The 144179-nt window shown below is 48.4% G+C and overlaps 1 long non-coding RNA gene across 2 annotated transcripts; it reads left to right on the top strand.

Annotated features, from left to right (window-relative positions):
- The first annotated feature begins 87902 nt into the window (after positions 1 to 87902).
- Positions 87903 to 143607, top strand: LOC140392458 (uncharacterized). 2 transcript variants are annotated; one of them, XR_011935371.1, is made up of 4 exons: positions 87903 to 87967; positions 88069 to 88125; positions 97185 to 97286; positions 143128 to 143607. It is a non-coding gene; the product is annotated as an uncharacterized lncRNA (long non-coding RNA). The 2 variants fall into 2 exon arrangements; XR_011935370.1 differs by lacking the exon at positions 97185 to 97286.
- Positions 143608 to 144179: the final 572 nt, after the last annotated feature.

Raw genomic sequence — 144179 nt, 5'->3', positions numbered from 1 at the left:
AAGAAGACAGAGGGTGGTGGTTGATGGGAAATGTTCAGAATGGAGTTCTGTCACAAGTGGAGTACCACAAGGATCTGTTCTGGGGCCGTTGCTGTTTGTCATTTTTATCAATGACCTGGAGGAAGGCGCAGAAGGGTGGGTGAGTAAATTTGCAGACGATACTAAAGTCGGTGGTGTTGTCGATAGTGTGGAAGGATGTAGCAGGTTACAGAGGGATATAGATAAGCTGCAGAGCTGGGCTGAGAGGTGGCAAATGGAGTTTAATGTAGAGAAGTGTGAGGTGATTCACTTTGGAAGGAATAACAGGAATGCGGAATATTTGGCGAATGGTAAAGTTCTTGAAAGTGTGGATGAGCAGAGGGATCTAGGTGTCCATGTACATAGATCCCTGAAAGTTGCCACCCAGGTTGATAGGATTGTGAAGAAGGCCTATGGAGTGTTGGCCTTTATTGGTAGAGGGATTGAGTTCCGGAGTCAGGAGGTCATGTTGCAGCTGTACAGAACTCTGGTACGGCCGCATTTGGAGTATTGCGTACAGTTCTGGTCACCGCATTATAGGAAGGACGTGGAGGCTTTGGAGCGGGTGCAGAGGAGATTTACCAGGATGTTGCCTGGTATGGAGGGAAAATCTTATGAGGAGAGGCTGGTGGACTTGGGGTTGTTTTCGTTGGAGAGAAGAAGGTTGAGAGGAGACTTAATAGAGGCATACAAAATGATCAGGGGGTTGGATAGGGTGGACAGTGAGAGCCTTCTCCCGCGGATGGAAATGGCTGGCATGAGGGGACATAACTTTAAACTGAGGGGTAATAGATATAGGACACAGGTCAGAGGTATTTTCTTTACGCAAAGAGTAGTGAGGCCGTGGAATGCCCTACCTGCTACAGTAGTGAACTCGCCAACATTGAGGGCATTTAAAAGTTTATTGGATAAACATATGGATGATAATGGCATAGTGTAGGTTAGATGGCTTTTGTTTCGGTGCAACATCGTGGGCCGAAGGGCCTGTACTGCGCTGTATTGTTCTATGTTCTATGTTCTAACACACCATTTCCTTGTATTTCCTTTCCGGGATCCCAGCGGTTGTAGGCTTACGTTAACAGAGTTTCCATTTAGGATGCCCAATCAGGACAGGCATTTGCATTCTTTTATCCATTCATATGAACTGGGCAATGCTGGCAACATTGGCATGTATTGCCCGTCCCTCGCTGCCCTTGAGAAGTTGGTGGTGAGTCACTTCCTTGAACTGTTACGGTCGGTCAAAACAGTTTTGCTATAACTGAGCGATCTGATCAGCCATTTCAGAGGGCAGTTCCGCCAAACCAGGTAAGCACACTGTTATGTATTTCAAGTAACACTATTTGCTGGTGAAAATGTCACCTAATAAGCAGTGAGGTCAGCGGAGTGTTTCATGGGCTTTCGGGGAGTTCACCACTGTGACAATAGACAAATGTACAGCATGTGAAGAGTTAATGTTATGTGAATCCTAGCCACCAGAGGGAGCTAAGGGACAGTACTATAAATTGCTCTGGCTCTTAAGCTAAGGGGAGGAGTTCAGACTGGAGCTGAAGAAGATAAGTGTATTGCAGAGTTAGTTAAGATATAATAGTTATAATTAATAGTTCGAGATAGTGTTAGTGAGTGTAGTTTAATCCTTATTTGAATGTTTGCAATTCAGAATAAGTGTCAAACTCAAATTTAGTAGTGTTAATAAAATTAGTTTAGTTCTTCAAAAGAGCTATGTGTATCTTTGTGATCATTACGCCTTCCATCCTGGAAACCACTCACAAAGATCACCACAACCACCTTACCCAGTAGAAGCAACATCTCTTAATAAACCCTGTACTATGTTTTTATGAATTTAAGGTGTAGCACCTCAACTTCTTTTTCCCTTTGTGGCAAGAACAAATATGCAACAGGAGAGAAAACTGGCGACGAGGATTTGGGTCAGAGAAAACTGGCGCCGGAGTTTCAGGCCATAAGTAACCATCGATGAAGATTTGGGAGTCTGAAGACATTCATTGTCAACACTCAGGCTGAAAATCTTCAACGGGTTTGTGGCAAGTAGGAAACAAAGAAACTGTTCAGATCGTAGAGAGGCGCGACGAGTCAATCGGTCGATCGTGACAGCCGTTAGTGTGAAATAAGGGTTCAAAAATAAATCAGGATACAACTGTGAGTTACTGGAGTATATCTTTTAAACAATAATCGAAGTTTCAGCGTACTTACTGCTTATAGTGAGTAGAATGTGCGCATGTTGCGAGAGAACACAAACCTGCTGACTCTGCAACCTACTGTTAGGGGACCGATAGTCCAGGCAAGGATAGAACTAGTGTTTGTGGGCTTGGAGATTGCTTGCTTCCGAAATAAATGGAAAGGTGAAAGGCTGAAGGTTGAAATATTACATATCGGGGAACTGGGACGTGAAAAATGGTGGGAAAAAGTAGCACCATGGGTGCATTTGGCGAGGAATATGAGACGGACTTCTTATGAGGAAAGGTTGTAATTGTATCTTGTAGCAAATCAGATACCGGAAAATCTGCATGCTGCGATTTTTCTCAGCTAGGTTGGGCGAAAAACATTCATGTTGCTACAAAATCTAGTCCACCGAGCTAAACCAGGAGAAAAGTCCTACAAAGAGTTGATGATAATCACGGCTGATCTGATAAAATTCTCAACTCCACTTCCCTGCCTTATTATGGTAAACTTGTCCCTAACTTAGCAACGAGGCTGAAGCCATTACACACTTTACACAAACAAGCCTGGCACTGGACCATAAAATGTGAAAATGCTGATCAAAATGCCAAAGATATTTTAAACAAGTCGGAGTTATTGGTCCATTACAATCCGAAACTGAGGCTACAGCTCAGCTCAAGTGTGGGTTGACGCAGTTGCCTTGCACAAAATGCCCTCAAGAGTGGAGGCATTTGCCTCTAAAGCATTAACTAGCGCTGAGTAAAACTATTGCTCAACTAGAAAAAGAAGCTTTCAGCTTCATTTTTGACTTAAGATGGTCCACCTTTATGGATGTCATTTTACATTTTTGCAATCAACACTGAGCCAGGATTGTTTCACTTTCCTGCGTGCAGCCTTTCTCTTTCTCTCCTCTACTTTTTCCACACTTTGGAGAACACTCATAATTCATGTAAGAGGGAACGCAAGCAACTTTCTTTAAATATTCCACATGGCACGGAGATCGTTTAGCTGTTCTTCGAATTTCACAAAACGTCTTTCAATTTTGCACAATTGCCCTGTGTAAAACACTTTCAATTTCATGACCATCTTTGCCTCCTTCCAAACTTGGCATTGGCACCAATCACCTGAGCAGAGACACTTTGGGAGCTGGGTACAGCCATGAGACTGCTGTACAATTCGTATTAATAGATACCTTTATGTCTATGACCCTTAACTACAATCTTTGGCCATTCTTTCTTCAGCAGTTAGTCAATTGCAAAGATGATTTTTAATCTGGTCGGCACACGATTAGGCCATCCAGTATCGTACGTCAGAGCAGCACACTTTATCTAGACTGTAGTTACAAGTCAAGCAAGATCAAGAAGCCAAACAAGAATCTGAGGAAAATGCCATAAATATCTTATATTGCTCTCATGTTGAAAACATACCAGTAATTTCATCTCAAGTACAAAGGTATACCGATCCAGTGATGGGTAAGGTTATGGATGTGATCCAAAAAGGCACTTTATCAAATGTGCACTGAAAGAATCCAGACCTCAAGCCCTACATCACCAGGCATCTTGAGTTGACAGTTCAGAGTGGAGTTCTACTGTAGGGTGTTAGAGTAATCATTCTGCTGTGTCTATGAAACAGAATCCTTGAACTGCCACATGAAGGACATCCTGGTGTAATTCGGATGAAGGAGTTGGCATGCAGCTACTTCTGATGCCGTGGATTTGATGCCCAAATTGAGGAGAAAGTGGAACTATGCCAATCCTGCGCTACATTAAGGAATATTCCACCCCTGCAACCTTTGCATAGGTGGGATTGGCTGACACAGCCATGGCAGAGAATTCATGTTGGCTATGCTGGGACAATCGAAGGACAGAGGTTGTTAGGATGATTGATGCACACTCAAAATGGCCAGAAGTCGCAATCATGATGTCCACAACAATCAAACAAACAGCTGAGAGATTAGATGAGGTATTCGCAAAGTTGGGAAGGCCGGAGCAATGTATGAGTGATAATAGGACAGAATTTACTGAATTTGAAGATTACTTGAAGGGGATTGGTATCTGCCATATTAAATCTACTCTGCATCGCCCAGCAACGAACGAGTTGGCCGAATGCTTTGTGCAATTGCTCGAATATGGATAGGGCATCAAGAGATCAAGGTTCTCTACCCAGACATGGTAACAACTTTCACATGTCAAATAGAATCCGCACATTCAAGAATGGGGGACCTGTTCATTGATGGGACGTTTGCAAGCCTAGGGGCACTAGAGGAGAAGTTTGGGCTACCCCCTGGAAATGCTTTCAGATACATGCAGGTGAGGGCTTTTGTGAGGCGGCAGGTGAGGGAATTCCCGTTGCTCCCGGCACAGGAAATTCAAGACAGGGCGATCTCGGGCGTATGGGTTGGAGAGGGCAAGGTGTCGGGAATATACCAGGAGATGAAAGAAGAGGGGAAGGCGTTGGTAGAGGAGCTGAAGGGTAAATGGGAGGAGGAGCTGGGGGAGGAGATTGAGGAGGGGCTATGGGCTGATGCCCTAGGTAGAGTTAATTCCTCTTCCTCGTGTGCCAGGCTTAGCCTGATACAATTTAAGGTGGTTCACAGAGCGCACATGACGGGGCGAGGCTGAGTAGGTTCTTTGGGGTAGAGGACAGATGTGGGAGGTGCTCAGGAAGTCCGGCGAACCATGTCCATATGTTTTGGTGATGCCCGGCACTGGAGGGGACTGGCGGGAACAATATCTAAGGTGGTGAAAGTCCGGGTCAAGCCAAGCTGGGGGCTAGCAATATTTGGAGCAGTGGACGAGCCGGGAGTGCAGGAGGCGAAAGAGGCCGGCATTCTGGCCTTTGCGTCCCTAGTAGCCCGGCGAAGGATCTTGCTAATGTGAAGGAGGCGAAGCCACCCAGCGTGGAGGCCTGGATAAATGATATGGCAGGGTTTATCAAGCTAGAGAGGATAAAGTTTGCCTTGGGAGGGTCTGCACAGGGGTTCTACAGGCGGTGGCAACCGTTCCTAGACTATCTCGCGGAGCGTTAGATGAGGGTCGGTCAGCAGCAGCAACCCAGGAAGGGGGGGGGGGGGGATGTCTTGTGAAGCGGGAGCGGGGAGGGAGGGAGGGGGAAGGGGGGTCTGCCTGGGGGGTATTTGAGCAAGTTAATACATGAAACATCTGGAAAACTGGCATGTATGGGAGGAATCCAATGTACAAAGTTCTGTAACATATCGTTTTACCATGTTTATATCTTGCTATGTGCGTTTTCTTTCTATTTTGTTACGAGGGGGGGGGTTTGTTTGTAAAGGTGAAAAATTGTGTTAAAAACTTTAATAAATATATTTTATTAAAAAAAAGAAATCCACACATTCAGCAATGCAAAGCTCACCGGCGATGTTACTAGTCAAGAGGAAATTGAGTGCACACTTCTGCCTCTTGACACCACCGACAACTTTAGAAATTATGAGGTGGGCTATTTACTTAGGCTATAAATGCAAGACACAATCTACACCTTAAAAGTACTTCATTGGTTGTTCATTGCTTTGTGATGTGCTCAGGCCTAAGGCTTTAGAAATGCAAGTTGTTTCAATATTTAAGTGAGTGATTTCATTCCATTTCATGGTGATCCGGGTTAATGTCAAGTTTGGAAGGAGGCAAAGATGGTCATGAGGCTCAAAGTGTTTTACACAGGGCAGTTGTGCAAACTTGAAAGAAATGTTTGTGATTTTTGAAGAACAGCTAAACGAGCTCCATGCCCTGTAGAATATTTAAAGAAAGTTGCTTGCATTCCCTCTTAGTGTTCGCCAAAGTGTGGAAAAAGTAGTGGAGAGAAAGGCTGTACACAGGAAAATGAAACAATCCTGGCTCAGTTTCTGAGATCAATGAGCGAGCGAGTATGATTAGATAGCCAGAAAGTCCTGCAGCCTTATTTAATAAAGCACTAAATTAAAGTAAGTGGTGTTGGTATTCGGATGCACTTCAAGTGCATTTGATTACAAGTGAAAATATGTTTTTCCGGTCTTATATATGCCCGGGCACAGATGATTAAATTCTCTTTCTCTCGCCTTACAAACCATAATACGTTGACGACGGTACAACATCACAGTGATATAGTTAGGGCTCTAAGATTGGATTAAATCCCAACCTTGGCCCTAACTAGAAGCTCCTCAGAAGAAAGACTTCTGTCTGGAAGCCCCCGAGGAGAAAGACCCCTGCTGGAAGCTAGAGAGCTGTTCAGACAGAGGCGGTGAAATAAAAACACTGCTTTCGCACTCACCTGTGCTCAGGCAGAGGGAGCAGCTCCTGCAATTTCCTGGACAGAGAAAACCAGTCTGATGTGTTTAAACCCCATCAGATATTTGATCAGCAAGCCATTCCTTAATTTTTCTTTACTATTGATTTTACGGGGCAGCACGGTGATGCAGTAGTTAGCACTGCTGCCTCACGGCGCCGAGGACCCGGGTTCAATCCCGGCCCCAGGTCTCTGTGCGTGTGGAGTTTTCACATTCTCTCCATGTCCCCACAACCCAAAGAGGTGCAGGATCGGTGGATTGGCGATGCTTAATTGAAAAAATTTAAAAAATATTGATTGTACTAGCCTGTGATTGACAGCCTCCACAGACACCCAGATGCCTGTATTGTTCCATTCATCCCCTTTCACGCTTGAGTGACTTTGTAGTAGTCATCTGTGAAACTAACAGAAAACACTTAACTCCCTTTGATGTGGTCCAGGAGCTGTCAATCAGAGCTTGTGGTCAGTTGTTAAGCAAGTGAGATATTAGGAACTTAGGTCCAGAAATGGGATTCAAGATGTAGCAGAGGTTAAACAGACTGAGGAGAAAAAAAACTGCGAACATGGAGTCAGAGGGATATGTCCACACTGGTTAAAATCCACTCAGACTTAAATTCATTAGTGGGAATACATCAGATTCCCCAGATCTATTGTCCTTCGGAACACTCCTGTCTGACCAGCCGTTAGCCCGTTACTGCATCTGATGGCCTCTTTGTCCGTCAATGGTAGGTTAGTGGCATACCAATAGCATTGCTCTATTCTTTTTTTATAAACAGGAGTGCATCACCAAACAGCCAAAATAACAATGATAGGTTCAAGTCTGGAAACCCCAGAGAACCTTTGTTTGAGGGGCTGGGTAAGGCTCAGAAAGAGAGAGAAAAAGAATCCTGTTTTGAACAGGTTGAGGAGAAGGCTTTGGAAATCGACCAAGAGAGGTCATGAAAGTTGCCATCGGGGCAGGCTTTGGAAAAGGTTTCTGAACGAATGTCCCAAACAGAAGAAAAATTGCTTTGTAAATGCAAGTATTGCCTTTGTCTGTCTGTGTAAGTGGCATGAGAGCTGCATGTTCTGTTGAAGTGCTGTTTAATGGCAATTAGTGTGTACAGGTTAAGAAACTACATGTAATCTGTTATAGTTAGGGTTGAAGATTAAAAGTTTAAATATTGTTTTCTTTTCTATTGTTTTAATAAAGTTTGTTTATAAAATAACAAAACCTTAATTATTTTATTATCACTCCTGGAATGAATCAATCTTTCCGCACAGTCTTAAAACTTTAAAAAGTTATGGCTCTGGTCCCGTTTCTTAGCCACTATTGAGAACTGATTAGGCATCCGTAACACATAGTAGTTTACCATCCTCAACAACAATTTGAGTTCAGTTGGGTTTGTGGGGGAAACTCTTCCATTATTGCCTTGACCTTGTCTTCCACAGGAGGTAATCTTTGTGCATCTATGCGGTGCCCCAGGTAGGTCACCTCAGTGGTTTGAAAGGCGCACTTCTCTTTCTTGAGGTGAACTCCTCCTCTAAGTATGCTGGATGTTCCGACCCACAGTAACCCCTGTAGCAGACTTCCACTGTCCTTTGAAATATTGCACATTCTGAATATACAGCAAAAGGCAGGCGCATATACTGAAATAGACCTTTGTGTGTGTTTATCATGACATACCCTGGGGAGTGTCATCTAATTTGAGTTGCTGATATGCGTGACTCATATACAGCTTTGTGTAAGATTGACCACCTGCCAGCTTTGCATACAGGTCTTCCATTCTTGGTGGCCTGATTAACTGTTAGCTTATAATCGCCGCAAGTGCAGATGGTCTTGTCCGGTTTCAATACGGGAACTATAGGTGCTGCCCATTCCGAGAACTGAACTGGCTGGATAATGCCTTATTCTTCCAACCTGTTTAACTCGGTATCCACTTTCATTAGTAAGACATATGGTACTCGTCTTGCCCTAAAGAATTAGGGAGGCGCCTCTGGATCCACATAAACCTTCGCTTGTGGCCCTTTGCTTTTTGCCTAATTCATCACAGATGTTCCTGTATTTTCTTATCCGTTTGGGCAGTCCCCCTTCCCGCACTTGAAAAATCTCAGTCCACGTCAACTTGATTTCTTTAAGCCAATCCCGGCTCAGAAGGCTTGGTCTTTCACCCGTCACTATTATCACTGGGAGCTGGGTAGACTGTTGTCCATAGCTTACAGATACCACTGTGGTGACCTTTATTTTTATTGCTTCTCCGTATAAATCATCAACTCGGCAAAAGTGCTCTTCGAGTTCAATGACATCGTCTCTTAGGTGCTGAAACGTATGCTCTGCCATCACAGTGGCTGATGCCCACTTCCATCTTAAGAGACTTCTCATTTACCCAGAGCAACACAGTAATAGGGTTTATCTTGCGTGTTCTTAGATTAAACAGAGAGTGAATAGCAGAATCACTGGTGCTAAGCTCTTCCACGTTGTATACAGTGAAGCTCAACGCAAACTGGAGGAACAACATCTCTGGTTAGGCACGTTACAGCCTCCCGGTCTCAACGTCGAATTCAACAACTTCAGATGATTAGCTCCACCCCACCTCGACCCATTTGTTTTCATTCCATTTCATTTTAACTGTCTTTTACCTTTTATTTCTTTCTTGTCTTTCTTTATATATATTTCCCCCCACTCTTTCCCCCATCTTGTTCCCCCTTTCCTTACCCTTTCTCCCCTTTGCTTCCCCCCTTTTTTTCTCATTTTACCTTTCTCCCATCCATGTCCCACCTCCCCCCACATCTACATCTGTCACAGCTTACCCTCTGATTTTAGTTTCTCTGCCGTTTGGCCTTTCACACATTTTATTCTCTCTGGGGACTGCCATTAGCACTCTCTTTCCTTGGTTTCTTTGGTTATGACGCATCTTTCATTCCCTCACCCTACAGTATAAATATCTCCCACTTTCTCTGCCTTTTACCTTTGACAAAGGGTCACCTGGACTCGAAACGTTAGCTCTTTTCTCTCCTTACAGATGCTGCCAGACCTGCTGAGATTTTCCGGCATTTTCTCTTTTGGTTTCAGATTCCAGCATCCGCAGTAATTTGCTTTTATACTTGTAACATCCTGATTGATCGTGGTTGATCGATTACTCGTCAATCTTGACTTAGCTCTGTACTGCTTTATCAAATGTCCTCTTTTATGACAATAAAAACACTCAGCCTCCTTAAACCGACATGATTCAGGAGTGTGGCTCCCTCCACATTGGTAAGATTCCCCTTTAAGCATTACTGACTGATTGCCTATTCTGTACCTTTTTGTTTTGTTCATGGTCGAAATAGTTTCTTCCTTCGCGGCTGCTTCAGCGGTTTTGGCGCCATAGCTGGTTGCAGGTTCCTTCCCTAACTGGTGAACAACGCCATTTTGTGCACCGTGCAGCTCTTGTGAACCTTTTTCAGTCGCTATCTCCATTGCTCGCTCAGAATTGATGTCAATCTCTGTGAGTAGTCTGCATTGAGTAGCATTGTCAACCAAACCACAGACTAACCTATCCTATAACATGTCATTTTGGGTGGCTCCAAAATCACAATGCTCCAATAATTGATTCAGTTTAGCAATCAATTAGCCTGGGACTCTCACTCTCAAATTAAATTTGAATCTCTAGTGTATGACCATTGGTTGAGGTTGCAATTGAGCCATCACCAAATCCACACACTCACTAAATGATTTGGAGTCAGGCACACTTGGGGTCGTAAGACTGTGAATAAGGTTCTAGGTCTGAGTTCCACAAACACTGAGGAGAATTGGTTTGCACTTCGCCTCCCCCCCCTATTTCATTTGCTTGGAAATAATATTTGGACACACAGCATATTGTGTCCAGTCATCCGTGGAGGAGTCAATTGGATCTATTTGCCCAAAGAGAGGAATTCATGTGAGTACTTTTTTTTCAGACTTTGACTAAAGCAGGATACTCACAGGTGCCAGAGGCAGTGTCAGAATAAATTATCTTCATTTGCCGGGTATAATGATGCGCATTCACAGACTTCATTAATGAACACAAAATGTATGTATTTATTGACAAGAATTGTACAGCTGCCTCACGGCTGCAGCTAGCTCCCAAAATGTCTCTGACTAGGATCCTGTCTCTCCGTGGGGGTAATTCCACACTATGAGTCCCGATTGGTCACACGGGCCATGTAGACCTTACTCTGCTGTGTTTCCCTTAAATCGTCAATCACCCCAGGTTCCTTCCAGGTGAGGTGTATTAAGACATCGGGTCAGTTTCCTGGTCAGTTATTCAGTGGCTGGAACTCTGGTTGCTGAGTTAAATGTTTATAAACTCTATCAGTTTCTAAACTCTATCAGTGTAAATAAATGCTGAAAAATGTGTAAAGATTGACTCCATCGCTATCCTTCACCATCTGGATTTTTGGATTATAACAGAGCAGTGCCTTTGAGTTAGATAAATTATTTCTTGCCAGGCAAACATAGAAAGCAATCAAATTTGTAACGAAACATGTCGCAGTGTTGAAACAAAATGGGTCCGTTTACATTAAAAAAAGCTTGTATGGGTCTTGTAAATTTTCATATGTCTCGTAAATTCCTGGACACTAGTATTTCAATCAAGAAAGATAATAAGAAAACAAACTAACTATAGGTGGTGGAACAGTGGGGGAAGCACGTGGGGCAAATAAGCAAATTAAAGACAAATATGATGTGTTGCATCCCAGCATTACCTATGGGTTCAGTGTGTTTATGTATTAGTTTTTCCATTGGTTTCTTTAAAGTGGCATTCACTGGAATGTGATTATGCCAGTTTTAAATGGAGCATAGTTTCCAATAGCAATGGGCATTTTGTAGAAAGCAGTTGAAACATTTATACTCTCTAAGACTGAAAGTTATCTGCCAAATCACAAAATGTAATCCAACTATCTAATATGCATATGGAATTCGGCAAATAGCATATATTTTTCAAATTACATATGAGTTTGTTTCAGATACAAAATATTGTTTAAAGAAAAGAAAGCTGGATTCTTCTGACCGGGAGACCTAAATATGCAAATCTCTAAACACCCTCAGAAATTTACATACAACTCCAATTGCCTGGATTTGCCTGTTTGAACCAATTCCCCAGATAGAATACTTAGCAATTACCTCAGCATGGTATTTACAACTCCACCTCAAGTAACTGTATTCCATGTGTAATACCGCATGAGATCCGCTAGCTTGTGAAAAAAATACTTATCTCCCACAAACAACAGTGCATTCAGTATCCACTTTGCACGTGTATCTGAGCCAGGAATTTCACTGTCACTTGATTTCTCCAGCTAATCAAAGATAATTATAGTATCCCTACAGTGCAGAAGGAGGCCATTCAGCCCATCGAGTTTGCACCAACCCTTTGAAAGGGCACCCTCCCTAGGCCCACTCCCCCGTAACTCCACCTAACCTTTGGACACAAAGGGACAACTTAGCATGGCCAATTCACCTAACCTGCACATCTTTACTGTGGGAGGAAAGCGGAGCACCCAGAGGAAACTCACACAGACACGGGATGTACAAACTCCACACAGACAGTGACCCAAGGTCGGAATCGAGCCCAAGTCCCTGACGCTGTGAGGCAGCAGTGCTAACCACTGTGCCACCCGATTAGTCTCTGTTTGACAGCAGTCACCAGACCGGAACTAAGTAATAGAGAATTGATTTTCCAAACATCCTTTAATACCGCACCTACAATAAGATACAAATGGAAATGCTGCAAAAACCATGTGCTTCCTTTAGGTAAGCCATGTGGACACTTGTCAACGTGTGATGCAGACTAAGTGACAGAGATTGGTTGCTATGTGGTTAATCAGTAACTCCATTATCATTGTACCATGCAGCTACCAAGAAGACAAGAGGCAATTGAAATGAGCATTGGTCTTTTCCATCGAGCAATTATCATTGTTTCTTGCTGTAATGTTCTCTGTATGCACGGATGACAAGGTCTTTGTAGTTGAAGTGTTCAGAGAACATACGGCTTTGTAAATGAACAAAACTGTTTATTATTTAACTAAGACACTAAAGGGTTTCTATAATGTAAGATTGCAGTTGGATATTACAGCTAAATGCAAGCAACTATGGTTAACTCTTATTAATCACTGTTGCTGCTCAATATGCGACTATGCTCTGTGCTTGTTGTCCAGATCCCGTCTCTCTGTGCTGGCCAGGAGATTACCTCATATCTCCATGAGGCCTGTCTTCCAGTGACCTACTCCTGTCACCATGCCACCTGTGGTCGGATGCTAGAATCTCAGTCTATGCAGACAGCACCGATCCGACCTTACAGTTCGGTTACTAAATCATACACAAATGATATTCTACATATTATTACACTTACCTGTCAATGTCACAACTATCCCTTTTGAATGCAGTAGGAATTTTACCATATGGAAGACTATGAACGTCGTCAGTGGCATAGAGTTTACTACCTCTGCATTAAAATGCTCCCACCGGCTGTCAATGGTCCTCTGCAATGTTAATGTCCAAAGAACCAGCCAACAGGTTTCAAAATATGCATCGGGATTTACTTTGAAGCTGGAGAAAGTTATAACAGTGATGTTTGAAAAAGCTGAAATATGAATAGCGAAGGTCTAAAATGGAAGAGAATAGGAAAGGGGAAAATCAGCAAGAAAGCTGGAGTGACAGTTCTGACTGAAGTTAGTAAAATCATTGTTTAAATCAGCAGGCTACAAAATGCCCAGGAGGTAGATGAATTACTGAAGTTTGCATTGAGCTTGGTTGGAGCAGTGTAAGTAGAAAGGTAGAGGTGGGGGATGAGTTGAGGTAGTGAGCAAAAAGAGGTTAGGGTCATACTTGGAGATAGAATAGAAATGTTTGGAAAACTAATAACAACACTTCTGTTTGATCTTCAAATAGAGCAGGCCACAGAGGAAGTATGAATAAAATCAGTATGGAATAAATTTATCCTGGGAAATACCAAATCGACAAGCTCATTTTGCATCTAGCACCTAGAAAGTGCTGCACATCATTTTGACTTGGGAAAAGTATCTTCATTTCTGGATCAAACCCCTGGAGCTCCCTACCTGACCGCACCATGCGTGTACCTTCACCCCAGAGACTGTAGCGGTTCCAGAAGGCAGTTAGCAACCGCCGTCTCAAGGGTATCCAGGGACAGGCAATAAGCCTTGGCCTGATCAGCGATGCCCACATGCTGTGACAGAATGAGTAAAGACAATTGTGTTTGAAGTTTGACAACAGGCAAGCTGAAAAATCATCGTCAATGAAGACAGAGATTGAGACATTCCTCCATCCCAGGGCATGCCGCCAGTCAAAGATTCCCAGAAGATCCCAGGTATGGGGGGGGAGAGGGAAGGAGGGGGGAGGGCATCTGTGCCACTTCTGCACTCTTCTAACACAGCCCATACAAAAAGCCACGTTGTTGAGAACGTTAACCTAGATGTTGAGCATCTGGTGGATGAATTCAGCTGGGCCGGAATTCTCCGGCTGTTGGGATTGTCTGTTCCTGCCGGTTTCCCGGTGGTGTTGGGTGGGTTCAATGGGAAATCCCTTTAACAGGCAGCGGGAGTAGAGGATCCCGCCACCAGCGAATGGCACGCTGCCAAGAAACACACGGCTGGGACCAGAGAGCCCAACCCGTGAGCTGCCATTTTGGATCATGTTGCCCGATTTAGTTGTCCTCTCTTGAACATGCTCAGCTCAACACGTGGTCAGCAGCATAAAGGATCCCTCCATCTGCGCTATTTAAAGGGATTATCTAAAACTTGAAAGTTAGTTGCTTTATATTTTTTACGAACTCTCGCAGAGTTTGTGGAAGCATGGAGTTCATAACAGTGAGTGAGATCTGCAGTAAGGGCATGAGAAGGTGAGAAGCTAGGCCTCCCTGAGTTTGTGAAGCCTAGTCTCTGCTGAAGCCCGAATGCACCCGCCTTTAATCGGTTTTCTGTTTTCCATGACTTAATGATACCGAGATTGGAACTTGTGATTATAGGAACCATTGCCAGACAATGAGGTGCACTGTGGCTTTGAGTAATTCAGGTTGGTTTCAAGTGGGGTGCTAGCCTCCCAGAAACTTGGGAGCCATGCTGAGGTGTGCAGGATAATCGTGCTTTGTGATCACCAAGGTCACTTCCAGTGGTTAAAAAACTTAGTCCCCATGGTACTACAGAAACAGGTCATCCACACCAACAGGTCATCCACACCAACAGATCTCTGTGGGTATTCATACTCCACACAAGCTCCATCCTCCCTTTCTTCCACTTACCCGATCAATATATCCTTCTGTCACTTTCTCCCACCTCATTAAAGGTTAGATTACTAGTGAATGTGTAGCTGTCGTCAATAGTGGCAGGTTTGGGCCCTCTGTTGTAAAATTACTGGTGAAGCTTTGAAGCAATCATGTGTAAATTGAGTTAACAGATTTAGTGGCGGGTGTTGGAAATACAATCAATAAGGAGGAGGAACCCAAATTATAGGTTTGGCCCATTGCTCACTAAAACAGATACACAGCGACATTTGACAAAATGAAGCCTGGAGATTAGCTCCAAAGGTGAACTGTCTGTTCCTGCCCTTCATCATACATCAGGCTGACACGCCTGGCCACAGCTAACAATGACTGAACAGCATTGCCTCTGGGACAGTGAGGCAGTTCCAAAGCAGTGCCTTCTGCTTCGCGAAGAACTCCAGCCAACTTTATACTTTGAAATGAAATGAAATGAAATGAAAATCACTTATTGTCACAAGTAGGCCGCAAATTAAGTTACTGTGAAAAGCCCCTAGTCACCACATTCCGGCACCTGTTCGGGGAGGCTGGTACGGGAATTGAACCGTGCTGCTGGCCTTGTTCTGCTTTATAAACCAGCTATTTAGCCCAGTGTGCTAAACCAGCCCCTCAGCATTGCCAGTGGCTATCAGGATGCCCACAGGCCCAAATTCCAGTGCCTCCAACCTCCTTCCAGACTATAAATGGACAATCTGTTGTATCAGCGGATCTCGCTGTGTGTAGGTGGAACAAAGAGCTGAGTGATCCTTTAATGGAGTCCAACATCATAATGTCCTTTAGTGCTGACCAACAATGGTGTTACGCCCCCCTGGCCAAGTCCGCTGTCAATTCTAGCCCCATGTGCCCCGCAGTCACAACACAAGTTAACTAATAATGAAATCAACTAATAATTCTTATAAGAATTCCCTCAGACTTTGGCCCTTGGTTGCCCAGTAATTACAGTCACCAGGTTTGCAAATTGAAACCCAATTACTGTTTATATATAACAGGAATAAAGATGAAACATAAGAACATAAGAACTAGGAGCAGGAGTAGGCCATCTGGCCCCTCGAGCCTGCTCCGCCATTCAATGAGATCATGGCTGATCTTTTGTGGACTCAACTCCACTTTCCTGCCCGAACACCATAACCCTTTATCGCTTTATGCTTCAAAAACTATGTATCTTTATCTTGAAAACATTTAATGAAGGAGCCTCAACTGCTTCACTGGGCAGGGAATTCCATAGATTCACAACCCTTTGGGTGAAGAGGTCCCTCCAAAGCTCAGTCCTAAATCTACTTCCCCTTATTTTGAGGCTATGCCCCCTAGTTCTGCTTTCACCCACCAGTGGAAACAACCTCCCCGCATCTATCCTATCTAGTCCCTTCATAATTGTATATGTTTCTGTAAGATCCCCCCCTGCATCCTTCTAAATTCCAACGAGTACAGTCCCAGTCTACTCAACCTCTCCTCGTAATCCAACCCCCTCAATTCTGGGATTAACCGAATGAATGTCCTCTGCACACCTTCCAGCACCAGAACATCCTTTCTCAGGTAAGGAGACCAAAACTGAACACAATACTCCAGGTGTGGCCTCACTAACACCTTATACAGTTGCAGCATAACATCGCTAGTCTTAAACTCCATCCCTCTAGCGATGAAGGACAAAACTCCATTCGCCTTCTTAATCACCTGTTGCACTTGTAAACCAACTTTTTGCGACTCATGCTCTAGGACACCCAGGTCCCTCTGCACAGCAACATGTTTTAATGTGCCAGTTACAGCCGGATAACAAGCAAATGAACCTTCTACTACCCCCCCCCCTTTAACCATCCCATCCCCTACCCACACACACAAGACAGATAAACATGGGGGTGTACAAATAATAAGGATTAAGGTGAAAATATTTAAGTCCTTGCTTCAGATGATGAGAGTTTAAGTGCACTCTCTTCACAGTATGAGTGTGGTTTAAAGTCTCTGACCTACAGCCCGTAATAATCTTCTTTGCAGTTCAGTGATATGTCTTACTTTTCTAGGAGATGCGTCTTGCTTCACATCAGCCTGTTCTTAGAGAGGGTTATCAGATTCTGGTCTCCGCTTCACGTTAACCTTTTTTGCAGAGAGACTTATCAGATTCTGGATTCTGCTTATGCAGCCTTTTTTGTAGAGAGATGTGGTTTTCATAGTCGCCTTTTAGTGAGAGTTACTCTGATACCCCTGGAGTGTGTTGGTTAGATTCCTCCATCAAGCCTGCAAAATTGAAAGTGAAACAAAAAAACAAGCCTTGTGACACTGAAAAGCATAGCAGCATGATCAGGTCCAATCATTGCCTGTTACCAAGCAGAGCACCACCCCTTTTGGACAATTCATTGACTATCAGCCAAATCGAGTCACCACTGATCTCTCCTGCTGCTGCAATTTTCTGCCTGCATTTAAAGGCACATGGCACTTATAAGCTGCTTTACCTTAAAGTCATAAGTCCATTAATCATCCATGCATCAAAAATGTAACAGCAAAATAAAAGAAATGGGAAATAAGGGAATTAACAGGGAGAAAAGTCCAAAGATGTGCAGGTTAGGTGGATTGGCCATGATGAATTGCCCTTAGTGTCCAAAATTGCCCTTAGTGTTGGGGGGAGATGTTGACCTTGGGTAGGGTGCTCTTTCCAAGAGCCAGTGCAGACTCAATGGGCTGAATGGCCTCCTTCTGCACTGTAAATTCTATGATAATCTATGATTAATCTAGGACAAAGGTTCGGCACAACATCGTGGGCCGAAGGGCCTGTTCTGTGCTGTATTTTTCTATGTTTTATGTTCTAAAACAGGAAGGAATCTTTTAACGGTAACATGAAATGAAATATCTACTCTGGGTGGCACAGTGCTTAGCACTGCTGCTGCCGCACAGCACCAGGGGCTTGGATTCAATTCCAGCTTTGGGCAAGTGTTTGTGTGGAATGTGCATGTTCTCCCCATGTTGGCATGGGTTTCTCTGGCTGCACCGGTTTCCTCCCACAGTCCAAAGATGTGCAGGTTTGGTGGATTTGCCGTGCTAAATTACCCCTTAGTGTCCAAAGATGTGCTGGTTATGTGGGGTTACGGGGATAGAGTGGGGAAGTGGGCCTAGGTTTGGTGTTCTTTCAGAGGGTTGGTGCAGACTTGATGGACCAAATGACCTCCTTCTGCATTGTGGGAATTCTATGATTCTACTCAATTCCAGCAGTGCAAACTACTGTGCGGCCGTGCCGGTGGTATATTTCACTTCCCCTCAGGTTTGGTGTGTTCCAATTTCCTATGAATACCCCTGCAGAAAACCCGAGATAGGATGAACTCAAAGGATTAGTTTTCTGATGAAAGTGAGAAATTGTCTTTTTTTTTGGACTATCCTTTATATTCCAAAGACAGCTGGGGTGTAGCTAGATTATGAGGATCCTGGCTAAACAGGTCATGGGACATCTTGTGGGAGTAGACAGAAGAACGCCTTATGCTTTGGGTACAGCTAGCATAATTAAGGGGAGGAGCCAGGTCTGTCTGAAAATGTTAATTCTTCCTCGGATTTTAATCTGAACAGAAGTGTTTCCGTTTTGATCCTGAAAGGTTCTCTCTCCAAAGATCCTGCACAGAGAAAATCAAATAAAAATCTGGTTGTCAACTTTATTCATGAGTAGCGTTGATCTTTATTGGTTTGCTTAATTGGAATATAGTGGCAGGAAGTAAGTTAAAGTGTTTTCCTTTACTTAATAACTATTGTAACTGTTAACTGTAAAACTATTTATCTGTTGTTGATGAGATTAATTCTGTGTTTACATTAAAATTTGTTTTGCCATAAAAGATACCTACCTATTGGTCAGTGTTATCACTCCTGTGGTGCAGGAACATTTCCTCACAGTTTCACAACTTGCAAATGGTTGGATTGTCATCCAGGATTGTAACAGTTTACTTGAACACACTTAAAAACAGGGGATGTCACAGCATCATTTCCACACTCAGACAGTATAAAGAGGGATAGAGAAAAGAAGGATTTACAGTGCAGAGACCACAGAGAAAAAAAAAATATTGGTTCACATGATTTTCAGAACCCAGAATCAATGTGCAATGAGTTATTCCTTCACTGAGGTCGGAGGGTTGAAAACCAACGCTGGATAATTCACTTTTCCAGTGGTGTTCATTTCCCCCACTGTGATAGGCATGCAAAGATGAATCAATCTTGTAGGTGATGGTACAGACGTTCCAGCAGAAGCAGTATAGATGGGGCCAGGTGTCCAACCTAAGCAGAGCTCTTTTACTGTGAGGCTGCCAGTTAGATGGTAAACAGCAGACTGAGCTTTGCAGTTCAGCAAGGTAATATTACCGGTTCCACAAGCCAGAGGCCCATGTCACATGACTCCCACCTCTCCACATTATCTGACAAAGGATGTGCATCCCTTGCCTGGATCCCCGAGGTTGTTAGACATCTCATTCATTAAGTATTGAAAGGAAGGCTGAGGGGCCCTTCGACTTGGCAGATGAGAAGTCTCCTGCTGGCCAGCCTCCTGACAGCCTTTGCATAGCTCACTTTGAATTTGGCCTGTGTGGCCCACAGGGGGTCATCAGTGGCTCCTCAGAGTTAACGATGTGTGAATTTCCCCGATAGTGCGAGGCTCAGCCTTTTATTCGGGGATCACAGATAGACATAGATTTAGCCATAAACTTGATATTTTATTCAAACAATACACAGTATGAGGTCTTACTCCCTCATAGGCCAGGATTTGCTGCATATGGCATATGGCTTGTGGAACCAGTAATATTACCTTGCACAGTAGCACAGTGGCTAGCACTGTTGCTTCACAGCGCCAGGGACCCGGGTTCGTTCCCGGCTTGGGTCATTGTCTGTGCGGAGTCTGCACGTTCTCCCCGTGTCCCCGTGAGTTTCTTCCGGGTGCTCCGGTTTCCTCCCACAAGTCCCAAAAGACATCTTGTTAGGTGAATTGGACATTCGGAATTCTCCCTCAGTGTACCTGAAACAGGCGCCGGAGTGTGGTGACTAGGGGATTTTCACAGAAACTTCATTGCAGTGTTAATGTAAGCCTACTTGTGAGAATAATAAAGATTATTGTTCAGATTATAAAGCCAATTTCCCCTTGAAACAAATTCAGGAATAATGGGTGGGATTCTCTCAGCCCGGGGCCGGGCTGGAGAATCCCCGCGATCGACGCGATTCACACCATGCCGCCCCGACGCCGGCACGTGATTCTCCTCGGAGAATCGCGCCATTGGCGCCGGCGTGGTTTGCACGGCGCCGGTCAGGGGCCGCTCTACTCGACTGGCCCGCCGATTCTCGGCCCGGGATGAGCCGAGCGGCCGTCGTAAAAACGCCAAGTCCCGCCGGGGCCGTCCACACCTGCTCTCAGCTGGCGTGGGAACTCGGCGTGGATGGGGGGGCAGCCTGTGGGGGTGAGGGGGGGTCCGACCCTGGGGGGGGGGGCCTCCGATGTGGCCTGGCCCGCGATCGGGGTCCACCGATCGGCGGGCCGGCCTCTCTGGCTGGCGGCCTCCTTACTTCCGCGCCGGCCCCTGTAGTCCTGCGCCATGTTGCGTCGGGGCCGGCGCGTTGAAGGAAGCCACTGCGCATGCGCGGCGTGAACCGCTCCAATGCCGTGCTAGCCCCCCGTAGGGGCCAGAATTGCTGATCTTGAGGCCATGTCGACGCCGTCAAGAAAGGGACGGCATTTCCGACGGCGTCAACACTTAGCCTCAGGATCACAGAATCCCGCCCAATGTGTTACACACGGACATTGCTCTCGTAGTTCCTCAATCCTTTACCTATTGATGCCTAAGTCCAGACACACTGTAGCTCATTACCTTGGCTACATTTTCTCTCCAAGGTACAGTGTGGTACAAGTTCCAGTGATTACACTGGTTCAATATGAATACAAAATGACCCCCCAGGATTTCAAATACAGGAAGCATTCAAAGTTTTATTTCTGCTGTTCTGTAGCCATAAGCTTTTCCCTTTGCCTTGTTTCTCCTCACTGAGACGTGCACTGTATTTTCTATGGCCATAGCTTCCTGGATTCTCAGCAGTCAGATTTGGGAGGGGTACCCCAATGATGAGCTGGGGATCCCTCTTGGAGGTTCCCAGGTAAGGGTTTATGCAGCAATTCTCCACAATCACAAACTTCCCCTGGACAATTGCGCTGGATGGTTCTGCCACTACTACTCTCAGAGTTACGCTGAAAATGTTAAGAAATAGAACCACGTCTAACGTCAGCATAACTATTTTAAATATCCAGATTGATCATTGCACAGGATACCTCCTCCCGCGGGACTCCCCAATCACCCAATACCCATCCCCACTGTCATAATATACACCAGTACATTATGGTGCAGACACACACTGAAGGACATGCAGTGGGACCAATCAGCATACACAACACCGCAGCCAATCACCAGTGAGAGCACACGCACTATAAAGACAGGGGACAGGAGAGTTCCCGCTCATTCTAGTAGCAGCCAGCTCGGAGCACAGAGCTCACAGCCTGCAACACAGACATTCACCATGTGCTGAGTGCATCACCTGGTTAGGACTAGGCAAGGGTCAACAGTTAAAGCTGATATTGCATTTACCCACAGTTCAAGTATGTTAATATAGTTAACCTTATAATAAAATAGAGTTGCACCACTTCCAGTGTTGGTGACCTGTTTGTGATCCAGAACACATCACCCACTAAACATCCCACCTCCATGCTATTCGCACCCCTGACCCCACCCTACCATCAAGGAAATCCCAACAGCCCCGCCTCCACTGACCTAGTTAGATCCCCCCCATCCCCCCCAACGCCCCCCCCCCCCCCCCCACCCCTGTCCTGGCGCGACCTGAAACCCCTCCTGCACCCCACCAACCTGATCCTTGTCTCGAACCAGCTGGACCCACCGCACACCTGACCCAACCTGTCTCCCAGAGCCGACCCAGTTAGTACCATAAAAAGGCAGCGTGTCCTCCTTCACTCCAATGCTTTTGGGCTCCGATTCTGGACCCAGGGAGCCACTCGGTGGCTTGAATCTCATCTGGTCTGAGTCAGGAAGGTCGGGTGATAAAAACGCAGCTAACATTTGGCACAGGTCAGTGGGTACGGAGTGGAAATCTAGTGCTGATTGCCACTTTGAAGAAGTTATGCCCTACCTTTACTTCTTTCAATGCATTCTTATGGCATCAGATGCATTAAAAATCAGAGAGCTTCCACGATTGCTTTAATGTTGGACTGGGGTGGGCACAGTAAGAAGCCTTACAACACCTGAATTCACCTGATAAAGGAGCTGCGCTCTGAAAGCTAGTGATTCGAAACAAACCTGCTGGACTTTAACCTGGTGTTGTAAGCCTTCTTACGATTGCTTTATGTTGAGATGCCGTGCTAAATGCACCATAGACACAGTACGTGCATGAAATTGGCAGGAAATGCCCACATAAGCTTCCATCAGCAAATTGAGCGTAAGAACGTGTGTAAATTTCACTGCAATTTGCTGTTTATGGATCCACAGGAAATTCCAAGTCGGAGTCTGTACCTGGATAATTGTTGCACTGGATGCGTGTAGCTCTCTGTGTTCGAGGGTGGGAATCTGGCCAAGGATTGTCACATTAACACCCTGGCAACCTCCTCTCAGTTTAAGAGGATCTTGTGCAGTCTTTTGAATGCAGGACTATAATGGGTCTGGTGATATTTAATGTTGAGGAATATGGAGACCCTCAAACCGAAACTTCAACATGTTGATTCTTGAGTGTAGCATGCAGAATTTTGATTCATATTAATGCACAATATTCACCTTCGAAAGTTCATTGTGGGGGAGGTGAGGTGCAAGTTCAAACATTCAGCGTGGGTGCCTATTACTCTTATACCAGCCCTGCCAGTAAGGGTGGTGGAGAAAACAAGTTCGCATTGATCAGTAAAATGGAATAGAGAACAGCAAAGCTCTTTTTGCCACACCTCTTTTTTTTAAATCTAGGAGCATTGAATTGATACCAAGGAATCAGTACATCAGAGAAGTGAAGCATAAGTTTGTGGGGGAGGGTTAATGCAGATTAGGAGCTTATTAAAGCACTCCAGGAAAGTAATATGAATGTTTATGAATAAAATCATGAATTACCTGAGGCTGCGGTGCACAAGAATAACAAAGCATCAAAACCGAAGGATCAAATCCACATGTTCATTTTTTTTAAATTAATTTACGGGTGTGGTCGTTTATTGGCCATCCCTGACAGCATTTAAAAGCCAGCCACATTGCTGTAGGTCTGGAGTCACAAGTAGGCCAGATCAGGTAAGGGTGACAGAGACCTGGGGCGAGAGTCTCCGACCACCCGCCGGGTCGGAGAATCGCCGGGAGCTGGCGTGAATCCCGCCCCCGCCGGTTGCCGAATTCTCCACCACCGGATATTCGGCGGGGGCGGGAATCGCGCCACGCCGGTTGGCGGCCCCCCCCCCCGCGCGATTCTCCGGCCCGGATGGGCCGAAGTCCCGCCGCTAAAATGCCTGTCCCGCCGGCGTAGATTAAACCACATACCTTACCGGCGGGACAAGGCGGCGAGGGCGGGCTCCGGGGTCCTGGGGGGGGCGCGGGCCGATCTGGCCCCGGGGGGTGCCCCCACGGTGGCCTGGCCCGCGATCGGGGCCCACCGATCCGCGGGCGGGCCTGTGCTGTGGGGACACTCTTTCCCTTCCGCCTTCGCCACGGTCTCCACCATGGCGGAGGCGGAAGAGACTCCCTCCACTGCGCATGCGCGGGAATGCCGTCAGCGGCCGCTGACGCTCCCGCGCATGCGCCGCCCGGAGATGTCATTTCTGCGCCAGCTGGCGGGGCACCAAAGACCTTTTCCGCCAGCTGGCGGGGCGGAAATTCGTCCGGCGCCGACCTAGCCCAAGGTTGGGGCGCGGCCCCCAAAGATGCGGAGCATTCTGCACCTTTGGGGCGGCGCGATGCCCGACTGATTTGCGCCATTTTGGACGCCAGTCGGCGGACATCGCGCCGATACCGGAGAATTTCGCCCCTGCATTCTCACAGCTGCAATAACACTGGGCAAGGGGCCTCTTTGATAACCCACTGGAGGGCTGTAACCACATATCACCATTGACATGTGTCCGAATGGAAGCAATAAGTCACTACTAAAGGGCCAAACGCTCAAGGACTATCGATATGTGTTTATTGATAGTATAGCTATGTGTATATGCCTTGTTAACAACGATATTGTAATTAGGCAAGGGTCATTTTTTCTGTAATTGATCGGATACCACTGTGGGAAACCAATTAAGTAATTAAAACTATTTGTTGTGATTGGGTATCGAATATTTTTGAATAAGTGTAAAATTTTGATTGGTGAATGCAAATGACTGGTAATTGAAACTGAAATGTATAATTCCTTTGTTCGAGGGACTGGCAGACCACATGGTGGATATCTAGCTCCCATGCAATAGCTTGAAATAAAAGACACTTTAAAACTCCGTCTGGTCACTCGCGTGAGTGAGGTACACCATAGCCGAATGGCTATATTCCCTCCCACAACAAGCAGACACATGGGAATACTGCCACCTGGTCACTCGCCAGCCTAACCTGAAAATATATCATCATTCCTTCACTGTCACTGGGTCAAAATTCCCTCCCTAACAGCACTGTGGGTATACCTACACCTCTGGGACTACAATGTTCCTCTTGAAAATAGCGCCACAGGTCTCTCACTCCTGGGTCCTCGGCTTAATATTTCACCCAAAAGGCATCATCTCATAGAGTCATGGAGTTTTATGGCACAGAACGAGGCCCTTCAGCCCTTTATGTCTGTGCCGGCCCTCAAGTAGCTATCTATTCCACTCCCATTTTCCGGCATTCAGTCCAGAACCTTGAATGCTAAGGAACTCCAAATGCTTATCCAAACCAAAAGCTCTGACAATACAGCTCTCCCTTGCTGCCCCGGTGAAGATTTTATGCCCAATTCTCCGGAGTGGGACCTACCTACAACCTCCTGGCTCAATAGTGTGAGTGCAACCAACTGGGCCAAGATTAGAATTCGATATCCGCGCAGGGGGATGAAGAAATCTGGAAGAACAATTGCCACATTCGCAGTTTATGAGGAGCAGGGGAGAAATGCCAGACAAATTATGGCCACGGTTGTATCAACAGAAAGGTTGTCATAGGGAACAATTCGAGGAATGCAACAAAAAAACCGGAACATCTAAGATGCATTTTTAGCAACTATATTCATGTGCCTTTTACAAGTTTAAGAGCTGTGCGTTATAAGTTTATCTCCATAAGCACAGGCGGTGTGGGACCAATTTGTTTGTGCGATATCACTTTCAGCAATCAATTAATAAAAGGGAAAAACTGAATTCTCAATTTATAAGCAAGTTGTATCTTGCCCATTGAATTGACTCACAAATCTGACAATAGGACATGGACTAACACACAGGAGGGGAAGCAAAAGGAAACTGGTCTATTCTTAGCACATTAATATTCCCCGAGATTCTCTAACCCTCACCAAGGAGTCAACGGCAAGTAATTCACTTTCACGCTACCAAACTATAGACCCGCGGCTGATTTACTTTTTTATTATTGTCACACCTTGAGTGCATTTATGCTAACTGGGGCGAATACAGATACAAGCTCGAGCACTGCAGCTCCCCCACTGCCTGGCATGTCGTGACCCACAGAACTTGTGATAGAGCATCGGGGAGGAGACCTTTTCTCCAATAACCTACAAGGCCACACAGTTAGAGTGAATTGAATACTTGAGGAGCTGATCTCTCTCCTATCCACCCCTCCCCTTGCAAGACCTTGAAACAAACATTATGCCAAAGTTTAAAGAAAAGAAATGGGGCTTCTGCAAAGCTTAAAAAGACTGTTCGTGAAAAAAAAAATGAACAGTAACCTTCATAATGACATTTATATTCTGCTGGCCACAGAAGGGAACATATTTACGAGCTTTCTGAGAACGGCGAGAGAAGGGAAATGCAATGACGGTCTGGTTTACACTTGTTGCTGATTAACTCTGCCTGCTGCAGACTAAGGGCAATGGGTCTATTGGGATGAATATGGATCCAAATAATTTAACTTTCATTATATTCATGCCACACCAAAATTTGAGGGGATCTAATTAAACCCTTGCCTCTTAACAGAGAGAGTGATTGAGAATGTGAAACATTAAAGCCACCAGGGTCGAAGCAGATAATATTGATGCATGCATGAGGGAGGTGTGACCAGAGGGATATTGGGAGGGGACAAAGTAGGAAGATGTACTTCAGATGGGGGAGGCTGATGTGCAGTACAACTGCCCGTGCATTGTCCTATTGCCAGTTCCTGTGCTGTAGATCCTGTGTCATTTGATATAATAAAATATCTTTCGTCTACTTGTAAAGTAAATGGCAGAAACCTATTTGATGCTGAGGTGTTGAGATTGGGTTGGTGAAGAAGGACTCGGTCATAAAGCTTGCATGTTTATTTGACTTTAGTGTATGGCTGGCATCCATCATGGTCCTCAGAATTCCCCAGCAAACCTGCAAAAGGGCTGGTGGTAAGTGGAAGGAGTCAAAGGAGGTGACTTGGCTATGGGTCCTGAAGACTGATTGATGGTAAGTCAGGGAAAGCTGGCTCCCCGTGATGGTTGGGTGGGAGTGGGGTAAATGAGTAGACGTGTGCGAATTGTTCGAGCGCAAGAGGATTTTGTTCATTCCGCAGACTAGACTTACGAGTTGAAGCAAGTGGACGGGAAGGATAGAAAGGTCACTTCCTTTGAGAAAAGACAGCAAGTTTTTCTTATATATCAGATCAAAGGTAGGTTCGGCCCACTTTGTTAAAATCTAAAATACCAGGTGAAGAGCACCAGGGTGGGAGCGTTATGTGGATGATAATGGCCTTGAAACTTCTGTGCATGTGTTGGGAACTTGCCGCGCGTGCACAGCTCATTGATTTCACGCATGCACTGGCCAGGAAAGGCCATATATGTGCAGTTTGTCGATTTCTATGTTCTTCAGCTGGGATCTGGCCCTATGAACATGCGCAGAAGTAAAAGAAGAAAAGTGAAAGAGTGCAAAATTGCATGTCAGGTGACCTAAAGAGGGGCGCTGAGGTGTTGGGTGCTCTGAGGTACAGACGAACCAACACGGTTGCGATTGGTACAACGCAGTTTTATTCCATCTAACTATTTATACATCAGACTTGGTACTCAGCACGTTGTGACTGTGTGAGTGTCTTGCTATGAGGTCCTGGCCCTGTGCTGTCTCCAGATGGACTGCCCAGGAAGAGTTGTGTTTCTTGTCTTACACTGTGTCAGCTCTTGTCTGTGATTGGCTGTCGTGTTATGTGTGCTAATTGGTCCGTTGGTCTGTCTATCATTATGTATGTGTTATGATGTATGTTTGAATATCATAACAGGCGCCAGTGGAGAAAAGGTGTCCAGGTGAGCAGGACACGGGGAGGGGCAAAGGGAAAAGGGCCCAAGCCAAGAAGAAGGTCCCAAACCGGGGAATGGGACTGGGATAGATTCCAGAAGGAAGTCCAAAGTTAAGGGACAAGGACAGGAAAATTAAACAGGTCCTGTTAAGTAAAGTTCAAAGTAAAGAGCAGCGATAAAGGGACACAGCTCCAGGGAACACATTTGAAGCAAGATTGGCTCAAAAGAATTCCAGAAATTCTAAGAGGGCAGTGACGGTTGTTGACTTTGTGCGGCAGGCCATTAGGACAAAGGTACCATTTGGAGCATTGGTGTTCTGCTTGGCACGGCCAAAGAGCTGAAACTGTGCCTGGGAGGTGAGGCTCGAGTGTAAGCGGAGATCCAAGAGAAAAGAATCTCAGAGGTGGGATTGAAACCCCGGAGATCCTGGTTGAAGCTGTCTAAGTGAGACCGAGGCGTGGGAGAGAACTCCCAGGCAAGTTTCAAACGTGGAGATCGGAAACCCAGTTTCAGTGAGACTGTTTGGCTCACAATGTCTGGGTGGGTTGTTGAGAAGTCCATAGGATCTGTTTTGGTCGCCTCTGTCACTGACTTTAGAGTGTGGTGTGCCCGACCACAGTACGGTAACAATAGTCCCAGATGACCATAGACTGCTTTATCCTTTGAGGGGGAGAGCTGACTGGTGGTGATTTAATCTGAGGATCACCCCAGGCAAGGGGCAAGGTTGAGAAGGGGGGCCTTCATAAATAACCTCAGCCGGTACGAGAATGTAACCCATGCTGTTGACCTTGCTCTGAATCACAAACCAGCTGTTCACCAACTGAGCTAAACTGGCCCCCATCTGACCACAGCTCGTTAGTTGATTCACACATACCAAATACTTACTCTGAATGTTAGAGTAAGGCTGATATGGTAAATTGTTTTATCTTTCCAAATTTGTTTTGATCTGTAAAGTTGTAGCTGGGGAGAAGAAAGAAATATTTGAATCATTTTCTTGAGCTTGTATTGAGATCTTTCCAACCTTTTTGCTTGGTGGAATGTAGTCCATTTTTATTGTTTAATAAATGTTTTTTTTTAATTTTGGTTACAATTTCATCAGCAGACTCCTGAGAATTTGTTCAGTAACTTCCTTCCAGGGTTTCTAAAATAAATGAAAGTTAGGCCTGGTTACACTCTGGGATTCGACCGTTTCCTGTGAGCACATTTGTCACCTCTCCCTCATTCTGCTTCTGTTAAAACCAGAACTGGGTGGGTTCAAGTCACATCTGTCCGTTTCCGGTGTTTTTCACTTTAATCGCCGACACAGACCCCACCCCATCCGTTTTCGGGAGTTGAGGCACTTGTGATTCGGCCATCGGTCAGAAAGTGAAACTTGGTACCACACGGAGACAAATAGCAAAGCTGCCTTTAAAGGGAAGCTCATGAGGGAGAGAGGAATGGAAAGTCATGCAGATAGGGTGAGATAGGGTTGGGTTGGAGGAGGATCGTGTGCAGCCATTGGGCCAAATGGTTCACTCCTGTTCTGTGTAAAAACGAATCCTGGGCCTGTACCTACTTCAGAATACAAACACCAGACAAACAAATGACTTATAGTGCCAGGAATGTGGGTGGGGGAGGGGTGAGGAGGGGGGGGTGGGGAGTGGAGTGGAAAACAGACAACCACTTAGAGCAATCATCAATGGCATGATTGCCAAGTGATGTAACAGATCATCCCAGACAAGTAATGGGAAGGAATGTTCGAGAAATTTGAAACATTTAAGAACCAGAGGGAATTTGAATCACTGAAGCAGTGGGAGGCCACTGAGCAATGGGAAAAACAGAAATTACAGGGACTGGGTGTAGTAACAACTACCTCAGCATGTGGGGAATGAAAATATCCAGACATTTGACTATAATGAAGCTACAAGTAATTCAAGGACCTGAATGTCATGAGACATGACTGGAAAATATGCTTGGCTCAAAATAAAGATCATCGACCCGGATTCTCCGTTCCTGAGACTAAGTGTTGAGGCCAGAGCAGGACTGTGGAGTTCTACGACAGCAAAACTGGCGCTGCACCTGGACCGATCCAGTGACCATTGAGCGCCTAGCACCGGCGCCATGTGGATCACGGTCGATTCCAATGGACAACAGTGTGGGATTCACCGGAATCAGGATTAACACTCGGGAGGCTGAAAAGCTGCAACCGCATATTAGCACTCCACTCCCCACACCCACTCATCCCAGCCAACAAGATGGCACTGGGTGCGCAGGAGCGCGCCCATCCCATTGATGGGGCCAGAGAAGGCACTTAGGAGGGGTGGGTGGAGGGGCACCCATACGACCCATGTCGCTAGGTTCACAGTGAGCAGTCAGCGGTGTGCGCAGCCGCGTGGCTGCCTGGTGTTTTGTGACTGTCCACCCCAACCCCACGGTCCACCTCCTGTCCGCCCCCTGCTACTCGCCCCTGGCCCGGGAAAAAGCCCCCGACCAGCCGCACAACTGTCAGCACGCTATGGTGATGTTTGACACGTTCCATACCCCCCTCTCCCCCCCATCAGCCACAATGCCTGTTTCACGATTTTTGTAAGCACAAATGAACCTCAACATCAAGAATTCCCCCCCTCCCCGGTGCAGGCGGAGAATCGCGGAGGCATCGGAGAATACCGTGTTAGGCCCGCTAATGATATGCCAACGGCGTTTACTGAACGTGAGGAGTGGAACGCATTGACACCACTATTAAGACACCGGAGAATTGCAATTTGGCGTGAACCCAGCTGAATTATTCTACTACTGCCTGCCGTGCATTTTGCAAAATTAATTAAAAACACTCGAGCATTTTTTTCGCTCTGATTATTGAATATTGGAACTAAGAGCTGGCTTTTAAAGCAGACCAAGGCAGGCCAGCAGCACGGTTCAATTCCCGTACCAGCCTCCCCGAACAGGCGCCGCAATGTGGCGACGAGGGGCTTTTCACAGTAACTTCATTTGAAGCCTACTTGTGACAATAAGTGATTTTCATTTCATTTTTCATTTCAAATGTGACCATCGCAACAGGACATTCAGCCCACCCAATTTGTGTTTGTGCGTTTCCTCGATACAAACAATACTTTAACCCTTATATGCTTGACCTTTGTCCATAACTCATTTACCTCCTTTACTATACTGACTATACTGACTATTTACCCCCTTTACGATACTGACTATACTGACTATTTACCCCCTTTACTATAATGACTATACTGACTATATACCCCCTTTACTATACTGACTATTGTAAAGTAAGCATCATAAAACATCCATTTTGTACCAGCAGAACCCCCAAACGTCAACGGCCTTTTTTTGATGGTGGACACAGATACTAAAGATGGTGTTGGCAGACTTTTATTTACAAGGGAACCTAATTCGCCAAGAGGCAATTAGAAGGATTGGCTGACAGAGAATGCAGTTTCACACAGGTTATGGGGGGGGGGGAATGATGGGCAGACTTCAATGCCCTTTGGATTTGCCATGAGATATTTTAAATTCACCAGAATCACCAGAAAAGGGAGATGGGAATGCAACAAGCTGAATGCGGTTTCCGAATCACAGCCAGTACTTTTGTAATGTGCAAAGGTCTGCTTTGTTACAGGAGACTTCCTTTTGGAATAACATCTGCACCTGCTCTTTTTCAAAAGTCCATGGATCACATTCTAAGTAGATTAATTTGAGTAGCACTCAAATGGTGTCCAAGGCTGGCACTGCCAGGGGGCTTGGGGACAGTGCCAGGGCACATTTCATCATGTCCCTGACCACCCAAGTCTTCAATGGCCTCAGCGTGGTCATCATATCTGGTCTCTTTTTTTGGAGACCAGTAGTGACTCCCGCAAGTGCAACGTGAAGCTGGCAGGTGGGGGAATTGAAGGGGTCCACCCAGCATCCTGGCAATATGGCTGTGCCAACCTGGCACACTGACAATCTGGCAGTGCCAGCCTATCACACTGACTCCATGGATGTGCCAACCTGGCTCACTGGCACTCTAACAGTTACAACCTGGCACCCTTCAGTATCAATCTGGAATCCTATGACCTTGCAGTGCTAACCTGGCCCACCGCCACCCTTGCACATTGGCATCCTGGGTAAAGCAAACCTGACACACTGTTACCCTGCCAGGAGGCAGTGCCAGGGTGTCAAGGAGCATTGCCAAGGGACAGGGCCTGAGAGGGGTCATTGCCATGAAAGAGAGGGGGGAGTTGAGGGCAATGTATGAGGGAGGAGCAGAAGACAAGGGTTGAAAGGGGATCTTAAAGGTGGGCACTTGGCGACCCCATAGCGGTGTATCGATCACTCAGGGGAAGTTGCCCCAATGTTGGTGAGGATGGATGAATGTAGCTAACCCCAGTGTTTACAAACATCTGGTAGTTTACAAAGAACAAAGAACAAAGAAATGTACAGCACAGGAACAGGCCCTTCGGCCCTCCAAGCCCGTGCCGACCATACTGCCCGACTATACTACAATCTTCTACACTGCCTGGGTCCGTATCCTTCTATTCCCATCCTATTCATATATTGTCAAGATGCCCCTTAAATGTCCCTATCGTCCCTGCTTCCACTACCTCCTCCGGTAGCGAGTTCCAGGCACCCACTACCCTCTGCGTAAAAAACTTGCCTCGTACATCTACTCTAAACCTTGCCCCTCTCACCTTAAACCTATGCCCCCTAGTAATTGACCCCTCTACCCTGGGGAAAAGCCTCTGACTATCCACTCTGTCTATGCCCCTCATAATTTTGTATACCTCTATCAGGTCTCCCCTCAACCTCCTTCGTTCCAGTGAGAACAAACCGAGTTTATTCAACCGCTCCTCATAGCTAATGCCCTCCATACCAGGCAACATTCTGGTAAATCTCTTCTGCACCCTCTCTAAAGCCTCCACATCCTTCTGGTAGTGTGGCGACCAGAATTGAACACTATACTCCAAGTGTGGCCTAACTATGGTTCTATACAGCTGCAACATGACTTGCCAATTCTTATACTCAATGCCCCGGCCAATGAAGGCAAGCATGCCGTATGCCTTCTTGACTACCTTCTCCACCTGTGTTGCCCCCTTCAATGACCTGTGGACCTGTACTCCTAGATCTCTTTGACTTTCAATACTCTTGAGGGTTCTACCATTCACTGTATATTCCCTACCTGCATTAGACCTTCCAAAATGCATTACCTCACATTTGTCCGGATTAAACTCCATCTGCCATCTCTCTGCCCAAGTCTCCAGACAATCTAAATCCTGCTGTATCCTCAGACAGTCCTCATCGCTATCCGCAATTCCACCAACCTTTGTGTCGTCTGCAAACTTACTAATCAGACCAGTTACATTTTCCTCCAAATCATTTATATATACTACAAAGAGCAAAGGTCCCAGCACGGATCCCTGTGGAACACCACTGGTCACAGCCCTCCAATTAGAAAAGCATCCCTCCATTGCTACCCTCTGCCTTCTATGGCCTAGCCAGTTCTGTATCCACCTTGCCAGTTCACCCCTGATCCCGTGTGACTTCACCTTTTGTACTAGTCTACCATGAGGGACCTTGTCAAAGGCCTTACTGAAGTCCATATAGACAACATCTACTGCCCTACCTGCATCAATCATCTTAGTGACCTTCACTTCCTCTTTTTCTCAGCAGAAAGTACTTAACTGCTTGTGATGTGGCCAGGAGCTATTTACCAGGGGCTGGTTTAGCACAGGGCTAAATCGCTGGTTTTGAAAACAGACCAAGGCAGGCCAGCAGCACGGTTCAATTCCCGTACCAGCCTCCCCGAACAGGCGCTGGAATGCGGCGACTAGAGGCTTTTCACAGTAACTTCATTTGAAGCTTACTTGTGACAATAAGCGATTTTCATTTCATTTCATAGCTAGATATTTATCAACATTGCTGTTAGTTTCACAGCAGGCTACTTGAGGTGCAGTCAGTGAGAATTGAAATGAAAATAAGCAATCCAGCCACCTGGCAGTCTGGAAGCTGGCAATTACAGCTGACTAAAAGTTTCTCTTTGACGTGAATAGAAGCCTTACAAATCAAAGCCCTGAGGCGGTTTAAAGCCCTGTGATGTGGTTTTGGCTTTCTTTGAAGTAACAGCTGCTGCTTCCTAGACATCTGTTTGAGGCAGTAGGTATAATGGACAGGTGAGTGAAGAAGCATTGAATTTCTTTCACTGCTTCTGCCTGGACTGCTCTTTAGCTTCAAGGCAGGGTGACTAATGGGAGGGAGTTTTCTGTTATTAGGGGAGGTTCTGTTACGAGCAGGGTTTCCGCTATGGGGGGTTCTCTGTTCTAAGGGCTCTCTCATATAAGGGTCTCTGATATGGGGGAGTCACTGTTGTTAGGGGGGGGGTCACTGATATGGAGGGGTTCTCTATTAAGTGGTTCTTTTTTATGGGAGGTCACTGATATGAGGGGTCTCTGTTATGGTGGGGGTTTCTGTTATGGCATTCTCTGAAAGAGGGGATCTCTGATAAGGGAGGTTCTCTCTTATAGAGGGGATCTGATGGGGGCACCTCTGGTTATGGAGGGGCTCTTGTAAGGCTTCCCTGATATGGGCGGGTTTCTGTTGGGAGATCTCTGATATGGTTGGTTGTCTAACATGGGGGGCTTCTCTGGTGGAGGTCTCTGATATAGGGAGACCTACGGTGGTGGGGGCTCTGATGTGGTGGGTTCCCTGATAATGGGGGCGTTCTCTGGTGAAGGGGTCCCGGATATGGTGGGTTCTCTGATATGGGGAGTTCTCTGCTGGGGGGGTCACTGATTGGGGTCTGTGGTGGGGTAGTCTAATGGGGGGTCTGGTGGGAGAGTCTCTGATGGAGTGTTCATGGAGGGGGAGTGAGGGTCACCTTCATGCGTGCGTGCTGTGGTGGGGTGGGAGGGGGTCACCCAGCAATTCCCATGATGGAGGGCATGACCATCCTACTTGTGAATGGGGGCAGGGCAGATTTGTTTTTCGCGGGGGGGAGCCAGTTTCTAGACCTCGCTATTGGACCGCCCGCTTACAACGATGGCCCGATAGCAGGACTCCTGGTGAAATCCCTTACAATCCCTGCCATGCATAGATTTGCGAGGGAATAGCTTCTGGGTGCTACTCCTAGCGCCACCCTGAACCAAGAGATATTCGGCTCCGGCATGAGAACAGAGTCTCCCAAACGGAGAATCCAGACCGTGATCCTGAGAGGACGTACAGTGTAGATACCGGGAGACTGTTTCCCCTTACAGGTCTATAACTAAGAGGCAGAGTTTAAAATAATGGGTCTCCAATTTCAGGTGGAGAGGAGAATTTATTTCTCTGATAGAGTTGTTGGTCGATGGAGCTCTCCTGCCTGGAGAGGGGGTGGGAGTCACTGAATATATTTTTGATCCAGAAGAGTGTCAGGATTGTGGGAGGCGGAAGGGAAATGGAATTAAAGCCATTATCAGATCATCCACATTCTTATTGAACGGTGGATCAGGCTCGAGGGGCCAAATGGCCTATTCCTGCTCCCAGTTCTGGTGTTCATCAGCTCGTGTTAAGGGATGTGTTAAGTCCACCTGAAATGGCAAACGGGGCCTTGGTTTAAAACTTCATCCCAAGGATAGATTGCAACATTTATCTTCTATTTCTCGAAATCCAAACCTTGATTTTACTATTGCATGCAAATCCAACTGGACATTGGGTCAGCTGCTAGTTGCAATCTTCCTGCGTCACACGGCTGGAAAACTTTGGAAGTCCATTTAATTACAGCAGTGGAGGTAATTTCCAAGCATGGAACATGCCTTTCATTGGAACCCACCCGTGATGTTTGGAGGTGGTAGGAAGTGAAGGGAGTGGAAAATAATCCATTGGTTTCAAGCGTCAGGCATTTCTTTTGTTAAATGGTTGGAAATGACAGCCATAAGGTGCGAATGTGTCAGCCGTGTCAGCAGGCTGCAGAGAAGTCCTTTTTGCTGATGGTATCATTGAGGTTCTTTTGCAGGAAGTTACCCGCAGAAGGAGCACCCACATCAGCAACGCTTATTGCAAACTCCCCAGAGGAGTAACCCATGGGGAGCAGAAAGACATGGTCATGTGTTGATGCCACTTAACCACATTATGCAATTGGAAGCAATGCACAAAACGTTCAATGACCACAGCAGGTTACTCAAGGTATGAAAACCTACTATCACCTTATATTAATGCATTATAGCATGGGGTCAATTCTCCCTCCCAGCATTCTCGAAGTTTGTTTCCCGATTGGACGAAGTATTGGGCAGGCTCGAGTTTCACGCCCGTGCGCCAGCAGCAGCATGTAAATGAATGAAAATGGGTCTTAATTACCTATTTGCATCAGTTTAGTGGGCCCGGCACCCTAATCTCTGGCCCTCTATGATCCTCCACTCTACTGTGCCCGGAATCACATGAGCGGGGATTACTACAGGTCTCACCAAACGTGAGCCTGAGATCGTGGACCTGGAAGTGGGTCAAAGGGGTAACTCCTGAAGGGAGTTGTCCCCAAAGTCCATCCAAGGGCCACCCTCCCCTTGCACAATGCACTACCTGCCCTCCCCTCCTCTACCTAACCCCCCCCCAAAGACCACAAAATTGGAGAACCCCCATGAGCCTCCCTTAATAGGGAGAATCCCCCTCTCCCCCAGAGATGCCCTTACGATAGAGAACCCCAGGGAACCCCTTAATAGGGTGACCCGCCTGGGACACCTAACTGAAGAACCCCCACAAAGACCCCCAAATTAGCGGGACCCCTACAGAGACCCCCTGACTGACGGAACCCCCATGGAGGCCCCCTAATTAAAGGGATCCACACAGGGATCCCCTGACTAAAGGGACCCCCACCCACACAACCCCCACCCCTCCCCACAGAAAAGAGTCATCCCCTGTCTGAAAACTAGAGAGCAGTCCAGACAGAGGCAGTGAAAATAAATTAGAGCTGTAACACTCACCTGGAAGCTCCCCATGTCCATTCCTGGAAGGAGAACAGTTGTGACCTGAGTTTCAATCCTTCAAATCCATTAGCTGCAAGCCATTCATTCCTTGCTCGTAGTGGGCTGTGATTGACAGTTTCCACAAAACAGCTGCAGCCTTGATTCATTCATCTCTCTTCATGGATGAGTGTCTCTAAGTGCTGAAACCCCAATGTTAACAAACATCAACCACATCAAAGGTCAAAGAGAGGTAAATGCATCGCAATCACTCGCTTCAGTGATTGGAATGCACTTAGTGATTGGAATGCACTTACCTCTCTTACTGGCTGAATGGTCTCCTTCTATGCCGTAACCATTCTTTGATTTCAAGATATACAGTACCGTGTCCATCACTTAGACCATCCACATTTATCATGACCATAGGCTTCAAGGCTCCGTTTTTCATGTATGAAGCATGCTGTCTATTTTGGATCATTCAGGAAGTTCTTACCTTGGACTCCTCTGTTTAAAAAGCACTGCTGATTTCAGACAGCCAGGTCTCCCAGCAATTTCAATCAGCTGTGAACACCTCATTAAAGTGCAATTACCTCCACGAGCAAATAGGAGAGGCAGTTACAAATTGGAGATTTCCTGTCAAAGTAAAAAAAAAAAATTGGTTTCTTCAACTTGTTGATTTTATCATCCACTGTGTGTAACGCGCAAATTGTGTTAGCACTAAGGTGCCTGCTACAAGCAGTGGGGACTGTGCCGTGTGGGGTAGGTCAACAACACCGCTGACTACCATTGTTTGTGCAGGTGGTATTCAGTGACACCTGCTCCATTGCTCCCTAAGCCAGATGGGCTGCCAGAGCGTCTCCAATGGATGCTTAAGATAAAGAAAGAAAGGCTTGCATTCATATAGCACCTTTCAAGACCTCGGCAAGCCCAAAAGTGCTTTGCAACTAATAAAGTACTTCTGAACTCTGGTTACTTCATAGAATTTACATAGAATTTACAGTGCAGAAGGAAGCCATTCGGCCCATCGAGTCTGCACCGGCTCCTAAGGTCAACACCTCCACCCTCTCCCCATAACCCAGTAACCCCACCCAACACTAAGGGCAATTTTTGGACACTAAGGGCAATTTATCATGGCCAATCCACCTAACCTGCACATCTTTGGACTGTGGGAGGAAACCGGAGCACCCGGAGGAAACCCACGCACACACGGGGAGGACGTGCAGACTCCACACAGACAGTGACCCAAGCCGGAATCGAACATGGGACCTTGGAGCTGTGAAGCAATTGTGCTATCCACAATGCTACCGTGCTGCCCTTCTGTTGTGATGGAGGAAATACAGCAGCCAAGTTGTGCACAGAAAGCTTCCACAGTCAGCAATTGATAATGACCAGATCATCTGTTTTATAGTGAAATTGTTTGAGGGATAAATATAACATGGATGCAACCCCCACTGCCCTTCTTCAAAGAGCCCACCTGTGAGGGCAGATGTAATATGGCCACCAGAGAGGCACGTGGCTTCAGAGTGGTAAGGGTTGTCTCTTTTGGCTCTGATAGAATTGAGGATTGATTCGGGAGAAAACATGAAAGTTGGTGTTGTGACAATCAATGAACATAATAAGGCAGCAGAGACGTATCTGGGATGGGTACCTTGACCGAGCCTCGCAAAACACCAACACATCCTCGCCCTTCTGTAAACCCCCTCCAGACAGTGCGCAGGCTCAGACGGAAATGCTCGCAGAAGGTTGACCTCAGGACCTGGCTGCAATGGGGCGAGGCTCCTTCAACCCCAAGACCCTTTTTTTTTTAAAGGACACACATCAGCCATAAACCTCTCCTGCTCCCGCTAGGTAGCACCACGACCAAATGGAAAAATTAAAGAGGATTAAATTTCACATCCTAAGACGAAAATGCACCATTACAATAAACAGAAGCCACACGCATTATCGGCAATTAAAATGCGCCTGCTATGTATGATGTTGCTTCAGAGAGTCCTATGGCAACACTCGGAGGAAGGTTTCCTCAGATGACATGAATGGTGATTTGTTCTGATAAGGGATGATTTAACCTGTCGTAGCCACGGTGCTCTTTTGTCCTCCCAAAAGTATTGGTGAAATCAATTCCCTCATCGTTCCCTCTCAGTCTGATACTGGCCGAATCTGTTGGGAATTTTTAGCTTTTCCATTTGCAACAAGTGCAGTTGTGTTTTTATTTTCAGATATCGTAGCTAATCCCTTCACTCCACTGTGGCTGCATTTAGTTTTCAATCATTATATCTTTAAGGCTGAAGCCTTGTAGCTTTCTTTCTAGACAGCGGTCCTTTATGGATTGGGGCGAGATGAAGGTGATGTGGCTGATGATTTCGTCCATGGAGCCTGGACCCATGTGCACTGTACAAGATTAAGGATCCTGCCTTTATTTAATTTCCACCGGCTGAAACATGCACGGAAGACAAAGTGGGAGAAGATCTTGCGTGGGGAAGCTGTAGCTGAATCTAATTCACTCAGCTTACGTTAACATCATTTGCATGCAGATCCTGCACAAGTAACACTTGTCACAGATCACTGAATGATCTCTCATGTAACCTAGTCATCGCCATATGCTTCAGCTTTTTTCACTGAGCTGGAATGAGGTCAATGCCAAGTGCGTTTTTGAAATATGAAATGTAGCTTTAAATGAATGTGTAATGGGATACTGCATAATGCAATGCAGCCTGCAAACACCGCTTGTTAAAACAAATGCAGTAACATGCTAAGGTTACTTGCCTCACAGCACCACCTAGCACAACTTTCACATAGTCAGTGTACTGCAGTGTCTTAGCCAATATTGATCCCTTAACCAATGTCAAGATTATCTGATCATTACTTCATGACTGTTTTTGGGACCTTTCTGTGCTCAATTTAATTGTGCTACTTTACAGCAGTGACCACAAATCAAAAAGAAAACCTTGTAATCAAAAGGTTAGTTTGAGGACAGCCCAGAGCAGGCCACATTGTCATGAAGATGGGTAGAGTTTAGGGGGTTCTCTGGTTTCAGTTTATCTGGGTGCTTTTGCTGAGAAACCTTGTTATAGCTTGGACCTCGTATGGTTTGCTGCTCACAGAGAAGATAGCCAAAGTAAATGACAGTTAGATCGACCTGTACTATATGCAGAGTAAACAACCTAACTGTGTGGAATGCAGGCGGCGCTTAATCACAGTTTGAATTTAGCGAGGGAACATAAGGTGGAAGATTACCTAGTTTCAAACCAATGAAAGAATATACAGTGCTCCAACAGGGTCTTGCGGCAAAGAAAGCAAAAAGCAGATTAGCTTGGAACTCTTCGAAAAGTCATCAGAACGAGGGACTGAGATCTCCACAGCCAAGAGATGGTAAATGAATATGTTTACTTCTGAGAAAGGCTGCTTTATTTGAGTTGGCAAAAGAGACAATGCCCAGATCTTCAACAGAGTGGCAATCATCGTCAGATTGCCGCTCCGTTTGAACTCCATGCCTCAATGCTGTTCTCCATTTCGTAATGGGTCTCCTGAGCCTGGCTCCTCCAGAAATGCAGAGAGCAGCATCCCTCGAAGAACTGTGCCACAGCACTGAAGCATTGGGGGTGGGGGGAGAACAAGGCATGCCCCCTTCTTTGTGGCACTACCATATGGCCAGGTCAACCGCCCAGTAAAAATATTAGCGAGTGGGTGAATGGATGAATGAGTGTTCAGTTTAGGGTCGGAAACTTTCATGGAGGGTTTCATTGGGTTGGTGGGGGGGGGGGGGGGGGGGGGAATTGACTATTTAATGTTCAAACTTCCCAGGCTATTCCCGTGGAGAACAGTGCATCTTGGGGCATAAATCCAGTCTCCAAAAGATCAGTAGATCAGAAGACGAGGACCATTCTGAATAAAGAAGAAATAATGGAAAATCATGTGTATAATATCATTATGCTTTCATTCCTACAGGTGAGGGATACCATATCAGCAACTCCTCATCCACCAATTAAACAGTTCAAGAGTCCTCAATGTGAAGCAAAATTATAACTCTTATCCCATTTGGAGGCAACCCCAGATCAAGAGCACTCCATAACAGTCACCCTCATTTGAGTTCAAAATGGCTCGACCAACTTACTGTAAGGGACCTACATTTACCTTCACCTGTCTTTTTCTCTTCACATATCTATAGAAGCTTTTGTAGTCAGTTTTTATGTTTTCTGTAAGCTAACTCTGCTGAATTTTCCCCCTCCAAATTAAACCCTTTGTCCACCTCTGCAGAATTTTTGATTTCTCCCAATCTTCAAGCTTGCTGCTTTTTCTGGCCAATTTAAATGCTTCCTCTTTGGCTTTAACGCTACCCCTGATTTCCCTTGTTAGCCACGGTTGAGCCACCTTCCCCATCTTATTCTTGTGCCAGAGTGGACAATTGTTGAAGTTCATCCGTGTGCTCTTTAAATGTCTGTCATTGCCTATCCACCGTCAACTCCTTAAGTATCCTTTGCCAGCTTATCCTAGCCAAGGCATGTCTCTTACCATCAAAGTTAGCTTTCTTTAAGTTCAGGACCTTAGTCTCAGACTTAACTGTGCCACTCTCCATCTTAATGAAAAATTCTACCATATTATGGTCACTCTTCACTAAAGGCTCTCGCACCACAATGTTGCTAATTAATCCTCTCTCATTGCACAATACCCAGTCTAGGATGGTCTGCTCTTTAGTTGGTTCCGTGACATATTGGTCAAGAAAACCATCCCTTATACATTCCAGGAAATCCTCTTCCATCGCATTGCTACCAGTTTGATTAGCCCAATCAATATGCAGATTGAAGTCATCCATAATAATAACTGCTGTACTCTTACTGCACACATCTCTAATTTCCTGTGTGATGCCCCCCCAACCTCACAACTATTGTTTGGTGGTCTGTACATCACACCCACTAACATTTTTTGCCCTTTGGTGTTCCGCAGCTTCACCATACAAATTCCACATCGTCCAGGCAAATGTCCTTCCTTACTATTGTGTTAATCCCCTCTTTAACCAGCAACGCTACCGCGTCTCCCTTTCCTTTCCTTCAATCCTCCCTGAATACTGAATACCCCTGGATGTTGAGTTTCCATCCTTGGTCACCCTGGAGCCAGGTCTCCGTGATTCCAATTCCATCATATCCGTTAATGATTGTCAGCGCAATTAATTCATCAACCTTATTACAAATGCTCCTCGCATTGAGACACAGAGCCTTCAGGCGTGTTTTTTTGACATTTATTGCCCTTTTACAATTATGATGAACTGTGTCCCTTTTTGATGTTTATCTTTGGTTTCTCTACCCTATCAGACCCCGCCCCACCCCATTCAGATCCTCCATCAGACCACCCATTAAACTCCCCAATATCAGAGACCTCCATCAGAGACCCCCATATCAGAGACTCTCACCAGGGACGCCTCCATAACAGAGACCCTCACCAGAGACTCCTCCATAACAGAGACCCTCACCAGTGACTCCTCCATAACAGAGACCCTCATCAGTGACCCCCATATCAGAGACCCTCATCTGAGACCCCCATATCAGAGACCCTCATCAGAGACTCCTCCATAACCAAGACCCTCATCATAGACTCCTCCATAACCAAGACCCTCACCAGAAACTCCTCCATAACAGAGACCCTCACCAGAGAGTCCTCCATAACAGAGACCCTCACCAGTGACCCCCAAATCAGAGACCCTCATCAGTGACCCCCATACCAGAGACCCTCAACATAGACTCCTCCATAACCGAGACCCTCACCAGAGACTCCTCCATAACAGAGACCCTCATCAGTGACCCCCATATCAGAGACCCTCATCAGTGACCCCCATATCAGAGACCCTCATCAGAGACTCCTCCATAACCGAGACCCTCATCATAGACTCCTCCATAACCAAGACCCTCACCAGAGACTCCTCCATAACAGAGACCCTCATCAGTGACCCCCATATAAGAGACCCTCATCAGTGACCCCCATATCAGAGACCCTCATCAGAGACTCCTCCATAACCGAGACCCTCATCATAGACTCCTCCATAACCAAGACCCTCACCAGAGACTCCTCTATAACAGAGACCCTCATCAGTGACCCCCATATCAGAGACCCTCATCAGTGACCCCCATATCAGAGACCCTCATCAGAGACTCCTCCATAACCGAGACCCTCATCATAGACTCCTCCATAACCAAGACCCTCACCAGAGACTCCTCTATAACAGAGACCCTCATCAGTGACCCCCATATCAGAGACCCTCATCAGTGACCCCCATACCAGAGTCCCTCATCATAGACTCCTCCATAACCGAGACCCTCACCAGAGACTCCTCCATAACAGAGACCCTCATCAGTGACCCCCATATCAGAGACCCTCATCAGTGACCCCATACCAGAGACCCTCATCAGAGACTCCTCCATAACCAAGACTCTCACCAGAGACGCCTCCATAACAGAGACCTTCATCAGTGACCCCCATATCAGAGACCCTCATCTGTGACCCCCATATCAGAGACTCTCATCAGAGACCCCCATACCAGAGGCCCTCACCAGAGACTCCTCCATAACAGAGACCCTCATCAGTGACCCCCATATCAGAGACTCCTGCATAATAGAGACCCTCATCAGTGACCCCCATATCAGAGACCCTCATCACTGACCCCCATACCAGAGACCCTCATCATAGACTCCTCCATAACCGAGACCCTCACCAGAGACTTCTCCATAACAGAGACCCTCATCAGTGACCCCCATATCAGAGACCCTCATCAGTCACCCCCATATCAGAGACCCTCACCAGAGACTCCTCCATAACAGAGACCCTCACCAGAGACTTCTCCATAACAGAGACCCTCATCAGTCACCCCCATATCAGAGACCCTCATCAGTGACCCCCATATCAGAGACCCTCATCAGTGACCCCCATATCAGAGACCCTCATCAGAGACTCCTCCATAATAGAGACCCTGATCAGTGACCCCCCATATCAGAGACCCGGGTCAGTGACTCCAATATCAGAGACCCTCATCAGTCACCCCCATATCAGAGACCCTCATCAGTGACCCCCATATCAGAGACCCTCATCAGAGACTCCTCCATAACCGAGACCCTCATCATAGACTCCTCCATAACCAAGACCCTCACCAGAGACTCCTCCATAACAGAGACCCTCATCAGTGACCCCCATATCAGAGACCCTCATCAGTGACCCCCATATCAGAGACCCTCATCAGAGACTCCTCCATAACCGAGACCCTCATCATAGACTCCTCGATAACCAAGACCCTCACCAGAGACTCCTCCATAACAGAGACCCTCATCAGTGACCCCCATATCAGAGACCCTCATCAGTGACCCCCATACCAGAGTCCCTCATCATAGACTCCTCCATAACCGAGACCCTCACCAGAGACTCCTCCATAACAGAGACCCTCATCAGTGACCCCCATATCAGAGACCCTCATCAGTGACCCCATACCAGAGACCCTCATCAGAGACTCCTCCATAACCAAGACTCTCACCAGAGACGCCTCCATAACAGAGACCTTCATCAGTGACCCCCATATCAGAGACCCTAATCTGTGACCCCCATATCAGAGACCCTCATCAGAAACCCCCATACCAGAGGCCCTCACCAGAGACTCCTCCATAACAGAGACCCTCATCAGTGACCCCCATATCAGAGACTCCTGCATAATAGAGACCCTCATCAGTGACCCCCATATCAGAGACCCTCATCACTGACCCCCATACCAGAGACCCTCATCATAGACTCCTCCATAACCGAGACCCTCACCAGAGACTTCTCCATAACAGAGACCCTCATCAGTGACCCCCATATCAGAGACCCTCATCAGTCACCCCCATATCAGAGACCCTCACCAGAGACTCCTCCATAACAGAGACCCTCACCAGAGACTTCTCCATAACAGAGACCCTCATCAGTCACCCCCATATCAGAGACCCTCATCAGTGACCCCCATATCAGAGACCCTCGTCAAAGACTTCTCCATAACAGAGACCCTGATCAGTGACCCCCATATCAGAGACCCGGGTCAGTGACCCCAATATCAGAGACCCTCATCAGTCACCCCCATATCAGAGACCCTCATCAGAGACTCCTCCATAATAGAGACCCTGGTCAGAGACCCCCATATCTGAGGCCCCTACATCAGAGACCGGTCTCCCCTCCGTCAGCCCTGACTGGAAGCAGGAGAGCTGTGCCGACAGGCACAATGAGAACTCACTATTTTTCACGATCTACTCCCTCCCACCAGCTGATCAGACAGAAGTGTTGAAAGCAGCACCTGTTACTTCACAGAAAGGGGTAAAATATGTAATGTAGATGCCCCCAGAGTCCATCTGAGGGCCCCTTTCCCCCTCACACCGCAAATCCTACCAAACACCTCCCCCCCCCCCATTAGACCCCCCTCAGTGACGGGCGGCAGAGAATCCAGCCCCACCTCTCATTCTTCTGAACTCCAAGGAATATAGCTATTAGCCCTTTTGAATAAGAGTGGAGGAATTATCCTTGGAGTCCTGGCCAATAATTATCACCCAATTAACATCACTAAAACAGGTTAAAACAGGTTAAAACAGGTAAAATAGGGGCTGTTTAGCACTGGACTAAATCGCTGGCTTTGAAAGCAGCCCAAGGCAGGCCAGCAGCACAGTTCAATTCCCGTGCCAGCCTCCCCGAACAGGTGCCGGAATGTGGTGACTAGGGGCTTTTCACAGTAACTTCATTTGAAGCTGACTTGTGACAATAAGCGATTTTCATTTCATTTCATTTTCATTTAGTCATTCTCACGTTGCTGTTTATGGGAGATTGTGGAGTACAAATAAACAGCTGTGTTTCCTGCATTGCAACACTTCAAAAGTGCATGTGAAGCATTTTGGGACATCTGAAGTCATGAAAGACATCATATAAATGCAAGTTCTTCTATCTAATGGGTCCCACCTTAACTGGCATCAGGTTCACAAAAATATAGAACCATCTTACACAGGTGATATTGGCACTGTGAATACTCAGAATGATAATGCGTCTGAAACCTCGTCCTTGTTTGGACTCAGGGAGTTTATAAAAAGGACGTAGAGCCTGCTGACAAATTATAACCGCTTCTATCAGGGGGGGAAATCTGAGTAGACACTTTATATGGGCTGAATGTGAATGAAGCATCTCAGAGTACACCGCGCTGCAGTTCATCGCACAGCACATCTCAAAGCTTTCACTTTTCATTACGCGAACTGCCCTCTGCAGCGCATTTGGACACATTCCAGACATCGGCCGAGAGGGAATCCAGCAACATTACTTGAAAATTTCATGTTTTCTGCCTGCTGGATAGTTAGATAACGTTTCTTGAAAATTAATGGAGTGATTTACAAGCATCTGCGATAGTGTAGATTCGCCACTCTCAGATAGAGCTGTGATAACACCATCCTGTCATCAGCAATGTTAATCCCAAAATAAAACGCCCAGGGGGAGCCTTGAGGGGAAACGTGATGGCAGAGCGGTGGGTTCCTGTTGGCCGCAAATTGATTCTTTAACTTTTTAACGTGACCCCACCCAACCACCCCCCCCCCCCACCCCCACCCCCCGACCACCTCCGATAACATACCTTCACAGCACTGTCAGTGAATTACTCCTAATCGTGCCAATATTCTCTTCCATTTCTCCACACTAGACCCCGTTAAGCAAACTTGCCCATTTAGTATCATATTTCCATTGTCACTCTGCATCCAATTGAAACTGGCCTGTTTTTAAACACTAAAACCCTTGACCGCAAAATTCACAGTAAAAAGTCTTACAACGCCAGGTTAAAGTCCAACAGGTTTGTTTCAAACACTAGCTTTCGGAGCACTGCTCCTTCCTCAGGTGAAGGAGCAGTGCTCCGAAAGCTAGTGTTTGAAACAAACCTGTTGGACTTTAACCTGGTGTTGTAAGACTTCTTACTGTGCTCACCCCAGTCCAACGCCGGCATCTCCACATCACAAAATTCAATTGTGAGAGGAGATTACTGAGTTGGATTAAAATCCAGACCACAGGGGTGAAAGAGGTTTGCAATGCCCCGTGGCACTCCCAGTCGATTAAATCTTTAAACCTCGGAGAGTAACATTCTGTGTTTGCTGTAGCCATTCGAGCTTCGAGCAGAGAATGTGGGCTGGATTCTCCAAATTGCAGACCAAGTACTGATGCCGGCGTGGGAACAGTGGCGTTTCAAGCCAGCAAAAATAGCGCAACAGCTGCGGCGATCCTCCGTCTGGCGGAGGTCCAGTAGCCACGCAGCGTAAAACCCCCGGCTTTACCTGCGGAGACGGCCGGAGAATTGCCAGGTCCGTTGCCGCGCATGTGCAACATGGCGCCAGCCACGCCCGGATCCAGCCTGTGAAAAACCGCCCCCCTGCAACCCCCCCTCGCCACCCCACATCACCCCCCCTCCAACCACCAGACCCCTCAGCCACACATGGGCGTGAATTGGTGCAAGTGTTTACAAGCGGGGCCAGGTGCCATGGCCATTGAGGGGGAGCGAGAAGGTAGGAAAACTCTCCAAACATTTCAGGCTTGCTGGGGGCTGTCTGCCTGGATTGCAGGGAATAGCGGGGATTGACTTGGTGCCAAGTGCATGGACTCGGAGTGTCGCCCTCGGTGTCAGGGTGCCCTGGGTAATCCCTCATTACTGCATTAATTCACGTAAACCAACCCCTAGCTGCAAGATACAGGATCCAGGCTGTTGAGACTGCTGACTGCCCGCATCAGGCACATATATACTGTCAGCGCCGGTCCTTCGAGGAGTTGCCGGATCACGTGTGCTGACACCGACTCGACTAACCAGGGAGACTGTGCACCACCCGTGCCAACTGGTGGCGGGGGTATGAAGGAGGAGTCCCGCTCCTTTTGGCCATCAGGGTTTTACAATCATCCGCATACAACTGCATCCATGCTACATCACCTTCAACCTGAACCGTGCACAACAAGATGCCCGGGCAGCAGGATTTTCTGCCATCACTGGAATGCCCCAGGTCCAGGGGTGATAGATGGCACACATATCGCCCTCGGAGCACCAGTTCAACAAGGGATGATCTTCATCAATAGGAAGGGATTCCATGCCATGAATGCGCAGTTAGTGTGCGACCACCAGTTGCACATCATGCACGCCTGAGCCCGATATCCAGGCAGCGTGCATGACTCATACATCCTAACACACCCGCCGACTCCCAGCACCTTTGAGGTGCTTCCTCGGGTGAGGGGTTGGTTATTGGCTGACAAGTCTTACCTGCTGAGGTCATGACCTTTACGGAGGCCCAGACCGAGATGAAGAATCATTATATTGACAGTCACATAACAACCACGAGCGCCATTGAGCAGAGCATCAGCTTACTGGAGATACGTTCCCAATGCCTGGACCGCTCTGGTGGGGCACTCCAATATAGCCCCCCAGAGAGTCTCGAGCATCGTGGCAGCCTGCTGCATCCTGCAGAACATCATGCTGAAGCAGGGCAACATGCTGGAAGAATTGGAAGAACGGCAGTACTCATCAGACAAGGACGATGAGGATTTGTCCAGGAGGATCCAGGTGTGGAACCTAAGCTGGTAGGGAAGGTCACCCAATGCGTGATCCAGGGCCACCGCACACGGGACAATTCATCACCTCCCGGGAAATTGCCATGCAATCCTTACGTGGGAACCTTTGGGCGTAGGGTAGTTCTCCAGCTCATCTTTAGGGTACTCTCCAGATACAATGCCCTGCCGCTCAGACATCACAGGCCAGCTTGAGCTTGTATAAGAAGGCATGAATATTTGAGAAGCCTACCTGGATAGATTCACCATCTCTAAGAGGAGATGTGACATTTTAAATAACACAAGTACAACCAAAATGGCAATTGAATCCCAACGGTTCCGCCCTTGAGAGACCTGAGCAGTAATAAGATGTGGGGATGCAGGGATTGGTTGCAGGATATCGAATGCCACAACACATTATTGTCACCAAATTGTTTTTCTTCCTGAAGATTTGTGATGTCACATTTCTCTCATACAACACTGAGGATGAAATTTTCGTGAGACTTCGTTTACAGCTAGCCGTTCATTTCTAGCCAATAGGGTGAGAAAGTAGAGTTGAGTTATCACTCATTCTCATTCCCCTCCTCAGCTTCCCCGCCATGTTCCCATCTGCCACCTATCCTGTAGCAAGCTCAAAAAGCCCATCCAGCTCACTTTTGAACGGGTCCCTGCCCCAACCAGTGCTCCCTGAGCAGGCTAACAGCACATCCTATGAATAAGCAAATTAACGCGATGCAGAATTCCTTTAAACACTTTCTCCATTGTCTTCTTAGTTGTAGGATCATGTTGCCCTGCCCTATATTCTCTGTTCCATTCAAAACAATTTGCGGCCAAATTAATTGATTTTGCACATGGCCTTTCTTTGAAGTGATTTTTCAATTCCCATTTATTTATCTGAACAAAACAGAGGTGTTCTGACCACTAAAAGATTCTTCAAGTGCAACTTCCACTGCTTGTGTTTGATTAACAGTTTTAGCAGAATGTAAGAGGGGAAATTTCTTTTATGTTGAAAGCCTAATTTTTAAAAATATATTTCAATGACTTTCCAGTGTTATTATTGGGCCCACTGGTTCTATACCTAATGGATACTGAAGGAGTCTTTCAAAGGCTCAGCAAATATCAGGAGATTAAATCAACGTGAAAATCAAACCATGGGGCCCCCTGCATACATTCACATCTGGGGCGAGATTCTCCGACCCCCCGCCGGGTCGGAGAATCGCCGGGGGCAGGCGTGAATCCCGCCCCCGTCGGTTGCCGAAGTCTCCGGCACCAGAGATTCGGCGGGGGCGGGAATCGCGCCGCGCCGGTTGGCGGGCCCCCCCGCGCGATTCTCCGGCCCGGATGGGCCGAGGTCCCGCCACTAAAATGCCTGTCCCGCCGGCGTAAATTAAACCACCTACCTTACCGGCGGGACAAGGCGGCGCGGGCGGGCTCCGGGGTCCTGGGGGGGTCGCGGGGTGATCTGGCCCCGGGGGGTGCCCCCACGGTGGCCTGGCCCACGATCGGGGCCCACCGATCCGCGGGCGGGCCTGTGCCGTGGGGGCACTCTTTCCCTTCCGCCTCCGCCACGGTCTACACCATGGCGGAGGCGGAAGAGACTCCCTCCACTGCGCATGCGCATGCGCGGGAATGCCGTCAGCGGCCGCTGACGTCCCGCGTATGCGCCGCCCGGAGATGTCATTTCCGCGCCAGCTGGCGGGGCACCAAAGGCCTTTTCCGCCAGCTGGCGGGGTGAAAATTCATCCGGCGCCGACCTAACCCCTTATGGTTGGGGCTCGGCCCCCAAAGATGCAGAGCATTCCGCACCTTTGGGGCGGCGCAATACCCGTCTGATTTGCGCCATTTTGGGCGCCAGTCGGCGGACATCGCGCCGTTTCCGGAGAATTGATCTTCACACTATAGAATGCAACACAGTATTTTATTCACTGGAGAAAGGACTCAAATACATTTGAACCCTCACAAGTGCTCATCAATTTAGTGGTCCCATACCTTTTAAGACCAGAGCCCTATGGTCAATCATTGCATTGATAACATATTGAAATCATCAAACAGCGTTACATTATGACAGTTGAAGTTAGCAAGAGATTTTAAAACTGACCTTATAAAATGTTCCTGACAGAGTGAGTGATTTATTCCTTGCAGGGTGGTTTGCCAACCTGGAAGAATTGAAAGGGAATTTCGGCCTCTCGGACTCATTTAGGTACCTCTGGGTACTAAATTTTGTTAGCCGATGTATCCGACATTCCCGGCCGGTGGTGCTGTCATCATCCGTACTGGAGAGAATCCTTTCCTGTTCAGGGCCGGAAAAGGATAGTACGTCCGGCATATATGGTCGGATTTTGGGGGAGGATCTGGTCTCCGCGGAGGGGGTGGAGGCCTAACGGGAGGAGGAGCTGGGGCCTATATTGTAGGAGGACCTGTGATGCGAGGCCCTTTGCAGGGTGAACGCCATGTCAGCGTGTGTGAGACTGAGCCTGATCCAGCTCAAGGTAGTATTTAGGTCGCACCCTACTAAAGCCAGAATGAGTCATTTCTTTGCGGGGGTTGAGGATAGGTAGGAGCACTGTTCGGGAGGCCCTGCTAGTCACACGCACATGTTGTGGTCCAGTCCCAATCTTGTGGGATTTTGGGTGACTTTTTTCAGCAGCGTGTCGGCGATCCTGAGCATTGAGGCTGGAGCCCTGTCCTTTAGCGGCTTTATTTGGGGTTCCTGACTTGCTGGAGCTTCAGACGGGTACGGGGCTGATGTCCCGGTTGGTTGCTCGGAGGTGAGTCGTGTTGAGGTGGAGGCTGGCAATGCCACCTCGTGCCTCAGTGTGGCTATGGGACTGAATGGAGTTTTTGCATCCTGAGAAGGTCAAATACACCGTGAGGCGGTCAATTGAAGGGTTCTGCCGGAGATGGCAAATGTTTACATTGTATTTCAAGGAATTGGTCACTGTTAGCTGCTAGAGGAGGGAGGGAGCAAATGCGGGCGTGGAGGGTGGGGGGGCTTGTTTCGAGAAGGGGGTCGTGCAGATTAGATTATTATTTTATAGAATCACAGATGTTTACTGCATGGAAACAGGCCCTTTGGCCCAGCTTGCCCATGCTGCCCAGTTTCTATCACAAAGCTAGTCCCACTTGCCCGCATTTGGCACATATCTCTCTACACCCACCCTGCCCAAGGAAAAAATTGTACCCGCCTCTACCACTGCCTCTGGCAGCCCGTTCCAGATGCTCACCACCCTCTGTGTGAAGAAATTTCCTCTCTGGCCTCTTTTGTATCTCTCCCCTCTCACCTTAAACCTGTGCCCTCTATTTGAAGACTCCTCTACCTTTGGGACAAGAAGTTGACTTTACCTGTGCTCCTCATTATTTTATAGACCTCGATAAGATCACCCCTCAGCCTCCTACGCTCCTTGGCTTTGTGTAGCCAAGCTGTTCCAGTGCAGCTACAACACTGGCATCTACCCAGCAATGTGGAAAATTGCCCAGGTGTGTCCTGTACACAAGAAACAGGACAAATCCAACCCAGCCAATTACCATCCTATCCATCTACTCTCCATTATCCGCAAAATGATGGAAGGAATCATCAACAGCGCTATCAAGCGGTACTTACTCAACAATAACCTGCTCACTGCCGCTCAGTTTGGTTTCCGCCCAGGGTCACTCACCTCCTGACCTCATTACAGCCTTAGTTCAAATTTGGACAAATTTGATTTGATTTGATTTGATTTATTGTCACTTGTACCGAAATACAGTGAAAAGTATTTTTCTGCGGCCAAAGCAATGTACACAGCATGTGCATAGTGGACAAAAAAAGGATAATCGACAGAGTACATTGACAAATGGTACATCGACAAACAGTGATTGGTTACAGTGCGGAACAAGGGGTCAAACAAAGCAAATACATGAGCAAGAGCAGCATAGGGCGTCGTGAATAGTGTTCTTACAGGGAACAGATCAGTCTGAGGGGGAGTCGTTGAGGAGTCCAGTAGCTGTGGGGAAGCAGCTGTTTCTATGTCTGGATGTGCGGGTCTTCAGACTTCTGTACCTTCTGCCTGATGGAAGGGTCTGGAAGAAGGCAATGCCTGGGTGGGAGGGGTCTCTGATAATGCTGTCTGTCTTCCTGAGGCAGCGGGAGATGTAGACAGAATCAATGTGAGGGTGGCAAGCTTATATGAAGCGTTGGGATGAGTTCAACACATTTTTAAAAAGGTTTAGTGTTGGTGCTTGTATTTTTTTATAAAATAAAAATATTTTTTTTAAAAACAAAAGGTTCCTGACTCCACAGCAGGATTCCCCTAAGGTTCACAAACTGACTTACCTGGTGTGGTTCCCACAGCCTTCAGGAACCCACCTGCCTTCACGAAAATAGCAATGGCAAGAAAACTTTAATTTGCAGCAGGCATTTGAATAACAAATGCAAAGTCACTTGAAGTGAGGGTCAGGTTGCAATCCACCTCAGTAAAAATTGTGGGCACGGGGAATCTGGGGGGAAATTTAAAAATACAGCCCCACATGTTTCCTCTTTTAAACTCCTGCCGTGTCTTTTCTTGGCCTCAAGAGATGAAAATCTAGCCCTATGGGTTCAATTTCTACTGCGAAGACTTAAGCATATATCCAGGCTGGCAATCCTGTGCAGTATTGAGGGAGTGCTGCAGTGCCGAAGGTGCTAACTTATGAGACAGAGACTTAAGGCCTCATCTGGCCCCTCAGGTGGACATAAAAGATGCCATGCCATTTTTCTTTTTCAGTATTGTCAACTGAGATAGACTTCAAGAGGGCATATGATGGAGCGAGTGGACATGTGGTAAATGATACTTATCATCAATCCAGATAAATATGAAGGGATTATTTTGGTAGAAAGAACAAGGTGAGGCACCGGCTCATGACTCGCATTGAATCTTCTGGCGTAAAGAGAGCAGGCACCGCACATGCGTGTCGAGACTATGTAGAAGTCCCGACACACTGACTTGCACAGTGAAATCACCCCAAGTTCAAACCTCCAACCTGGTTCTTTGAAAGTCTTTCCCTGCAAGCAGAGCGCTGAAGCAGCCGAACGTTGAATCATGGGACAATGCTAACTTGGCTTGCTTGCCCCGGCATTAGGTAAGTATTCACACTTGCCTGTTTGCACATTTGTTTCTTGACGAGAATCAACGAGCAAAAGCAGGAGACACAGAGAGGTGGGTTAATCTTTTATAATAATGTTGAGAAACATGTTTAAAATACACAGAAAGCGAAAGAAAGATATATATTTATTTCTTTTTTTTTTAATTTGCTTCGTCACGAGGCTGTTATTTCCATTAAAGGAACTATAATGGATGGTGTGGGGTTGGAGTGTCTGTAATAGGCTTCAGCTGAAAGACATTTGGATTTTGCAATATATTTTAAGCTGTGTTGTTTAATAGTCTCCCTGATGTAATGTTGATCCTTGCAAGCCTCAGTGATTATTGTAAATGCCTCCAGTAAACAAATGTGAACTATCTCTCTGACAGCTATTGCAGAAACCAGTGCAGGTTCAAAATCTGGAGTCAGGCTCCACACCGCTGGTGCATCACACTCTTAGTTTGGCTTCTTAAAATCACTGAAGTTCTTTTGAGGCTTCGACACAGGCACGAGGATCATGAGGGACGAGCCAGGCTACATGTGCGCCTTGTGAGGAAGATAATCAATTACCCACCCTTGAAAGTGCAGAGGCAAAGGACCTCATATGAAATGACATCAGAGGAGATGACAGTGCTTCAGCAAGGAAGCAATGGGACGCCTTTGTGAAAGGTTGAAGGAAGACCTGAAGTTGAACTTTAACTGCTGCACTGCATTAACAATGGAAATGAAACTCACAACAACGCTGAATTATTTTGCGTCTGGGTCCTTTCACCATGGCATTAGGGACAGATGTAACAGAACTGCATTCACCAGGTAACGAATGTAATTGATCGTAGGGCTTCGGAACTTATTATTTTTGACACGTCCCCTGTTAAGATGAAGGAGAGGACCATCGCATTCTACAGGATTGTCGGTGTCCCAAAAGCAATCGGAGCTATCAATGGAACACATATTTCATTGAAGGTGAAAGAAATGACACTGCTTCATTCATCAACAGGAAGGGGTTCCATTCTTTAAATGCAATGATAGTATGTAATGCACAATTGAAGATCCTCAGCACAAATGCAAACAACTGGGGAAGTGCCCATGACTCATTCGTCCTTGCAAACTCAATCGGCCAACATTGTCTACCTCATACGCTGCAGGAAAGGATGTCCCGAAGCGTGGTACATTGGCGAGACCATGCAGATGCTGCAACAACGGATGAACGGACATCGCGCGACAATTGCCAGGCAGGAATGTTCCCTTCCAGTCGGGGAACACTTCAGCAGTCAAGGGCATTCAGCTTCTGATCTCCGGGTAAGCGTTCTCCAAGGTGGCCTTCAGGACACACAACAATGCAAAATCGCCGAGCAGAAACTTATAGCCAAGTTCCGCACTGATGCACTATCAATTACGACGAGACGAGAGTAGAGAGTAATCGAGGCTTTATTACACAGAGATGTGTGGCCTCCTACAGCTGCTGCCAAAATGGCTGTGGTTTGGAGAGCACACACATTTATACTCCGCCTACTGGGTGGAGCCAGCAGGCAGGGATCTACCCCCGTACCTGACGTACAGGGGTCTTACCGTAATACCCTCGTATGTAGTGCAGTAAATACAATATAATACAACAGTGGTGACTACCACATTCACCCCCTGTTAAAAATGAGTCGAGCGGGGGTGGTGGAAAACTATTTACACACAGGTTGTCATTAAAATTTCAGAGAAGGTTACAAATTTAGACAGTCGGGCGCCTTGATTCGTCGTTGAGAGCGCCGCAGTGCTGGTGGCGAGTCAGGCGTCGACTCGGTCGTCAGTGACTCTGGGAGCGAGTCGACATCCTCTTCATCCCCGGGAGGACAGATTGTCCTGGAGCGGGGGCTGTGGTGGGGTGCGCTGTGGGAAGGGAGGGTGGCGCCAGGGCAGAGGGGGGGGGACCCAGCTGGTGCCAGGTCCCTGAGGGAGACTGTGTCTTGGCAGCCGTTAGAGTACGCTACGTAGGCGTACTGCAGGTTTGCATGGAGTAGCTGTACCCTCTCAACCAACGGGTCCCCCTTGTGGAGCCGCACGTGCTTGCAGAGGAGAACGCGACCTGGAGCTGCCAGCCACGTTGGGAGCGAAACCCCGGAGGTGGACTTCCTGGGGAAGGCAAAGGGACGTTCATGGGGGGCTTTGTTAGTCGCCGTGCACAGGAGCGACTGAATGGAGTGAAGTGCGTCGGGGAGGACCTCCTGCCAGCGGGAGGCCGGGAGACTTCTGGACCGTAGGGCCAGCTGGACGGCCCTCCAGACCGTCCCATTCTCCCGCTCCACCTGCCCGTTTCCCCGGGGGGTGTAGCTGGTCGTTCTGCTCGTGGCAATGCCCCTGTTGAGCAGGTACTGGCGCAGCTAATCGCTCATGAATGAGGATCCCCGGTCGCTGTGCACGTAGGCGGGGAAGCCGAACAGAGCGATGATGGTGTTGAGGGCTTTGATGACGGTGGCAGACGTCATATCGAGGCATGGGATGGTGAAGGGGAATCTGGAATATTCTTCGACCACGTTGAGAAAATACATGTTGCGGTCGGTGGAGGGGAGGGGCCCTTTGAGGTCCACACTGAGGCGTTCAAAGGGGCAGGAGGCCTTCACCAGGCGCGCACGGTCTGGCCGGTAGAAGTGCGGTTTACACTCCGCGCAGACCTGGCAGTCTCTGGTGACAGCCCTGACTTCCTCGATGGAGTAGGGCAGATTGCAGGCCTTAATGAAGTGATAAAAGCGGGTGACCCCTGGGTGACAAAGATCGTCGTGCAGGGTCCGGAGTTGGTCCACTTGTGCGCTGGCACATGTACCTCGGGAAGGGCATTGGGGGGCTCGTTGAGCTTACTAGGGCGATACAAAATCTCAAAATTAAAGGTGGAGAGCTTGATCCTCCACCGCAAGATCTTATCATTTTTGATCTTACACCGCTGTGTGTTGTTAAACGTGAAGGCAACCGATCGTTGGTCTGTGAGGAGAATGAATCCCCTGCCGGCCAGGTAATGCCTCCAGTGCCGCACAGCTTCAACGCGTTGCGCTGGTCAAGGAGACACAGCCTGAGTGAGTGAGACACAGACAGAGTGAGAATTTGAAACTTGGTAATTTGGTGCAGTGAGGTAATTCGGTGAAGAGTGGGAGAAGGTGCTTTTTCCCTACTGTTTTGTTCTCTCTCTTTCTTCGGGCCTGTAACTTTTAATCTGCAGGGAGAGAACCTGAGAACATCTGAGACCCTCAGAAGGTAAGTAAGTGATTTTTACTCATTTTTACTTTTATTATCTTTTCAAATTGTGTGTGTGGGGGGGGGACGACAGACGTGACATCACAGAAAAGCTGTGACCTGAGTGGCTGGTTGGGAATCTACACTAAATTAAAAAAATTAAGCATTGGTAACTAATTAAACATAATTACTTAATTATAATTTAGAGGGGTATCTAAGCCAGAGATTGGAGAGTACTATATTTAGCTTTCACATTTATAGTAGAAATCTAGTGCTAGGAAACAGATAGTTAACAGTTACTTTTTTTTAAATTTTAACTTTAACTTTAATTTACTAATTAATTGACACAATGTCAGTTAGAGGGGGGCAGTGCTCTGACTGTGAGATGTGGCAGGTCTGGGAGGCTTCCAACATCCCGGATGGCTTCATCTGCAGAAAGTGCACCCAACTGGAGCTCCTCACAGCCCGCATGGTTCGGTTGGAGCAGCAATTGGATGCACTTAGGAGCATGCAGGTGGCAGAAAGCGTCATAGATCGCAGTTATATAAATGTGGTCACACCCAAGGTGCAGGCAGAGAAATGGGTGACCACCAGAAAGGGCAGGCAGTCAGTGCAGGAATCCCCTGTGGTTGTCCCCCTCTCGAACAGGTATACCCCTTTGGATACTGTCGGGGGGATAGCCTATCAGGGGAAAACAGCAGCAGCCAGAGCAGTGGCACCACGGCTGGCTCTGATGTTCAAAAGGGAGGATCAAAGCGCAGAAGAGCAATAGTAATAGGGGACTCTATAGTCAGGGGCACAGATAGGTGCTTCTGTGGACGTGAAAGAGACTCCAGGATGGTATGTTGCCTCCCTGGTGCCAGGGTCCAGGATGTCTCCGAACGGGTAGAGGGCATCCTGAAGGGGGAGGGCAAACAGGCAAAGGTCGTTGTACATATTGGTACTAACGACATAGGCAGGAAGGGGCATGAGGTCCTGCAGCAGGAGTTCAGGGAGCTAGGCAGAAAGTTAAAAGACAGGACCTATAGGGTTGTAATCTCGGGATTACTCCCTGTGCCACGTTCCAGTGAGGCTAGAAATAGGAAGATAGAGCAGCTAAACACGTGGCTAAACAGCTGGTATAGGAGGGAGGGTTTCCGTTATCTGGACCACTGGGAGCTCTTCCGGGGCAGGTGTGACCTATATAAGGACGGGTTGCATCTAAACTGGAGAGGCATAAATATCCTGGCCGCGAGGTTTGCTAGTGTCACACGGGAGGGTTTAAACTAGTATGGCAGGGGGGTGGGCACGGGAGCAATAGGTCAGAAGGTGAGAGAATTGAGGGAGAACTAGGGAATAGGGACAGTGTGGCTCTGAGGCAGAGCAGACAGGGAGAGGTTGCTGAACACAGCGGGTCTGGTGGCCTGAAGTGCATACGTTTTAATGCAAGAAGTATTACGGGTAAGGCAGATGAACTTAGAGCTTGGATTAGTACTTGGAACTATGATGTTGTTGCCATTACAGAGACCTGGTTGAGGGAACGGCAGGATTGGCAGCTAAATGTTCCAGGATTTAGATGTTTCAGGCTGGATAGAGGGGGATGTAAAAGGGGTGGCGGAGTTGCGCTACTGGTTAGGGAGGATATCGCAGCTGTACTACGGGAGGATACCTCAGAGGGCAGTGAGGCTATATGGGTAGAGATCAGGAATAAGAAGGCTGCAGTCACAATGTTGGGGGTTTACTACAGGCCTCCCAACAGCCAACGGGAGATGGAGGAGCAGATAGGTAGACAGATTTTGGAAAAGAGTAGAAACAACAGGGTTGTGGTGATGGGAGACTTCAACTTCCCCAATATTGACTGGGACTCATTTAGTGCCAGGGGCTTAGACAGGGCAGAGTTTGTAAGGAGCATCCAGGAGGGCTTCTTAAAACAATATGTAGACAGTCCAACTAGGGAAGGGGCGGTACTGGACCTGGTATTGGGGAATGAGCCCGGCCAGTGGTAGAAGTTTCAGTAGGGGAGCATTTCGGGAACAGTGACCACAATTCAGTAAGTTTTAAAGTGCTGGTGGACAAGGATAAGAGTGGTCCTAGGGTGAATGTGCCAAATTGGGGGAAGGCTAATTATAACAATATTAGGCGGGAACTGAAGAACCTAGATTGGGGGCGGATGTTTGAGGGCAAATCAACATCTGACATGTGGGAGGCTTTCAAGTGTCAGTTGAAAGGAATTCAGGACCGGCATGTTCCTGCGAGGAAGAAGGATAAATACGGCAATTTTCGGGAACCTTGGATAACGAGAGATATTGTAGGCCTCGTCAAAAAGAAAAAGGAAGCATTTGCCAGGGCTAGAAGGCTGGGAACGGACGAAGCCTGTGTGGAATATAAGGAAAGTAGGAAGGAACTTAAGCAAGGAGTCAGGAGGGCTAGAAGGGGTCACGAAAAGTCATTGGCAAATAGGGTTAAGGAAAATCCCAAGGCTTTTTACACGTACATAAATAGCAAGAGGGTAGCCAGGGAAAGAGTTGGCCCACAGAAGGATAGGCAAGGGAATCTATGTGTGGAGCCAGAGGAAATGGGTGAGGTACTAAATGAATACTTTGCATCAGTATTCACCAAAGAGAAGGAATTGGTAGATGTTGAGTCTGGAGAAGGGAGTGTAGATAGCCTGGGTCACATTGAGATCCAAAAAGAGGTGTTTGGCGTCTTAAAAAATATTAAGGTAGATAAGTCCCCAGGGCCTGATGGGTTCTACCACAGAATACTGAAGGAGGCTGGAGAGGAAATTGCTGAGGCCTTGACAGAAATCTTTGGATCCTCACTGTCTTCTGGTGATGCCCCGGAGGACTGGAGAATAGCCAATATTGTTGCTCTGTTTAAGAAGGGTAGCAAGGATAATCCAGGGAACTACAGGCCGGTGAGCCTTACTTCAGTGGTTGGGAAATTACTGGAGAGAATTCTTCGAGACAGGATCTACTCCCATTTGGAAGCAAATGGATGTATTAGTGAGAGGCAGCATGGTTTTGTGAAGGGGAGGTCGTGTCTCACTAACTTGATAGAGTTTTTCGAGGAGGTCACAAAGATGATTGATGCAGGTAGGGCAGTGGATGTTGTCTATATGGACTTCAGTAAGGCGTTTGACAAGGTCCCTCATGGTACACTGGTACAAAAGGTGAAGTCACACAGGATCAGGGGTGAGCTGGATAGGTGGATACAGAACTGGCTAGGTCATAGAAGGCAGAGAGTAGCAATGGAAGGATGCTTTACTAATTGGAGGGCTGTGACCAGTGGTGTTCCGCAGGGATCAGTGCTGGGACCTTTGCTGTTTGTAGTATATATAAATGATTTGGAGGAAAATGTAACTGGTCTGATTAGTAAGTTTGCAGACGTCACAAAGGTTAGTGGAATTGCGAATAGTGATGAGGACTGTCAGAGAATACAGCAGGATTTATATTGTTTGGAGACTTAGGCGGAGAGATGGCAGATGGAGTTTAATCCGGACAAATGTGAGGTAATGCATTTTGGAAGGTCTAATGCAGGTAGGGAATACACAGTGAATGGTAGAACCCTCAAGAGTATTGAAAGTCAGAGAGATCTAGGTGTACAGGTCCACTGGTCACTGAAAGGGGCAACACAGGTGGAGAAGGTAGTCAAGTAGGCATACGGCATGCTTGCCTTCATTGGCCGGGGCATTGAGTATAAGAATTGGCAAGTCATGTTGCAGCTGTATAGAACCTTAGTTAGGCCACACTTGGAGTATAGTGTCAATTCTGGTCGCCGCACTACCAGAAGGATGTGGAGGCTTTAGAGAGGGTGCAGAAGAGATTGACCAGAATGTTGCCTGGTATGGAGGGCATTAGCTATGAGGAGCGGTTGAATAAACTCGGTTTGTTCTCACTGGAACGACGGAGGTTGAGGGGAGACCTGATAGAGGTCTGCAAAATTATGAGGAGCATAGAGAGAGTGGATAGTCAGAGGCTTTTCCCCCGGGTAGAGGGGTCAATTACTAGGGGGCATAGGTTTAAGGTGAGAGGGGCAAGGTTTAGAGTAGATGTACGAGGCAAGTTTTTTACACAGAGGGTAGTGGGTGCCTGGAACTCACTACCGGAGGAGGTGGTGGAAGCAGGGATGATAGTGACATTTAAGGGGCATCTTGGCAAATACATGAATAGGATGGGAATAGAGGGATACGGACCCAGGAAGTGTAGAAGATTGTAGTTTAGTCGGGCAGCATGGTCGGCACGGGCTTGGAGGGCCGAAGGGCCTGTTCCTGTGCTGTACATTTCTTTGTTCTTTGTTCTTTGTTCTTTGATAGCTTGGGCCTCCTTTTCGACGGAGGAGTGCCGAATTTCGGAGGCATGGAGGGTGCGGGAAAAGAATGCCACGGGCCTGCCTGCCTGGTTGAGGGTGCCGGCCGGAGCGACGTCTGATTGCATCGCTCTCGACTTGGAAGGGGAGCGTCTCGTCGACCCCGTGCATCGCGGCCTTGGCGATGTCGGCCTTGATACGGTTGAAGGCCTGGTGAGCCTCGGCCGTCAGTGGGAAACCGGTGGAGTGGATGAGTGGGTGGGCCTTGTCCGCTTAGTTAGGGACCCACTGGGAGTAGTACGAAAAGAACCCTAGGCATCATTTGAGGGCCTTGGGGCAGTGGGGAAGGGGGAGATTTAAGGGGGTGCATGCGATCGGGGTCAGGCCCCAGAACTCCGTTCTGAACCACACGGCCGAGCATGGCTAATTGGTTCGTGCTGAACACGCACTTCTCCTTGTTGTAAGTTAGGTTGAGGAGTTTGGCGGTGTGGAGAAATTTGGAAAGGTCAGCGTCGTGGCCGCAGATGGTGATGTTATCCAGGTACGGGAAGGTGGCCCGCAGTCCGTACGGGTCAACCATTCAGTCCATCTCCCGTTGGAAGACTGTTAGTGACGCCGAAGGGAACCCTAAGTAAATGGTAAATGTGACCATCCGCTTTAAACGCGGTGTACGGGCGGTCCGCCTTGCGAATGGGGAGCTGGTGGTAGGCAGATTTCAGGTCCACTGTCGAGAAGACCCGGTACTATGCAATCTGATTGACCATATCAGATATGCGTGGGAGGGGGTACGCGTCGAGCTGCGTGTACCAATTGATGGGCTGACTGTAGTCAACGACCATCCTGTTTTTCTCCCCCATTTTCACCACTACCACTTGGGCTCTCCAGGGGCTGTTGCTGGCCTCGATGATACCTTCCTGCAGCAGCCGCTGGACCTCAGACCTGATGAAGGTTCTGTCCTGGGCGCTGTACCGTCTGCTCCTGGTGGCGACGGGTTTGCAATCCGGGGTGAGGTTTGCAAACAGAGAAGGCGGGTCGACCTTAAGGGTCATGAGTCTGCATACAGTAAGGGGTGGTAGGGGTCCGCCAAATTTCAGTGTTAGGCTCTGGAGGTTGCACTGGAAGTCCAGGCCGAGTAGCAAGGCAGCGCAGAGGTTGGGGAAGACGTAGAGCCGGAAACCGCTGAAGTCTACGCCATGGATGGTGAGGGTGGTGATGCAGTACCCCCGGATCACCACGGAGTGGGATCCGGAGGCCAGGGAGATTCTTTGGTTAATGGGGTGTACCGCGATGGAGCAGCGCCTTACTGTATCGGGGTGGATGAAGCTCTCAGTGCTCCCGGAGTCCAGAAGGCAGGGTATCTCATGCCTGTCGACCTTCACCTTTATCAACGTGGTCGCGAGGTTGTGCGGTCGGGACTGGTCAATCGTGACGGAGGCGAGACACGGCTGGTCGTCGGCGGTTGCAGGCGCAGAGCGGCCCGATGAGATGCCCGACGGACAGGGGTCCTGAGGCGGGGAAGATGGAGGCGCCCACGGGCTGCACGTGTCCTGAGGCAGGCAAGATGGCTCCGCCCATTGGTTGTGAGGCAAGCAAGATGGCGGCGTCCACGGGCCGCACGTGGGGGGTGCAGGGACAATAGCGGCGATTGAGCGGGTCTGGCACACTGCAGCGAAATGTCCTTTCTTGCCGCAGGCGTTGCAGAGCGCGCTCCGCGCCGGGCAGCGCTGCCGGGGGGGTTTGTCTGTCCGCAAAAGTAGCACTTGGGTCCCCCGGGGTTAGTTGGCTGCCGCACGGTGCAGGTGTGGGCGCTGATGGGTCCACGATGGGGTGGCCGCTGGCAGGGTCCATGATGCCCAGGAGGGATGGGCCGTGCGGTCGTGGGCATATGCCTGTACGTTGCATGAAGCGACTTTGAGCGAGAGCGCTAGTTTCTTGGTAGCTGCAAGGTCAAGCGTAGCCCCTTCTAAGAGGTGCTGGCGGATGTAGGCCGACCCTATGCCCGTAATGAACATGTCTCTCATTAGCAGGTTAGAATGTTCAGCGGCCAAAACGGCCTGACAATCACAGTCTCTCACCAGGGCGAGCAGGGCACGCCAGAAATCTCCCACAGGCTCACCGGGAAGTTGGTGCCGCGTGGACAGGAGATGCCTGGCGTAGATCTTGTTGGTCTGCTGAGCGTAGTTCTCCTTCAGTAGCCCCATGGCCTCTGCGTAGGTAGGCGGGTCCTGGACGAGGGGAAAACGTTGGAGGTCAGCCGCATGTACAGAATCTGGAGCTTCTGTGCTTCTGGGATTGGGTCTGTCGCAGATCCGATGTATGCTTCAAAGCAAGCTAGCCAATGCGCAAAGTCCTTTTTGGCATTGTCTGCTTGAGGATGCAGCTGCAGGCGGTCCGGCTTGATGCGGAGGTCCATCTTTGTAAAATCTCTGTGTAATAAATTGATGCACTATCAATTACGACGAGACGAGAGTAGAGAGTAATCGAGGCTTTATTACACAGAGATGTGCGGCCTCCTACAGCTGCTGCCGAAATGGCTGTAGTTCGGAGAGCCCACACATTTATACTCTGCCTACAGGGTGGAGCCGGCAGGCAGGGATCTATCCCCGTACCTGTAGTACAGGGGCCTGACCGTAATACCCATGTATGCAGTGCAGTATATACAATATAATACAACAGTGGTGACTACCACACGCACACATGAGTGCGGCCTCAACCAGAACCTTGGATTCATGTTGCATTACATTCATCCCCCACCATCTGGCCTGGGCTGGCAAAATCCTACCAACTATCCTGGCTTGAGACAATTCACACCTCTTTAACCTGGGGTTACCCCTATCTGTGGATCTGTAAAGGTTTAATTACCTGCAAATGCTCGCATTCAAAGCATTGTCTTGCATCTTTGACTTTGTCTATACATATGTGTCTGGAACATACCGCTTCATTCACCTGAGGAAGGAGCAGTGCTCCGAAAGCTAGTGATTTGAAACAAATCTGTTGGTCTTTAACCTGGTGTTGTAAGACTTCTTACTGTGCTCACCCCAGTCCAACGCCGGCATCTCCACGTCATTAAAATAAATGTCACACTACAGCTGCTAATGTTAAAAGTTAAGTTAAACATGATCTCAAAGTTTTGTATTGACTTTTGAGTAATGATTTCGACCAGGCCTTTGAGATTAGCCAATTAGAATACAAGTTCCCTGATTAGTGGCCCAATCAGGGAACCTCTTCCCTGTATATAACAGGGAGTGTCAGATCCTCTGCATTCCCAGTGTAGACAGCAAGCTGAATGCACCTGGTCGTACTGCTGTGTTGGGTTTGTTCCTCAAGGGATTCTGGTGAAGGGACTTCTGCCTCTGTGGAATTAACATCAAAGGAAACTTACAAAATCAAACCAAAGTGTCATCCCTGGGGGTGATGATGCAGCCCCGCCTTCCCACTGCACCCACCAGTCACAGAAGGCCTGGAGCGTGCCAGCAGGCATTGTGTTCTCAATCTCCAAGGCCACCCAGCCACGAACATAGGGAGACGTTGTTGCTATTGGCAAGAGAGGTGAAAACCAGAGGACACTGATATAAAGGAGATGGACCAACGATGGCACGAGAGGGGGAAGAAAAACATATACACGTTGTGTGGTTAAGATCTCGAACGTACTGCCTGAGAGTTTGGTGTGGCTTTCCGAAGGGTATTGGATGAGCATCTGCAGGGGAAATAATTGAAGGGCTACAGGGAAATGGAAAGGGAGCTGGGTGGCTTTTGCAGAGGGCCAGCACCGAGATGAAGGGCCAAACGGCCTTCTGTGCTGTATTCACTCTATGATTTCCATGATTCTTACTCCTGTCCATTTCGCTAAACTTCCGAATCCCTCCTTAGTGTCCAACTATATTGGCATTCACAGAGTCCTGGTAGCTGCTAGTCACAGACGTTTAAACCAGGCAGACCCTCATGTGACGAAATAAAAGAGAACGATCTTCGGCTCATTTGCAAAAAGAAACAAATTCAATAGAAACACTGTGAACCAAGAGATTCACCTGATATAACCTTTCCCAGGCAGCAAAGGCCCATTAAAAACTATGTATAATGGTTGTTTTTTTCAAAACATGTCTAATTCAGATGACTGATCGTGAGGTTATTAAATATTTTAACCGGGTTCTGACATAACCGTGTGGTGAAAGTTTCTGTCATGACACTTTCAACATGTCAATGATCTGCACAGTACAAAATGCCTTTCACATTTTTACAACACAAGCCTGCAACTCCCACCAGGCTTTCAAGACTTTCCCAGGAGGCACTAGCGCTAGGGCACATGCTGTTACGGGTAATGTTCACTCAATTCTTCCAAGAAACCAGTGCCAGTGAATTCACTTTCCTGTAGCTTTTTGCATAAATATTTTATTTGAAGTACCAGCTCTCAAAAGTGTCCCTGTCCAAATTTAGAAAGGATGCACAAAGCTATAGTCCTTTCTGTGCCTCGCTCTCCTGCCCTGCTTTCACAGATCTTGCACTGTGGGGCATGGGTTGCGGGGGTGGAAGGTTGGGGGGGGGGGGGTGATGGTATTATTTTGCGTCTACAAAGTGCACTGCAGTAACTCACCAAAGTTCCTCAGGCAGCACCTTCCAAGCCCACGGCCACTACCATCTAGAAGGACAAGAGCAGCAGATACCTGGGAACACCACCACCTGGAGGTTCCCCTCCAAGTCACTCACCACCCTGACCTGATATATCGCCGTTCCTTCACTGTCGTTCGGGAAAAATCCTGGAACTCCCCCTCCCTAACAGCACAGTGGGTGTACCTACGCCTCAAGGACTGCAGCAGTTCAAGAAGACAATACACTACCACCTTCTGAAGGGCAACTAGGGATGGCCAATAAAAGCCGGCCAAACCAGCGACGCTCACATCCCGTAAAATTAATTTTTTAAAAAGGTAACATATTCACCGCAAGATCACAAGTTAATTAACTCTCACTGAAAACTAAAAGGATATTTGAAGCTCATAGTAGGAGCTATTGCCTACCATGGCTGAGATACCTGTAGAGAGCACATCTCAAGAATTCGGGCATGCAGGCTCTGATTGACCTCTGATTGAAATTAACGTCCTATCATTAATCTCCATCCAATGTGTTTCCTCCTCACAGAATCACTCCATCATCGAGAGAATTGTTACATTTTTGGGGTATGCGCCAACGAAGACTTAAATTTTACTGTCACTTTAAGAACTTATTCTTCCCTTATTTCAGTAAAAGAACAGTTTATGCAGGGATACCATTCCTGGGGCACTGGACTCGTTCAGATACCTCACTCAAAGGGGGCCAGTTAGCTCCATTGATTAGATGCCGAGCATGTCCTTCAAAATAACATCAACGGTGTGGATTAGATTCCCATTCCGGTCACACCTCAGCGTTGTAATCACATTGCATTCCCTGGGCTGAGTGATTCTCCAGTTGAGCTTTTGCACAGAGAGTTCTGAGATGTGGAATTCACTTCCAGGGCTTTTGGCGGGTCTCGAGATTGCTTGACATTTTCCTGGCGGAGTAAAGAACTTTAATAGTTGAAGATATTAATTTCAGTGCGTCGGTGCCTCTTGTTGCTCAGAACATTAAATAATTTTGCTAACTGTAGCAGAGTCTCCTGCTCAAGAGAAGAATCAGAACAAAATTTATTTCATTTGAAATGGATATAATACTCACCGAGATCCATCTGAAGGCTGTCTGTTGATGAATGGGTGCTTTCCCCTCGATAAATCCAAATTCAATATGAATAGGTGAACTGGTCATCAATCGTTCTCTTACCTTCTGGTCTCTTTACACCTTCAGGGTCAGATTCAGTGACAGCCATGACAGCCAGCCTCGGAAAGAAAGAAATGATGCCGTGAGCTTTACAATCTCAGGACATCCCAAAGCAGTAAACGTTTTGAATTGTAGTCGCCGTTGTAATGCAGCAAACATAGCAACCAATTTGTGCACAGCAGGATTCCATGAGCAGCAATGCGATAATGGCCGGAAGACCTGTTTCAATGGTGGCAGCAGAAAGATAAATTGTCGGTCAGGACACTGGGGAGCACTCCTTGCCCTGAACAGGCGTCTTCTGGATTACAATTGCAATGCCGGAAGAGGTGGATGATGCTCTTGTTGCAATGCCCTCCATCAGGGTCGAAGAGTGCTCCGACGCAGCCGCAGGCTGCTGCGTGTCCATGGAGTTACCATTCGATAATAGTGCCATGGATAAAGAAAGGACAGGTTCTCATCAACTTACCTGATGCGAGCTTGAGAGAAACCGTCAACCCCCTTTTACAACAGCTCTGTACATTTTGCCAGGACCTGCCTCTTCTTTTAAGAATCTTTATTAGCGTCACAAGTAGGCTTACATTAACACTGCAATGAAGTTACTGTGTGTGGTAAACCACTGTTACGCCTGTATTAGGTGATGTAAGGTAGGACCTGTACTACAGGTTCGCACGGCAGCCCCTGCCTGCTGGCTCCGCCCAGTAGGAGGTGTCATAATATGCACACAGTGGGACCAATCAACATACACAACACCGCAGCCAATCACCAGTGAGAGCACACGCACTATAAAGACAGGGGGCATCAGAGTTCCCGCTCATTCGAGTAGCAGCTAGCTAGGAGCACAGAGCTCACAGCCTGTAACACAGACATTCACCATGTGCTGAGTGCATCAACTGGTTAGGACAAGGCAAAGGTCTTTAGTTAAAACTAGTATCGTATTTACCCGCAGTTCAAGTATGTTTAAATAGTTAACCTTTTATTAAATAGTGTTGCACTACTTCAAGTGTTGGTGACCTGTATATGATCCAGAACACCCAACACATCAGGAGGAGTATAAATATGCGTGTCCTCTATTCAGCAGCCATTTTGCCAGCTGCTGTGGGAGGCCACACATCTTACTGCAATAAAGCCACAGTTGTATCCAACCTGAGTCTTTGTTACAATTGATCGTGCATCACTGTGAAAAGCCCCTTAGTCGCCACACTCCATAGCCTGTTCGGGTACACGGAGGGAGAAGTCAGAATGTCCAATTCACCTAACAGCACGTCTTTCGCGACTTGTGGGAGGAAACCGGAGCACCCGGAGGAAACCCACCCAGGCACGGGGAGAACGTGCAGATTCTGCACAGACAGTGACCCAAGCGGGAATCGAACATGGGATTCTGGTGCTGTGAAGCAACAGTGCTAACCCCTGTGCTACCGTGCTGCCAGAATCATCGCATAGCTTCAACCCAGGCTTTATAAAAGGGCATAGATGCATGGAAAATGTGCCAGAATTGTGCATTCTTGACCAAAGAGCACTATGTTTCCATGACAACTCTGCTCAATTGGACTTCAAGCTCTGGCAGACCTGAGAGCTCACTTTTAAAATATGTTTTTTGAGGAGGTCATGGAAACATCAAAACAGAAGGAGATTAATCAGCACCTGAAGTCTGCTCTGACAGTCAATGGCAGCCCAAGCTTGATCTGTGCCTTAGCACCATCCACCCACTTTCTCTCCAAATCATTGGAACCGTTCACCTTCGGCTTGTTCACGAGAGAGAATTCCAGATTTCTAGAGCCGTTTGTGTGGGAAAATGCTCCCTGATTTTCCTCCCAAATAATCCAGCTCCAATGTTAAATTCAAAGAAATTAACTCAAAAATGTTATGTTGCTGTTAGTTTTGCAGAAATGGGGTGAGTGGCCTAAATGTTCACAATGGGGTTTGGACGGTATCGCTTTAAAGACCTTTATCTGACGGCAGGAATAAAACCTTGAGAATGTCTGTGATATTGTGAGTGCTGTGAAATATTACAATGCTGTGTGTGTCCTATGCAACGTCCTTTGCGCCAATCCAGTATATCCCACGTAATACAGCCACATGCCCCTCCTCATAATCTTTGGGATGCACGTCAATTTTCTGGTCCAAGGCATAAAGATGTCTTGGTTTGTTTCCTGCTCTTGGAGACAGTGGGTCGATATTACTGACAATGCTTTTCTGGACATTGTTTATTTAAGCATCAATACTCTCTCAAATGACTGCCTGCAGCAGCTGAGTACCAGAGGGAGAGAGAGAGAGAATCGGCTCTTATATTCTTCGCAACATTGATGGATGTCTCTATTTTCCTCCATACATAGATCGTCATGGGCTGGTATTAAAAGCTGATAGGCAATTGTTCCTCTAACCTTGCAGGGTTATTAGAAAATATTGCTCCAGCAGTTTGTCCTCTTAGTCTTATTCAGTGGAGATTCCACAAAGGGGACACAAAGATCTGGAGGCAATACTGAAGAATGGCCCGTAATTGAGCTCTGATGTGGAAGAATTGAAGCTAAGTAGGCCTCTGATCAGGATGCCAAAAAAGCACCAGAAGCCCACACCCTGCATTAGGATGATGCCCCGATCTTCAGAAACCAGTCAAAAACACGTTGTAATTATTCTTATCAAGAACATGATAGTGGTTATGAAATGGTTTACTCTCAGACCTATGACAACAGCAAAGAGCTTGTCCAATGTGTATAAATGGCCCCTCGGGCATGCTTGTGCACTGAGCCACTTAACTCCACGACACAATCCACTTCATAAGATCAAGAAGAAACTCAGAGTCAAAGGACCGGCAGGAAGTGATGTTGAGCGATGGTTCTCACAGCTCACCCTCTCTCTGCAATATCTGCCCTGCCCTTTGATCCTGTAGCCAAGAGGAACTGAATCCCTCCTTCATTCAGGACTTCTAATTTGAGAAATGTATTGCCAGGACAATCAATGGATTCCTACCAAGGTAACTATTTCGAGGAATACCTCTGAGGAATGTAGGAATGAAAATTTCCCAGCAGAAATGTGAAGTAATCCCACCCCCCATCCCACCCTTATTTTGCACTTATAAACTGTTCATTCGCCATTAACTCGAACTTTGGTTTCCAAGGAGACCAGGGTTAATCACACAAAGGGACCTTAGTCCTCTGAAGGAATATACCTTCAGGGTGCTGCTGCAGTGGATCACAAAGCATTCTCAACAAGAAGCAGTTATGGTGGCGCAGTGGTTAGCACTGCTGCCTCACAGCGCCAGGGACCCAGGTTCAATCCAGACCTCGGGTGACTGTCTGAGTGGAGTTTGCACATTCTTCCTGTGTCTGCGTGGGTTTCCCCCGGGTGCTCAGGTTTCCTCCCACAGTCCAAAGAAGTGCAGATTCGGTGGATTGGCCGTGCTAAATAGCCTCTTAGCGTCCAACAGTTAGGTGGTGTTACGTGGCTAGGGCGAGGGCGTGGGCCTACGTAGGGCGCTCTTTCAGAGGGCCAGTGCAGACCCAGTGGGCCAAATGGCCTCCTTCTGCACTGTGAGGATTCCATGATTCTATTCTATGGTTCTAAGCTTTGAAAATAAAAATGCAGGCTGCAGCAACCCTGCCTTGGTAATGGCTCTCTGAGCAGCGAGGGGCAATAGGGCCCCAAGAAGGTCAGGTGAACAGGGTCCACCTCAATGAGCACTTGCCAAACTGGGTGTATCGCAGGCGGTGCTCTTACCTAGGAATGAGCAATGCTGAAGATGCCCACTTATGTCTCGGGATGTGGTTGCTCAGTTTCCCCAGTACGAGTTGTGGCCGCAACGCCTCGGGAGAGGTCAAGCGGAGTTCCCGGCCTGCCTTGAGTGAATGGCTGCCCAGGTGCCACTTAAATATGGCGCCAAGACCTTCATCCATGAGGTAACGGCAGGGCGGGTAACCTCCGCCCCCGGGTAACCTCCACCCCCCCCCCCCCCCCCACCCCCATGAGGTTCGCCATGCTCCTCACGCATGCATCATTAACTAATGGAAAAGCGGACGATCGCGCCTGTTCAGCCATCCCGCTGCCCAGCGGGAATCACACCGACTTTCCCTCCCACCTTAGACTCCAGAATGGAAGATTCTGCTCGATATGTTGAAGAAGAGCAGGTGAGTTTTCACTGGTGTCCTGGTCAATATTTATCCCTCAGTCAACATCACACAAGCAGACGATTTGGTCATTATCACGTTGCTGTTTGAATGTCCTTGATTGTCCTGTTTCCTACATTGCAATTGTTCCTCTCTTCCTCACATCAAAGAAGAAGCAGACCATTTGCTGCTAAATGCATTGGGATGTGCTGAGGTTAGGAAATGCGTTATACAGCGGAGGTTATTTTCACCTTTGTGAATGCTTTGGAAGTTTTTCAAGAGGAATGCAGAAACTGCTGGAGGCCATTCAGCCCCTCAAGACTATCCTGTCAGCTCCAAAGTAGCTCCAAAGCTTTTCTTTTTGGATGAAGGGCCTCTTACCAAATAGACACACCCAACTAAATTATGCTACAATATACTGTTCATAATACGAAAGTGCTGCTTATAGAGTGTGTTCATAATGCTTCTGGCATGAACCTGGAGGTATCAGAAATAGAGTGGTGCCCGCTTCTCACTGCAGAACTTGTCCATCCTTGGCAGGAGCACAGAGCAAACAAGAGCATTGAGATGGCAGGAGAATGGGGAAACAGGAGCATGGAGAGAGCAGCAGCCAGGGGAGTGCAGGAACACTAGGAGAGCAGGAGCATTGGGAGTGCGAGAACACCGAGAGGGCAGGAGCACTGGGGGAGCAGGAGAATGGAGGTAGTAACAGCATAGAGAGAGCAGGAGCACACAGAGATCAGGAGCACAGAGAGAGCAGGAGCACAGAGAGAGCAGAAGCATGGAGAGAGCAGGAGCACAGAGAGAGCGGAGTACAGAGAGATCAGGAGCACAGAGAGAGCAGAAGCATGGAGAGAGCAGGAGCACAGAGAGAGCAGGAGCACACAGGGATCAGGAGCACAGAGAGAGCAGGTGTACAGAGAGAGCAGGAGCACAGAGAGAGCAGGAGCACGGAGAGAGCAGGTGTACAGAGAGAGCAGGAGTACAGAGAGAGCAGGAGCACGGAGAGAGCAGGAGCACAGAGAGAGCAGGAGCACAGAGAGAGCAGGAGCACAGAGAGAGCAGGAGCACAGAGAGAGCAGAAGCATGGAGAGAGCAGGAGCACAGAGAGAGCAGGAGTACAGAGAGATCAGGAGCACAGAGAGAGCAGAAGCATGGAGAGAGCAGGAGCACAGAGAGAGCAGGAGCACACAGGGATCAGGAGCACAGAGAGAGCAGGTGTACAGAGAGAGCAGGAGCACAGAGAGAGCAGGAGCACGGAGAGAGCAGGTGTACAGAGAGAGCAGGAGTACAGAGAGAGCAGGAGCACGGAGAGAGCAGGAGCACAGAGAGAGCAGGAGCACAGAGAGCAGGAGCACAGAGAGAGCAGAAGCACGGAGAGAGCAGGAGCACAGAGAGAGCAGGAGCACAGAGAGCAGGAGCACACAGAGAGCAGAAGCACAGAGAGCAGGAGCACACAGAGAGCAGGAGCACAGAGAGAGCAGGAGTACAGAGAGATCAGGAGCACAGAGAGAAGAAGCACAGAGAGCAGGAGCACAGAGAGAGCAGGAGCACAGAGAGAGCAGGAGCACAGAGAGAGCAGGAGCACAGAGAGAGCAGAAGCACAGAGAGAGCAGGAGCACAGAGAGAGCGGAAGCACAGAGAGAGCAGGAGCACAGAGAGAGCAGGAGGACAGAGAGAGCAGGAGCACACAGAGAGCAGGAGCACAGGGAGAGCAGGAGCACAGAGAGAGCAGGAGCACAGAGAGAGCAGAAGCATGGAGAGAGCAGGAGCACAGAGAGAGCAGGAGCACAGAGAGAGCAGGAGCACACAGAGAGCAGGAGCACAGAGAGAGCAGGAGTACAGAGAGAGCAGAAGCACACAGAGAGCAGGAGTACAGAGAGAGCAGGAGCACAGAGAGAGCAGAAGCATGGAGAGAGCAGGAGCACGGAGAGATCAGGAGCACAGAGAGCAGAAGCACAGAGAGCAGGAGCACAGAGAGAGCAGGAGCACAGAGAGCAGGAGCACAGAGAGAGCAGAAGCATGGAGAGAGCAGGAGCACAGAGAGAGCAGGAGCACACAGAGAGCAGGAGCACAGAGAGAGCAGGAGCACAGAGAGAGCAGGAGAACACAGAGAGCAGAAGCACGGAGAGAGCAGGAGCACGGAGAGATCAGGAGCACAGAGAGAGCAGGAGCACACAGAGAGCAGTAGCACAGAGAGAGCAGGAGCACAGAGAGAGCAGGAGCACAGAGAGAGCAGGAGCACGAAGAGATCAGGAGCACAGAGAGAGCAGGAGCACACAGAGAGCAGGAGCACAGAGAGAGCAGGAGCACACAGAGAGCAGGAGCACAGAGAGAGCAGGAGCACAGAGAGAGCAGAAGCACAGAGAGCAGGAGCACATAGAGAGCAGGAGCACAGGGAGAGCAGGAGCACAGAGAGAGCAGAAGCACAGAGAGAGCAGAAGCACAGAGAGCAGGAGCACATAGAGAGCAGGAGCACAGGGAGAGCAGGAGCACAGAGAGAGCAGAAGCACACAGAGAGCAGGAGCACAGAGAGAGTAGGAGCACACAGAGATCAGGAGCACAGAGAGAGCAGAAGCATTGAGAGAGCAGGAGCACAGAGAAAGCAGGAGCACAGAGAGAGCAGGGGCACAGAGAGAGCAGGAGCACAGAGAGAGCAGAAGCACAGAGAGAGCAGGAGCACAGAGAGAGCAGGAGCACAGAGAGAGCAGGTGTACAGAGAGAGCAGGAGAACAGAGAAAGCAGGAGCACAGAGAGAGCAGGAGCACAGGGAGAGCAGAAGCATGGAGAGAGCAGGAGCACACAGAGAGCAGGAGCACAGAGAGCAGGAGCACAGAGAGCAGGAGCACACAGAGAGCAGGAGCACAGGGAGAGCAGAAGCACAGGGAGAGCAGGAGTATTGGGAGTGCAAGAGCACCAAGAGGGCAGGAGGACTGGGGGAGCAGACGAATGGAGGTAGTAGCAGCATGGAGAGAGCAGAAGCAGACAGAGAGCAGGAGCACACAGAGAGCAGGAGCACACAGACAGCTGGATCACACAGAGATCAGGAGCACAGGGTGAGCAGGAGCATGGAGAGAGTAGGCACACTGGGAGAACAGGAGCATGGAGAAAGCAGGCACACTGGGAGAGCAGGAGCACAGAGAGAACAGGAGCACACGGAGAACAGGCACACTGGAAAAGCAATTGCACTGGGAGAGCAGAATCACGGAGAGAATAGGAGCATTGGTGAGCAGGCACACAGGGAGAACAAGAGTACTGAGAGAGCAGGCATGCTGGGAGAGCACAAGAACAGAGAGAGCAGGAGTTCAGGGAGAGAAGGAGCATGAAGTGAGCATTAACACTGGGATAGCAGGAGCACAGAGGGAACAGGAGCATGAGAAGAGCTGGGGCATGGAGAGAGCAGGAGCACTGTGGGCACAAGATAATTGGGAGAGCTGGAATACAGAAGGAGCAAGGGCACTGGGAGAGCAGACACAGTAGGAGAGATGGCACACTAGGAGAGCAGGAGTACAGAGAGAACAGGAGCACTGGGAGGTCTGGAGCACGGAGAGTGCAAGAACACTGGGAGAGCAGGAGCACAGAGAGAGGAGGAGCAGTGAGGGCAGTCACACTGGAAGAGCAGGGACATTGAGAGAGCAGAAGCACTGGGAGAGTAGGAGCACAGGGAGAGCAAGAGCACTGGGAGAGCAGGCACACTGGAAGAGCAGGAGCACTGGGAGAGCAGGAGCACTGGGAGAGCAGGAGCACAGGGGGAGCAGGAGCACTGGGAGAGCAGGCACATTGGGAGAGCAGGAGCACTGGGAGAGCAGGAGCACAGGGGGAGCAGGAGCACTGGGAGAGCAGGAGCACAGGGGGAGCAGGAGCACTGGGAGAGCAAGAGCGCAGGGGAGCAGGAGCACTGGGAGAGCAGGCACATTGGGAGAGCAGGAATGAGGAAAGATCGCAATGATAGTTAAGGCAGGATGATTTGGCTGGGCTAAAGCCTATATGGCTTCCTTTCACTCGCTTATTCTTAAAGACAACACACTTGCCCAGTTACAAGTCTGGAATTCCAGACCCCATGCAGGAACTTTGTAGACCCCCATGTGTATCACAGCAGAAGAATCATTGTCCTAGACTCACCCCTCGGAAATGATTTCTAGTTACTGGTTACTGGTGAATGGTTTGGAATAGACAATAGATGAAGATCCATCTCGCAGAGTTCTATATTAGCTGGTGTTTTGAGGTGGGGAGCGCAGCAAAGACTATTTGAGCAATTGATCCTCAAAGGGGTGGGGGTTTAATTATTATCAGAAAAAGAGTGAGCTATGCGACGAATTAATCAGCAAACTCAGTAAATCGGAGTAATTGTCATTTGCATTAGATAAAAAGACAATTATTTTGAACACTGTGAAATGCCTAGTGGATACTATACTGTACTGACCTTCTTTATAATTCTTCAATTATATTTTAATGCACTCAGAACTCACAAAACTAGGATATTCTTGCAACAGCCTCCATTATCATCCTCGGCACTTTATAAATTGACAGTTCTCTAAATTCAATTACCATAACTGCTCAAAGAGCTGCTCATTAGTTACATGGTTCCTCCTCACAGTACACAATGATGTTTGTATCTATGAATTACTATTTGATCTCCTGCGGCATCGGCCACAATCATTTTAGAAAGCGGACCAAGCTGAATTTACTTTCATTGTGCAGAATAACAACGCAGAATAATGAAGGAGAAGTAAAAGGGATAGTGCGTCGAGAGGCATGGCACAGTACAGCATTTAGATTTGGATTGTGGTTATTGTCACGTGTACCGAGGTACAGTGAAAAGTATTTTTCTCGAGCAGCTCAAACAAATCATTTAGTACATGAGAAGAAAAGAAAAAGAAAATACATAATAGGGCAATTCAAGTTACACAATGTAAATACATAGACACCGGCATCGGGTGAAGCATACAGGAGTGGAGTATTAATCAGGTCAGTCCATAAGAGGGTGGTTTAAGGCTCTGTTAACAGCGGGGAAGAAGCTGTTTTTGAGTCTGTTCGTGCGTGTTCTCAGACTTTTGCGTCTCCTGCCCGATGGAAGAAGTTGGAAGAGTGAGTAAGCCGGGTGGGAGGGGTCTTTGATTATGCTGCCCGCTTTCCCCAGGCAGCGGGAGGTGTAGATGGTGTCAATTGATGGGAGGCAGGTTCGTGTGATGGACTGGGCGGTGTTCACGACTCTCTGAAGTTTCTTGCGGTCCTGGGCCGAGCAGTTGCCATACCAGGCTGGGATGCAGACAGACAGGTAGCTTTCTATGGTGCATCTGTAAAAGTTGGTAAGAGTCAGGGTGGACATGCCGAATTCCGAGAGGAATGGCGCACATTAAATGATGGAGGGTACATCGAGAGGAATGCCGCACTGTAAGGAAGGGGTGTGTAGCCAAGTCCCGATTTAAAATGGAGAACAGCAAAGGCTGAAGGGAAATTCAGCCAACACAGGCAGAAACTAGCAGGTGCAAGTTACTGTGTATTAAACTCTGCAAAAGCCCAGACAGCATCGATACAAGCAGCCATCTGCATAATAATGTGGCAGCCATCTACATACTAATGAGCGATCCCTGGGAATAATCGAAACATTTGGGATAAACAAAGCCAAGCAAGACTCCCCGGCGCCAGCAGGAGCCAACACAAAAGAGGTTAACGGACACCTCAAGACTTCCCATCGATCAGGGAACCGCTCCAGTATTGGAGAAATTGAACCAAGCGATTGGAACAAAGTCCAATCACTTGGAACCAGGTACAGGGTCCGCCCCGAAAGGCGGGAAGCCCCTGGGGACTATAAAAGTTAAGCCCCCATAGTTCAAATCGTTCTTGTTGACCGGGTCACTCAGCAACGCGAACCAACCCTTGACAGTGACCGGTTCAGCTGCCGCCAAGAATCAGTAAGTCTTAAGTCAACGCTCGCTACGAGATAGGCGCTCCTAGCTACCAGTCCGTACCAACCTTTGAATCCCGCAGACTCAGAACCCGAACGAAAGGCCATTTGTTCCCCTGACCTGGTGGGCCAGTCCGAAGCTAAGTATAGGCCTGTTAGTTGTAGAAGTAGCTTAGACGTAGAATTTATGCATGAGTAGTGATTACTGTGTATAATAAATGTGCTTTGATTTGAATCTTATTAATTGGTGTATTGAGTTATTGATCATTACTTGAACTTGAACCTCATGGCGGTATCATAAAGATACCTGTCGACTCGAGAGCAAAGGTTATAAAGCAGAGCCAATTGAACCAACCAAAAGTTAGCAACAGGTGCAGCATCGAAGGGAGTGAGCAAAGTGCAAGGGGTGTCAAAGAAAGGAAGGTGGCAGTGTAAAGGGTGGTGACAGTGCAAGAGCTGATGCACTGAGGAGTGTGAATAGTGTAATAGTGTTGGACCCAGAGAGGCACAACAGTGGAACTCATGGTGCAATGTGTGTGATAGTGTATTGCGAAAGAGAACCACCGCTGTACATTAGGAAAAATCAGCCATGCCCACATTGAATGACAGTGAAGGCTCAGAGGGCAGAATAGGCTATTCCTGCTCCAGCTTCCCTTGGGGTTCTTGCAGCCGAACATAAAACTATTTATTTGGTAATTATATCCAGGTTAAATGCTGTCTCTCGTAGCCAGGGAAGATGCAGAATCCCCTGAGATTTATCAAACACTGGACACAATCCTTTGATGCCAAGATAACCTTTCCCATTTTCCAATTAACCCCTTTCATCTCTGCATCGTTCAAGTAGATGTTCTGTGTTTGTTGGGGATGGAGGTGGGGAGGGTTTGGGGGGGGCGGGGGGGGTGAATTGATTTCCTGGTTTTCAAAGCTTGAACGGTTTCAAAACATCGCCCGGCAAAAATGCGCTGGCTCTGAGTTTTGTGAACTGTGTCTAGTCAAGCTTCTATTAACGCCAATATGTGTCTCGCACTCAATAAATGATTGAAATGAAGCTGTCGCTTCAATAGTGGCTTGTTGAACAATATTAATTTTATCGAGCTGAAAGAATACTGAAGCAGTTTTTACTTCCCTCATTGTGTCCTGGCCGGGACTGCTGCAGTTAGGTGCATTGATACCAATTACTGATATGTGACCCATGTCAAGTACCTACAGACCCCAGGAAGGCACTTGGAGCAGCAAGAATCTGGAGTCTCCGTAACTTCCCTATAGTTATGGGATGATAGATAAATGAAATATCCTGGGTAAGAATGAATTGATACAAAATTACTACCTGCTCTTCTAACCTTAGTCTGTTCAATTTACATTAGTCAATTGTTTTTCAATATAGGCTTTGCTATAAAGTGCATAATCTGTCACATGCCATTAATTTAGGTCCATAAAACTCACTCGACAGGTACTATAATAATGAAATAGCAAAATAATTTTCTGCGGTTATTAATTGACACGGTGCAAGTTAATGCGACCAAGGCAGGCAGGCCATCGTATAAGGAGCAACGTGGCCCCCTAGTGACAGACAATGAGTTTGTGGGTGATGCTGCAAACATTTATTTTCGTTCTCTGTTGGCCTCTTTACTTCTGTTCGACTGTGGGAGGAAACCCGAGCAACCGGAGGAAACCCACGTAGGCACGGGGAGAACGTGCAGACTCCGCACAGACAGTGACGCAAGCCGGGACTCAAACCCGGGACTCTGGAGCTGTGAAGCAGCTGTGCTAACCACTGTGCTACCGTGCCCCCCAGTTGACACCATACACACACAAAATGGGTGACAGTCAATAACATAGCACAAGGGACAAGAAGCAGGGTTTCCAGGAGTCCTGAGACTGTCATCTACTAAAAAAACGCATAAGCCTAGGTTTTAACTACCAACCCAACATGTTAAGGGCCTTGGCACAGGCCATTTTGCTGTTTATAGAATGGCAGGATGCCAAATTGCTGGAGTCAAACATTGACATGTTTGTACTTTCCAGTGGGTAGTTTGAGTGTAATGCCAAAGACTAGTCCTACAAGTAATCCCACACCCCGACAAGTCAGAGGGTGCCTTTACCTGCTCAATATTCTGGACTGTCCATGTGTTGAACAAAGTCTTGTTCGTGCATTTGCCTGACCGAAGATATCACACGACCTCACTGGCCTCACAAAGCGATGAGTCAAGCGTTCTAATCATCGCACAGTTTTGACTGTAAACAACTGAACAGATTTATGAACAGGAAACGGGGAAGTAAAGAATATCAAGGACAAACTGCAGCTTTACAGCAATGTGCAGTGCCAAACGTAATTCTACTCTCTTGGAGTATTAGGAAACAGCAAACAGTTGTCTCCTGCGATAGAGTTCAGTGGAAAACTGGATGGGTTCCAAACCATCACCTCATGTGCAGACCTCACTCCCCACCGTCCACATGGTCCTTTAGCCTGGCCGCCTCTGGTGTCTTCAGAGGAACAGTTTCACGAACGTAGCACAAGCTACAAAATATAAAACCTAATCGGACGGACCTCACAAATGAGCCACAGACAATCACAAGCCCCTCTTTCAGGGATCTGATTTAAACTTTCCCTGGATTCCGAGGACAAAGGGGAATGAAATGCCCGAGTGAGGAACAATCACAGAAAAGCAACTTTGGAGGAAAGAAAAGTTGCTGGAATGTGATTGTGTGCAGTCTTGTCTTTGGCAGAATCCGATTGGGGACGAACATTCGGTGAATTAAAATTAGTGAAATGTAGAAAAGCAATCAGAATAGAAAACAAAACAGAGGCGGCTGAATTCTCCACTCTGGAAACAAAGTGTTGACGCCATCGTGAAAACGGTGGAGTTTCATGACGGCGTGATCGGGTCCACAGCTGCGGCGATTCAAGCGCTCCCAAGGGGCTAGCGCGGGTGTATCGTGAAACTCAACACACTGTTAGCGGACTGGCGGCGGATTCGCCGGCTCCGTGATTGACGCGACGCCGCGGCTGCACACAATGCATTCTCCCCCTCCCACACACAAGCGTCGCAGCCAACATGGCGCTTCCGAGATGCGGAACCCGAGACCCTCCTGGACTCCGCGGAAGAGAGGAAGCTGGCGCTGTACCCCAGGACGGAGGTCATCAGGCGCCATCGTTCGCCGTGCCTGGGCAGAGGCAGGAGCCGCTGTTAGCGCTGCCGGGGGTGGTGGCACGGACTGGAGACCAGTGCAGGAAGAAACTGCACAACCTCCTCAGGGCGACCAGGGTGAGAACCCTGCTCTGTGCCCCTGGCACTATCCCCCCTACCCCCCACACACATGTGACCCGGACCCCCTCCCAAAAGGGGGACGGCCGGACCCGCACCCTGACCCGCATGCTGCACCCATGCCAGCCGCAATGGTCGTGTACCCTGGGCACTGATGCCATCAGATACCCAAACCCTGGCTGCATGTGCTTGGCCGTCTAACACCGTTGCTTTTTGTGTTTGCCCCCCCCCAGGACAAGACTGCGCATACCCGCCGGGAGCGGGAGAAGACCGGAGGGGGACGACCAGACCTGCGTCCCCTCACCGTGCCCGAGCTGAGGGCATTGGACATTGTCGCCAGGCCGGAGGAGAGGGGGGTCGCCGGCGTGGAGGTCGGCAGCACGCCACAAAGTGAGACCCCCCTGCCTGGTTGCGGGTCCCCACACAACAAATGTGTGCCCATCCCAGCCCCCCTCACCCCACCCCCCAACCCCTCTTAGCCCACACCCCAACCTCCCTCACCCCACATCCCAACACCCCTCACCCCAGCCCTCACCACCTCACGCCTCACCCCCCACGTCCAGCTGCCTAATCATACATGCCATTTTGTGTCTTACAGGACCAGCCAGGGATGAGCCCAGCCCATCCGGGGCCCCCTGCCCCCAGCAACTGCCAGGGCCAGTGCCCCCCAGACAGCCGAGCACCGATGGGGAGAGCAGCTGGAATACCAGCACTCTGCCTGAGATGCCCCAGGACACCACGACGCAGGAGACCCCGGTGTTCGGGTCGGAGGAGGGTACTGACTTTCCGCAACAGCTGTCTCCTACACTGTCCACCATCTCAGAGACTATCGCCTCGATGGGCAAATTAGTGATGAGGCTTCTGGCATGCTCACTGGTGAGCACCACACAGCCGCTCTGGTACAGCAGGTGAAGCAGCCGAGGGGCCGAACGGTCGGAGGGCAATTCGGCCCCAGCAACCAGCTGCCGCCCAGACGGGTTCCGGGTTCCTGCAACATCCAGTCCCACCTATAGTGCAGGTGCAGTCAGGGACCCAGGGACTAGAGGAGGACATGACGGCTGGCTTCCAGTACCTGCAGGGGCAGGTGAAGGAGTCCATCCATTGCAGGAGCAGGGAGTGGTGCCGGTCATGCGTGCCACCCAGGCCGAAACTGCACGGGTGGCGTCCGCGGTGGATGCAATGAGGGCGAAGGTGTCGGACATGGGTCAGCGTGTGCAAGGCCTGGGGCATTCTGTGTAGGCGGGAGCCAAGGCCCAGGCAGGGCTGCCCTCTCACAGGCAGCCATGTGCCCAGAGCCAGCTGGAAATTGCAGCGGCACTCCTCAGCGTGGCCCAGTCACAGCAGGCCATTGCTGAGTGCATCGGCGGCATTGACTAGGTGCAGGCCGGCGTCACACAGAGGGATGTGGCCAGTCCCAGAAGGAGATGGCCCACTCCCTGTGCTCCATGGCCGCAAATGTTCAGACCCTTGTCGATACCACAGCGGGCATCCAGGACTCGCAGCGCCAGGTGTTGGGGGGGCCTTGGGGGATGGCTCGTCTCGCGCCCCCGCTGTCACTGCCAACCCAGTGCCCCCGGCTCGTAATGCTGCAGGTATATATTACAGAGGAGGGGGTGCATGCGGGTGGTTTGGTGGTGTGGGAGTTGGTGGTGGTCGGTGGTGTGGGAGGTGAGGGTGCTCGGTGGTGAAGGAGAGTGGTATTGGGGTGTCCGTGCCCCTGCCCAGCAAACCCCCCCTCCCCCCTAGTTGGTGAATCGTGCCCCGATGAATTGTGCGCTGGCCCTGGCGGTACCGTTGTGTGGCCTCCCGTGCCTGTGCAGCCTCCATGTCCCACTCATTGTCCCCCTCCCCCTCATAATCCTCATCTGACGAGTCCTGCCCTTGCTCCTCATCCTCCTCCAGCACATCGCCCCTCTGCTGGGTTATATTGTGGAGGACGCAGCAGACCTCCACGATGTGGCCGACCCTCCTGGCCTCGTACTGGAGGGACTGCCCAGAGCGGTCCAGGCACCTGAAGCGCATTTTCAGGACCCCGTAGCACCTCTCGGCATCCCTTGGATGGGGTTTCAGGGTTCCAGGTGCTCTTTCAGAGTGTCGATGCAGACTCGATGGGCCAAATGGCCTCCTTCTGCACTCTAGGGATGCCATGGATTCTAAGTATCTCCTTGGTTACTTCATCTCCTTGCTTTGATGAGTAAATTGGTTATTTGTTTGTACTTATCTTCGCTCTCAGAGCTATTTCTGTACCACACATGTGAAACCAAGATTTGGGTACCTTTAATTACACACCAGTTTCCAGTCTTGGATAGCTAAAAAGCCTACTCCTGTTTCTAAGTTACTTTGAGTAGGGGTTGGGAGAGCAGTGATGGGGGTGGGAGAGCAGTGGTGGTGGTGTGAGGGCAGGTGGTGGGGGCGTTCCCTCTATCATGGGAGATATTGAAAGTTCATGGTAGACATTGAAAACTATACCGTCTATGCACACTATGAATTCCTACTCCTGCTTCTGTTGTCGGACAGCCGTTCTATTTTAATTCATCTTGCAATAGAATACACACACACTTTTAGTTGCAACAATGTAAATCAGGTCTTTCTTCAGACATCGTACTTAACCTTTGCAGTATGAGTTCTGCTATCAACTGATTCATTCAGATTTCTTATAACAATTTTACCTTTGATCTCAAAATTCGAGGCATATGACTTATAACTTAGAACATAGAACATAGAACATAGAACAATACAGCGCAGTACAGGCCCTTCGGCCCACGATGTTGCACCGAAACAAAAGCCATCTAACCTACACTATGCCATTATCATCCATATGTTTATCCAATAAACTTTTAAATGCCCTCAATGTTGGCGAGTTCACTACTGTAGCAGGTAGGGCATTCCACGGCCTCACTACTCTTTGCGTAAAGAACCTACCTCTGACCTCTGTCCTATATCTATTACCCCTCAGTTTAAAGTTATGTCCCCTCGTGCCAGCCATATCCATCCGCGGGAGAAGGCTCTCACTGTCCACCCTATCCAACCCCCTGATCATTTTGTATGCCTCTATTAAGTCTCCTCTTAACCTTCTTCTCTCCAACGAAAACAACCTCAAGTCCATCAGCCTTTCCTCATAAGATTTTCCCTCCATACCAGGCAACATCCTGGTAAATCTCCTCTGCACCCGCTCCAAAGCCTCCACGTCCTTCCTATAATGCGGTGACCAGAACTGTACGCAATACTCCAAATGCGGCCGTACCAGAGTTCTGTACAGCTGCAACATGACCTCCCGACTCCGGAACTCAATCCCTCTACCAATAAAGGCCAACACTCCATAGGCCTTCTTCACAACCCTATCAACCTGGGTGGCAACTTTCAGGGATCTATGTACATGGACACCTAGATCCCTCTGCTCATCCACACTTTCAAGAACTTTACCATTAGCCAAATATTCCGCATTCCTGCTATTCCTTCCAAAGTGAATCACCTCACACTTCTCTACATTAAACTCCATTTGCCACCTCTCATCCCAGCTCTGCAGCTTATCTATATCCCTCTGTAACCTGCTACATCCTTCCACACTATCGACAACACCACCGACGTTAGTATCGTCTGCAAATTTACTCACCCACCCTTCTGCGCCTTCCTCTAGGTCATTGATAAAAATGACAAACAGCAACGGCCCCAGAACAGATCCTTGTGGTACTCCACTTGTGACTGTACTCCATTCTGAACATTTCCCATCAACCACCACCCTCTGTCTTCTTTCAGCTAGCCAATTTCTGATCCACATCTCTAAATCACCCTCAATCCCCAGCCTCCGTATTTTTTGCAATAGCCTACCGTGGGGAACCTTATCAAACGCTTTGCTGAAATCCATATACACCACATCAACTGCTCTACCCTCGTCTACCTGTTCAGTCACCTTCTCAAAGAACTCAATAAGGTTTGTGAGGCATGACCTACCCTTCACAAAGCCATGCTGACTATCCCTGATCATATTATTCCTATCTAGATGATTATAAATCTTGTCTCTTATAATCCCCTCCAAGACTTTACCCACTACAGACGTGAGGCTCACCGGTCTATAGTTGCCGGGGTTGTCTCTGCTCCCCTTTTTGAACAAAGGGACCACATTTGCTGTCCTCCAGTCCTCTGACACTATTCCTGTAGCCAATGATGACATAAAAATCAAAGCCAAAGGTCCAGCAATCTCTTCCCTGGCCTCCCAGAGAATCCTAGGATAAATCCCATCAGGTCCCGGGGACTTATCTATTTTCAGCCTGTCCAGAATTGCCAACACCTCTTCCCTACGTACCTCAATGCCATCTATTCTATTAGCCTGGGGCTCAGTATTCTCCTCCACAACATTATCTTTTTCCTGAGTGAATACTGACGAAAAATATTCATTTAGTATCTCGCCTATCTCTTCAGACTCCACACACAATTTCCCATCCCTGTCCTTGACTGGTCCTACTCTTTCCCTAGTCATTCGCTTATTCCTGACATACCTATAGAAAGCTTTTGGGTTTTCCTTGATCCTTCCTGCCAAATACTTCTCATGTCCCCTCCTTGCTCGTCTTAGCTCTCTCTTTAGATCCTTCCTCGCTACCTTGTAACTATCCATCGCCCCAACCGAAACTTCACACTTCATCTTCACTTATAGTACATCGAGTCTTACGATCTCTGTAGAGACCAATAACATTTAAAAATTAATTTTAACTTCAAGTTAATAGCTGAAAGAATGACGCCACAGAGGTTTCACATTTTAAAACATTTACTGTAACAAATGACGAAAAATACTTCTGACTAAAAACTATTTACACTTTAAACTACGGAGAGCGACATTTGCCTTGTATATTTATCACCCATTGCACTCTCCATGGAACTATAATCAGATGTTTGTGCATGCGCACCGATGAACGGGCACTCTTGCGCAGTGCGGCCGTATTTTTTTAATATGGTTGCGGCCTTTTCGAAGACCGCTCGCAGCCGGCATTGTTGAAAGCCGTCTGCTGCGGCTGTTGCGCGCAAATTTGCGCAATCGGGAGCGCCGCGGCGGATGGCTCTGCGACCCTCCCGACAGCCGCCCGCGACCCACCCACAGGTCGCAACCCCGACTTTGAAAATGCCTGCTTTAGACCGTAATCCTTTATTCTGATACTCCAATTTTGTATTTAAAAAAGCTGCGAGCCACGACACATTTTGGCAAGTGAGACGGTACGTGTGCAGTTTGAAATGTGCTTTTTGGGGAAGGAACAATCTCAGAAAGGGCGGAGCGGCACAGCAAAGGTAAGAAGGAAAACTGAGTGCTGGAAAGTTTGGATCTAGCAGAAAATGTTGAGAATACACCGGGTGCTCCGGTTTCCTCCCATAGACCAGGGATGTGCAGGTTAGGTGGATTGGCCGTGATAAATTGCCCTTGGTGACCAAAATTGCCCTTAGTGTTGGGTGGGGTTACTGGGTTATGGGGATAGGGTGGAGGTGTTGACCTTGGGTGGGGTGCTCTTTCCAAGAGCCGGTGCAGACTTGATGGGCCGAATGGCCTCCTTCTGCACTGTAAATTCTATGATCTATGATCAGCAGCTAAAAAATAGGATAACATTTTCTCTGCCAATTCTGTGCCAAACTGAGAAACTAAACTGTAAACGTCAGCCCAAAACAGTAACCACACACCTAATGAGGATGGATTTGAACAAGTGAGTACCAATGGCAAAAAATATATACGCGTGTTTTAAAAACTGAGGTGAGGAGATGCAGCTGAAAGAATGGTCAAAGAACATTCAATAGTAACTTCCTAAAGGGTAAATACTTGAAGAGGAGGAAATTACAGGGCGATAAGAATAGAGCAGGGCAGGGCTAATTGGATAGATCTTTCAGAGAGCTATCACAGGTACGATGGGTTGAATGGTCTCATTTTGTTCCATTTAATTTTATGCATTTAAGGTAGAAATACATCAATTTACCTGCTCAACAGGAAAACAACAAAAGATGCCTCAAGTTCCTACAATACAACAAAACTATACAATTTAATTGGCTGTAAAGTTTTTGGGGACATCCTGAAGTCATAAAACACACTAAATAAATGCAAGGGTGTCTTTATAAGTTGGAAAACATTCACGTACATTGTGGTTCTTCATGTACTTCTTTCCATTGCTGGACCTGACAATGGCTTAGGCAATTATCCTGATAACTGCATTCAGATTCCAAAATCCGAACAGCTACCAATTCTGAAATATCTTTGAAAACACTTCTTGGATTTTAATAAATATTGACCAATTTTGAAAATTTACTACAAATATGATGCATGGCATAAATCATAAATAACATTTATGAAATATTATCCATCACAAATATGATATGCGATGGAACTAATCTTACAATCTACCCTTTGAACAGAGTTGAGATTCTTCCTCGAGCTTTCAGGGAAGTGAATGAAACTTGCAACATTGGTTTTGAATTCAGATTGTCAGCAAAAATCCTAATGACTAATCTTAATTTATTGATCCAGACATGTAAGTTCAAGTCCTACCGCAGAGGATTTAAATTCAATGAATTAAATAAATCTGGAAGGAGAAGTAATTGCTACGTTCTGGTGCTTAGCCGGACAGAATTAGTGCACTAGAGAACGTCTAGTTTGTGACTAGCTAAATGTTTATTGTTAAACAATAACGTGGGTCAGATAACACGATGAAAACTATTAAAATCTACTACCTATTAAATTACTATTTTAAATTATCACAGAGCGATTACAAATACGACTATCCACTATAACGTCTATCTCCAGACTCCCCGAGGTAACAGTATCACGTGGTTGTTCTTTACTGACACCTGCTGGTTGGAGGTTGTATCTGTTAACATTTACATGACTGCTTATGCAGATCATCACAGTAATGGTGACCATGAAACTACTGGGTTGCTGTCAAACCCCATCGGGTTCACTCAGGAAATCTGTCATCCTTGCCTAGACCGGCCTATCTGTAACTCCAGACCCACAGCAATGTGGTTGACTCTTAATTGGCCTCTGACATTTGGACAGAAGCTTTCCGGTCATTCCCACCGGCGGGATCTTCCGGCCCTGCCGAATGTGAGTTCCCCGCCCTCTGCTGTGGGTTCCCCAAAGGCGGAGGGTGGGAACAATGGGAAACCCATTGACAGGGGCGGCACAAGTAGATCCCACTTCTGGCCAATGGCGGAACATCTCCTCCGCTGAAAACACGCTACGGGGTGGGGATTGTGGGGGGGGGGGGGGGCGGGGGTTGGGGGGGGGAGTCCCGTCCATGGTCTAGTAAGATGTACCACCAAAAAGTCGAATAAGAGTAAAACCAGTTGGGCCATCTGGCATGAAGCCGTCTACCATCACCACATGGAATTCAATGGTTCAAGAAAGCTGATCACCACCATGTTCTCAAAATAAATTTGCCCTGAGCAATAAATGCTGGCCTTTCCTGTCAAATGCACATCCCATGAACAAATAAAAGAAACTTGGGGTGAGGTACTGGAGCCAGGTCTATCAAACGAAAGCACAACATGACTTAAGAGAGAGTCCCCTTCAGCATGCCAATGGGCACAACTGAGTTCAACATCTTGATCCCTAAAGGATAGAGAGGTTGAGGAATTTATTCATGGAAGGTAGGTTTGCAGAGTTGGGAGAATTAGAGGGGAAGGTTCAGTTGCCAAGGGCGAATGGGTTTCATTCTTACAGATTAGGGATTTTGTTCGGAAGGAGCTGGCTATGTTTCCACGGTTGTCGCCCCTATGTTGCTCAAAACTATTGTGTCTCAGGATGTGATAGAGGGGGGTTGTTGGAGTGAGGTCCCTCCTGTGCGCGATGAAGTTTAATTTAATTTAAAGTGGTGCAGAGAGGGCACATGACAAAGTCATGTATGAGTCAGTTTTTTTCAGGAGGTGAAGGACCGATTTGGACTGTCAGGGAGGCCGGCGAACTAGACTCGTGTGTTGGTCATGCCCGAAATTGGTGGAGTTATGGGAGTCCTTCTCGGGAACCATGTCAGAGGTTTTGGGGATGAAGGTGGCTCCGAGCCCGTGGGTGGCGACATTCGGGATTTCGGAGGTGGGGAGAGAGGTTGATGAGTCGGCCTTTGCCTCCCTGATAGCCCGGAGGCGGGTCTTGCTAGAATGGCGGGCTCACATTATTGTTTGTGAGAGCTTGCTGTGTAAATTGGTAGCCACCTTCCCTTCATTACGACAATAGTTACACTTCAAAAGTCCTTCATTAGCTGTGAAGGACATCCTATGATTGTGAAAGGTAAGTCTTTCATTTAACCATTTCACTTCACGAGATGCAAAGTGGTTAAAACATTTCAAAATACAAAATACAATAACTAACATGAGGCCTGCTGAAGAAAAAATATTCTGCAATTCCACTTCAATGTTTATTCAAACAACCGCCGATGCTGAATATTCCGAGAGTGCGGAATGTAATGAAACACTTGCAGGTTATTTATAATGCCAGGGATTTAGTGATAAGGCTTAGCTGCGAGATAAGGTAACACTGAGGACAGTCCTAGGAATAATTAAACAACACCACAGTTTGCATTGCATCATCTAACGTCAATGTAATTCCATGCAAAGAATTAAGGCCCTGCAGCATTAATCATATTCATGGCTTGAATAAAACGTAACGCCCTTTTCTAATACCATCTTCGCAAAGCAAGTGTTTGGTCATTGATGGATGTTCTTCAAGCCACTGCTCACATGTACACCAGCACTGCCACAAGAGCTTGTATGGTTGCTTTGATAAGTAAGTAAATAACACAGGGTTTTGTTTACCTAAGCAGAGTGTAGTTGATAATAAGATTTTTATGTGTTTATTTTGTCATTTTCGTTTTGTTTTTAATGTAGTGTTTGAGAGTGCTGAACAGTTTCCACTTCACACTCAATGATATTGAGTACTCTGAGGTAAGATCTGCCATTAATCGGATATAATTTTTTCTCACATTGTCCTGCTATTGTGATTCTTCCCGAACCATCGAAGGTCATGGGCGTGATTTAATGGCCACGCTGTGCCCAAAGAACAGCTTGCCACAACGCAGCCGGGAGACCCCGGGAAATCTAGCGCGATCTCGCGAGGCGTTGTGACGTGAATCCCGGCCATTGTGGGCGGGATCACTTTGTATCAAATCTGTACCAGATTCCTGAGTCACCCAAGGCGTGGGATCAATTTCCCTCGCCTCAGAGACCTCAGGTGAGCGCTGTTCAGTATGGTCTTGTCAAATGGGGACCAGATAGAATGCCACTCAGGAGGGTCTCCCAGGGGATCGGAGGACGCCAGGTGCATGCCCTTTTGGCAGGATGGCACTCTGGCACTGCTGGTGCCACCTGGACACACCTGGACACCCTGGCAGTGCCACATGGGTGCCAGCCTGGCATGACCAAGGTAACCAGCTGGCACTGCTAGCTGTCAGGGGCACTGCCAGGATGGCACTGCCAAGGTGCCAAGCTGGCATTATTTCCTTGGGTGTGATTGGACTGCGAGTGTCCTGCAATGGTGTTGGGGGGGATGCGGGTGGGAGCTGGGGACCCTCCCATACTACGTTGGGACTTAGGGGGGGGGGGTCACTTTAGGGGCTACGGATATCGGGCCAATGGCCTCCCAATCTCTCGCTACACTGAGGAATTCCGGGGAGCAGTGCTCCTCAGTGCACAAAACGGGGCTATGTGCGGCCACAGCCGCCCGTTCCTCGTTGAGGCCACTCAGCGCGTTTTATAGTCTTGTGTTTCTCACCGTGGAAACTCGCGGCTAAACATGCTCGCTATGGGACCTTTGTTCCCATTTAGTTAAATCACTCCCCACATTTTACAGCAGCTCTGTTGTAAGGTTTCTTTTTTGTTTCCTGAACAAGCAATCTGTGCATTTTAGCTCCACAAGCAGATAGTTTGGAAGATATAAAATTGCAGTCGTCAGTGTAATCTGTAAATGGATGCTTGATGACAGAGTCGGAAAAATTATATTGTAAAATGCTCAAGAGGCACCAAACACGAATGGTCGCAAATCACTAACTAAAGATAGCCTTGAGCACACCAAGCCCTTTTATAGCTTAAAACACAGGACGTGGCGCGTTATCAAACTTTGAAATGTTCAAAGTGCCTACTGAATATCAATGATAATAAATTGTTACTGGATTGCCTTGTTGTCCACGCTGGTGTTGGGATTGCAATGACCTCCTGCAGCCACCATCTCTGCTCCCAAAGACAAACTGTGGGTAGCGTATGACAGAGCCAGCAAAATGTGAATGCACCCATAACCCCGTCTCATCTATTATCCGAGAGTCATTGGAACGGAGTCCACTATTCTAGGTACTGTCCATACATCAAACCTCCTGCTATATCTGTCTCCAAACATATGTTCTCAGCAGTTGCTTCGGGGCTGGTCACAACCTCAACTGGTTCTTTAAGACAATGACAATTCTGGAAATAAGGATACCTGAAAAACAAAACTGATGATAGTCCCTAACGTGTCTTTGATATGTAGGTTTCCCTCTACTTCAGCACTGTATTTCTTAAAAACTCGGTTTATTCAGGATTCTTCTTCCCTACATCAACCCCATCAAACCCTTTCATAATCTTGAAGACCTCGATCAGGTCACCCTTCGATCTTTTATTTTTGTTTAAAGAAAAAACCAGCAGCCTGTTCAATCCTTCCTGGTAGATGCTCTGATATCATGTTGATAAGTCCTTTTGTCACCTTCTCCAGTACCTTAATGCCTTCTCGTAGAGGTTGGTGAATTTGTGGGACTCGCTGCCCCATAGTGCAATGGAGTCTGAATCATTAAGTGATTTCAAGAAAGAGAAAGGTATATTTCTGATGAAAAACGGGTTAAAGGGATATGGGGAACAGGTAATGAGGTGGATTTAAGACCAGGACGAGATCAGCAATGATCTGATTGAACGGCGGAGCAGGCTCGAAGGGCTGAATTGCCTAGTTCAGCTCCTAATTCCTATGTTCCTATATAATAAGGCAGCTGCTATTGATGACCTGGATCCTGGATCCTATAACAGAGGGAGATGAGGAGTTATACAGATTGAAATACTGGGAAAGGATGAGTTAAATCACTGAACTTGTATAAGGCACTAGTCAATCCTCATCCTGTGAAGGCTTTGGAGAGAATACAGAGGAGATTCACAAAAATGATTTCAGGGATAAAGAACTGTAGCTGTGAGGATAGATTGGAGAGGTTAGAATTATTTTCCTTGGAGAAGGAAAGGCTGAGACTTGATAGAGGTGTTCAAGATCCTGAGGGGTATGGACATGGGTATGAGTAACTGTTACCTCACAAGACCGCATCAAGAACTTGAGGGCATAGATTCAAATGAATTGGCAAAAGGAGTAAAAGTGGTCTGAGGAAAACTTTCTCATGCCCAGAGGGTGGTTAGGGTTAGGGTCTGGCACGAAGCTCCTGAGAAGATGGTGGAGGCAGGTTCTGGGTGGTGGAGGCCAAGTCACTGAGTGTCTTTAACACGGAGATAGATAGGTTCTTGATGAATAAGGATATGAGGGGTTATAGCACACTGGGCTAAATCTCTGGCTTTTAAAGCAGACCAAGGCAGGCCAGCAGCACGGTTCAATTCCCGTACCAGCCTCCCCGAACAGGCGTCGGAATGTGGCGACTAGGGGCTTTTTACAGTAACTTCATTGAAGCCTACTTGTGACAATAAGCAATTTTCATTTCATTTCATTTTCATGAGGAGAATGGGGATGAGAAACATATCAGCCATGGGCGAATGGCGGAGGAGACTTAATAGCTTAATGGGCCGAATGGCCTAATTTTGCTCTTATGTCTTATCATTCAATCAAGGTATTCAAAAGGGAATTAGATTGCTACCAGGAAAGAGAGAATTTGCAAGGTTACAGGGATAAGGCAGGGGAGTGGGATGAGATAGAATGCTCATTCAGAGAGCCAGTGCTAACTCAAATGGTCGAATGGCCTTCTTCTGCACTGTGAGATTAGGAGGCAGGACAACACAGTTAGGAAAACAGGAGTAGAAAGTGTATGTATGATGACTAGAGTTCAGGAGGAATTAAAAACTGCGGTGAAACAATGTCCTTAAATGGTTAACTCTCTCGAGCCAATATTCCCACAGACCCCCAATGTAAATGATATACCTACTCTTAATGGACAACACAGATTCTGAGGAAGGCTGTTCCTGAGCTTAGTTTCGAAACAAAGGCAAGGTCATTAGTTTCGATTTGACTTTGGGAAATATGCAATTAAAGTTACAAGTAGATCCGACGCAATATGATATTTCGCTGATTGTGGGGGACTTCTAAAATCAGATTAGATTAACAGAAGACACGTATTTAATCAAAACTCATCTGTCGAGACAGATAAGGCAGGATAAGAATCTTTTGTTCAATAAGGCTTTCAGTTGTAGGCTCTGCAGAGCCCTTAAGTTCCTCATTACTTAATGCAGCACGGGTTCGGAACTAGTGAGGAAAGTCTCTAGTTCAGTTAGCTGAAGAGGAAAACATTTAATCTTCGAAAGGATCTTTTCAAACAAATATTTCAACACTGTCGCAGTCATATTGAGACATGCAGCTATGTTTTAGTAAACAGCACAACCTAAGAGTAACTTTGCAAAGTTGTAAACAATCTCTATATTGCAGATTGCACATTCATCGCAGACATTTCTACTTTAATATTGCATTCGATTTTGAAGTCATTCTCCCTTTTGCGGTGTGAATTTGAACTGCAATGTGTAACAGTCAATGTAAAATGTACCACTGCAGCACAATTCATTTGGACAAAACCCCAACTGGTCTCCCCCACCCAGAGTACACAACAATCACAGAATCGCAGAATTTTCACAGGGCAGAGGAAGGTCATTTGGACCATCGTGTCTTCACCAGCCCTCCAAATGAACATTATGACTTAGTTTCATCCCCTTGCCTTTTCCCCAGACCTCTGCACGTATGTTTCTATTCCGGGAATCACCTAATGTCCTCTTGAATGCCTCCATTGAACCTGCCTCCACCACACTTCTGGGCAGTGCACTCCAGACCCAAAACACTCGCTGTGTGAACAATAATTTTCGCATTTTCTTCTTTTACAAATCACTGTAAATCTGTGCCCTCTCGTTCCTGATACTTTTACGAGTGGGAAAGGTTTTCCCTCTCTACTCTGTCCAGCCCCCTCGTGATTTTGAACATTTCTATCAAATCGCCTCTTAATTTTTAAAAACCTTTATTGTCACAAGTAGGCTTGTTTCTCTCTGAGGGGAACAGTGTTGTATCTGTAAAATCTCAACCAGTTTACTTACTCAAAGGTTCACCTAGGTGTCTTTATGAACGAGGAAAACAAAGCACAAACACAAGTTCAAAATTCAACAATATTTATATAGCAGGATTAACCCCTTAAATTACCCACAAAATACACGAGGGGTAGAACATAGAACATAGAGCATACCGTGCAGAAGGAGGCCATTCGGCCCATCGAGTCTGCACCGCCCCTCACTTCCACCCTATCCGCCTAACACTAAGGGCAATTTATCATGGCCAATCCACCTAACCTGCGCGTCTTTGGACTGTGGGAGGAAACCGGAGCACCCGGAGGAAACCCACGCAGACACGGGGAGAACATGCAGACTCCTCACAGACATTGACCCAGCAGGGAATCGAACCTTGGACCCTGGCGCTGTGAAGCCTAAGTGCTAACCATTATGCTACTGTGCTGCTCTGGGTATCCAAGATCAGTGTATGCTACCTGCAAAGATGGCTTGGTAGGGGTATGGATCTGATCACTGCGTTTCCCCGGACTGTCTTCACGAAGGTGGTTCTCGCTGGCGGTTTCTTCCTTCCTTCTTTGGTCTGGTCTGGTGTCCTCTGGTCAGGTCAAGGTCACCTCCCACGCCGAGTCTTCGCTGCCGAGGGGTTCGGAGTGCCTACTTTTATCCCCCTCTGGCTTCTTGCCCTTTTCCCATTTCCTGTGGCCTTTTGCCAACGGGGTATCAAGGGGGAGTTTTAGTATCCAATGATCCAATTGATGCCCCATTGACAGGTTGTTTTAAAGTGTCTAATTCTTTTATTTAGAATGGCTAATTTTAATCGGGTTAAGCGCTAGGCCCTGGCAGGCCACCACAACAGTCCCAACCACTTCAGTCTATCTTCATAATTAAAGTTTCTCATCCCCTGGAACTATTTCTGTAAACCTCTTCTGCGCTCCCTCCAATGCATTCACATCCTTCATATAGTGTGCCGCCCTGAAATGTACACAATGGGCGGGATTCTCTGACCCCGGGCCAGGTCGGAGAATTGCCGGGGGGGGGGGTCCGCCAATTCTCCGGTGACCGGCATTAGCGCCGGCGTGGTCGGCACAGCGCGGGTCGGGGACCACTCTACGCGGCCCTTCCAGCGATTCTCCGCGCGGGATGGGCCGAGTGGCTGCCGAGATAGACCGAGTCCCGCCGGCACCGTTCACATGTGGTCCTACCCGACGGGACCTCGGCATCCATCCTGCGGGGGGGGGGGGGGGGGGGGGCGGCCGGGTGGGGGGAGGGGGGTCCGACCTCGGGGGGGGGCCTCCGCCGTGGCCTGGCCCGCGATCCCGGGCCTACCGATCGGCGAGCCGGCTTCTCCTGGTGGGGGCTTCTTTTACTCTGCGCCGGGCCCCTGTAGCTCTACGCCATGTTGAGTCGGGGCTGGCGCGGAGAAGACAACGAGCACACATGCGTGAGTTTGCACCGGTCGCAGCGCGCATGCGCAGACCCACAGTGCCCGTTTGATGCTGGTATCGGCAGCTGGAGCTGCGTGAGTCGCTCCAGTGCCGCGCTGGCCCCCTGTAGGGCTCAGGATCACTGCTCCTGGAGGCCTGTTGACGCCGTCATAAAACGTGACGACGTTTACGACGGCGTCAACACTTAGCCTCAGGATCAGAGAATCCCACCCAATATTCCTGCTCCCACATCTTTAAATCCTCTAGGGTCGCCTGACAGGCCCCTGTGAGTCATTCAAGAAACATGGACACATAATCCAACATTGAGGATTTGTTTTTTGTTTTAGAAACTTTAATGGTCCCTTATTTCGTAGCCTAAAAATTAATTAAAATGGGCTAAACCCCGTTGATTTGTTCGGAGAATTCATGGCGGCAAAGAATAAAAAATCCAATCCCTTGTCCCAATCTCCTGGACGTTCATGGCAATAGACCCTAATCATGGTTTTGGGAGTCTTATCTTTCCAAAGCTCCCTGAGTTTGTGGATGATAGATGGTTGATTTTAATAGTTTGACACCTAGCCTATGAATTAGCCCTGGAAAATTTTAGACATAAAGTTAGAACCCTGGTCGGATTGTATTTCTAAGAGTAGGCCATAGTGTGTGAGGAACTGCGACAACCCTTCCACTACTACCTTAGCTGTAATTGTTCTTAAAGGTAAATATAGTTTTCTCTGGCAAGGTTGTCTACTTTCTCTGCAGACTCAGCATCGTCTCAGGTTCACAGCAAAGGATGTACTAGGCACTCACTGCTTTCAGAACAATAGAGTTGTTCTTTCACATCAGCAAACATGAGAGAGGGAGACAGAGAGATCCTTTCACTTCCAAGGTCTAAACACTTCTGCCATGTTCGCTCAGAAAGCACCACACAGGAACCAATCACTAACTGTTGTCAGGCAGAACACTGTTCCCAGCCAATCCACCAGTTGTCGGTTAACCAATCCAACTGACTCCCTTCAAAACCATTTGCGAAGATCCACCCAAAGATCTGGCTTCTCTTCTCTCAAACGCGAAGCCTGGGAACACAGTGTCCCGGCAAGCAGGCTGCTTCAACTTTGAGTCTTCTGCTTAAAAACACATCCCAATTATGGGTCCACGGACCAAAACAGTAAAATAAACTGAAAGAAATGCGAGCAAAGGAAATGAACAGGAAAGACTCTTACACTTATGTTGTCAACTAACAGGGCCATGATGCTCAGTAAGAGTCCAAACATTCCCTGATGGATTGACCTTATGAGCTTCGCCCGTTAGCTCCCTCACTGTTAATTCTGCTTAACGGTACATTGTTGTATATGAGTTATTTTGTCAAATTGTAAGGGAACTTAAGGGGGAAGGAATTCTGGCAGTGTGGCCTCTTTAAGGGCAATCATTTGCGGGCCACGCAACCCTCCCAGAGCTTATGGGGATGGAACGCATGAACCTGAGCCTACCGGGTGCCAGGGCGAGGACCCGAGTTGTGAGGGAGCATCAGAGTAAGCTTGGGAGTCGTGGAAATTATTCCTGTGACAGAGTTGTGTTGATCTGTAATATAAAGTTCTCCCTTTGTTAAATAAATCACCATTGTGATTGAACACTGTCCCACTGTATTACCTCACGCTACAACAATCGTGTACAAGGTTTGGTGTTTAATGGTGCAAGGTTAATCTTAAAATAGTAACCAAAATGTTTTGGATGCTTCAGTAACTTTAGCTGATGTAATGGGGATGGAGCTGATTTTAACGTTGGGATATGTTGCCCTCCTGTTACACATTCCACCAGATGTTTAAATCCATGGCATCGAATAGAATGGCCAGTCTGATGATCAGGTTGGATGGTGGGAGGAGGACGACAGGGTGGGGGGAGGGGAGAGGGGGAGATGGGTGGTGGTGAGGTGGTTGGGGGTGTTGTGGGAAAAATCAACCACTTCAAGAGTCAGACTTGCTGTGTTCAAAACAGTGGCTTTATTGTTCCACGAAGCTTCGGGAGAAAGCGTACGTACCCCGCTCTACGGTAGCCAGCCTTTCTCGTGGTTTGAATGGCAGTCATTCATTTTATACTTTGGGTCCACAATGGGCCCAGATACAAAACAATTATCACCTTGTAATCTTTAAACATTTTATAGATCGTACATCGCTATTTGTAAGCGTTTTGCCATTTACACATGGTTATAGTTAAAGAGGTTTTACAGGTTACAGGTAGCAGCAGGAAAGCAGTATCGATTGTCCCTTTGTTTTAGGAAATGGCCCAAGACATTCGTATTAGCGTATCATTGTGTACACCTTGGCTGAAGTCAGCTTTATTCAAGTGGTGTCCCGCATTTATGTATTTCTTAATCTTCCTGTCTGGCTCCCTTTGTCCTGGATCTATTCCTATCTGTCCCACTGGCACCCCGCTGGACTCCAGGCATCAGTTACGTCTGCTTTATTCTCTGTGTCTCCATCTTGTGTGTCAGGCAGCCATCCTCTGTGCCAAGTGCCCTTCTGAACCATTTCCTACTTCGGTGGGGGGGTGCGGGGGAGGGTAGGGGGTGGTTGTAGCTCTATAGCTGATCAATGGCCTGACCAAAAAGAGAAGATTATCGCCTTGGTCTAAACACCACCATATGCAATCTGAAAACAAAGCAATACTATCTGGCTTTTGGAGACAGGTGGTTCTCTTAACCTGTAGCACTCCAGACACTAAATTAAATATCAAAGAAACTCTATTAAAATAATCCCAAAATAGGTATAGTTTCCACTATCACATGCAAAGCGTGATATACAGATTACAAAAGGAATGACAGAATAAAGGTGATGAAATGGAATGTCGAGCATAGCATATTGATGGAGCCTTGTTACAAAACTTCTGGACAGTTACAGGATTAATCATTGAATATCCTCTTTAATATTCTCGTCACATCATAACATACATGCCTATTGTTTGCAATGCGAATAACCCCTACTGACTGTGAAAATAATTTGGATGTTAAATTATATCCAAGTTAAATTATAATCCCCTAGTTATATGTTTGGAATTTTATTTTGCCGAGGAATATATATTTATTCTATTAAAGACTGTTATGAAACCAACTGTCAAGTGTGACTGTGTCACAATAGAACAATATCTTGACTCGAGTGAAGGCATTAATAATTCTCCCACATTGGCTCCAGATTTCTTTGAGTTATCATTATGAATGTCACCGACATATAATTCTGCGAGAGTTTACCTTCAGTGTCGGAGATGTGGCATTTCATTACAACGGAATTAATAAGATGCTTGTGTGCTGCTTTACAGATGAAAGCTGAGCCAAAAGAGGCAAATGTGATTCACTGCCTGATTAAACTGATGAGGCAGGAGGCTGGGTACAGCGGAACCTAACCGCTCACTACTTATCAAGTAAATAATGTTTTAATAACTCTAGCTTTGTCTTGTAATGTTACACCATCGTCAAGTAGTGTGAGTTCCAGCTTATTTGCTTTCTGGCACTTTGGAGTTGAAGTTTCAGCCGCAGTATTGGGTTGCCAGAAAGCATTCCCCAAATAATGAAAGCAAATTTGTTCTGCGTGCATTTGTTTGAAGGTGTGGGCCCACACTATTTACCCACCGGCTGTGTCTCAATGGTGGCACCCTCGCCTCTGGGTTCGGAGGTCATGGGTCCAACTACCACTCCAGAAATCCGGACACATAAATCTAGGCTGACATTCCTGGGCACTGTTGGAGGCGTCAACACTTGGATGAGATGTTAAGTAGTCCACCTTCTCGTGTGGCTATAAAAGTCCCATCAAGCTATTTTGAAGAACAGCAGGGAGTTCTCTCTGGTGTCTTGGTCCATGTTTACCCTTAACTGCTAACACCAAAAATGGCCGTTGTCACGCGTCTGTCTGCGGAACCTTGCTGTGTTTAAATTGACTGCTGTGTCTTTAACACATTAGTCACTACACTCAAAAACATATTTAATTGGGTATAAAGCATTTTGAGCTATCCTGACTTCCTGAAGAATTCTACATCTATAGATGTCCAACACACTGGATGTCCATGCATCCAGATTTCCCAGAATGGATCGTCATATAAAAATCATGACCAGGGACAACAACAGTCTTTCCTTCTCGATCTCCAAGGGTTTTGAGGCCAATTGTAGTGGCCGGGATAGCTCCATAGCCAAGAAGTTTGAGTTTCTTTAGAGGTTGTCCAATGTAAAGATGCCACCAGGTTTGCACTTCAAATGCCCCCAAAACTGAAAAGTGCATTTTGTTGCCCAGACTCGGGGCCTATAAATAGAAGACACCATCAAATAACTTCAGTCGGGAATTCAGGAGAAACCTCTTTACTCAGAGGGTGAGTAGAAGGTAAAATTCACTCTCAGAACAAGTAATTGAGGTGACTAGTACTGTTCATTTCAGGGAAAGCCAGACCGACACATGAGGGAAAAAGGAATAGGGTCTGTAAATAGGGTTAGATGAAGTAGGCGGTGCAAGTGGATCATTAAACACAGTGAGTGTGAGGTTGGGGCATGTGCTGTCTGAGAGTGTGGCGGAAAGAGATCCATTCGCGGACGTGTGGCGGGGGGGGGGGGGATTGGATCATTATTTGCGGAGAGGTTTGCAGAGTGAAAAGGCTGACTTGCTCCCACAATGAACCAGTACAAGCAAGTTGGGCCAAACGGCCTCTTCCTGTGCTGTAGCCAGTCTACAATTCTAAGTAAGAAGTCTTACAACACCAGGTTAAAGTCCAACAGGTTTGTATCGAATCACTAGCTTTCGAAACAAACCTGTTGGACTTTAACCTGGTATTGTAAGACTTCTTACTGTGCTCACCCCAGTCCAACGCCGGCATCTCCACATCATATCCACCCAAGTGGATTGCCCATAATTTTGTGTTTTTGTTTCAGATTCCAGCATCCGCAGTAATTTGCTTTTACCCTTTGTAAGTAGCATGTATTAGAAATAAACCTCTTCTTCGTGTTACTCCCTTCGCCTTTATTAATGATGCCGCCAAATGCAAAACACCCTATTCATCGTGTACAAGAATCACTTTGTTTGCCATATTAGAATCAACAATCTCTCTCAGACACAATACCAACTTTAGCTGAACTGCAAGTCAATCAGCATCCTCAAAGCTGACAGTGCCTGACTGGAGAGGACTGTTGTACATTTATGACATCTTCCCATTTTTCTTTCAATATTCACAATTTCCGTTCTAACCTCTATTGCTTTTTTCCCCTGTTTTTATGAAGTGTAGCACTTTTAGCATCGTCAGACATTGTGAGGTTAGTCTACTGTAGAAACTAAGAGGTACTGACAGTTTTCATGAGAGGGGCATGTCTTACAGTAGGTTTATTGTGTGCCCCTGCACCTTTTGGTGCTTGACCCACCCTGGATTGATGGGATAAAGTTCTCTCCTCCCGCTTGCCATACATTTGTGTGTGAAACGGATTTGAACAGCCAAAGCGCAGGCCCACTGCCAAACTCCCAAAACATTGCCGCTAAATTGGAGATATTAGTCAGATGGACGATTAAAATGGCTGGCATTGGCTATAAAAGATTTCTCTCTGGTGCAGCGATACTCTGCAAGAGTAAGAACACGTCTGAGGAAGCTCTTTTTTGTTGCATTAGACTGTGCTCTACCCAGCAGGCAAGGTACGGGCAACAAATTATTAAATACCTCATCAATTTCATAAACATAAAAATCACTTTAGAAATTAAAAGTTAAAGCAAGACACTACTTTCGTTCAGCTGACAAATCATTTTACACATTCCAGCTGTAAATCAAGAAGCAATTAAAGCACCTCCTAACAAAGTAACATGGGGATGTTATTGTGCGTATTGAGGCTAAAATCAATGGCAATCTCACCCATTAACCATACAGTTTAGTAGCTGTCGCACAAACGTTGTGCTTTGTGTCTTATCATAAGGATGCAGAGTTAGCAAACTCATCTGCATCGTACTTTTAAAGGAATAGTAAATTCTATCTCAAATAAATGGGTAACATTATTATATAAATGTCAGGTTTTTTTTCATGTTGGTGTGGTAGTCTGTGTAGAGGTATTATGGTACCTGGTAATGCTGGAACACCATTGGTAGATATTGAATGCTTCCTATTGGTCAAGCTGTATGGTAGCTCCACCCTGCTAGGCATGGAAACCCTCCGCAGCCGACCCCAAGACATCCCCCATCCCCCCACAAGCTTGTGCTGCAAGGCGGCCTGGCAACCCCGGGGGGCCCGGTTGCTACTTTTGCGGGCAGGCCAAGCACCCCCGCCAGCGCTGCCCGGCCCACGCACCCACCTGCAAGGGATGCGGTAAAAAGGGCCATTTCGTGGTGATATGCCAGGCCCGTGCGGTTGCCGCGGTCTCCGGCGGCGAATGCGGACCGCCACCACAAACCTCTCCACGGTCCCCGTGCGGCCAGTGGGCGCCGCCATCTTCCTACTCCAGGGCCACGTGCGGCCCCCAGGCGCCGCCATCTTGTCCTGCGGATGCTACGTTAGATGGATGGCCGCCGCCATTTTGTGCACCCCAGCCATGTGCGACCAATGGGAGCCATCTTGGATGGACCCCCAGGAGCCCAGCTCGGCTGACCACACACCGCCCGAAGAGAACACTCAACTGCTGCGATTAGCCTCGGTGACTCTGGATCAGTCCCAGCCTCGAATACTCTCAACTGCTACAACGACTGTACTTATCAACGGGCACGAGACGTCCTGCCTAATCGACTCTGGGAGCACGGAGAGCTTCATACACCTCGACACGGTAAGGCTCTGTTCTCTCCTCGTCCACCCCGTCAATCAAAAAATCTCCCTGGCCTCCGATTCCCACTCAGTAGAGATAAAGGGGTTTTGTGTAGCAAACCTCACAGTCCAAGGAAGGGAGTTTAAAAATTACCGGCTCTACACCCTTCCCCGCCTCTGCGTGGCCAAACTTCTGGGTTTAGAATGCCAGTGTAATCTCCAAAGTCTAACTTTCAAATTCGGCGGCCCTGTACCCCCCATCACTGTCTGCGACCTCGCGACCCTCAAGGTCGATCCGCCTTCCCTGTTTGCGAACCTCACCCCGGATTGCAAACCCGTCGCCACCAGGAGCAGACGCTACAGTGCCCAGGACCGGATCTTTATCAGGTCAGAGGGCCAAAGGCTACTGAGGGAAGGGGTCATTGAAGCCAGTAACAGTCCCTGGAGAGCTCAAATACTGGTGGTAAACACCAGGGAGAAGCATAGGATGGTCATTGACTACAGTCAGACCATCAACAGGTTTACGCAGCTGGACGCGTACCCTCTCCCCCGCATACCCGACCTGGTAAACAGGATCGCACATTACAAGGTCTTCTCCACGGTGGATCTTAAGTCCGCCTACCACCAGCTCCCCATCCGCACGAGTGACCGCAAATACACTGCTTTCGAGGCAGATGGGCGACTCTATCACTTCTTAAGGGTTATCTTCGGTGTCACCAACAGGGTCTCGGTCTTCCAGCGCGAGATGGACCGAATGGTTGACCGGCACGGTTTACGGGCAACATTCCCATAACTCGATAATGTCACCATCTGCGGCCACGACCAGCAGGACCACGACACCAACCTCCAAAAATTCCTCCAAACCGCAAAGATCCTTAACCTTACATACAACAAGGATAAATGCGTGTTTAGCACCGACCGCCTAGCCATCTTCGGCTACTTGGTGCAAAATGGAGTTATAGGCCCCGACCCTGAGCGCATGCGCCCCCTTATGGAGTTCCCCCTCCCTTTATGGCCTTCTTCTCACGTACCCTCCATGCCTCCAAAATCCACCACTCCTCAGTCGAAAAGGAGGCCCAGGCCATAGTAGAAGCTGTGCGACATTGGAGGCATTACTTGGCCGGCAGGAGATTCACTCTCCTCACTGACCAACGGTCGGTTGCTTTCATGTTCGATAATGCACAGCGGGGCAAGATAAAAAACGATAAGATCTTGCGGTGGAGGATCGAGCTCTCCATCTACAACTACGAGATCTTGTATCGTCCCGGGAAGCTAAACGAGCCTCCTGATGCCCTGTCCCGCGGCACATGTGCCACCGCACAAGTGGACCGCCTCCGAGGCCTCCACGAGGACCTCTGCCATCTAGGGGTCACTCGCATTTTCCACTTTATCAAGACCCGCAACCTGCCCTACTCCATCGAGGAGGTCAGGACAGCCACCAGGGACTGCCAAATCTGCGCGGAGTGCAAACCGCACTTCTACCGGCCAGAGAAGGCGCACCTGATAAAGGCTTCCCGTCCCTTTGAACGCCTCAGCATGGACTTCAAAGGCCCCCTCCCTCCACCGACCGCAACACGTACTTCCTGAACATGATTGATGAGTACTCCCGGTTCCTATTCGCCATCTCCTGCCCCGACATGACCGCAACCACCATCATCAAGGCCCTCCATAGCATCTTTGCACTGTTCGGGTTCCCCGCTTACATACATAGTGATAGGGGGTCCTCCTTTATGAGCGACGGACTGCGTCAATTCCTGCTCAGCAAGGGCATCGCCTCGAGCAGGACGACCAGTTACAACCCCCGGGGTAACGGACAGGTAGAGAGGGAGAACGGAACGGTCTGGAAGACCGTCCTACTGGCCCTACGGTCCAGGAATCTCCCGGTCTCCCACTGGCAGGAAGTCCTCCCGGATGCCCTCCATTCCATCCGGTCACTGCTTTGTACCACAACCAAGCAGACACCTCACGAACGTCTCCTTGTCTTCCCCAGGAAGTCCTCCTCTGGGACCTCCCTCCCGATCTGGCTGGCAGCACCCGGACCCATCCTGCTCTGAAAACACGTGCGGGCGCACAAGTCGGACCCGTTGGTCGAGAGGGTCCATCTTCTCCACGCTAACCCCCAGTACGCCTACGTGGCATACCCCGACGGCCGACAAGATACGGTCTCCCTACGAGACCTGGCGCCTGCCGGAGCCCCACGCACACCCCAGCCACCAGTCCCACCCTCCCCTCCACCAGGGCACCTTACAGGAGGATCGGTCCTTCCGCCGGTCCCGTCTAGGCCCCCCCACCCACCGACGCACCCCGCAGGCGCTCCCTTCCCAGGTCAACCGTTTTGCCCACCAGCGCCGTCTAGGTGTGTCAAAGCTGCCACAGAGATCGAGGCCACGTTCCCGGAGTCACAGACGCCCGAGCCTCCAGCGGAGTCACCACCGAAGCTCCGGCGATCACAGAGGACGACCAGGGTCCCTGAACGACTGATTGATTCATTTTAAATTGTAAATTTAAATCATAAATTGTAAATAGTTAATAGAATTGTAAATAGTTACAAAACGCTGTACGGAGGTATTACGGTACCTCCATAACTAATTCTACCACGTTGCCATGTTTGTAGTATCAGGCCACCACCCCCGCCGGACTCTTTTTAACAGGGGGTGAATGTGGTAGTCTGTGTAGAGGTATTACGGTACCTGGTAATGCTGGAACACCATTGGTAGATATTGTATGCTTCCTATTGGTCAAGCTGTATGGTAGCTCCGCCCTGCTAGGCGGGGTATAAGAGCCCGTGCCGCCCCAGCAGCCTTCATTCTGTACCTGAGCTGCTGGGGGAAACATCTAGCTTATTAAAGCCTTCAGTTGGACTGCAACCTTGCTTTAGTGGTCATTGATCGTGCATCATACAGTTTGTTTTTTGCAAAGTTAGTGAACGGACCCAACAACATGATATCATTTTAACATGCGTAGAAATGAAGGGAATAAGTGTTCCTTTCGAGGAAATTAAAACCATTTCTAAAGGGTTAAAGATCACTCTCCTGAAACCACCCTAAAGCAGTTAAAAATGCAAGTGATATTTTAATGGCCAAACCATTAGACAACCGAAGGTAATTACAGGAATGAACTTTGGTACCTGAGGACATAACTCAAGCAGAGCTATTGCTGCTTAATTTTGTCATCTGCACAAATACCTTATCAGAAAATTCGTAGAAATGTAACAAGGAGATTCGTTCATCCATAAATGTGTTTGTCTTTGTTGCAAGTCATAAATTAGTCGTGTTTCTATGAAAACAACGTCTTTACATTCATCCGCCTGCAAAAATATGCCACTTTGGGATAGACATTAATATGCAATCAGATAAAACTTAGTGTTAAAAAGCAAGCCACAACCAAGTTAATATGGTAAAAACATAATGGAGCCTGTCACTATCAAGAGTTACAGCATTATAACTTACGTCGCTCAAAAGACTCAGTCTTAGGCAAGTGTAGACTTACTGAAGACAGGAGTTACTTCGATTGCATCAAGGTGCATTTTTAGCAATAATAACTTGGAAACATGCTGTGAGATTTTGCTGAAGCCACTATTTTTCATAGTCTAGGAATAAAATCACTTGCCTTATTAATTCAAACATTTTGCATGTCATGAGCATTTTTTAATGGGAGATGTTTCCCCACGTTATTCTCCAGTTAAGCTAAATTGGTTTGTTGAATGAGTTCCAACAATCCCCACATCATCCAGCAGATGAGAAAGGCCTGTAAGGCCAAGAATGGAGCCTGATGTGCCTCATTGTTTAATCCAGTACATGGTGAACTCAATAATTAATTAAAGCAACCTATTCATCTCCTCCACCTCCACTGCCGTCTGAAACTATTAAAACGTGTAAAACATGAGCCTCTTTCATTCTTCATCAACTTAACATTTTTATACTCAGCTCACTCCATTAAAAATATAACACATTAATTGAAACTTGTTTGTCGTGATGGTGACGCACACGCACTGTCCTAAGTGAACATTAAACTGAGAATGCTTTTGTCTTTGTTGGAGCGCATTGTATACTGAGTACAACATGTCGTATATTCAACCATCACTCATAAAATAATGAAAGAGGTGGCACAGTGGTTAGCACTGCTGACTCACAGCTCCAGGGTCCCAGGTTCGATTCCCGGCTTGGGTCACTGTCTGTGTGGAGTTTGCACGTTCTCCCCGTGTGTGCGTGCGTTTCCTCCGGGTGCTCCCGGGACCTAGGTAGGGTGCTCTTTCAGAGGGTCAGTGTGGATTTGATGGGCCGAATGGCATTCTTCCGCACTGTAGGGATTCTATGGATATCTACCAAAGGACAATGTTTGCCTCATCATTTTGTATTAAACTGCGACACATGAAAATCAGGGTAAGTACAATTCTCTACATTTTTCTCTTGGTAATACCTTATGACTTCCCTGGACAAAGCCAAGGGCCGGGATTCTCCCCTACCCGGTGGGGCGGGGAGTCCCGGCGGGATGGAGTGGTGGGAACCACTCCGGCGTCGGGCCGCCCCAAAGGTGCGGATTTCTCCGCACCTTTAGGGGCCAAGCCCTCACCGTGAGGGTTTCCGCTGCACCGGCTGGCGTGGAAGGCCTTTGGCGCCATGACAGCCGGGGCCGAAAGGACTGCGCCGGCCGGCGGAAGTCCGCGTATGCGCGGAAGCATCAGCGGCTTCTGACGTCATCCCCGCGCGTGCGCGGGAGGGGGGTCTATTACGCGTCGGCCATGGTGAAGGTTGTGGCCGAGGCGGAGGGAACAGAGTGCCCCCACTGCACATGCCCGCCAGCGGATCGGTGGGCCCCGATCGCGGGCCAGGCCACTGTGGGGGCACCCCCCAGGCCAGATCACCCTACGCACCCCCCTCCACCCAGAACCCCGGAGCCCGCCCGTGCCGCCTTGTCCCTCTGGTAAGAGAGGTGGTTTGATTCTCGCCGGCGGGACAGGCATTCCAGCAGCGGGACTTTGGCCCATCGCGGGCCGGAGAATCGCCGGGGGGGGGGCCCGCCGACCGGTGCGGCACGATTCCCGGCCCTGCCGAATATCCGGTGCCTGAGAATTCGGCAATGAGGTTGTACCATAAACAAAGAACGGGGAAATGTTGAACGATAAAACGAATTCCTGTAACGATAAGAACATAAACATATTAACAAAGTGGTTGCATGAGTTCAATGTACAAACAGTCTCATAAGTCCAGTCTAGTAGGTGGGCGACGAATTCGGGTTGACCGCCTCAAGGGTAAGTCTGGAACCACCGGCTGAGGAACGGGCCTGGCCACGGGCGACGCGGAAGGGGCATGGTAGCAGGTAGCTCCACGAAGTCGAAATCAGGAACAACAGGAGCGCACGGTGTCAGTGTAAGGTCTCGTAGCGAGCGTGGAAGCAGGCGAAGAGCCCGGCGATTGCGCCTACGAACGGTTCCATCAGGCATGCGAACCAGGAACGAGCGGGGAACCACGCGTCGGAGAACTTCGGCAGGTGCTGACCAGCCACCTTCTGGTAGGTGGATGCGGACTTCGTCTCCAGGGGCCAGGGCGGGAAGATCAGTTGCCCGTGTGTCATATGACCTCTTCTGGGGACCGCGCTGCAGTTGCATCCTGTGCAGTACCAGAGCATGGTCGATTGTGGGCGCCAGAATGGAAGGCACAGTAGTCCTGAGGGTGTGACCCATCAACAGTTGGGCTGGTGAGAGACCAGTGGCTAGTGGGGCCGAGCGATAGGCCAGCAGGGCGAGGCAGAAATCCGATCCGGCAGCAGCAGCCTTACAGAGGAGCCGCTTGACAATGTGAACGCCCTTCTCCGCCTTTCCATTGGACTGGGGGTGCAGAGGGCTGGACGTCACGTGTGTGAAGCCATACGAGGCAGCAAACGATGACCATTCCTGGCTGGCGAAACAGGGCTCATTGTCCGACATGCCGTGGCGAGCGAAGGTGTCTTTGCAGGCCCTTATGACAGCGGACGACGTCAAATCGTGCAGGCGTATGACCTCTGGGTAGTTGGAGAAGAAGTCAACGACGATGACATAGTCCCTGCTGAGCGCGTGAAAGAGGTCCACACCCACCTTCGCCCAGGGGGGCGTCACCAGCTCATGGGGCAGAAGCATTTCAGGAGGTTGCGCCGGCTGAAACCTTTGGCAGATTGGGCAGTTGAGCACCATATTGGCAATATCATCACTGATGCCCGGCCAGTATACCGCCTCTCGGGCCCTCCTTCTGCACTTCTCGATCCCCAGGTGGCCTCCGTGTAGTGGGTCGAGAACCAGCTTGTGCATGCTGTGCAGAATCACAATCCGGTCCAGCTTCAGAAGGACACCATCAATGACGGCCAAGTCGTCTCGGACATTGTAGAACTGCGGGCACTGCCCTTTGAGCCATCCTACCGTCATGTGGCGCATCACACGTTTTAGAAGGGGGTCGGCCGCAGTCTCTCGGTGAATACGGGCCAGACTGGAGTCGTCAGCTGGCATATTTGCTGATGTGAAGGCCACCTGCGCCTCGACCTGACAGATGAACCCCTCCGAATCGGGCGGTGTGCTCACTGCTCTAGACTGGGCATCTGCAATGATAAGGTCCTTACCCGGGGTGTAGACCAGTTGGAAGTCATACCTCCTGAGTTTAAGTAGGATGCGCTGGAGGCGAGGGGTCATCTCGTTTAGGTCCTTTTGCATGATGCTGACCAGGGGGCGGTGGTCAGTTTCAACAGTGAACCGGGGAAGACTATACACATAGTCATGGAACTTGTCTAAACCGGTTAGCAAGCCCAGGCACTCCTTTTCGATCTGCACGTTGCGCTGCTCTGTGGGGGTCATGGCCCGCGAGGCATAGGCGACCGGGGCCCATGACGCAGTGTCATCCCGCTGCAGGAGCACTGCCCCAATGCCGGACTGGCTGGCATCAGTCGAGGATTTAGTGGCACGAAACGTGTTGAAAAACGCCAGGTGCAGTGGTGAGCTTGAGTTTGAGCTCCTCCCATTCCTGCTTGTGTGTGTGCTGCCACTGGAAATCCGTGGACTTTTTGACGAGGTGGCGCAGAGCTGTCGTGTGGGAGGCAAGGTTGGGAATGAACTTCCCCAGGAAGTTGACCATGCCTAGGAAGCGAAGTACTGCTTTCTTGTCTGCCGGCTGCGGCATGGCTGTGATGGCACTCACCTTGTCTGCATCCGGACGGACCGCTGACCGGGAAATGTGGTCCCCAGGAACTTCAGCTCGGTTTGGCCGAAAGAACACTTGGCTCGGTTGAGGCGCAGGCCGTTTTCACGTATGCGTGCAAAGACGCGTTGGAGACGATAGATGTGCTCCTGTGGTGTGGTGGACCAGATGATGACGTCGTCCACGTAGACGCGCACCCCTTCGATGCCTTCCATCATCTGCTCCATGATCCTATGAAAGACCTCGGATGCCGAGATGTTGCCAAATGGCATTCGGTTGTAGCAGAACCTGCCGAAAGGGGTGTTGAAAGTGCACAGCTTTCGGCTGGACGGATCCAGTTGGATCTGCCAAAAGCCTTTAGAGGTATCCAGTTTGGTAAATATTTTCACCTGGGCCATTTCACTCGTGATCTCTTCCCGTTTGGGTATGGGGCAATGTTCCTTCATAATATTGTTATTGAGGTCTTTAGGATCAATACAGATCCGGAGCGGAGGGCTTCTTGACACACACCATGGAGCTGACCCACGGCGTGGGCTCTGTGACCCTAGATAGGACCCCTTGGTCCTGGAGATCCTACAGCTGCTGCTTGAGGCAGTCTTTGAGTGGCGCAGGGACCCTGCGAGGTGTGTGAATGACCAGGGTAGCGTCTGGTTTGAGCCGAATTCTATAGGTGTATGGCAGTGTTCCCATGCCCTCGAATGCCTCCTGGTTGTGGGCGAGGAGCGATTGGAGCTGTGCGTTAAACTCTGCATCCGGGAAGTCAAATGTTCCGTCTGGAGAGAGAGAGTGGACTCGTTGCACGAGGTGGAGAGCCTTGCATGACTGTGCGCCTAGCAGGGAGTCCTTCGATGAGCCGACTATCTCGAATGAGAGTGTGGCAGTGTGTGTGTTGTGTGTCACCTGGAGCTGGCAGGATCCCATGGCCAGGATAACGTTCCCGTTGTAGTCGACCATCCTGCACTGGGATGGCCGAATTGGTGGTCTGACCTTCATGGCGTAGAAGGCTGACCATGCTATGAGGTTGGCAGAGGCGCCAGTGTCCAGGCGGCAAGTTATCGGCGATCGGTTGACCGTCAGGGTGGCACACCATTCATCACCCGGATTGATCGTGTTAACTCGGTTCCCATCAATGACCGCAACACGGAAGGCGTCTCGGTCATTGTGTCACCGGTCTGGATGTCGTCTGGGCAAGATTCGTAATGGGGAGGCTGAATGGTCCGCACGTCCCTGCGAGGTTGTCGGAGTTGTAGAAGATTGACAGGTTGAGCTGCTCGACAGTAAGCAGCGTAGTGGCCCACCTTGCCACAGCGTAGGCATTGTCGGGTTCTTGCGGGACATTGCCGCTTTAAATGTGCAGCTCCACAGTTGCCGCACGTCGTGACGTCATGACGTTCGTTGCGCCACTGCGCATGCGCAGTTCGGTCTTGGGTCGGGCGCGCCTGCGCATCACGTCCCTCAGTGTTGTCGTAGGTTTTGGCGCAGCGCGGGAGGCCATAAAAAGCGTGCGCAATGGCCGACGTCGTCCGGGCCGCGAGCCGGGATGAACTCGATCGCCTGGACCCGTTCGGCCTCGTGGGGCGCCTGGCTCACCGATCCGGTCACGTAGGACCCCCTCCGCGCCGATTCGGTCGCCTGAAATTGGGCATAGCGGCTAGTCGCGTTTTCGTGCAGGACACAGGCTTCGATTGCGGAGGCTAAGGTGAGGCCTTTTATTTTTAAAAGCTGCTGGCGTAGGGTGCCCGAGGCGACCCCTAAAACGATCTGGTCCCGAATCATGGAGTCTGAGGTGGTGTCGTAACCGCAGGACTGCGCGAGGATGCGGAGATGCGTCAGGAATGACTGAAAGAGTTCCTCCTTACCCTGCAGGCGCTGCTGGAAGACATATCTCTCAAAGCTCTCGTTGACCTCGACGTTGAAGTGTTGGTCGAGCTTGAGAAGGACCGTCTTGTATTTGGATTTGTCCTCGCCTTCCGCGAACACCAGGGAGTTGTAGACATGGATGGCGTGCTGCCCTGCGGTGGTGAGGAGGATGCCGATCTTTCTGGTGTCCGAGGCGCTCTCTCTTTCGTTGGCTTCCAGAAAGAGCTGGAAGCGCTGCTTAAACAGCTTCCAATTTACGCCGAGGTTCCCAGCGACTTGCAGCGGCTGCGGTGTGTTGACGGTTGTCCATGACGCAGGATGGCAGATTGGTGGGTAGGTGTCAAATCACTCCTGGTATCATGAAGTGTTGGGTACTCTGACACACAGACGAACCAACACGGTTGCGAATGGTACAACGCAGTTTTATTTCAATGAACTATTAACATATTAAACTCTGGTATTCAGCACATGGTGAACGTCTGAGTGGCTGGCAATGAGGTCTGTGCCCTGAGCCCTCTCCTGCTCTAGTGCCCAGGAAGTGTCATGTTCCCTGCTTTGTACTGTGTATGCTCTTGTCCGTGATTGGCTGTCGTTGATTGGTCCGTTGATCTGTCCATCATTATGTGTGTATGTATGTGCTGTGATGTTCACCTGAATATCATGACAAGGGCGTAGGCCCTGACGGCTGTGATGTGCTGCTCCTGGGTCAGGATGAGCCGTAGGGTCACAGGGCGCTCACTTACCCCGATGGGGGGTTCATTGAAATGTCCGACCAATTTGCTTTTTACAGTGAAACCAACCCCGTAGAGACAACATTCCTCCTCTGGTTTGCCTTTCCAGAAGACGGTGTATCTGCCACCTTGTTCTTTAATCAAAGCAAATTACTGCGGATGCTGGAATCTGAAATGAAAGAGAAAATGCTGGAAAATCTCAGCAGGTCTGGCAGCATCTGTAGGGAGAGAAAAGAGCTAACGTTTCGAGTCCGATGACTCTTTGTCACGTTGTTCTTTAAGTTGGCCATCTCCTGCCAGTCATAGCTCACTCAGGACGGCGATGTCAATGGTGGAGTGCTAGAGTTCCCGGACTGTGATGTTCAGGCCTGTTGCTGTTGGTGTTGTCCATAAGTGTCCTGACGTTCCAGATCCCAAAATCCATTTGGGTGGGAGGCGTGGGGTTGGGGTGGAAGGTTCTTTTAACGTGGGGTGGTTTTTGCACACGAAACATCATACGGTCCCAGCAGCCTAATGGCAGGGAAATCCGCAATGACTGGAGGACAGGGGGTAACAAACACTCGTCATCCACCAGTCATCTGTCTGCCTGGCAGTGATATAATGTTGAAGTGTGATGTCACACTCTGGGCACTGCCGCCATTGGTTGTCTCCTTTACTTGTGCCGCTCTCTCAGCATTCACTGGCATTGCTCAAGCCTGGTCCCCGATGCTGTGCCTCTCCCTCGGCAATCCCGGTCCTCTCACTGCTCTTTCTGGGCCTTCTGTAGGCCCTGCGATGCCTGGCATTGCCCAAGCCTGGTTTCCGATGCTGTTGTCGCTCCATCGGCAATCCAGCTCCTATCCTTACTCCTTCTGGGCCTTTTGTGGGCCGTGCGCTGCCTGGCCTTGCCTAGATCAGATCCCTGGTGCTCTTGCTGCTCCTCTGGCACTCCCGCTCCTCTCGCTGCTCCATCTGGGCCTTTTGTCGATCCCGCACTGTCTGGCTTTTCCCAGGCAGATCCTCATTGCTCTCACTGCTCCCTTGGTGCTCCCCACACGTGGAGCAGCTAAGTGACCTCTTGAACCAATGGGTACAGCAATCGTCATGCTCCTGCTGCTCTCCTGCACCCAGACAACCTCCCTCTCTCTCTCTCTTTCTCTCTCTCTCAAGCTTTTTGAATTCCCACTGCTCCCTCTCACGCCTCTTGAAGTCCCGCTCGGTGCTCTCACCACTCCCACTCCAGAAAGACCTAGACAATTAAAGTCAACTAAAGGTCACCAGTATTGGAATAAAGAGAATGGGGTGTAGCAGATGCTACAGTCAGAAGAACAGGGAATAGGGTGGGGAGCCACAGATCTGGAACAAGATACAGAAACAAAGCAGGGAGCTATACCAAGGATGGATTAAAGGCAATGACAAGAATTATTTTAATCTATATTGCCAGTGGCAATAGAGATTACTGAGAACAGCAGAGATGGGCAAACAGGACTTGGCAGAGGAAGTTCCTTGGCAAGGAAAATGGAGCAAGACGTCCAAAGATTCAACATTGTCAGGACTGGAAGTCCTGCCAGTGTAAGCAGACATAAAATCCCACCCATGATTGGTACATCTCTGAATTTCCAATAAACTTTCGATTGCCAAGACTAAATGAAATACGATGATAAAAGAACATAACGATAGGGAGGTTTTGCTGCACTTATATAGGATATTGGTGAGACTATATTTGGAGTAGTGCACAGTTTTGGTCTCCTTATTTGAGAATGGATATAATTACATTAGAAACAGTTCAGAGAAGGTTCACTCACTGATTTTTGGGATGGGGGGCGTTATCCTTCGAGGAAAGGTTCAACAGGTTGGACCTGTACCAATTGGAGTTTAGATTTAGAAGATTGAGAGGTGATCTTACCGAAACATGTGTAGTCCTGAGGGGCATTATGTGGTGATTATTCCTTTAAGGGAAACACAGCAGAGTAAGGGTCACCTGGCCTGGATGACTATTGCAATCAATGAGGAGTCCCTGAAAGGTAGGTTAAAGTAACCTATTTCCTACTCACCCAGGTCCCAGCCGAGACCATCCAAAGATGCCAGCTCCTTTCTGGGCTCAGGGATTTAATATGCCTTGCTGTTGGGCCACCGCTCCACAGCAGGGGAGCTTGTATTCCACGAGTCCCACGGGGAGATTGATCGGATCATCATCATGGGTCTCGTGGGGGTTACAACATTCTCCCCCCCCCCCCCCCCCGCCCCTCCCCCCCTCCTCAAAGTTATGCCATAGAGGGTGGACGAGGCTGTCTTCTCCGTTTTGTCCGTGGTTTTGTGGGGCTGGGTCGGGGGGGGGGGGGGCATGTAACCATGTTGGGGAAAGTCGTTTGTGCGCCGATCTTCTGGGGGGCGCTGCCGGTGGCCATTCCCTGTCGTTCGAAACCATTGATACCTGAGCCACCATGTCAAAGAACAAAGAAAATTACAGCACAGGAACAGGCCCTTCGGCCCTCGCAGCCTGCGCCGATCCAGATCCTTTATCTAAACCTGTCGCCTATTTTCCAAGGATCTACTTCCCTCTGTTCCCCGCCCGTTCATATATCTGTCTAGATGCATCTTGATTGATACTATCGTGTCCGCCTCTACCACCTCTGCTGGCAAAGCATTCCAGGCACCCACCACCTTCTGCGTAAAAAACTTTCCACGCACATCTCCCTTAAACTTTCCCCGTCTCACCTTGAAATCGTGACCCCTTGTAATTGACACCCCCACTCTTGGAAAAAGCTTGTTGCTATCCACCCTGTCCATGCCTCTCATAATTTTGTAGACCTCAATCAGGTCCCCCCCTCAACCTCCGTCTTTCCAACGAAAGCAATCCTATCTCCTCAACCTTTCTTCATCGCTAGCACCCTCCATACCAGGCAAATATCCTGGTGAGCCTGCTCTGCGCCCTCTCTAAAGCATTCACATCCTTCTGGTCATGTGGCGACCAGAACTGCACGCAGTATTCCAAATGTGGCCTAACCAAAGTCCTATACAACTGTAACATGACCTGCCAACTCTTGTACTCAATACCCCGTCCGATGAAGGCAAGCATGCTGTATGCCTTCTTGACCACTCTGTCGACCTGCGTTGCCACCTTCAGGGTACAATGGACCTGAACTCCCAGATCTCTCTGTACATCAATTTTCCCCAGGACTCTTCCATTGACCGTCTAGTCTGCTCTTAAATTAGATCTTCCAAAATGCATCACCTCGCATTTGCCTGGATTGAACTCCATCTGCCATTTCTCTGCCCAACTCTCCAATCTATTTATATTTTGCTGTATTCTCTGACAGTCCTCCTCGCTATCTGCAACTCCACCAATCTTAGTATCATCTGCAAACTTGCTAATCAGGCCACTTATACCTGCGTCCAGATCCAGGGGCTGGTTTAGCACAGGGCTAAATCGCTGGCTTTGAAAGCAGACCAAGGCAGGGCAGCAGCACGGTTCAATTCCCGTACCAGCCTCCCCGAACAGGCGCCGGAATGTGGCGACTAGGGGATTTTCACAGTAACTTCATTTGAAGCCTACTTGTGACAATAAGCGATTTTCATTCATTTCATTTTTTCATTCATTCATTCATCATTTATGTATATCACAAACAACAGTGGTCCAAGCACGGATCCCTGTGGAACACCACTAGTTACTTTTCTCCATTTTGAGACACTCCCTTCCACCACTACTCTCTGTCTCCTGTTGCCCAGCCAGTTCTTTATCCATCTAGCTAGTACACCCTGAACCCCATACGACTTCACTTTTTCCATCAACCTGCCATGGGAAACTTTATCAAATGCCTTACTGAAGTCCATGTATATGACATCTACAGCCCTTCCCTCATCAATTAACTTTGTCACTTCCTCAAAGAATTCTATTAGCTTTGTAAGACATGACCTTCCCTGCACATAACCATGCTGCCTTTCACTGCTAAGTCTATTTTCTTCCAAATGTGAATAGATCCTATCCCTCAGTATCTTCTCCAACAGTTTGCCTACCACTGACGTCAAGCTCACAGGTCTATAATTCCCTGGATTATCCCTGCTACCCTTCTTAAACAAAGGGACAACATTAACAATACTCCAGTCCTCCGGGACCTCACCCGTGCTCAAGGATGCTGCAAAGATATCTGTTAAGGCCCCAGCTATTTCGTCCCTCGCTTCCCTCAGTAACCTGTGATAGATCCCATCCGGACCTGGGGACTTGTCCACCTTAATGCCTTTTAGAATACCCAAAACTTCCCCCTTCCTTATGCCGACTTGACTTAGAGTATTTAAACATCCATCCCTAGCCTCAAGGACCCTGAGTCCTCCACTTCCCACATCTCAGTGTCAGGGCTTCTAAGGGGTGTTGCTCTCAGATCTCCTTGTGCCAGGAAGGCAGGACCAAAATGCAGCTCATCCGGTGGAGTGGGTCCTGACATTGGTTCCCTGCTCCGAAGGTGGTCCACATGTTTTTGTACCATCCTCTCCCATGTTTTTACTGTGTAAGAGACTGCTCCCGGTCATTCCATCCCGGTCCCTGGTATCCATTGGAAACTGTCTCCAAAGTTCCAGACGTATATCATCTCAAAGGTCGAAAATCTCTGTCCTGGTACTGCCTCTGGAGGTCTTGTCACTGCTCCACTTTCCTGCTAATGCTGGGGGGGTGTCAGGCTAAGGTGGGTTCTGAGCCTTCGGCCCATCAGCAGTGCCACCTCAGTCATAACATGTGGTGTGTTACGGTAACTGAACATAAAATGCATCAAGCTTGTCTCCGTGGATCCCGTGGCCTGTTTCCTCAGGCCCTTCTTGAACGTCTGCACCGCTCATTCAGTCAGACCATTAGAGGAAGCGTGATGTGGGGTGGTCCGGATGTGCTTCACCCCATTTGACTTTGTGAAGTGCTCAAACTCCTCGCTAGTAAACGGGGTACCATTGTCCCTGACCAGCACCTCCGGGATGCCATGGATACTGAAGAGAGGCAGAGCTTCTCGATGGTAGCCTTCAAAGTGATGGATGGCATTCAATGAACATCTGACCATTTGTAATGGCCGTCCCTAGTCCCGGAGGGGCTATTTGAAGATGCCGGCTCCCTTCTGCACCGGCTTTTATTTTGGGGATTTAACGAGTCCCGCTGATGGCCATCCGCCACTCAGCGGGGGAGTTCATATTACACCAGCCCCATGGGGAGATCGATTGGGTCGTCCCCGTGGGGCTCGTGGGAGTTTTCACAGTGACCAATCAGGACTCTGGGTGTGGAATCACCCCATGGTGAGAGAGGCTTCTATTTTGAGAGCGAGTTACAGCCATGTGGCTGATCTTCATTTCTTATTAACAAATACTTTTTGTGTTCACTAATGAAGTCTATGAAAGTGCATCTGTACATCTGGCAACAAGGATAAATTACCCTGTCACTGCCTCTGCCCCAACACCTGTGAGTATCCTGTTTGAATGGAAGCGGTGTGCCTGTGCCAGAAGAGATACCCATAATTGCAGTTCCTGATCATGTCAACCCTGTGGAAGCATCTCAGAACACAGAATTACACCACTCTACAAGAAACAGGAAAACACATCAAAGACTCGATTTATAAATGTCCAGCTCATGGGCGAGATTCTACGACCCCCCGCCGGGTCGGAGAATCGCCGGGGGCTGGCGTGAATCCCGCCCCCGCCGGTTGCCGAATTCTCCACCACCGGATATTCGGCGGTGGCGGGAATTGCGCCGCGCCAGTTGGTGGGCCCCCCCCCCCCCCCGCGATTCTCCGGCCCAAATGGGCCGAAGTCCTGCCGCTAAAATGCCTGTCCCGCCGGCGTAGATTAAACCACCTACCTTACCGGCGGGACAAGGCGGCGCGGGCGGGCTCCGGGGTCCTGGGGGGGGGCGCGGGGCACTCTGGCCCTGGGGGGCCTACCGATCCGCGGGCAGGCCTGTGCCGTGGGGGCAATCTTTCCCTTCCGCCTTCGCCACGGTCTCCACCATGGCGGAGGCGGAAGAGACCCCCTCCACTGCGCATGCGCGGGAATGCCGTCAGCGGCCGCTAACGCCCCCGCGCATGCGCCGCCCGGAGATGTCATTTCCGCACCAGCTGGCGGGGCACCAAGGGCCTTTCCCGCCAGCTGGCGGGGCGGAAATCCGTCCGGCACGGGCCTAGGCCCTTAAGGTTGGGGCTCAGCCCCCAAAGATGCGGAGCATTCCGCACCTTTGGGGCGGCGCGATGCCCGACTGATTTGCGCCGTTTTGGGCGCCAGTCGGAGGACATCGCGCCGTTTCCGGAGAATTTCGCCCCATGTACATAGGGCAGGATTCTCCCGCACTCGGCGCGATGGCCCGATGCCGGCTCCAAGAGCGGCGCGAACCACTCCGGCGTCGGGCCACCCAGAAGTTGTGGAATCCTCCACACTTCCGGGGGCTAGGCCAGCGGCGGAGGGGTTGACGCCGTGCCAACCAGCGCCGAAGTGCCGCCATGGGCCGGAGCGAGTTGGCGCATGCATAGAACCGCCGGCGTGTTCTGGTGCAAGCGCAGAACTGTCGCCGTATTTCCTGCGCATGCTCAGGGGGTTTCTTCCCTGTGCCGGTCATGGCGGAGCCTTACAGAGACAGGCACGGAGGGAAAGAGTGCCCCCATGGCACAGGCCCGCCCGCAGATCGGTGGGCCCCGATCGCGGGCCAGGCCACCGTGGGGGTCTCCCTCGGGGCCGGATCCCCCCGCCCCCCCCCCCCCCCCCCCCCCGAGGACCCTGCTAGATGGTCGACAAGCCAGGTTCCGCTGTGATGGACCCTGTCCATTTCACGCCGGCTGGACTGACTGAAGATGGGCGGCCGCTTGGTCCATCGGGACCGGTAGAATTGCCGGGGGGCCGCTGCCAACGACCACCGACCGGCGCGCCGTGATCCCCGCCCGAAATCCGGCACCGGAGAATTCGGCAGCCGGTGTCAGAGCGGCGGGGCGGGATTCACGTCGCCCCCCGGCGATTCTCCGGCCCAGCAGGGGTTCGGAGAATCCCGCCCATAATGTTTAGTTAGTATTTAGGACTGAATGGACTAGTTTTTGAAGATTGTAGTTGAAGGGGAAGGGATGCAGTGATTGTTCCTTTAAGGGCAACACAGCAGAGTAAGGTTCACCCAGCCTGGATGGCCAATCGGGACTCTGGGTGTGGAATCACCTTGTGGTGAAAGAGGCTCCTGGGCAGACACATTTTGGGAGCTAGCTACAGAAATGTTGCTGCTGTCCAATTCTTATTAACAAATACTTTTTTATTTTTACACTTTGACAGATTGGATGCTGAGAGAATGTTTCCTCTTGTGGGAGAAGCTAAAAGCAAGGGACATGGTTTAAAAATTGGGCGGGATTCTCCCCTACCTGGCAGGGCGGGCCGTACCAGCGCCGAAGAGTGGCGTGAACCACTCCGCACCTTCAGCGCCGGCGGGGTTGGCGCCGCACGAGCCGGCGCCGAAGGGCCTCCACCGGCCGCCGTGAGTTGGTGCATGCGCGGGAGCGCCAGCATGTGCTGGCGTCATCCTAGTGCATGCGCAGGGGGGTTCTTCTCCGGGCCGGCCATGTCGGACCCTTACACAGGCCGGCGCGGAGGGATAGAGTGCCCCCACGGCACAGGCCCGCCCGCGGATCAGTGGGCCCTGATCGCGGGCCAGACCACCGTGGGGGCCCCCCCCCCGGGGCCAGATTTCCCCGCGCCCCCCCCCCCCCATTGACTCCGCAGGCCGCCCGCAGAGCCAGGTCCCGCCGGTACAGACATGATGTATTTTACGCCGGCGGGACCCGCCGAAATCGGGCGGCCACTCGGCCCATCACGGGCCGGAGAATTGCCGGGGGGGGGGGTGGCGCTGCCAACGCCCGCCGACTGGCGCGGCGCTATTCCCGCCTCCGGTGAAAAACCGGCGCCGGAGAATCCGGCAGCCAGCGTCGGGGCGGCGTGGCGGGATTCACGCCTCCCCCCGACGATTCTCCATCCCGGCGGGGGGGGGGGGGTCGGAGAATCACGCCCAAGAAATCTCCCTTTTAAGTGAGATGTGGAAAAAAATTCCCTCAGCGAGTAGGTTGGTCTGCAAAATTCTCATCCTCAATGGATGCGGGGTCATTTTATGGCCGAGTTGGATAGATTCTTGATCGACAAATGAGTTAAAGATCATCGTGGGTGGAAGGAAATTGGTGTCATAATCAGATAAGCCAAAATGTCATTGAATGGCGTAGCAGGCTTCAGTAGCAGGATGTCCTGCCCGTACTCCTAATTCATATAATAATCTTTATTGCCACAAATAGGCTTACATTAACACTGCAATGAAGTTACTGTGAAAATCCACATTCCGGCGCCTGTTCGGGTACACAGACGGAGAATTCAGAATGTCCAAATTACCTAACAGCACGTCTTTCGGGACTTGTGGGAGGAAACCGGAGCACCCGGAGGAAACCCACGCAGACACGGGGAGAACGTGCAAACTCCGCACAGACAGTGACCCAAGCCAGGAATCGAACCTGGGACCCTGGAGCTGTGAATCAACAGTGCTACCCACTGTGCCACCGTGCTGCCCCTCAATATAGGGCTCCCCACAGGGAATGTGGATTTAGAAAATTAACCCTTATATTAATGATGTGCAGGTTAGGTGGATTGGCCGTGCTAAATTGCCCTTAGTGTCCAAAAAGGTTAGGTGGGGTTACTGGGTTACGGGGATAGGGTGGAGACATGGGCTTAAGTGGGGTGCTCTTTCCAAGGGCTGGTGCAGATAGAGGGCCGAATGGCCTCCTTCTGCACTATAAATTCGATGATTCTATGGTTAAATACTAGAGCCAAGGCAGGAGATTGGTTTGAATGGTGAGGAGGCTATAATTAACAAGTACATATTGTGATGTGGCACACATTCTAAGATCTACAGTAGATGATGCCTGACTGAAGGCCAGCACGTTCCAACATGTGTTCCAATTGGCAAAGCATTGGACTCCGCAGGTAGCAAAGGTAGTTGTCATAACCCCCACCAGGACCACGGGGAAACCTTCATTGACCTCCCCGTGGGACCCATGGAGTATGAGCTCCCCAGGTAGGGGGCGGAGACCTATCACCTGGGGCTCGGTATGAGCAAAGGCTAAAAACAGGCCCAGATCCGGGCCTGGTGAGATAAGTCCTCCGAGCAAGGAATGCACTGGGAGTGAGATGCTGCGAATACGCAGACCATTGTAAATATTTGTAAATAAACCAAACAGGGGGCTGGGGTCTAATAGTTGAAACTCAAATCAATTCAATACTTTGGTAGCCTGGGGCTCCAGGATTACTGTGGCTTTGGATATAATAGTGAGAGAGCCGCATTAACTGAGTAATATTTAGTGACAGGGGTAAAGTATTTCAGAAAGAATAAGCAGAAATAGTCTGGAAGCACACAACAGATTAACAGGTTAATGTTTTAGGTAGATACCCATCATCGGGAAATGTTAACCTGCATTTTCTGTTTCCAGAGACTGGGTGTAGAGTATTTTTAGTCTGTTTTCATTTCACATTTTCTCTTTTTTATCTTTCTGACTGATATTTCATTAAGTGAATAGAAATACAGATATTGTGATTCACCCACAACTGTGACATAGAATTCAAACTGCATTTCCCTTTGATAGGCCAGCTATTAATGGAAGCACCCGGTCGTTCAGTAAACCTTTTCACCATCAATCATCCTGATAGAGCACATGTTCTAAAATGCACAGAGAAAATGAACAAGCTTTGCCAATTCTAAGGTGCCCATTAATAGGTTTGTATTTCAGGGAAAGTTCTGAAGTATGGTTCCATTTCTGTGCAAGCACTCGACAGCTGATAGTATTTCCAGAAAAGCACTCTCAAGTAGCTTTCACGGTTGCAATTGTAACAAGATCCATGAAAATACATCAAACATAAAGTTGAAATATTGCAACGCTTTGAGTACTTTTTTTAGTCCTGCGCAGCTTTCAAAATGCATGTTTCCTGCCTGAGAAATCATTGCACAGCCGGAAGAAGCAAATGTGTGGAAGCACAAATGACTGTGAGCTATCAATAATGTGCCTTTGCATCCTGTGTTCCTCGGAGAGATGCAGTTTAGGAGGTCCATCAAACTTGGAACATCAGGGGCAGGATTCTCCGCTGGCGAGACTAAGGGCGAGATCTACCGGTCGTGTTGCGCCTCGTGGCATGGCGCAACGTGACCGGTACATGCCAGGAGATCCCTCTTCTGGCCCGGCTCGCCACGCCTAGCAAGATATAATGCGAACTCGCGAGGCGTCGCAATGTGAATCCTGCCCATTGAGGCATACAAGATGATCAGAGGATTGGATAGGGTGGACAGTGAGAGCCTTTTTCCTCGGATGGTGATGTCTAGCACGAGGGGTCATAGCTTTAAATTGAGGGGAGATAGATATAGGACAGATGTCAGAGGTAGGTTCTTTACTTGGAGAGTAGTAAGGGCGTGGAATGCCCTGCCTGCAACAGTAGTGGACTCGCCAACACTAAGGGCATTCAAATGGTCATTGGATAGACATATGGACGATAAGGGAATAGTGTAGATGGGCTTTTGAGTGGTTTCACAGGTTTGCGCAACATCGAGGGCCGAAGGGCCTGTACTGCGCTGTAATGTTCTATGTTCTATTGTGGGCGATCATGATTTAGCAAAGGTACACATTAGAGTGAGGCAGTTGATCTCCCTTTAATATGCACTAATATTCACCCCCACTCCCAAAGGTCGGCCGGTTGGTAATAGTGGGTCCCGGGATAAGTTGAAAAATACCGTTCTGGAGCACAAGTCTTCAGTACTATTGCCCAAATATTGTCAGGGCCCAAAGCCTTTTCAGTATCCAGTGCTTCGAGCCATTTCGTGATACCAGGCGGAGTAAATCAAATTGGCTGACGACTGACGGCCACAATGCTGGCGACCTCACAAGGAGGCCGAGCTGGATGATCAACTCGACAATTCTGGCTGAAGATGGTTGCATATGTTTCAGCCTTGCCTTTTGCATTGGCATGCTGGACTCCCCTTTCTTTGAGGAAGAGAATATGTGTGGAGCCTCTTTCTCCAGTTAGTTGTTTAATTGTGCACCACCATTCACAACTGGATGTGGCAGAGCTTAGATCTGATCCACAGTGCCCTGTGGATGTCCAGTTTTGTGTTGCTGGATCTGTTCGAAATCTATCCCTCTGGTACAGAGAGACCTTGGAGTTCAGGTGCACAGTTCCCTAAAGGGGGAGTCACAGGTAGATAGGGAAGTGAAGAAGGCTTTTGGCATGCTGGCCTTCATCAGTCAGGGCATTAAGTATAGGCGTTGGGAAGTTATGTTGCAGGTGTACACGACGTTGGTAAGGCCGCACCTTGAGTATTGTGTTCAGATTTGGTTGCCTTGCTATAGGAAAGATGTTATTAAACTGGAGAGAGCGCAGAAGAGATTTACAAGTATGCTGCCAGGATTCAAGGGACTGAGTTATCGGGAGAGATTGGACAGGCTAGGACTTCTTTCTTTGGAGCGTAGGCGACTGAGCGGTGATTATATAGAAGGGCATAAGGTCATGAGAGGCATGGATCGGGTGAATGTACCCCGTCTTTTTCCCAGAGTTGGGGAATCGAGAGTTAGAGGGCGTAGGTTTAAGTTAAGAGGGGAAAGAATTAATGGAACATGAGGAGCAACCTTTTTACAACCTGGGCTGAGAGGTGGCAAATGGAGTTTAATGCAGAAAAGTGTGAGGAGATTCATTTTGGAAGGAATAACAGGAAGACAGAGCACTGAGCTAATGGTAAGATTCTTGGCAGTGTGGATGAGCAGAGAGATCTCGGTGTCCATGTACATCGATCCCTGAAAGTTGCCACCCAGGTTGAGAGGGTTGTTAAGAAGGCGTACGGTGTGTTAGCTTTTATTGGTAGAGGGATTGAGTTTCGGAGCCATGAGGTCATGTTGCAGCTGTACAAAACTCTGGTGCGGCCGCATTTGGAGTATTGCGTGCAATTCTGGTCGCCGCATTATAGGAAGGATGTGGAAGCATTGGAAAGGGTGCAGAGAAGATTTACCAGAATGTTGCCTGGTATGGAGGGAAGATCTTATGAGGAAATGCTGAGGGACTTGAAGCTGTTTTCGTTAGAGAGAAGAAGGTTAAGAGATGACTTAATTGAGGCATACAAGATGATCAGAGGATTGGATAGAGTGGACAGTGAGAGCCTTTTTCCTCGGATGGTGATGTCTAGCACATAGCTTTAAATTGAGGGGAGATAGATATAGGACAGATATGAGAGGTAGGTTCTTTACTCAGAGAGTAGTAAGAGCGTGGAATGCCCTGCCTGCAACAGTCGTGGACTCGCCAACACCAAGGGCATTCAAATGGTCATTGGATAGACATATGGACGGTAAGGGAATAGTGTAGATGGGCTTTAGAGTGGTTTCACAGGTCGGTGCAACATCGAGGGCCGAAAGGCCTGTACTGCGCTGTAATGTTCTATGTTCTATGTTCTACACATAGAATGTATGTGGAATGAGTTACTGGAGGAAGTGGTTGAGCCAGGCAGGGACATTTAAAAGGCATTTGGACAGAGATATGGATAGGAAAGGTTTATAGGGATATGGGCCAAATGCAGGCAAAATTTGATTCCAACTCCATCTACAAGTTTGCTGATGATACAACCATAGTGGGCCGGATCTCGAATAACGACGAGTCAGAATACAGGAGGGAGATAGAGAACCTAGTGGAGTGGTGCAGTGACAACAATCGCTCCCTCAATGCCTGAAAAACTAAAGAGCTGGTCATTGACTTCAGAAAGCAAAGTATTGTACACATCCCTGTCAGCATCAACGGGGCCGAGGTGGAGATGGTTAGCAGTTTCAAATTCCTAGGGGTGCACATCTCCAAAAATCTGTCCTGGTCCACCCACGTCGACGCTACCACCAAGAAAGCACAACAGCGCCTATACTTCCTCAGGAAACTAAGGAAATTCGGCATGTTCACATTAATCCTTACCAACTTTTACAGATGCACCATAGAAAGCATCCTATTTGGCTGCATCACAGCCTGGTATGGCAATTGCTCGGCCCAGGACCGCAAGAAACTTCAGAGAGTCGTGAACACCGCCCAGTCCATCACACGAACCTGCCTCCCATCCATTGACTCCATCTACACCTCCCGCTGTCTTGAGAAAGTGGACAGCATAATCAAAGACCACTCCCACACGGCTTACTCACTCTTCCAACTTCTTCCATCGGGCAGGAGATACAGAAGTCTGAGAACACACACAAACAGACTCAAAAACAGCTTCTTCCCCGCTGTTACCAGACTCCTAAATAACCCTCGCTGTTAAATGACCCGCGCATCTCCCTGTTATGGACTGACCTCATTAACACTACACCCTGTATGCTTCATCCGATGCCGGTGTTTATGTAGTTACATTGTATACCTTGTGTTGCCCTATTATGTATTTTCTTTTATTCCATTTTATTCCCATGTAGTTAATAATCTGTTGAGCTGCGCGCAGAAAAATACTTTTCACTGTACCTCGGTACACGTGACAATAAACAAATCCAATCCAATCCAATCCAAATGGGGTTAGCTTAGATGGGCTTTTTGGTTGGCATGGACCAGTTTGGGCCGAAGGGCCTATCTCCATGCAGTAGATTTGTAAGATTTTATGATTTAGCACAGTGATAGTGCCACACAGCACAATGGAGGGTATCCTCAATGTGAAGACATTACGTTTTTCCACAAGGACCATGCAGTGATCAATCCTCCCAATACTGTCATCAGTGGCAGGTAGAGGAAGATGAGGTCAAGTAGGCTTTTTCCTCTTGTTGGTTCTCTCACCCACCATAATAGGGGCTGGTTTAGCACACTGGGCCAAATCGCTGGCTTTTAAAGCAGACCGAGGCAGGCCAGCAGCATGGTTCAATTCCTGTACCAGCCTCCCCGAACAGGCGCCGGAATGTGGCGACTAGGGGCTCTTCACAGTAACTTCATTGAAGCCTACTCGTGACAATAAGCGATTTTCATTTCATTCGTTTCATCTGTCGCAGGCGTTGTTTCCAGCTATGCCCTTTAGGACCCGGCCAGCTCAGTCAGTAGTGGTTCCACCGAATCATTCATGATGATGGACATTGAAGTCTCCCACCCAGATTGGCAGCTGTGTGCCTTTGCAGTCTGACTCCAAGATGGCGAATGAGAGCAGCTTTGGTGTGTCTGGCATGTCTGTTAAGGCTATCTTGTTATTTGTCTGGCTTTAATCAAATCCAGAATCAATGTTTAAGCTTAAACGAAGTTGAGGACGTGTTCCACTCCACAACTTATCAAAGAACCCACTTTGGCGTTCTGATTTGGCTGATGTGCTTTTGGACCTTGTTGACCTTCAGTGTAAATAGAAGCAGGTTATGTCTTGCACCGATCCTGGTCAACCTGTGGGACTCGGGTGAGGCATGGATCTTCAATTAAGGACAGTCTCTCCACCTTGGTTTTGAATCATTTTTATTTTTTGCTGCTTAAAATCCCGAGACTGTAAATTCAACCAATTCTCAACAACTTTGCTTCCAACAAACTCTTTCACTTATTTACTTTGAGCAGCCTGATAGTTCTGTTGTTAATCTCCTCCTGTAACATTCACCAAACCCAGGCCCCCCCCCCCTGTTTGTGACAACAAGGCTCCGTGTCCCCATCTTTTAATGAGTTTTGTGACCATGAATGTATAAGATTCCTAAATATAAACATTTGCAGATGACCACTGTAGCCATGTAAAATGGCTGCATTCCGATTAATCTGGCCAAAACCCAGTTTAAAACGGCTAACCCGAAAGACTGCTGGGAAAAGCAGCCGAGAAGACACAAGCAGGCAGCTGCAGACAGTTTGCATATTCGGCTCTGGGAAGGTAGCCCAGATCGATACTCAGGGCTATCAACAGCCCATCAACCCAGGTATCCGCAGTTTCATTCAGGACTGTTTGCAGCCCCTCTATTCAGACATCCACAGTTAAATTGGCTATCCCCGGGAACAATTGCAACATATTAGCAATTGAATACCGGGCCAGGCCTGTCGGCGCCTGCAGTGGCCGAAACAAAGACAGGTGACGACCACCCCCCGATCGAGGAGTCACCTCACCATTGGACACATCGACCCCAGAGATTGGGGACAGAATCCAATCACTTGGGACTCAGGGTCAAGCGTCGCCCCGGGAGGCGGGAAGCCCCTGGGCCCAATAAAAGTGAAGGTCCAAGTTCAGATCTCTCTCTCTCATCTTCGCCTGCTCGAGACCTTCGCAAGACCAGAAACCGGCAACTAAGTTTGAATCCAACGATCGCTATCCGGTAGAGACACCTAGCCACTGACCTGTAGCAGCCTTTTGAATCCCGCGGGCCAGATTTGATTGGACAAGCCATTCGTTTCCCTGACATGGTGGGCTCTTCCTAAGTTAAGTATTGGCCAGTAGTGATAGGTTTATTATATAGAAAGTAGTATTAGGGTATAAATATTGCTTGTTGTATATAATAAATGATCGTTGTTTTAATCCTTACTAAGCGGTGTGCTGTATTATTAATCATAACCTGAACTTGAACCACGTGGCGGTATCATAAAGATACCTGGTGACTCATGAGCAAAGGTGACGTAAACAGAGCAAATAGACTGAGGTTAAAAAGAGCAACACCACCTAAACTGGACAATTTAATCATCAGTCCTGATGCGTTCGTCATTCCTGAGTCTTGGTTAGGAAAACTCTCTTCTGGATCATGAACTACATTTATATCTTTTGTGAACACAGATCATTTGAAGCAGGAGGGGTTGCTATTTACCCTGAGGAGCGCCTGCATTGTTCAACTGTATTGTCAAAATCTATTCCTCGACAACTTGACACTGCTATTAAAAATTAAGACAGCAATTATTTTTTCTCTTGCAATAGCTGGTTGTTAGAAACCTCCCCTCAGCCTCAACAGGCATTCTAGCAACATGAAGTCAGCTCCTTGCTTCATTTACTGCTTCTGAGTCTTGTTTTACTAGGAGGTTTAAACCGCAATATCAGTAAACCTTTGTGACACTCTCAGGCGCCAATTGGACTCTTTGAACCTTTTTGAAAATATAACAGAAACTACTAGACCTGACGTTAAGTCTCCTGATAAATTAACCCCTCTTGATGTTATTCTTACGATTGCTCCCCCCCTCCCCCCGCCCCCCGCCCCCGGAATACCTGTCTTTTGCCAGGATTTGAGTGATCACTGCTTTATTGCTTGTGTCCAATGTTCATGTGCAGTAAAACATCCCCCCTGATTTTAATCAAACGTAGTTTTAGAAATTTTAATTAACAAGCATTTTTACACGATTTAGCTCAGGTAAATTGGCATACTTAATTCCTTCGGAAGGCCTTTTTAAACGTACATTTAGCTACATTATTAATAAACTTGCACCAATGAAGGAGTTCAGAATCAAAAGCAGCAGTAGTCCCTGGTTTAACTTATGTTCTGTGTTGTAGCCATGGTAAAGATGTACACAGAACATCTCGTTCTTTGACTAGTAAGATAGTTTATTAACGAAATGAACACGTGGAAAGATAACTAATAATAATAATAATCTTTATTTTCACAAGTAGGCTTACATTAACACTGCAATGAAGTGACTGTGACAATCCCCTAGTCGCCACATTCCGGCGCCTGTTCGGGTCCAGAGAGGGAGAACTCAGAATGTTCAATTAACTTAACAAGCTCGTCTTTCGGAACCTGTGGGAGCACCTGGAGGAAACCCACACAGACACGGGGGGAACATACAGACTCTGCACAGACAGTGACCAAGCCGGGAATCGAACCTGGGTCCCTGACACTCTGAAACAACAATGCTACCCACTGTGCCACCATGCCGCCCATGTAGCGAACTATAATACAAACGGTAACAAATAAGTGAATTCTCCTGGAGCTACTTCTAATGCGACTGTCCTCTAGTATGACTTACTACCAACTGCCCAATCTGTGAAGTCACATGGTGGATCACTGTCCCCACCTGGTGGTCGGAGGCCGTACATCCAACTATATACATTGCTATGCATATGCATATCACCACATAATTGTGTGCTCTCTAGCTTACTGCAATTAAAGAATGGAGCCTGGTGGATGGCAATGACTACGAAGAGCCAGGTGGACTGTCTTTGCCTCAAGCAAATCAGAAAACGTTATTCTCCGGCCATAAGAAAGGCAAAGGCAGATTATTATAAACACTAATTCACTACTTTGGGATGTAATCCCCAAAAGGTTTGGCTAACTGAAATCTTTCGAGAATAAATCCTCCACTTCTCAGTTACCTACTTCTAGAAGTTTCAATAATATTGTAGCTACAATAAAATGCGAATGATGGACCTTTTCAATTCTCTTTTTATTAAAGCAGGACAGGTGTTCGACATGACTATAGCTAACAATAGAGCTAGCTGTGTTCCTCCAGTGTTCATCAATACCAACTCTTCCCCATGTCTTCACAGTTTTTCCATACTGTCTGTCACAGTAGCAGAAGTGTCAGAAGAACTTTTCAACTTGGACCCTAATAGTGTGAGGTTATCCATTTTGGCCGAAAAAATAGAAAGGCAAATTATGATCTATGTGGAAAACAGATTCAAAATGCCTCCGGGCAGAGGGATCTGGGTGTGTTTGTTCATGAATCGCAGAAAGTCGGTGTGCAGGTGCAGCATGCAATAAAAAAGGCAAATGGAATTTCAGTGTTTATTGCAAAAGGACTGGAGTTTAAAAGTTGAGAAGTGTTGTTGCAATTGTATTGGGTTTTGGTGAGACCACATCTGGAGTATTGTGTCCAGTTTTGGTCTCCTTATTCGAGGAAGGATGTGGTGGCATTGGAGGAAGTTCAGAGGAGGTTCACTCGATTGATTCCGGGGATGAAAGGGTTGGCGTACGAGGAGAGATTGACCAGTTTGGGCTTATACTCGCTGACGTTTAGAAGGATGAGAGGGGACCTGATCGAGGTATATAAGATACCAAAAGGGATTGATAAAGTAATTGTAGGCCAAATGTTCCCCCTTGTGGGGCAATCTAGAACCAGAGGTCACAGAGAAAGGCTGAGAGGCGGATTTAGAACTGAGATGAGGAGGAACTATTTCTCGCAGAGGGTGGTGAATTTGTGGAACTCGCTGTTCCCACGGTGCAGTGGAATCGGAGTCATTAAATGGTTTCAAGAAGGAGGTAGATGTATTTCTGATTTTTAAAAAGAGGACAAAGGGATATGGGGAATAGGCAGCGAGGTGGATTTGAGACCAGGAAGAGGTCAGCCACGATCTGATTGAATGGTGGAGCAGGCTCCAAGGGCTGAATTGCCGACTTCTCCTCTTAGCTCCTATGGTGCTGTGTAAGAAGGCAGCAGGTACTGATGACCTGGACCCTTTTTTTGTCATTTCTGCCCCTTTCTGTTATCTATTTAACCTCACTATTCAAACACCAGAAATCCCTTTAGTGACAGCCTGCCACTGTCCTACCCCTTTTGCAAAGGGCGGTAATAGTTCAGATGCAAAGTGCTGCAGACCAATTTCTATTTTACCCTCAACAAGGGTGGATCACGCTTTGACTTTTAATACCCATATTGATATTTTACAAGCTTAGGTTAAGTTTGCATTTGGTTTTCTGTATCACAGTGGGTCCTCCGGCACTCACTCGAACAGAATCTGCATGGTTCAGGTATCGCTTTTGCTGACCTAATTTAGAAAATGGTTTCCAAAACCTCTCGGTAAGTGAGACGTCTTCTTTCACTGGTTCACACCCATCACTGTAGTCCCTGATTAACTGGCCCACATTGCACACAAGGTGCCAACTCCACTGGCTTCATCGAACCTTGCTCGGGAAAACACCCGCCTATTGAGCACACTGGGCTCAATAGCTGGCTTGTAATGCAGAACAAGGCAGCAGCACGGGTTCAATTCCCGTACCAGCCTCCCCGAACAGGCGCCGGAATGTGGTGGCTAGGGGCTTTTCACAGTCACTTCATTGAAGCTTACTTGTGACAATAAGTGATGATTATTATTATTATTGAAATGTTTGTTACATTTTACTCTCAATTGACTTACCTGGTGAAATAAAGGTTGAATAAAATAAATAAGTTCTGTGCCCTTACCACCCTCAGTGCTTCCTCCAAGTGGTGTTCAAAATGGAGGAGTATTAATTGCTTATCTGGGAGGCAAATAGGTGGCAATCACCAGAAGGTTTCCTTCTCCGTGTTTGACCTGAAGCCATGAGACTCCATGGGGCTCAGAATCGATGTTGAGGACTCCCAGAGCAACTCTCGCCCGACTGTATACCACTGTGTTGCCACCTCTGTTGGGTCTGTCTTACCGGTGGGACAGGACTCACCCAGGAATGGTGACAGTGGTGTCTAGGTCATTCTCTCCAAGGTATGGTTCCATGAATACGTCGGGCTGTCGCTTGACTGGGCTGTGGGGCAGCTCTCCCAATTTTGGCACAAACCCCAGATGTTAGTAAGGATGTAAGGAGGACTTTGCAGGGTCGATGGGGCTAGGTTTGCCGTTGTTAGTGGATGCCGAGCGATTCATCCAGTTTCATTCCTTTTAGGCTTTGATACAACTGAGTGGCTCGCTGGGCCATTTTAGAGGGCATTTAAGAGTCATGCACAGTGTGGGTCAGACCACAGAATTTCTTCCCTAAGAATCATAGAATCATAAAATCCCTAAGGTGCAGGAGGAGGTCATTCGTCCATCGAACTGCACCAACCCTTCAAACTCCCAAACTCCACACCCCCCCCCACCCCACCCTCCCCACCCTCCACCCCCACCCACCCCCCACTCACCCCGCAGCCCATAACCTAACCTGCACATTCCTGGACACTAAGGGCCAATTTAGCCTGACCAATCCACCTAACCTGCACATCTATGGACTGTGGGAGGAAACCGGAGCGCCCGGAGGAAACCCACGCACACACGGGGGGAGAACGTGCAGACTCCACACAGTCATCCAAGGCCGGCATTGAAGCCAGGTCCCTGGCGCTGTGAGGCAACAATGCTAACCACAGTGCCACCATGTCGCCCATGGTAAGAAACATTCCAAGGAACATTAGTGAACCCGATGCATTTTTCCAACAATCAACAATGGTTTCACAGTTACTATAACTGAGACTAGCGCTCCCCGAACAGGTGCCGGAATATGGCAACTAGGGGCTTTTCACAGTAACTTCATTGAAGCCTACTCGTGACAATAAGCGATTTTCACTTCATTTCATTTTTCATTTTCGTGTCAGATTTTTTTATTAACTGGATTTAAATTCCACCAGCTGATGTGGTGGAAATTTAAACTTGTGAACACAAAGCATTAGACTGGATCTCTGGATTGCTCGTCCAGTAAAATTGCCACTGTGCCACTGTCTCCCTACATTACAATGCCAAAGATTAATTCATCCTCACAGGAATGCTGCTTCTAAACTCCCATCTGCTGTAGTGCAGTGCAGAGTGCAGCACTGCGGAAAGTGTAGGGGAAATTACAGTAATCTATTCTGAGAGGCAGTTGGAAAACAGCGCAGTAAATAAGCGATGCATCAATATCATAATCTCTTGTTGAGGAACATACTGTAATCCTAAAGCCATTAAGACGCAAGCCCTATTTCTCTCGCCACCTCTCAATTTTCTTGCCAAAGATAAAACAAAATCACAATTGAAATGGACTTAATTTGAGCCATTCTTCATAATTTTATTTTCCATTTCACGGATTGCTTGGTTTCCCTTGTGAGACAACCAGGTCACATGGCTTCCACTTTTTTCTGGCCCCCGTGTCTTTCAACAAATGTTTACTCAACTATAAAAGGAGATGTCAACTTGTAACTGTTTGGGGAATAAGGGACTTGCAAAGTCCTATAGTTGGGTTTTAAATCTAATGAACTGTAGAAGTTGTAAATTGAGCATTGCTGTGTGCAAGAGGAAGGTTTAAAAGTGCTTTGAACCATGGCAACAGTTTGTCACTCTGGCCAATTTTTCCTTCTATTAAAAATATTACAAGGGTAGAAAGTAAGCACCATATCATCAGAAACATAATCGATAATTGCAGACAAACCACCAACAACTCCAACCCGCTAACTCCCTGCGTCGCACACACCTGAAAGGTTCGAGATTCAATTTCCAGTCCATGCTGAATTTGCTGCTATTAGTTTGGCACCACAGATTATCCCAAAGACCCTGTAACTAAGGGACACACAAAAAAATCAGGTTGAATTCCTGACCTTATTGGGAATCCAGCGACAGGTACTAGAGAGCGCACCTTGGATGTTGGGCCTGGACATGGTCAGACACATCCACAGTCTAAAGAAAATCATTATCTAGGGACATGAAAGAAGAATGCTTTTGTAAGACAACTATCAGGCCATACCGATAGGTGGAAACAAAAACTTACTTCAGATAAAAAAAACAGGTTAAAAGGATATGGGGAACAGGCAGGAAGGTGGCTCTGAGACCAGCAAGAGATCAACCATGATAGGATTGAATGGCGGAGCAGGCCTCAAGAGTCGAATTGCCTACATCTGCTCCTAATCCTGATGTTTCTGTGTTTATTTTACTCTAACTATTATGTATAGCTCCAGCAGTTCCCTACTGGGAAGTCGAGTCGGTGTCTTACTGGCCAACTCTATTTACATAATCAAAGATTGTTAATGGTCCCCTGCCCCCTTATCAGAGATGCTCGTATTCTGCAAGATCCACGGGGTAGTTAATCATCCCTACCCTGTAAGACCCATGCCGGTTATCACAAATGCCCATCTTAGGATGGCCTGTGGAATATTACCTAGCACAAGTCAGTGCCCTCAATGGATTAATTGATCTGTGTTTGATTGTGTTAGTCTGTTTACTGATCTATGCTCACTTTCTACTTAATTGCTTAAGGCAGTGGGTGGAGCTAGAGAGATCAGTAGCTGATACCTTACAGAAAGTTCCAGAAAGTTCTGGGTTGAGACCATGGCCAGAATTTTCAGGATGAGTTAAGCAGGGAACGCATCGCCATCGCCTCCAGCAGGTCGATGCCATTTCACCCTCTAACGAGCATAGATTGGCAGAAGGCGGGACTTCCGTCCATCACCGGGAGCAAGTAACATCTCGGACAGCTGTCGGCCAAGCTGATTGGCTGGCAATTCTCCAGTCATTCCAGGAACAGTGCCGCAGTGGCCAGAACAGGCACTGCAGGTAACTGCCTGGAACTAAGTGGGGTGAAGCGAGGAGAGTGGGCGTCAAGAAAGGCTTGGGGTTTCATTAGGTTGGTGTTCAGGGTCGAGGGGATTAGGTCGGGGGTGGGGAAGAGATGTCCGGAGGTCACTGGGTTCTAAGTGCACAGCACGCCATTCATAAGGACTCCTGATGGAGGTCCCCCCACGCATTCCCTCCTGAAATTGAACACTGTTTACCCTCCCTGATTTACCATCCACCCACCAGCTTAAAAATTGAGGCTGACAAGGAAAATGTCCTTAAGTGGCCATTAAGTTACCACTTCAGGGCCTTAATTGGGGCAAGGGCTGACTTCCCATCTGAGGTCCTGCCCACCCTGGCGTATAATCATGACCAGGTCGAGGTGGGCAGGATTCCAGAGGGAATCCCATCCATGCAATTTTACGCTCCCCCACCTCAGAACCTGCTAGCGAGGGGAGCATAAAATTGTGGCCCATTGTGTATAGAAATCCTCTGAGTTCTGAGATATTTGTAAGTACTGTAATAAACCCGTTGTAGATTTTGTCCTCTCTGCATTACTCTGAGGTAAATCAGATGTGAAAGACAGACAGAAAAATTATGAATATATAACAACGTACTTTGGATGAGGCGTTAAACTAAAAGGAATGTCTTGTGGTTCAGGAGACTTTAAAAATCCAATTCACTATTTGAAGGAAATTTCTCCAATCTCTTCCAACCTTCCTGCCTACAGAAAAAAAATCTAATCAAAAATAGATTAATTAGATAAAAAATAAATGGTTTGCATTTATACAGCACCATTTGTGACCATGAGATGTTCTGAGGTAGTCTTGCAGCTGATAAAGTACCTTTGAATGGACATGATGCTTGACAGATATACTAGTATTTTAAAAAAGGGCAGCACGGTAGCACAAGTGGATAGCACTGTGGCTTCACAGCGCCAGGGTCCCAGGTTCAATTCCCCACTGGGTCACTGTCTGTGCGGAGTCTGCACGTTTTCCCCATTTCTGTGTGGGTTTCCTCCGGGTGCTCCGGTTTCCTCCCACAGTCCAAAGACGTGCAGGTTAGGTGGAATGGCCATGATTTTTAAAAATTGCCCTTCGTGACCAAAAAGGTGAGGAGGGGTTATTGGGTTGCGGGGATGGGGTGGAGGTGAGGGCTTGAGTGGGTCGGTGTAGACTCGATGGGCCGAGTGGCCTCCTTCTGTACTGTATGTTATATGTTTTATGAATGTAGTCCCTTTTGTATGGGAGGGAATGTGGCGACCAATGTGAACACAGTCAAGTACCACAAGGAGCAATAAAATGAACAACCATATCAATAAAATCAGCAGATTACTGCAGATGCTAGAATCCGAAAGAAGAACGGAGGATGCTGGAAATATTCAGCAGGTCGTGCAGCATCTATCAGGAGAGAAACAGAGTTAACATTTCGTGACCATAGACCCTTCGTCAGAACTGAAAGGAGGGAGAATATTTGGGCAAAGGAAACTGCAACAAAAAGTGCCATCTTTAAGAAGAGAACGACAGACGGCCTGGTGCGAGAGGGGGAAGGGGTGTTTTGCATTGAGATAATACATATATGGAATATTTTAAAAAGAGAAGAGAGGGAGTATAAGATGGAAGAGGTGGAGAGGGATTAGACATCCATAGGAGGCGGTAAGGGAGCTGAAAATTGTTGATATGTTGCAGGGCATCAGAGGAATCACAAGCGTAGGTGGGAAGAGACTGGACAAGGGGAGAGAGGACGGAGTCAAGAGAGGAATAAATTAGTTCCTTGGGGCGGGAACAGGCTGAACCGATGGGTCTACCAGAGCAGCCCTGGATCTGCATTTTGGAAAGAGGTAGAAACGGGTTGTGAGGGGTTGGACGACTATGAGGTTGGAGGCTGTGGAGGGAAGATCTCCAAAGGCGATGAGGTCAGCGGGAGTCCTGGAATCAATGGCTTGATGTTCGGAGGTGGGGGTCATGGTCCAGGGGGAGGTAGGAGGAAGTGCCTGAGAGTTGGCGCTCAGCCTCTGCGAGGTAGAGGTCAGTACGTCAGACGACAATGGCACCACCCTTGTCATCAGGTTTGATCATAAGGTCAGGGTTGGACCGGAGAGAACAGAGTGCATCAAGTTCAGAGGGAGACAGATTAGAGTGGACGAGACGGGTAGAGAAACTGGGACGGGCGATGACAGTTCTCAATGTAAAGATCGAGAGCAGATGGGACCCCAGAGGGTGGGGTCCTGGTAGAGGGAGGATACTGTTTTGTGTCTTGTTCGAGGGATAAATGTTGGCAAAGACACCAAGAGAAAGCCTCTGCTTTCCTTCGAATAAGGCCATCACAAACACCTGTGAATGAAAACAGGACCTCAATTCAGTATCTCATCCTGGGGTCAGCTCCTCTGACCGCACAGCACTCCTTCAATGCTGCTCCGACCTGCGCAAGTCCCTTGCAACATCAGATTCAGGTATTGCCACTAACCCAAATCTGACACCTATATCTAAACAGAAGGATGCCTCCCAAATCACAATCTTTAACCAATATATTAAAGATCCATCCTTTCTTTTTGGCACTTCTAAGCATCTGAAATACAAAACCTTATGCACAAAAAAATGCTGGTAATGTATAGCATTTGGGGAAAAAATGATAAGTCAATTAGCACCTCTGACGGAATGTTTGCACAGACTAGTCAATGTCTATATACTCACAGGTTTCATTTTCCATCCTTCCCCAGAATATCCAGGAATTGGGCTGGGTAGTATATGTGAATACGTCTGCTAAATGAACACTTTTCAAAATTGCACACAGCCATTTCATCCCTTAACTAAATTATAGAAAGAGAGAGCAAGGAAGGGGGGGGGGGGGTGGAGTAAAAGCAGGATGATTAAGAGTCTTGAGCAAGCAGAGAGATAGAGAGATGGTGAGAAAGAGTGAGAGAACATCAAATGGGAGGTAAATGCACAGAGACTGATGGACAAACAGAAAGTATTAGAGAAGAAGAGGCCAACAGAGACTGTTATAGGACAAGTAACAAGCAATTACTTTGTCCTTTTGTCCTTGAGCAATGCCAAAAGAGATTGCTGGTGTAACCTGGGCAACATTCTGAAACTTAACTCAATCAACAACCAGGACAAGTAAAGTTCAATTTCATTTGTATGTTTCTTTGTGAACCTTCCTTAAAAAAATGCTTGGAAGAACATGTTGGATAGAAGGATATTTTTCTCAGAAAGATTCATGTCTTCACCTCATTGCTTCCACCGTACATCTAAAAGTCTCTGAACCGCAATATTTTAACAATGTGGGAACATCTTTTTTCATTACTGAGCGTAGAGATGTATCACACTGACAGACTGTGCTGCTCCATAATTACATGTCACCGCAGCAAATTCTAATAATCTAACACATAATATTGTGAAATAGATCTGAACTCATTCTCCACATCGTTATGCTTTAACTCAGTGAAGCCTGTAGTTATTCTTTATCCTTTACATTTTCAATTTCTACTTGCTACGTCAGTTTGAGATTTTCATTTTGCACTCACGGATATCATCAGCGTGGAATGTGGGCTTTTGTGGGGGACCTTTTTCAGTACACATGTGTTTTTCACTCGCATTTAAAGTTTCAGTCATGCATTCCAAAGAAAGCCAGATAGCTAGCAATAAATCTCCTGAATACCTGTCCATCCACAGATCGCACAGTGCTGATAAGAGCATTACCAGTGATCACGTCCAATTACAACAGCAGACTATTTCTTTGTGATTTTATTTTTAGTTTCTTAAATGTATGGTTTCATTAAAGAGAAAACACTCATGCAGAATAGGGCGACTTCATTTTTTAAAAACTCAAACAGGCCATACAAATCCTATTTTACTGCTCCTAAAGTTATTTTGAGCGAGCTTCTCGGCGACGCGCTATTCGCTGAAGGCGGGATTCTCTTCTCCCGTTGCTTGTTAACGGGGTTTCCCATTGAAGCCATCCCACCCAACCGGGAAATCCGCGGGGGGGGGGGCTGTGCAGCCGGCGGGAACAGAGAATCCCAAAGTCCGGAGAATTCTGGCCTTTGTCTTTAGTTTCTTAACTATACCCTGTACCATATAAACTTACATTAACTTACTGAGAGGCCTAGGTAGAGTGGACATGGAGAGGATGTTTCCACTCGTAAGAAAAACTAGAACTCAAGGACACAGCCTCAGACTGAAGGGGCGATCCTTTAAAACGGAGATGAGGAGGAATTTCTTCAGCCAGAGGGTGATGAATCTGTGGAACTCTTTCCCGCAGAAGGCTGTGGAGGCGAAGTCACTGAGTGTCTTTAAGACAGAGATAGATAGGTTCTTGATTAATAAGGGGATCAGAGGTTATGGGGAGAAGGCAGGCTAATAGGGTTGAGGAAAATATCAGCCTCGATGGGCTGAATGGCCTAAATCTGCTCCTATGTCTGATGGTCTGAACCTTTTATCATTTGGTTTATTGAACCTCCACTCCATCTCAAACCTTCCCATTTGTTTGTCCTCCTTCCTCCCCACTCTAATGTGCTTAAAACCCATCAACATTTCTATCTTTCCTCAGTTCTGATCATCGACCTAAAATGTTCGCTCTGTTTCTCTCTGGGCAGCTACTGCTTAACTGGCTGAGTACTAACAGCCTTTTCCGTTTTTATTTCAGCCATTTTGTCTTTATGAATCTCTGGGCACTTTGATATGCGTCAGAAATGTCCACGTTGAGTAGTGTCCGCCACTCCTGCCTCTGAGTTGGAAGGTTGTGGGTTCAAGTCCCACCGCGGGACAAAGAACAAGGCTGACACTTTGGTGCAATATTCGGGCATTGCTGCGCCATTGGAAGTGCCACCTTTCAAGAAGAGACGTTAAACCGAGGCCCTGTCTGCCTCCACAGGAACTATGTCAAGGAAGAGCAGGGGAGCTATCCCCGGTGCCTTTGCCAATATTTATCCCACAATCAACAGTACAAGATCAGATTGTCTGGTCATTATCACATTGCCGTTTGTGGGAGCTTGTTATGCGTAGACTGGTGGCCAGGTTTCCTACATTACAACAGAGACGACACGTCAAAAAGTACTTCACTGGCTGTAAAGTGCTGTGTGACGCCCAGGGATCATGAAAGACGCCATATAAATGCAAGCCTTTCTTTCTTTCAAGCAACGTTTGTTCCGACTGCTGATGATCAAACTCCTTCATTAAGGCAGTTCTTTCACCTCAAGAATTACTCCTTTGTCGTGTAAATAGAGCAGCAAATGGCAGTCCATTCAATAATACGCCGCATCTGAGTGGATCCCGCACCACTGGTGACCGTTCCCCCTCACCTTCTAATTAATGGAATCAACTTTGGACTTAAGCCTATTGCAGATTTAGTAACTTCCATTTGTAGAAGTGTGAGGGATGCAAATCATTGAATGCAATTTCTTTTATTATTCAGTGGCCGTACTTGCATATTTTATTCAGCTGTGAAGACAAAAATTGCTTCGCTATTTTTGTCTCAATCTATGCAATTATCTTAATCATAGGTCCAAATATGTGACATGGAGGTAATTTACATTTTAGCTCCATTTATTCATTATAACTAGAAATAGCATCAAAGTGCAGATACGTTATTAAAATCCCCATCACAGCCTCAGTTGATAAGGAGACAGAGGGGCTCATGTTAACTTTAAATAACAATCTAATTGGAGCAGAAATTGGATCAGGAAGGATGTGTAAGAGAATGAAAAAGTTAAACTCTTCCCCAAAGTCCGGAACTGAGCCACATAGACCGTTAGCTCTTGGGTTGAAGGAGGAGTGCGGGATTGCTGTTTGGAGGATGATTTTTTGGCTGCGTTTGCGGCCAATGCCATGCATGCACAGTGCTAATGTTCCCCTCAGACGCGCTTCATCTCTGCTTCAATACCTGTGTTGCAGGGAGTTCCCGACTTATTTTAGCCTACTGTGCAATGACTAGGGGCGAGATTCTCCGTCGGTCAGGAAGCTGGAGTCGGGAAACGGGATCAGGTGGAGAATCCCACATCAGCCAAAAATCGAAGCCACCGCCAAGCGCCCGACGGAATGCCATGCTCGGTGCCTCGACCGCGGCATGAATGCGTCCTATGCCGCATGTATAGTAAATGCCATTGGCATATCATTAACGGGCCCGTCCCAGTATTCTCCGGGGCTCCTGCGATGCTCCGTCTCCGCGAGGTTCACTTGTGGTTTTAGAAATTGGGAAACAGGTGCAGTGGCTGCTGAGGGAAAGGTGGAGGTAGGACATGTTCCCAGAGGCGCAACTGTGGGCTGCCGGCCCTGCCGCAAGCATGGCTGGCTGTGGGTGTGCGTAAGGACGGGCCGAGGGTAATAGCGGGGAGTAACAGGGGATAGGCTGTCGCATTGGGGTGGCCCCAGGACCGGGTTTTCCAGGCACAAACCGCCATTGCCGCGGCCTGCAAGGTAGCCGCCTTGCTGCACATTCCACTGATCACTCAACATTGCCCATGGTTACGTAGAACGACAACAGCCTAAGGGTGGTTGGGGGGATAGGCGGGAACTTGCAGGAGCAGGGGCTGCAGTGCAGGCCAGGGTATGTTAGACCAGGTTGGGCACGGGGGATGTGCGCCATGCTGACATGTCTGCCTTTCACTCCCTGCAGACAATGGATTTTGGAATCCAACCAGGAATGGTTGCCATCATCCTAGCTGGGGGATGCAATGAGGTTGTACAAGCAGGAGCTGCTTAGGGAGGACGCTACAGCATTCAGGCCTGCCCCAGAGGAACAGAAGCCAGCTGGGGAGGATGGAGAGCCAGCCGCACAACAGACCGAGGAGGAGGTGGGAAGGAGGCCTCAAGTGTACCAGCAGAACCTAGCATTCAAGGACCTACTGGACCTACAAGGACCTACTGGACTGGGCATGCCGTCGAAGGCCCCGGCTGAGCCGTGGGACCACATGGCATGTGGTCCAGTGGCACACGTGGAACCGTGGGAATAAGGGGGAGGACCTCCGCTCCCGGTGGTTGTCAAGGTGACGGTTGATCTGAACGCTTTCTCCACAGGGTCCTTACAGGCACAGTGGGGACCTGTCTGAGATCTCACAGACCTCAGTGCACAGGTGCACCCGCGCCATCATGGAGGCCCTATATGCTTGGTCGGCACAATATATCAAATTCAATGTGGACTGAGCCCACCAGGATGCCCGGGCAGCGGGGTTTGCCGCCATCACCGGGGTGTCCCAGGTTCAGGGGGTGACCGATGGGACACATGTCCTCCTAGAAGGACCGGCTCATAGATACATAGATATATAGAAGATAGGAGCAGGAAGAGGCCTTTTGGCCCTTTGAGCCTGCTCCGCCATTCACCACGATCGTGGCTGATCATCCAACTCCTAAAGCCTAATCCTGCTTTCTCCCCATAGCTTTTGATCCCATTCTCCCCAAGTGCGATATCCAGCCGCCTCTTGAATATTTTCAAAAAATATAAAATTCATGAGGGGGTGGTCTTCACAAACCGAAAGGGATTCCGCTCCATGAGCGTGCAGCTAGTGTGTGACCATGAGCTGCACATCATGCACGTCTGCGCCCTATACCAGATGTGCATGACGCCTTCATCCTGGCACACCCGATGGGTCCCGACGTCTTTGAGGCACACCCCCGGGTGAGGTGTTGGCTCCTGGGCGACAAGGGTCATCTCCTGCGGTCATGGCTAAGGACACCTATTTGGAGGCCACAGACAGACGCAGAGAACAGCTACAAAGACGCCCATGCCACGAGCAGGGCAGTAATCGAGTGGTGCATCGCCGTCCTGAAGGTGCAGTCCAGGTGCCTGGACCGCTCTGGAGGGTCTCCCATATCATGGTGGCCAGTGCGTCCCCCCCAACATCACGCAGCAGAGGGGTGACATGCTGGAGGGGTGGGATGAATGCCAGGCCTCGTCCAATGAGGAGCATACGGGGCGTGGTGAGGACGGGCAGGACATGGGGCTCCGGGCTGACACAGGAGGCCGCACAGCGCGTGCGCCTGGGCCAGTGCGCACGAGAAGCTCTGATCGCCTCCACATCCCCCTCCTCCACCCCCACTGCCGACTGACCACACTCTCCCATGGCCATGCTCCCTGCAGCAACCAGCAACCCCCACACACCCGCACCTCCGTGATTCTTACCTGTCACACCACAGGGTTTGGACCCTGGGTTGGCAGTAACAGTGTGTTCAATCAATGGAATGGAGGGTGATAACGACCCGCTCTGCGATGAACTCTGGTGCTCCACTTCGTTCGACAATGTCTGACTCCTGCCCGTGGTAGCACCGTCCACCTGGGTGATCCTTGCGTGCGAGCTGGCCATTCCTTCGAGCGGTCCCACCGATCCATTAGGGTGGCGGAGGTGGGGCAGAGTCCTGGAGAGGGGGGGTTGGGTGGAGAGGTATGGGGGTGGGGCTGGGTAGCGGGGTGATGCACGGTGGCTGACCTGGAGGCCCTGGCCCATTCCCACCTACAACGGCCGCCCATCCCCGCCATAGCACCCCCCCTGCAGCTAGCCCAGCCCATCCCTCACACCCTCCTGACAGAGCACCGAGGTAGGTTGAAACGTTTGTGGGCAGCTGTTTATTGTAAACAGGTGAATATGTATCTATAGGTTTGTGCCCTAACCCCTATCGCTGTCCTGTGAGCTGCACCCATGCCAACATAACTGGTGTCTAACTTTCTTGCCTTACAGGCCCTAACACTATATCTCGGTGGATCCCCAGGTGGTACATCAGGGGTGGAGGCGGCCTGCTGAGTTTCCCACCCTGTGGCCTGGGTCCCCTTTGGCGTCCGTCCTCTGGAGCGACTGGGCATGGACAGACCCGGCAGTCTCTCGGGCCTCTCAGATAGACTGGTACCATCCTTTTCTGCCCGTTTCCCACGGATGCGCCAGGGACAGGAAGGAGGGAGTCTGGGGCGCTATGGTATTCTGGACCCTGCCCTACGGGGGTCATCGGAAGGGGTCCCATCACCTCCTCCTCCCTTGGGGTGCCAGATGGGCCCCGGGCTACTCCTTGGGATGGGGGTATGGCCGGAGCGAGCTCCTGGGGCTCCACGGGCACCGGGAACTTGCAGTCGTGGAGGCCCGCTCTCGTCCCGACCAGGGTCTCAATGCTCACGGTCATGGAGCACAGGGCCTGGGCCACCTCCCTCAGAAACTGTGCCACCTCCCCCTGGGACTGGCTCAGGTCAGCCAGTCCCCTGGCCATGCTGCCTAGGCACGCAACCATGGCCCGTTGTGACTGTACCAAACTCTGGAGCGCCACGGTAATGTCCAGGTGCCTCAACCACTGCCTACACAGTGTGCCCCAGATCTTGGACATCCTGACCCATGGCTGATACCTTCACCCCAAGGCCTCCACCGCTGACATTACCCATGCAGTGTTGGCCTCGCCCTGCATCACGAACCAGCTGTCCAGCCAACTGAGCTAAACCTACCCATGGTTTCTCCATCTATATGTAAATCTAATAGAAGTGTAGGTCTGTGTGGAGAAATATTTCCTGATTATCATTCTTAAATCAAAAGTTCAAAGTGAAGTGAATTTTAAAAAGGCTTTCTGGCAGGCTGGGCTCAGCAGGGTCATGTCTGCAGAGACCTGTTGCTAATGATTGTGGATGTGCACTCGAAAGGGCCGGAGGTCGCGTTAATCAGGTCAACAACAACTGAGCAAATAATTGAGGAACTAGACAAAGTATTAGCAAGATTTGAAACACCGGAGTAGATTGTCAGTGATAAGTTTACTTCAAAGGAGTTTGAGGACTATGTGAAAGGAAATGACATACACCATATCAAGTCATCTCCATATCATCCAACAACAAATGGATTGGCAAAATGTTTTGTGCAGTCATTAAAACATTCTAGCAAAGGATCAGAGAATACTATCTCGAAGAGTAAACAAATTTCTCCACGCAAAGTTCACCAGCAATGCTGCTGTTTAAGAGGAAGCTACAAACACAGTTTGATTTGTTAACTCCAGCTGATACTTCAGAAATTGTTAAACGACAACAACAAGCGTAAATTGCGAGTAGGGTGAAAAACTCTAAAAGGGAGAGAGAGTGCTAGCTAGGAGCGACACCACTAACGGGAATTGGGTACCTGCCTTGATCGTAGCAAAGGCAGGTCCAATATCATACCGGACAGACGGATGATGGGAGAGTTTGGCAATGTCATGCCGATCAGCTACTTGCTGCACAAAGTGAGCTTGCAGAAACTTCTCAAGAGATTCTGCCTGTAGATGATCCAGGGAGCTATACTTTGGAATGGAGACCAGAGTTTAGATTCTGTTTCTGAGGACTTTTCAAAGCCTATGATGACAGGTACTGAAGTAACTACTCAAGGAGCTCCATCTGCAGAAAAGAGTGAGGGCACTTCTGAGGCTGCAGGTAGCCAAGTTCCAAAATGCCAAATTCTACCAAAAAGGGACAGATGACACCACAGAGATTGTACAAATGTATAGGAATAACATATCAGGGGATCTGTTCTATGAATGTTAATTGTTGTTGTTGCACAATTGAAGTAAAGAGGGAGGGGTGTAATGTAACACATTTGTGTTGATCCTGTGTCACATGGTGTGTAGTGACGTCAGCAGAGTGTTTGAGCCGGCTTTGACCCGATCATCATCTTGATTGTATGAGCAACACGCTTAATAAACTCTCATTGTGTTTTACAGCAATCCAGAGTGTGGGCACCTCCATACCTTTTCTTTTTGCGGCAACAAAGAAATAGACCAAGCACAGTGGCCTCAATTTGCCAGTGTGTATGGCTGCCAGGCGGGGCACGCTAGCTGCAATGTGAACAAGCATACAAAGGAAGAGGGCACGAGGAAAGATGGGCTTTGTAGACATGTTGTAATTTTGCTCGGTTACCTTTGAGAAAACGTGCTTTCAGGACTTTACCTCAGGCAATTAAACAGATATGGATAGAGTTGACGATCGTGTAGCTTGTTCATGCTGCGTGGGCACATTCCACACTTCCTACCATCTCCCTCACCTCAGTCCGCTGAGCGTTAGGAAGTCCACTGACATGACTGGAGAGCTGTCATCTTGAAGCTGAAGCCAAGAATAATCATCTGATAAAATTCTTCAATTAAAATGTATTTTGTTTAGGACGTTTCATTCATCAATAAAGTAATCAACTGACATAATCCTATCAGACTGTGTTAGCTGAAGTAGCTGTGTCTTTTTAAACCCACAGAATCAACAACGCCAGCACATTTCCACATGGAATTTGTATTGCCTTACAGAATATTAAGCATGAAAATCATTCAAAGTGTATTTTATCTATCGATATGCTCACTGACAGACACGCAGTTGTCTGTTGAAATTAGTATGGTCGGCACATTTTAGTGGTTTATGAGATCCCCTCACTGAAAGTGAGGCACGGATCAGGGATTTAGGGAGCTTTCTTCTGGAAGATGAGGCATAATTTAACCCGGGTGATCAAATCTTTCCAAGACATCCTGACTGGAACGCAGCACAGTTCCACAGAGTTCAGCTTAACACTGAAGCTGTGAGAAGAGTGTGCGGGTTTAGGAAAGACATTGAAGAGTGAGTTAGCAGACTCAGCAAATACACCTAATGGCCTTTCAGATTAGGAAAATCCGAGTTACAATCCCTGGTTTGCGCTGAATGACAGATGAGGGATCTGAGCTGCAAGGTATGTTTTCCTTAGAATTAAGGAGATTTGATAGAGGCTTACAAGATTACGACAGAGGTGGATAAA

This window comes from Scyliorhinus torazame, chromosome 16 (assembly GCF_047496885.1).
Source record: "Scyliorhinus torazame isolate Kashiwa2021f chromosome 16, sScyTor2.1, whole genome shotgun sequence".
NCBI lineage: Eukaryota > Metazoa > Chordata > Chondrichthyes > Carcharhiniformes > Scyliorhinidae > Scyliorhinus > Scyliorhinus torazame.
The sequence above is the reverse complement of the archived record's forward strand: the minus strand, read 5'-3'. Positions and strand labels throughout refer to the sequence as shown.